At 39.7% G+C, this 140,171-nt stretch overlaps 2 protein-coding genes and 1 pseudogene across 3 annotated transcripts; 2 read left to right on the top strand and 1 right to left on the bottom strand.

The window, feature by feature from the left end:
* Positions 1–44,458: 44,458 nt before the first annotated feature.
* METAP1 (methionyl aminopeptidase 1) lies at positions 44,459–110,399 on the top strand. The gene is made up of 11 exons (XM_082638023.1): positions 44,459–44,656; positions 78,544–78,595; positions 84,485–84,600; positions 85,935–85,995; positions 90,599–90,690; positions 91,424–91,507; positions 94,194–94,332; positions 95,870–96,001; positions 99,739–99,882; positions 104,822–104,887; positions 108,611–110,399. The coding sequence occupies exons 1-11, from the start codon at positions 44,543–44,545 to the stop codon at positions 108,772–108,774; spliced, it is 1,164 nt and encodes a 387-aa protein (XP_082494149.1). The 5' UTR covers positions 44,459–44,542; the 3' UTR covers positions 108,775–110,399.
* Positions 109,921–118,578, top strand: LOC309815594 (annotated as a pseudogene). Its single transcript has 5 exons — positions 109,921–109,995; positions 115,853–115,911; positions 116,411–116,907; positions 118,037–118,151; positions 118,522–118,578. The product of its transcript is annotated as an uncharacterized misc_RNA (transcript).
* On the bottom strand, positions 118,576–130,852 carry LOC309813456 (alcohol dehydrogenase class-3). Its single transcript, XM_082638332.1, has 9 exons — positions 130,741–130,852; positions 127,921–128,022; positions 126,132–126,273; positions 125,180–125,267; positions 122,601–122,820; positions 122,190–122,450; positions 121,342–121,477; positions 119,028–119,166; positions 118,576–118,889 (listed from the first exon to the last, which is right to left on the bottom strand). The coding sequence occupies exons 1-9, from the start codon at positions 130,750–130,752 to the stop codon at positions 118,865–118,867; spliced, it is 1,125 nt and encodes a 374-aa protein (XP_082494458.1). The 5' UTR covers positions 130,753–130,852; the 3' UTR covers positions 118,576–118,864.
* Positions 130,853–140,171: the final 9,319 nt, after the last annotated feature.

Raw genomic sequence — 140,171 nt, 5'->3', positions numbered from 1 at the left:
AAATCGCATAATAAAGTAAATGATCCTTAATATTTTAATTTTGGGTATTAACTTTCGATATAATCTAAACCAACCTCTAGTTAACACTAACTTTTTTAAAAACCTTTTTCACTCTCTTTTTAAACTTGGTTATACTATAGTCTATTTTTTAAATTGTTATTGTCATTTTCTACAGTGATGTTACTTTAGGAAAGACCTAAAATGATGGCTTCAAACAGGATAAATAATCCTTTATATTACAATTATATAGTTTAGTATTTGAGAGCATGAGCTCCAATGTCAAATTTTCTTGGTTCATAATCCCAATTCTCCCCTTTACTGTGACCACATGCAGATTATTTAGTCTCTTTGTGCTTCATTTTGTCATGAGTTAGATAGGCACAATAACAGTACTTATCTTGCATGGTTAGTGTGAGAAATGAGTTAATCCATGTAACTTATTTAGAATAGTTCTTAGAATATAGTAAGCACTCAATGTTAACTATAATTACCATGATTAATATTATATTAACATAAATTTATTATTTCTATTTTTGTATAGTGTAATATGCTTAAGAATTATTCTATGCAGAGAACCAACCCCCACCCATTATCTGTAAGGATATTCCAAGCTTTCAGAGTCAACTATTGATTTCTTATAACATACCACATATTTTTCACATCAATTAATTCATTTGACCTTTATAACAAATATGTGAATTAAAAATTATCACCCCCATCTTATAGATAAAGAAAGAGACTCAGTAAAGTAGGGGACACAGGCAAGTCCACACAGTCAATGGGTGAGCTGGAATTCAAACCCAGTACTCTTGACTCCAAGATTCTTTCTTCCATACCAGAGCTGCTTTCCTCTGATAGGGTCTTCCAAAATGCCTGTATCTCTTTGAAGGACTTCTAATACTACGTTCATTTACAAAACTGACAATTCAAGGAGTACTAAGTTAGTAATGGGAAATGTGTAATATTTGAAGGATATTTAAAGGACATGGGAAGCCCAGGCACTTCCTTTCTGGACTGTTAAATCTGTTTGGCATCCTAAGTCATAGATATATAAATAGTTCACTACCCATATAAAGAAGTGTGACTAAGAACAGAAAGGGTGCAGCTAACAAGCCAAAACAAGCACTCATTCACCTAACGATTGACTTTATTTCTTCCCTTGTTTCATTCAGATCTCTGTTCCAATGCCATCTCCTGAGGGAAGGCTTCCTTGACCACCCTATCTAAATTATCATGCTCATTATTCTTTATCTCCTTACCCTGCTTTATTTTTATTCAGGCCACTTTATAACTCTAGCTCTAAACCCGGTATTATATTAAATATTATTTAATTAATCATTGGTTGCCTCCACTAGCAAAATGTTAGGTCCTTGATGATTTGTAGGTAGAATGCTAACAAATATTTGGGAAAAACCAAAATTTTTAAAACTTCACAGAATTCTAGCCTTAGGACTAACAATGTAATAGGAAAATTACTATATACCAGGTATCATGTTAAGCAGTTTATGTGCATTGATAATACCTCATTTTATATTCAAAACAACATTCTGAGATAGATAAGGAAACTGAGGTTAAATAACTTTCCCAAGAACACAGTTCTGTCTTCAGGGCTCTTAACACTATATAATATTGACTAGATTGTAATTGGACTGCCTAATAGAAAGATAATTGTCTGAAATACTGAGAAATAATCTGCAAAGTATGTGAAAAATTCATGTAAGGAGTATGCTGGGTCAACAATAAGATACTATAAATAAATGTAATTTACCTTTTAAAATTGAAATTAGAAAAAAATTTAGATGTAGTGGGATGAGATCAGTGGGTTATTTAGAAATAACCCACAAGATTGTAAACACCCAAAATTCAGAGATTTGGGTGGAACTTCAGGGAAGCATGACTGGATTTTCATTGCTACATACATGAGTAAGTGCTTACATTGAACTTGTCTAAAGAAATATGTTAATGGGTGGGAGCTGGTCTGCTTACCAACTATAAAAGAGGAATCCAGAATGACAATATTTGACCATCTAGTTTTGTTCTGGGGACAGAGTGCCCTGGTGCAAAAATATGGATCTCTGGTCCATTTGGCCCTCATTGGGAATGGTTTCTTGAGGACACCACACCTAATTCTCCTTGTTTGGTTCCATGTTTACCAAGCAACCATATGATGAACATATCTTCTGGTATTGATTTGTATATATGTAGGGCTGATATGGATACATGAATGTCTATAGACTAGTTATATTGCTCAGAGTCCATCTTAACTGGCACTAAATTTTTTAGTTTGTTTTACTTACTCTCTATGAGCTTGGCTAAAAGAAAACTACCCCTGTGGACTGGATTTTCTCTGTGTCCTCAGATTGTGATGATTCTCTGAGGAAACACCAATCTACAGGAATGGCCTGGATGGCTACCTTCCCCAGGACTTGCCATGTGCCTTTCTACTCCAACAGCATCTTTGGAGACCTGTGAATTCGAAATTTTTGATTCACCTGCCTCTAAACTCTTAAGTTCAGAGTTTGAGAGATACCAATCCTCATCCAGGACATTGCTTAGAAACATGGGATGTACTAAAAATTCTCAGATATCACCATATGTGTTTCAAGTAGCTAATGGAAAACCGTGATTATTGTTTTGTTAAAAATAAACAATAAAATAATGGTAATAATACTCGCAAGAGAGCCATTTATATCTTTTGAAAAAAATGACAAATCACTATTAAAGACTTACTATTTGGGGAGAGCTTTTGTCAGGTCTGTGGATGCATTTAGTACAAACTGACCAACAGCATTCACAGCTCTGAAATGGAAAGTTAGGAAACAGGAGTCCATACTTTATCATATCAGTGCCTGAGATTATCAGGTTTTAAGAAGGGGAAAAGGGTTTGATCTAGATATGCATATTAGCAGACTGGATGTACTTAGCTTATAAAAAGTGACTTCTGGAAAATGAAAAAAACTTACAATGCTGGGCAGATTTATGAAACAAACTGTTAGTTTAATTGCCAGGCAATTTATGGAAACAGAACCTTAAAAAAAAAAACTGACCTTGCTTAAAAGTTTTTCCATATAGGCTTATATGCTTTTCCTCCCTGAAAGGTAAGAGAATAGGTTCACATGAGAGTTAAATACCTATTTTATTTTACAGTAAAATAAGATGGTAAGATCAGTAAACATGATCTTATCCCTTTATTAGAGCTTAATTTTTACATTCTGAAAGAGATTTTGGCAATATATAGGAAAATGTCAGCAGTCATTGTTGAAATTTAAAAACTAAAGGGAAATTATTGTTTTGTTAGTTACAAAAAGGATTAGCTAAATGTAATTAATACTTGAAGAGCAAAGCAATACTTGACTGAAAATATTTAAATATTTTAACATTAACTTTTGTCTATTTTTTTGTCTTAAAAAGGAATGTTGGGCTTCCCTGGTGGCTCAGTGGTTGAGAATCCGCCTGCCAATGAAGGGGACACGGGTTCGAGCCCTGGTCCGGGAAGATCCCACATGCCACGGAGCAACTAAGCCCGTGCGCTACAACTACTGAGCCTGCGCTCTAGAGCCTGCAAGCCAGAACTACAGAAGCCTGTGCGCATAGAGCCCGTGCTCCGCAACAAGAGAAGCCACCTCAAAGAGAAGCCTACGCAACGCAAGGAAGTAGCCCCCCGCTCACTGCAACTAGAGAAAGCCCGCGTGCAGCAACAAAGACCCAACGCAGCCAAAAAAAAAAAAAAAGGAATGTTACATTGCATGTCAACTGTACCACAATAAAACTTTTTTTCAAAGAGCTGAAAAAAGGGAATGTTAAATATAGGAAATTCATGCTATTTTCTGAAACTGCCTGGGGGTAAAAGTATTTAAAGTACTCATAAAGAAACTTGGAACTATGTTCTTATTTTGGGAGATTAAACCAGATATCTGATAGAAGATAATATTACTTAAAAGCTTTGTGTTCAGCTCCATCAAAAGAAAAAAAAAAGAAATCACACTCACACCCAGAGAGGAATTTGTTATTTATTTTCTTTTTAAGTTGGAGCTGGACTTTAGCAAAAGATTTCATGTTGGGGGATGGGACAACAGCTTAAATTGGTTTGGATCTATAAATTAAACTTTCGTTTTTCAAAATGTAAGGAGGGAATTCCCTGGCGTTCCAGTGGTTAGGACTCCACACTTTCACTGCCAGGGGCCCGGGTTGGATCCCTGGTTGGGGAACTAAGATCCTGCAAGCCGCGTGGCCCAAAAAGAAAAAAAAAATGAAAAAACAAACAAACAAACAAAACATGTTTAAGGAACCCTGGAGTAGAATTGGAATTTTAAAAATTATTATTCTTATTGTTTTTATACTGTTCTTCCCCTTGGTGAATTTTTTCTTTTCTTTTTTTTTTTTTGCCCCTTGGTGATTTTTTTTTTTTTTTTTTGCGGAGCACGGGCTCTATGTGCACAGGCTTCTGTAGTTCTGGCTTGCGGGCTCTCACTGTCGTGGCCTCTCCCGTTGCAGAGCACAGGTTCCGGATGCGCAGGCTCAGCTGCCATGGCTCACGGGCCCAGCCGCTCCGCGGCATGTGGGATCTTCCCGGACCGGGGCACGAACCCGTGTCCCCTGCATCGGCAGGCGGACTCTCAACCACTGTGCCACCATGGAAGCCCCTCAGTGATTTTTAAAATGCACTTAATCTTATATAATGGTTTCATTTTAAACACAATATAACAAACATCATTAAAGAAAATTTTTTTAAAAAAGGAAAATCTTCCCTACTACCCTAGTACATCAATATGCCAACATTTTATGCTCTTACAATTATAGGTCACATACAGTTCTGAACTGTATTTTTCACATGATCTCTCATTGAGAATATTTTGTACATTGTAGGCTGGATAATACTTTTTAAACATTTTATTTTGAAAAATTATCAAACTTACAGAACAGTTGCAATAGTAACTTCCACAAACCCTTCTAAACTAAACAATCGTTAACATGTTGCCTTGTCTCTCAATCTTTCATTATTTCCGAGGCATTTGAGAGCAAGTTGCAGACATAATGAGCTCTAAATACTTCAACATGTTCCTCCTAAGTATGAAAATATTTTCTTACAGAGCCATGACACAATTAAATCAGGAAATGTAATATTCAACAGTTTTATCTAAAATATAATCATCGAATCAATATTCAAATTTTGCCAATTGTTCGAATAATTAGTTTTATAAAATTTTATTTTCCAATCTAGGATCATGCATTGCATGTTTAATCTGAAACAGTTCCTCAGCTTGTCTTTTGAGACACTGACACTCAAAAGTAAAGGACAGTTGTTTTGAAGAATATCCCTTAATTTGGTTTATCTGATTGTTTCTTATGACAGTTTAAAACTTGATGCTGTTAGGATAATTGTGGACTTGTTATGTTGATACAACACGTTTAAACTTGTACATTTTTGGCAGAAATTCTGTGTAATATTGTGTCCATCCTAGAGCCTCACATCAACATTGGTAGCATTAGTGGCCTCAGAATATTTCACTAAGTAGATATATTACAATACCTAATTCTCCATGGCTACATATTCAGGTTATTTCCAGTTTTCTCCTATTATGAATAATGCTCTAATGCATACATTCATGAGAAATTTATTTTCATATTTTAGATAATTACTTCAGGATAAATTTTCAGCCATGGAATTAAATGGTTTATAGAATACAACAAAACTTTCACTTTTTATACATATTGGAATTCATATTGCTCTCCAAAAATGTTGTATCAACCTAACAAGCATCAGCATTTGGCCTTAAAGGAATTAAAATTTTTTTAAATTATATTATACAAATATATTGTTGGGGACTTCTCTGGTGGTCCAGTGGTTAAGACTCTGCACTTCCACTGCAGGGGGCACGTGTTTGATCCCTGGTCAGGGAACTAGGATCCTGTGTGCTGCACGGCATGGCCAAAAAAAAAAAGAGATTCTAATATTGTAAAGGAAGAAAAATCCCATAAAACTAAAATATATATATATATATATATATATATATATATATATATAGTTGATGACTTTTGTCACTAGTTTCTGTATTTATTTATTCAGAGCCTTTACCTTTGTTCCCCTACTTTTATTTTGGAAATTTTTAAATCTACAAAATGTTGAAACAGTACACTAAACACCTGTAAACCTTCATCTAGATTCTCTAGTTGTTAATCTTTGAAGCAGTAAGGATTGATAAGAATATACATGATAATTGAAAAGTGTATAGCAGTCAATGGGACCTGTCCCTCAAAATCGTGAATAGATAATAGGACATAAAGTCTTTAGGTGTAAAATAGACGGGTAGCCAACAAGGGTACTATTCAACTTACACCATCAAAAAATCAATGATGGATGATAAGGAAGCTGAAGGCAGTTGTGCCAATAAAATATCACAATCTTTTGCCCAGTTCCTGGATCTGAGCCAGTTTTCAGACTCAAAATCCATAAGCTGAAGGAGTTGGGTGCCCAGGAGAAAGGAGAAAGGAACTCTGGCCAGTAATGGGGAAATAATTTTCCCAATTCTTTTCCAAATCAATCTCTGGTCATTTCTTTGGGTAATTGCATACTTTGGAAAAGGGCTACAACATTGGAGACCTTGGCAGGACATATGTGCACCAGAGGGTGGAAGAGAAGCCCTACTAAGATTCAGGAGCCTGCCACAAAAATACAATTTTGGGGGGTCCAATAGTCAAGAGCATGTCAGGATATCCCATCCAAACTGAAGGACTAACTATTGCCTCTCACATACCCCACTGTGAAAAAGGAGGCCCAACATCAAATATGCCTCTTTAGGTTATAAAGGCAGCATATTCTACTTCTGGGATCAAGTGATAAGAAAGGCTGCTAGCTTTGAGTAGGGCCCAGAGGAGAAAGGGCTTTGAAGTAGTATCAGATTGTGGTGCAATCTGACCCTTGGGCTGTATTACCTGGAAGATGTATGATGTTAGAAGTATCAATGGTGGTAAAAAATGCTATGTGGAGTTTTTGTCAAACCCCAGTGGGATAATCACAATGCAGGTCTCTGGGGTTCTAGAGCAAGGCCATAACATTTGCAGTAGAGAATTTTACTCTTGAAAAACAATTTCTGGCATGCTATTAGACCCCTGTAGAAGAAAAGTATGTGACCATTGGACACCAAGTAACCATATGTTGGTAACTACACCGATGAGGTGGGTTCTCTCAGACCTATTTCACCAAGTCACAAGGTTAGGCAGCCTAGCAATGATTCGTTATGAGATGAAAGTGGTACATTTGGGATTCAGCATAAGCAGGACCAGTGGGCACAAGCAGGTGGCATCAGCACCTCTCCTTCAATTTGCACTATGGCTATATGGGAAATTTCTCAGGAACAGCTGATGGAAAAGAAAAGTTCAAGCTTGAATCATGGCTGGGTTACCTCAATACGTGGATGCAAGCTAAAAAGAGTCACTACAGCCCCATACAGGTGTGGCCTTAAAAAAAAAGCTGGTGAGTGGACTTCCCTGGTGGTATAGTGCTTAAGAATCCGCCTGCCAATGCAGGGGACCCGGGTTCGATCCCTGGTCAGGGAAGATCCCACATGCCACTGGGCAACTAAGCCCGTGTGCCACAATTACTGAACCTGCGCTCTAGAGCCTTTGAGCCACAACTACTGAGCCCACGTGCTGCAAGTACTGAAGCCCACGCACTTAGAGCCCATGCTCTGCAACAAGAGAAGCCACCACAATGAGAAGCCCGCGCACCACAACGAAGAGTAGCCCCTGCTCGCTGCAACTAGAGAAAGCCCACGCAGCAACAGACACAGCGCAGCCAAAAAAAAAAAAAAAGCTGGTGAGTGAATTTCCTCCCAAAGGGTACACTGTGCCCTGGGTCCTCCACTTTATGTGGAAAGATAAGTGGCCCAGGGTTAGAACATGTATAAACTCAGGCCACTGGTGAATGGCTTGGCCATCTGGACAGGGACCTGAGGGAAGATTACAAAATTAGAGTCAGGTAGGTCTGGAGTAGAGTGGATAAACAGATGAGAGTGAACACAAAATATTAGGATCTTTGTATCCCATGTTAATGTCCACCAGACAGCACTGATCTTGGAAGAAATATAAACAACCAAGAAAACAAAATGACTTGGCCACTTGATGGTACCCAGCCTGTGTTATCAGCCACTTCAGTGCTTGACCAGTGGGTGCATGAATAGAATATCCATGGTGACTGCACATGGGCCCCAAAAGGTGAATTTCACTTACCAAGGCTGATCGAGCTACTGTCATTGGCAACTTAGGAGACAAAGAGAGGAATCATCACTCTGTCAGAAATAATTGACCCTCATATCCAGCCTGCTGGGAGGATATGCTTGGTGCCCAGAAGATCCACTTGGGTACCTCTTGATACTTCTTACCCAATTTTGATGGCAAATGGACAAGTATATAAACTATTAGGTACCAAAGAAGGGCATGGTACCCTGCGAATCAGACCTGTAGGTTAAGGACCTGGACCAAACCATGGGGCAAGCTACCAAGACCAGCACAGGTGTTCTCTGAGGGTGATAAGAATCTTGAGTGTATAGTAGAGGGGGGACAAGATGAACTCAGCCACAGCCCTGTAATTCTTTTTTTTTGATATTTATTTATTTATTTATTTATTTATTTATTTATTTATTTAGGTTGCACCGGGTCTTAGTTGCAGCATGCGGGTTCTTCATTGCTGCGTGTGGGATCTTCATTGCAGCATGTGGACTCTTAGTTGAGGCATGAAGGCTCTAGTTCCCTGACCAGAGATCAAACCTGGGCCCCCTGCATTGGGAGTGGAGTCTTAACTGCTGGACCACCAGGGAAGTCCCAGGGCTGTAATTCTTTTCACTCATCTTCCACTTCTAAATTTCCCCTAGAAAACAGGTGTACTGGATCTGGGAGGAGGTGTTCTGGAATGTACGTGAAGTGGATCTGGGATTCCCTGGTGGCGCAGTAGTTAAGAATCCTGCCAATGCAGGGGACATGGGTTCGAGCCCTGGTCCGGGAAGATCCCACATGCTAAGGAGCACTTAAGCCCGTGCGCCACAACTACTGAGCCTGCGCTCTAGAGCCTGCAAGCCACAACTACTGAAGCCCATGCACCTAGAGCCCATGCTCCGCAACAAGAGAAGCCACCGCGATGAGAAGCCTGTGCACCGAAACGAAGTGTAGTCCCCAGTCTCTGCAACTAGAGAAAGCCCGCACGCAGCAGCAAAGACCCAACTCAGAAAAAAATAAATAAATTTATTTTTTTAAAAAAATGGATCTAAGCAGCACAAGGGGTAAACTGCTGTCAATACAATGGTGAGCCACCAAGGTTCATTTTTTTTTTAATTTTTATTTTATTTATTTATTTTTTGGCTATGTTGGGTCTTCGTTGCTGCACTCAGGCTTTCTCTAGTTGCGGCAAGCGGGGGCTACTCTTTGCTGCGGTGCACGGGCTTCTCATTGCAGTGGCTTCTCTTGTTGTGGAGCACGGGCTCTAGGCGTGCAGGCTTCAGTAGTTGTGGCTCGCGGGCCCTAGAGCTCAGGCTCAGTAGTTGTGGCGCACGGGCTTAGTTGCTCTGTGGCATGTGGGATCTTCCTGGACCAGGACTCGAACCCTTGTCCCCTGAATTGACAGGTGGATTCTTAACCACTGCACCACCAGGGAAGCCCCCAAGGTTCATCTTTAATGAATGGCTTGTTGCTGCAAGCTCCGTGTCAGAGTCTGCTTCCCAGGGAACCCAACCAGTAACAATAAATATACATAGATGACAGTTTAAAATTTTGAATAATCATATTTTAATACATAGGTATAGAAGAACACCTATATTTAGTATATTTTTTAAAAATTTAAAAGAATATGTACTAGCATTTGAACTGACCTGGAGAAGCTTATGATTTAATTTATAATTTATGAACAAATTAGAAAACATATAATGGTATAACTTGTCATAAAACTGAGTACATATATTAAGCTGAATATGTAAATCAAAGAATGAAAAATATTAAGTTGCAATATGACACATCTGGCAACTTAACTGTGATTTACATATTTTTAAAAAATTGCTATGTAAATAATTCATATGTCATGACCTAAAGGATTATTATCACCATTTAGGATAATGCACTTTGAGAATGTGGCTGAACGTTATTATACTTAGATGGATAGCTTACTCATTTCTCTATTTAGAAATGCTAAAATCCTGAAATGTTATCTCTAATGTCCCTGCTATTTTTGCTTGGATTGAGAATAGGTAAAAATTCAGCATTCAAACAAACTGAACTTATAGTCTCCAATCTCCAATACCAAATTCTAGCCCCTGGTTGTGAGGGCAAGACCTTCCCACTGAGTGACGTTACGTGATTGTATTAGCCAGGGTTCTCCAGAGAAATAGAATCAACAGGAGACATAATAAGATATATATATATATATATATGGCTTGTAGGAATTGGCTCACACAATTATGGAGGCCAAGAAGACCCACAATCTGTGGTCTGCAAGCTGAAAAACTAGGAAAGCCACTGGTGTAATTCAGTCTGAGTCTGAAGGCCTGAGAACCAGAGGAGCAAATGTTGGGTGTTCCAGTCCATGTCCAAAGGCCCAAGAATTGAGAAGCTGATGGTGTAAGTCCGGGTCTTGGTCCAAAGGCTGGAGAACCAGGAGCACCAATGTCCAAGAGCAGGAGAAGATGGATGTCCCAAACCAAGGAGAGAGCAAATTTACCCTTTCTCCATCTTTTTCTTCTATTCAGTCCCTGAACAATGATGCCAACCCACATTGATGCGGGCTATCATACTTCGTGTACCATTCAAACATTAAACTCTTCCAGAAACACCCTCACAGAAATTCCAAGAAATAATGCTTTACCAGCTATCTGGGAATCCCTAAGCCTAGTCAAGTTGATGCATAATTTTGTTTTGAATTCAAGTTTAGTTGTTTTACAATGTTGTGCCAATCTCTGCTGTGCAGCAAAGTGACTCAGTTATAGGGACGTCCCTGGCGGTCCAGTGGTTAGGACTCCCGCTTCCGCTGCAGGGAGCAGTTTTGATCCCTAGTTGGGGAACGAAGATTCCTCGCAAGCTGCGTGGCACAGCCAAAAAAAAAAAAAAAAAAAAAAAAAAAAAAAGTTACACACATGTATACATTCTTTGTTTTTTTAAAATATTCTTTCCCATTATGGTTTATCCCATGAGATTGGATATAGTTCCCTGTGCTATACAGTAGGACTTTTTTGTTTATCCAGTCTAAACATAATGGTTTGCATCTACTAATCCCAAACTCCCAGTCCATCCCTTTTCCTCCCCCTACTCCCTTGGCAACCACTAGTCTGTTCTCTACATCTGTGAGTCTGTTTCTCTTTTTTTAAAAAAATTAATTAATTAATTAATTAATTTTTGGCTGCAGTGAGTTTACATTGCTGCATGTGGGCTTTTCTCTAGTTGTGGCGAGCAGGGGCTACTCTTCATTGCTTTGCTCAGGCTTCTCATTGTGGTGGCTTCTCTTGTTGCAGGGCACAGGCTCTAGGTGCGGGGGCTTCAGTAGTTGTAGTTCGTGGGCTGTGGAGCACAGGCTCAGTAGTTGTGGCGCACAGGCTTAGTTGCTCCCTCTGTTTCTATTTTGTAGATAGGTTTATTTGTACAATATCTTAGATTCCACATGTAAGTGAAATCATACGGTATTCGTCTTTCTCTTTCTGACTTATTTCACTTAGTATGATAATCTCTAGTTGCATCCATGTTGCTGCAAATGGCATTATTTTGTTCTTTTTTATGGCTGAGTAGTATTCCATTGTATATATGTACCACAACTTCTTTATCCATTTATCTTGATGGACATTTAGGTTGTTTCCATGTTTTGACTATTGTGATAGTGCTGTTATGAACATAGTGGTGCATCTATCTTTTTGAATTATAGCTTTGTCCAGGTATACGTCCAGTAGTGGGATTGCTGGATCATACGGTAATTCTATTTTTACTTTTCTGAGGAACCTCCATACTGTTTTCCATAGTGGCTACAACAACTTAAATTCCCATCAACAGTGTAGGCGGGTTCCCTTTTCCTCCATACCCTCTCCAGCATTTGTTATTTGTAGACTTTTTAATGATGGCCATTCTGACCAGTATGAGGTGGTATCTCATTGTAGTTTTGATTTGCATTTCTCTAATAATTAGTGATGTTGAGCATCTTTTCATGTGCCTACTGGTGATCTGTATGTTTCCTTTGGGGAAATGTCTATTAAGGTCTTCTTCCCAGGGACTTCCCTGGCAGTCCATTGGTTAACACTCTGCACTCCCAATGCAGGGGGCCCAGGTTCAATCTCTGGTCGGGGAACTAAGATCCCACATACTGCAACTAAGCCTGTGCACCAGGCTTAGAGCCCACATGCCACAACTAGAGAGAGCCCATGCACTGCAACTACAGAAGCCTGTGTGCCACAACGAAGAGCCAGCACAGAAAAAAAAAAAAAAAAGACTATAAAAAAAAGGACTTCTGCCCATTTTTCAGTTGGGTTGGTTGTTTTTTTGCTGTTGAGTTGTATGAGCTGTTTGTATATTTTGGTGATTAAGCCCTTGTCAATCTCATCACTTGCAAATACTTTCTCCCATTCAGTAGGTGGTCTTCTTTTATTAAATATTTCTTATGGTTTCCTTTGCTGTGCAAAAGCTTGTAAGTCTGATTAGGTCCCATTTGTTTATTTTTGTTTTTACTTCTATTGTCTTGACCTAAGAAAACATTGGTATGATTTACAAGTTGACACATAAAATTAATCATCACAGTGACACTAGAATAGCAATCCAGAAGTAATATCTAGGACTCACCAGCTTAAGGTAGACTTAGAGTTTTACTCAAACAGTCTCTTCCAAAGTTAGCCAGATGTTTTAGTTTTTTTAAAATTAATCAATTAATTAATTAATTAATTTTTGGCTGCATTGGGTCTTTGTTGCTACACACGGGCTTTCTCTAGTTGTGGTGCGCAGGGGCTACTCTTTGTTGTGGTGCGCAGGCTTCTCATTGTGCTGGCTTCTCTTGTTGGGAGCATGGGCTCTAGGCGTGCAGGCTCAGTAGTTGTGGCTTGCGGGCTCCAGAGCGCAGGCTCAGTAGTTGTGGCGCATGGGCTTAGATACTCTGCAGCATGTGGGAACTTCCTGGACCAGGGCTTGAACCCATATCCCCTGCACTGGCAGGCGGATTCTTAACCACTGTGCCACCAGGGAAGTCCTGTTTTAGTTTTTTAAATGAATAATTGTTAAAATTGAAATCATATCAAGTATCTTTTCTGACCACAACACTATGAGACTACATATCAACTACAGGAAAAAAATCTGTATAAAATACAAACAAAGGGAGGCTAAACAATACACTATTTAATAACCCAGAGATCACTGAAGAAATCAAAGAAGAAATCAAAAAATACCTAGAAACAAATGAAATGAAAACACAAGGACCCAAAACCTATGGGATGCAGCAAAAGCAGTTCTAAGAGGGAGGTTTACAGAAATACAATCCTACCTTAAGAAACAAGGAACATCTCAAATAAACAACCTAAATTTACACCTAGGGAAAATAGAGAAAGAAGAACAAAAATCCCCCAAAGTTAGTAGAAGGAAAGAAATCATAAAGATCAGGTCAGAAATAAATGAAAAAGAAATGAAGGAAACAATAGCAAAGATAAAACTAAAAGCTGGTTCTTTGAGACGATAAACAAAATTGATAAACCATTAGCCAGACTCATCAAGAAAAAAAAGGGAGAAGACTCAGAGCAATAGAATTAGAAAAGAAAAAGGAGAAGTAACAACTGACACTGCAGAAATACAAAGAATCATCAGAGATTACTATAAGCAACTCTATGCCAATAAAATGGACAACATGGAAGAAATGGACAAATGCTTAGAAATGCACAACCTGCTGAGACTGAACCAGGAAGAAATAGAAAATATAAACAGACCAATCACAAGCACTGAAACTGAAACTGTGATTAAAAATCTTCCAACAAACAAAAGCCCAGGACCAGATGGCTTCACAGGTGAATTCTATTAAACATTGAGAGAAGAGCTAACAACTATCCTTCTCAAACTCTTCCAAAATATAGCAGAGGGAGAAACATTCCCAAACTCATTCTATGAGGCCACCATCACCCTGATACCAAAACCAGACAAAGATGTCACAAAGAAAGAAAACTACAGGCCAATATCACTGATGAACATAGATGCAAAAATCCTCAACAAAATACTAGCAAACAGAATCCAACAGCACATTGAAAGGATCATACACCATGATCAAGTGGGATTTATCCCAGGAATGCAAGGATTCTTCAATATATGCAAATCAATCAACGTGATACACCATATTAAAAAACTGAAGAATAAAAACCATATGATCATCTCAATAGATGCAGAAAAAGCTTTCGACAAAATTCAACACCCATTTATGATAAAAACCCTCCAGAAAGTAGGCATACAGGGAACTTTCCTCAACATAATAAAGGCCATATATGAGAACCCCACAGCCAACATGGTCCTCAATGGTGAAAAACTGAAACCGTTTCCACTAAGATCAGGAACAAGAAAAGGTTGCCCACGCTCACCACTATTATTCAACATTGGTTGGGAAGTTTTAGGCACAGCAATCACAGAAGAAAAAGAAATTAAAGGAATTCAAATCGGAAAAGAGGAAGTAAAGCTGTCACAGTTTGCAGATGACATGATATTATACATAGAGAATCCTAAAGATGCTACCACAAAACTACCAGAGCCAATCAATGAATTTGGTAAAGTTGCAGGATACAAATTTAATGCACAGAAATCTCTTGCATTCCTATACACTAATGATGAAAAATCTGAAAGTGAAATTCAGGAAACTCCCCCATTTACCTTTGCAACAAAAAGAATAAAATACCCAGGCATAAACCTACCTAAGGAGACAAAAGACCTGTATGAAGAAAACTGTAAGACACTGATGAAAGAAATTAAAGGTGATACAAACAGATGGAGAGATATACCATGTTTTTGGATTGGAAGAATCAACATTGTGAAAATGACTATACTACCCAAAGGAATCTCTAGATTCAATGCAATCCCTATCAAACTACCACTGGCATTTTTCACAGAGCCAGAACAAAACATTTCACAATTTGCAAGGAAACACAAAAGACTCTGAATAGCCAAACCAATCTTGAGAGAGAAAAGTGGAGCTGGAGGAATCAGGCTCCCTGACTTCAGACTACACTACAAAGCTAAAGTAATCAAGAGAGTATGGTACTGGCACAAAAACAGAAACATAGATCAATGGAACAAGATAGAAAGCCCAGAGGTACACCCATGCACCTATGGTCAACTAATCTATGACAAAGGGGTTAAGGATATACAGTGGAGAAAAAAGAGCCTCTTCAATAAGTGGTGCTGGGAAAACTGGACAACGACATGTAAAAAAATGAAATTAGAATACTCCCTAACACCATACACAAAAATAAACTCAAAATGGATTAGAGACCTAAATGGAAGACCAGACACAATAAAACTCTTAGAGGAAAACATAGGAAGAATACTCTTTGACATAAATCACAGTGTAGAAGGGTAACTGAGGACATGGGAAGAGATGTGACCCAAGAATCGGCTCACCTAGCAAGCTGGGTGCATGTGAATGTTTCAGGACTGCAAGCAGTACTGATTGTTCTGGGCACTGATCCACGCATGTCCTTGGTATAATTGGGAACATAAGAAAATAAGGAGGTGCATTGCTTAGATGTTCAAGGACGACACAGCCTGTGCTAAAAAGAACCTTTTTGTATTAGATAAAGCTTAAATAAATACGCCATAGTGGACTGAGGGCTTTGTTGTTTTGCCTGAGCGAGCAACAGCCCTCTACCACTGTGCTTTAATGCATATATCTCATGTGTTGGACTCATTTTCGTCCCTGACTGAACAACTGCAACATCACAGGAAGATCTTTTTTGATCCACCTCCTAGAGTAATGGAAATAAAAACAAAAAGAAACAAATAGGACCTAATGAAACTTCAAAGCTTTTGCACAGCAAAGGAAACCATAAACAAGAAGAAAAGACAACCCTCAGAATGGGAGAAAATATTTGCAAACGAATCAACGGACAAAGGATTAATCTCCAAAATATAGAAACAGCTCATGCAGCTCAATATTAAAAGAACAAACAACCCAATCCAAAAATGGGCAGAAGACCTAAATAGACACTTCTCCAAAGAAGACATACAGATGGCCAAGAAGCACATGAAAAGCTGCTCAACATCACTAATTATTAGAGAAATGCAAATTAAAACTACAATGAGGTATCACGTCACACCAGTTAGAATGGGCATCATCGGAAAATCTACAAACAACAAATACTGGAGAAGGTGTGGAGAAAAGGGAACCCTCCTGCCCTGTTGGTGGGTATGTAAACTGATACAGCCACTATGGAGAACAGTATGGAGGTTCCTTAAAAAACTAAAAATAGCATTACCATATGACCCAGCAATCCCACTACTGGGCATACACCCAGAGAAAACCATAATTCAAAAAGACACATGCATGCACCCCAATATTCATTTCAGCACTATTTACAATAACCAGGTCATGGAAGCAACCTAAATGCCCATTGACAGATGAATGGATAAAGAAGTTGTGGTACATATATAGAATGGAATATTACTCAGCCATAAAAAGGAACGAAATTGGGTCATTTGTTGACACGTGGATGGATCTAGAGTCTGTCATACAGAGTGAAGTAAGTCAGAAAGAGAAAAACAAATATTGTTTATTAACACATATATGTGGACCCTAGAAAAATGGTACAGATGAACCGGATTGCAGGGCAGAAATTGAGACACAGATGTAGAGAACAAACGTATGGACACCAAGGGGGGAAAGCCACGGTGGGGTGGTGATGGTGGTGTGCTGAATTGGGTGATTGGGATTGCCATGTATACACTGATGTGTATAAACTTGACAAAATAGACTTTAAAATAAAGAAAATTACAAGAGACAAAGAAGGACACTACATAATGATCAAGGGATCGATCCAAGAAGAAGATATAACAATTGTAAATATTTATGCACCCAACATAGGAGCACCTCAATACATAAGGCAAATACTAACAGCCATAAAAGGGGAAATTGCCAGTAACACAATAATAGTAGGGGACTTTAACACCCCACTTTCACCAATGGACAGAGTTTCCATGTGGGGAAACTGGTTTCCACATGGGTTCCTCAGGCCACCATGCTGGGCCCCAAGCTCCCCAAGGAGAGTTGCTCATTTGTTTGGGATCTTGCCCTACGTATTTCTTCATCTGGCTGTTGATTAGTATCCTTTAATATCCTTTTATAATAAATTAGTAACCTAGTGAGAAAAAAATTATGAGTTCATGTATCACGAAAGCTCAATTGGGAATAATTGCAGTTAATTAGTCTGATAAACATCATCTTTCTTTGGGAGGTGTTCAAATGGTAGCAAAGGCAAAAACTGAAAGATCAAGACTGAGAAAAGGTAACTAGTAGAAGTATAAGTAGGAGAAGTCAACAATAAGGAGAAGCTAAAATAAATAAATGCCATTATGCTGAGAGAAAAAAGATGGTCAGTTAATTGGTGGCATCTGGAGTGGGACAATCAGACACAGAGAGTAACTGAGTCTCTGTTATGGTCGAGCAGACAATGGAGGCCATTGGAAGCTTACTGAGTCAGTAGAACTGCTGGACATCATGATGGACCTTGCCATATGCTTCCCAGGCCATATTCTGTCTTCTTGAGTTCTGGTAGCTTGAGTATGTCTCTATTACTGTAACCTGCTAGACTGTAGCTACACTCCACACTGCTGCAATGAATTTTATTAGTTAAAAAAATCAATATGGGGATTTAAATAGGTAGGTAAATGTATTTGTTTACAAGGTATACCAAATAATAAAATGAGAATGAACAACCAGAAATCAGAATATAAGAAAAATAAACTAGTAAATATCCTCATTCCAAGGGTCTATAATTGTTACATGTACTAACCATAAAATTTGAACCTGAGCTTCCAGGTATCTATGGCAAAAAGAAATAAAGGAAGAACACAAAATATTTTGAGATATTTAACTTTTACCTCTTTTTTCCCCCCTTCCCTGTCCTCTCATATAAGTAGATGGCCAGGTCTGTGCTTTCTTCATCAAGATGAAGTGTGTGTAGTAAGGATGGAATCGGAAGTCGCCTGGAAAACTTTCTGGCTTTTATTTCAAAAGGCTAATTCTCTGTAGAAGAGAGAAAGTGCAGGTAGGGACAAAATGGCTTGGAGAAAGTTGCAGTAAAAGAACTTCTCTCTTTTAAGAAAGAAAGATTCTTGGGATCTCCCTGGTGGTCCAGTGGTTAAGACTCTGTGCTCCCAATGCAGGGGGCCCGGGTTTCATCCCTGGTCAGGGAACTAGATCCCACATGCCGCAAGTAAGAGCCTGCATGCCGCAACTAAAAGATCTCGCATGCCACAATGAAGATCCCACGTGCTGCAACTAAGACCCGGCGCAGCCAAATAAATAAATAAATATTTTAAAAAAAGATTCCTTAGGGTCAATAACGGCCAGAGGACTTGGGTTTTGGACATGGGAATCTGGATCATACTTTCGGGTAGTACTGCTAGGGAGGGAGCAAGACGGGCCCTAGAAAGGAACAACTGCAGGGTACATGCGTCCCCAGGCATGGAATTCTCAGCCTTGGTAAAAATATCCGTGCTGCAAACTTGGAGCAGAAGCAGCTCAGAGCTGCTGGACCTGAAGGGATGATGTGGACAGACCGTGGTCAAGGGCTGTGAAGAGATGACCAACCTGCTGGATGCCTTGGCACCGCATTAGACTCCAGAACTGTGAACAATCCTGGGTAAGCTGGGGTCAAGCTCTAACAATGAACAAGGTTAAATTTCCACACACCAGTGGAAGGGGGTGGTGGGGCTCAGAATCAGGAAGCACCTTGCTGTAGAACATTTTTTGTACATCTGTATCTGTGAACTGAGATTCACAGCCACTAATACTTGTATTATCAGAAAGGAGTACCAAGATCACTTCTAAGTTTCAAATTAATCACAGTGGCTATGCTGACAGTTAGGCTTTTTCAAATCCCAAGCCAAAATGACATGCTAGGAAATCTTAAGTGATGGGGCTGTAAAATAAGGAAGACAAATGTCTGTCTTACAGTCAGACCCTCGTCCCACTGGAATGAATCTGGAAGGTCGTTTGGGATATTAGCAGTTCATGCCATTGTGCTCTCATGATGCCACGGGTCCCTGCTGCAGTCCTATACCATTCTGGTGACACAGCTACTCTCTGCAGCCGCTATTCCCGCTACTCCATTCTCTGCATTGTCTTTCCTAGCTTTTCACATTCATGGTGTGTGACAGCTCTTGGCTTTTATTGTCTCATGGCTTCTGATCATTGCCTTTTCTCTGGGTGTTCGGTTTTGTTCTTTTCATTTTTTGAATTCCACTCCTGTAATAAACTGCTGACTTACTCTGTGTGTTAAACGCTCAGCCTTTGCAAGAGAGAATATTGGTCCATTCATTCAGTCGTGGCCACCTCTGTTGGCCACCTGGGCCATCTCTGCTGCACTTAGGGCTATGGGTTCTTGAAACTTTCTGAGCCTATCTCACAAGGAGTGTGGTGGGAACAGACATGTAAATAATAATAATAGGTAACATTTATAGAGTGCTATGGGCCAGGCATTATTCCAAGTGCTTTACAGTTAGGTCAAACCTCTGAATAAAATCCCCATTTTACAGATGAGAAAGCTGAGGTGGTTAGAGGTGAGCAGTATTTCTAAGGTCACACAGCCAATAAGCAGCAGAGCCAGGATTCTAGCTGGGTAGTCTGGCTTTTAGCCACATTTGCAATGTAACTGAATTTGAAGAAACCTACGTTGGAGTTGCTGTGCATAGCAGAGGGGGCTAGTGACAACTAAATATTCAAATTCTGTGTTCATAGTGGAGAGCTGTTATTGGGAAGCAGCTGTCCAGCCAAAGACTATATTTCCCAGTCTCTCTGAATCTAAGTAGGAGCATATGACTGGTTCTAGCCAACGTGAACAGAAGTGATGTGCTTTCACATTCAGGTCAAGGAAGGAAATATCTGGAGTGCCTTCTGCATGTTCTATTCCCCTCCCATGGAAACCTTGGAACCCATCTATTTAAGATGGTAGTGCTATAAGATGGAATGTGCCCAGTCCTCTGAGTAACCACTTGGAGAAAAATTGCCTAGGAGAGCTGCACAATCAGGAATACCGACTAGACTTTGTATGAAGGAGAAATAAACTTTAATGTGCTGAGATGTGAGGGTTGTTTGTTACAGCAGTTAGCCTATTCTGACAAATACATCATATAAACACCCACTTCTTGGATAAAACTTATAAATTTGTTGATAAATACATGGTTGAGATGTTCTAACCAAACAGATGTTTTGGACACTGATATTAAGTGAGATGATGTAAACAATTTTGACAAAGGTTCTGGGAAGAAAATGTTGTAACTCTTTACTGATCTTTATGAAAAATTAAAACATAACAGCAGTAACTGACTCCTCTTCTATTCTGAATGTGTGACCATGTATGCAAATATTGTTGTATGCTGAGGCATCTTCTCCTGGGTCTTCTAGCATTATCACGTGAATAATCAAGATCATACATTGGGAAATACTGTGAACTGCTTCCACATTTCCTGGATCTAGATTCTGACACATCCAGGGTAGCATATTTCCCAATGTCATCGGCTGAATTGTGCCCCCTCAAATTCATTTATTGAAATTCTAACCCCCAGCACCTCAGAATGTGACTGTTTGGAGATAGGGCCTTTAAAGAGGTAATTAAGGTAAAATGAGACCACGTGGATAGGCCCTAATCTAGTATGACTGGTATTCTTATATTAGGACAGAGACAACACAGACCAAAGGATGACCACATGTGGACACGGCAAGAAGGTGGACATGTACAAGCCAAGGAGAGTGGCCTCAGAAGGAAACAAATGTGTCGACAACTTGATCTCGGGCTTCTAGCCTCCAGAACTCTGAGAAAATAAGCTGTTGTTTAAGCCACCCAGTCCATGGTATTTTGTTATGGTGGCCCTAGCAAACTAATACATCCCAAAAGGCCCTACGACCTCAGAATCAGCATTCTGCTTCTTGAAATCTCCTAAGTCATCACAAGTGTAATCTTATACAGTGTGGGCAGGATTCTTTATATATTAGCCAATCTTTAAATTTGTAAAACAAACAGTTTTTACTTCGCTAATTCCATAGGCAAGAGTTCTCTTCTTGCATCCGATGAAACCTCTGTATATTAGAAGCTGATCCTTTATTTTCTGAGTTGAGACAAATAATCCAGCTCTTCAGATAAGTAGAAATATCCCCACTAAGCTGCTGATTGCATTTCAATCTTTGAATATCACTAAGTGTTAGATTCTTTCAACAATTTCATAAGTTCATCAAAATCTTTCATCCTAAGTGAAATAGAAGAGAGAGATCTTTTTGTAAAAAAAATATTTATTTATTTAGGCTGCGTCGGGTCTTAGTTGAGCATGTGGGATCTTTAATTGTGGTATGTGGACTTAGTTGCGGCATGCATGCGGGATCTAGTTCCCTGACCAGGGATTGAACCCGGGCCCCCCTGCATTGGCAGCATGGAGTCTTACCCACTGGACCACCAGGGAAGTCCCGAGGAGAGAGATCTTATGGCAAATATGTTTTCCTTCAATATTTGAGACTCTCAGGAACATAACATGATTTTGTTGGGGACCTCTATTTTTATTTTAAAAGAGGATGGAAGCCTTAAAAGTGCAGGCTCACTAATATCAGACTTTTCAGAGAACCCTCCAAAAGTATTTTATGGTCATGTCTTATTCAGTTTTTATAAATTATAGAATCAAGTACTTACAGATAATATCAATGCTTTAAATAAGATGAAATGATATAAGGCATTGAAAACATATCCTTTTCATCTTTGTAAAATATATCAGAATACATGGGTAAAACGGTAATGATTATAAAATCACTTGAGATTCCTTAGAGATGCATTACTAATATTCTTGTTGTAAAGACTATTATTATTATTATTATGTTTGTATAGCCAAGATGGTAAGGCATACTTTCTTTATATTTATTTATTTATTTATTTCATTATTTATTTATTTAGTTGAACTGGGTCTTAGTTGCGGCAGGCAGGCTCCTTAGTTGAGGCTTGTGGGCTTCCTTAGTTGCGGCTCACTGGCTCCTTGGTTGCGTCATGCAGGCTCCTTAATTGTGGCATGTGAACTCTTAGTTGAAGCATGCATGTGGGATCCAGTTCCCTGACCAGGGATAGAACCCGGGCCCCCTGCATTGGGAGCGCAGAGTCTTATCCAGTGGACCACCAGGGAAGTCCCTGTAAATACTATTATTGAAACAAAAAACTTGCCTAAATGTACCAAGTACTTGAGAAGAAATAATGGTTTAACTGTAAGATAGGGAAAGAGTGAATTGCATCATTCAGTTGCATTATTCATTTTGATGCTGATGACATTGGAATGAAGCAAAGTAGATAGATTACGCAATCCCAGGTTGTACATTGATACTTTTGAATTATCAAGAGATAATTAAGCAGCATCACACAGTTACACTGGTTATTCTCACAACAGCAGCTATACTCACAGCTAGATGAAGTAGCTTTCCCACAAAAACATTGACCTTGGTAGCATGTCTGACTTCTCCTTTGAGCCTTTCCTGCTAGCCCCTGTAGATCTCACTTCTTGCACTGCTTTCAGATATGCCCAGGATAGAGCTGAAGTGGGAGTCCTGCCATAAATCAAGATCCATGAATGGATGCTATAAATTTCCTAATTTATATGCTACATGGTATGTGTTCCTTTGAGAGTCACAAAGCTATGCAAATAGAGTAACTTGGAAAGCACTGATAGAAAAGGACCATTTTGCTAAGAAAGGAAGCCATAGGAATCAGTAAGCTCATTTCTTGTGAGTGACCACCAAGTGGTGAAAAATGGCAGCTGTAGAGGGCCTCCTAAGAAGCTTGACTGAGCTACCAGAAAAGAAGCTGATAAATTTGTAAAACAAACAGATGCTTGTCTTTCATTTCTAAACTGGTTTGGTGGACTACAGTTGTCTTTCCCGCCATCTATTGGAAACCAAACAAACCATTCTGTGTAATTTGAGCCCAAAGGGAAAGATATAAAAGAATTCTACTTCACTTTGCTTCTTCCCTGGGGCTCTCTCTTTGCTAAAAGGGTTGCTGTGAACATAAACAGAATGTGAAAGGCTATTTTCCTGCAGATAAATGTTATGTTCCTTGGTAATCAAGTTTTCATCTTTTAGATCTTGCTAGCCTGTGCATTATTTTCACAGTTCGTATGAGAAATAAAGTTCAGAATCTGCAATGTGGCTTTGGTGTTAATGTATATGTCAAATGTTCCACAATTTATGGATAGTTGCCTAATTCTAATTACTCAAATATTTCACTTCTCTTAAATTTATCATAAGCACTCAAAACAGAAAACCAGAATGGTGCTTATTTTACACCACATCTCTATATCCACTAAAAAAATTTTTTTAACTTTTACTTCAACTTGTATGTGTAATCAATCTTAGAACAGTCTTGTAACACATTGTAGAATATTTCAGCAGAGATAAATTCAAGCAACTCTTCAATATCTCTTGCTGCCTCAAAACGGATGATGCCACTTGCCATTTTAATTTGTTAAACAGTAAGGAGGGAGATCAGATTGTAATGTGGAACACATATTTCAAATTAAACTTTGTAGTGCTTGGTTGATATTTATCTGAGGCACTGAATTTTAAAGCTGTATTAGCACAGAATTTAACTCAATTAATTCTGAGGCTGAACTGTAAATGAAACGTGTTTTCTATGAAATGTAGAGAAGATGGTCCAGGGGTTTCTTAGGCTTGTGAGTCCAGAATTCTTTCTTAAACGCTATTTTTAAGAAATTCATGTTGAAAACTTCCCATCATTATAACTGAACTGAAATCCAGAACTTGTAATGAATTAAAAGGAAATAGGAGATTTTGGACAAATAATGTGGGTTTCATATTATTATAAATAGTATAGTATGTAAGTTAAAGAAATAATGTTTCTTCATTTTAAAATACTGTTTCCCCATTTTCCTTATTTTAAGAAAGCACACATTCATTAGGCATACTGGGAAAAATATAAAAGTATATAGAAAAAAAAATCTATTTGTCATTATTCCACCATCCTAAGGTAAGTATTGTCCATATTTGGATATGTTTCTTCTATACTTTTCTTTTTTTCTGAATTCTGAATTTTATTTTATTTATTTTTTACACAGCAGGTCCTTATTAGTCATCAATTTTACAGACATCAGTGTATACATGTTAATCCCAATCACCCAATTCATCACAACACCACCTCCACCCCCCGCTGCTTTCCCCCTTGGTGTCCATACGTTTGTTCTCTACATCTGTCTCTATTTCTGCCCTGCAAACCAGTACATCTGTACCATTTTTCTAGGTTCCACATATATGCGTTAAAATATGATATTTGTTTTTCTCTTTCGGACTTCACCCTGGATGACAGTCTCTAGATCCACCCATGTTGCTACAAATGACCTAGTTTTGTTCCTTTTGATGGCTGAGTAATATTCCATTGTATATATGTACCACATCTTCTTTATCCATTTGTCTGTCATTGGGCACTTAGGTTGCTTCCAACCTGGCTATTGTAAATAGTGCTGCAATGAACATTGGGATGCATGTGTCTTTTTGAATTACGGTTTTCTCTGGGTATATGCCGAATAGTTGGATTGCTGGGTCATATGGTAGTTCTACTTTTAGTTTTTTAAGGAACCTCCATACTGTTCTCCATAGTGGCTGTATCAATTTACATTCCCACCAACAGGGCAAGAGGGTTCCCTTTTCTCCACACCCTCTCCAGCATTTGTTGTTTGTAGATTTTCCGATGATGCCCATTCTAACTGGTGTGAGGTGATACCTCATTGTAGTTTTGATTTGCATTTCTCTAATAATTAGTGATGTTGAGCAGCTCTTCATGTGCTTCTTGGCCATCTGTATGTCTTCTTTGGAAACGTCTATTTAGATCTCCCCCCGAGTTTTTGATTAGGTTGTTTGTTTTTTTTAGTATTGAGCTGCATGAGTTGTTTATATATTTTGGAGATTAATCCTTTTTCTGTTGATTCATTTGCAAATATTTTCTCCCATTCTGAGGGTTGTCTTTTCGTCTTGTTTGTAGTTTCCTTTCCTTTGCAAAAGTTTTAAGTTTCATTAGGTCCCATCTGCTTATTTTTGTTTTTATTTCCATTACTCTAGGAGGTGGATCAAAAAAGATCTTGCTGTGATTTATGTCAAAGAGTGTTCTTCCTATGTTTTCCTCTAAGAGTTTCATAGTGTCCAGTCTTACATATAGGTCTCTAATCCATTTTGAGTTTATTTTTGTGTATGGTGTTAGAGAGTGTTCTAATTTCATTCTTTTACATGTAGCTGTCCAGTTTTCCCAGCACCACTTATTGAAGAGACTGTCTTTTCTCCATTGCATATCTTTGCCTCCTTTAGATTAGTTGACCATAGATTAGTTGACCATAGGTGCGTGGGTTTATCTCTGGGCTTTCTATCCTGTTCCATTGATCTATATTTCTGTTTTTGTGCCAGTACCATGTTGTCTTGATTACTGTAGCTTTGTAATAAGTCTGAAGTCAGGGAGTCTGATTCCCCCAGCTCCATTTTTTTCCCTCAAGACTGCTTTGGCTATATGGGTTCTTTTGTGTCTCCATACAAATTTTAAACTTTTTTGTTCCAGTTATGTAAAAAATGCCACTGGTAATTTGATAGGGATTGCATTGAATTGGTAGATTGTTTTGGGTAGTATAGTCATTTTCACAATATTGTTCCTTCCAATCCAAGAACATGGTAGACCTCTCCATTTGTTTGTGTCATCTTTGCTTTCTTTCATCAGTGTCTTATAGTTTTCTGAGTACAGGGCTTTTACCTCCTTAGGTAGGTTTATTTGCAGGTATTTTATTCTTTTTGTTGCAATGGTGAATGAAATTGTTTCCTTAATTTCTCTTTCTGATCTTTTGTTGTTAGTGTATAGGAATGCAAGAGATTTCTGTGCATTAATTTTGTATCCTGCAACTTTACCAAATTCATTGATTAGCTCTAGGAGTTTTCTGGTGGCATCTTTAGGATTCTCTATGTATAGTATCATGTCATCTGCAAACAATGACAGTATTATTTCTTCTTTTCCAATCTGTATTCCTTTTATTTCTTTTTCTTCTCTGATTGCCATGGCTAGGACTTCCAAAATTAGGTTGAATAATAGTAGTGAGAGTGGACATCCTTATCTTGTTCCTGATCTTAGAGGAAATGATTTCAGTTTTTCACCATTGAGAATGATGTTTGCTGTGGGTTTGTTATATATGGCCTTTATTATGTTGAGGTAGGTTCCCTCTATTCCCACTTTCTGTAGAGATTTTATCATAAATGGGAGTTGAATTTTGTCAAAAGCTTTTTCTGAATCTATTCAGGTGATCATATGGTTTTCATTCTTAAATTTGTTAATATGGTATATCACATTGGTTGATTTGTGTATATTGAAGAATCCTTGCATCCCTGGGATAAATCCCACTTCATCATGGTGTATGATTCTTTTAATGTGTTGTTGGATTCTGTTTGCTAGTATTTTGTTGAGGATTTTTGCATCTATGTTCATCAGTGATATTGGTCTGTAATTTTCTTTGTTTGTAGTACCTTTGTCTGGTTTTGGTGTCAGGGTGATGGTGGCCTCATAGAATGAGTTTGGGAGTGTTTCTTCCTCTGCAATTTTTTGGAAGAGTTTGAGAAAGATGGGTGTTAGTTCTTCTCTAAATGTTTGATAGAATTCAACTGCGAAGCCATATGGTCCTGTGCTTTTGTTCGTTGGAAAATTTTAAAACACAGTTTCAAATTCATTACTTGTGATAGCTCTGTTCATTTTTTCTATTTCTTCCTGGTTGAGTCTTGTAATGTTCTTTTCTAAGAATTTGTCCATTTCTTCCAGGTTGTCCATTTTATCGGCATAGAGTTGCTTGTAGTAGTCTCTTATGATGCTTTGCATTTCTGTGGTGTCTGTTGAAACTTTTCCTTTTTTGTTTCTAATGTCATTGATTTGAGTCCTCTCCCTCTTCTTGATGAGTCTGGCTAAAGGTTTATCAATTTTGTTTATCTTCTCAAAGAATCAGCTTTTAGTTTTACTGATCTTTGCTATTGTGTTCTTTGTTTCTATTTCATTTCTTCCAGCTCTGATCTTTATGATTTCTTTCCTTCTGCTAACTTTGGGTTTTGTTTGTTCTTCTTTCTATAGTTCCTTTAGGTGTAAGGTTAGATTATTTATTTGCGATTTTTCTTGTTTCTTGAGGTAGGATTGTATTGCTATATACTTCCCTCTTAGAACTGCTTTTGATGCATCCCATAGGTTTTGGATGGTTGTGTTTTCATTGCAATTTGTCTCTAGGTATTTTTTGATTTCCTTTTTGATTTCTTCAGTGATCTCTTGGTTATTTAGTAACATATTGTTTAGCCTACATGTGTTTGTGTTTTTTACGTTTTTTCCCTGTTATTCATTTCTAATCTCATAGTGCTGTGGTCAAAAAAGATGCTTGATATGATTTCAATTTCCTTAAATTTACTGAGGCTTGATTTGTGACCCAGGATGTGAACTATCCTGGAGAATGTTCTGTGAGCACTTGAGAAGAAAGTGTAATCTGCTGTTTTTGGATGGAATGTCCTATAAATATCAATTAAATCTATCTGGTCTATTGTGTCATTTAAAGCTTGTGTTTCCTTATTAGTTTTCTGTCTGGATGATCTGCCCATTGGTGTAAGTGAGGTGTTAAAGTCCCCCACTGTTATTGTGTTACTGTTGATTTCCTCTTTTTTAGCTGTTAGCAGTTGCCTTATGTATTGAGGTGCTCCTATGTTGGGTGCGTATATATTTATAATTGTTATATCTTCTTCTTGGATTGATCCCTTGATCATTATGTAGTGTCCTTCCTTGTCTCTTGTAACATTCTTTATTTTAAAGTCTATTTTATCTGATATGAGTATTGCTACTCCAAGCTTTCTTTTGATTCCCATTTGCATGGAATATCTTTTTCCACCCTCTCACTTTCAGTCTGTATGTGTCCCTAAGTCTGAAGTCAGTCTCTCGTAGACAGCATATATATGGGTCTTGTTTCTGTATACATTCAGCGAGCCTGTGTCTTTTGGGTGGAGCATTTAATCCATTCACATTTAAGGTAATTATTGATATGTATGTTCCTATTACCATTGTCTTAATTGTTATGGGTTTGTTTTTGTAGGTCCTATTCTTCTCTTGTGTTTCCCACTTAGAGAAGTTCCTTTAGCATTTGTTGTAGAGCTGGTTTGGTGGTGCTGAATTCTCTTAGCTTTTGCTTGTCTATAAAATTTTCGATTTCTCCATCGAATCTGAATGAGATCCTTGCAGGGTAGAGTAATCTTGGTTGTAGGTTCTTCCGTTTCATCACTTTAAGTATATCGTGCCACTCCCTTCTGGCCTGTAGAGTTTCTGTTGAGAAATCAGCTGTTAACCTTATGGGCGTTCCTTTGTATGTTATTTGTCATTTTTCCCTTGCTGCTTTCAATATTTTTTCTTTGTTTTTAATGTTTGTCAGTTTGATTACTATGTGTCTTGTTGTGTTTCTCCTTGGGTTTATTCTGCCTGGGACTGTCTACACTTCCTGGACTTGGGTGGCTATTTCCTTTCCCATGTTAGGGAAGTTTTCGACGATAATCTCTTCAAATATTTTCTCAGGTCCTTTCTTTCTCTCTTCTGCTTCTGGGACCCCTATAATGCAAATGTTGCTGTGCTTATTGTTGTCCCAGAGGTGTCTTAGGCTGCCTTCATTTCTTTTCATTCTTTTTTCTTTATTCTGTTTCGTGGCAGTGAATTCCATCATTGTCTTCTATGTCACTTATCTGTTCTTCTGCCTCAGTTATTCTGCTATTGATTCCTTCTAGTGTATTTTTCATTTCAGTTATTGTATTGTTCATCTCTCTTTGTTTGTTCTTTAATTCTTCCAGGTGTTTGTTGTTTAATTTTTCTAGGTGTTTGTTCTTTAATTCTTCTGGGTCTTTGTCAAATATTTTTTGCATCTTCTGGATCTTTGCCTCCATTCTTTTTCCAAGGTCCTGGACCGTCTTCACTATCATTATTCTGAATTCTTTTTCTGGAAGGTTGCCTATCTCCACTTCATTTAGTTGTTCTTCTTATCGTGTTCCTTCATCTGGTACAAAGTCTTCTGCCTTTACATTTTGTCTATCTTTCTTTGAATGTGGTTTTCCTTCTACAGGCTGCAGAACTGTAGTTGTTTTTTAAAAAAATTATTTATTTATTTATGTATTTATTTTTGGCTGCTTTGGGTGACTGCGGGCTCTCTCTAGTTGCAGTGAGTGGGGGCTACTCTTCGTTGAGGTGCACGGGCTTCTCATTGAGGTGGCTTCTCTTGTTGTGGAGCATGGGCTCTAAGCACGCAGGCTTCTGTAGTTGTGGCACGTGGGCTTCAGCAGTTGTGGCTTGCGGGCTCTAGAGTGCAGGCTCAGTAGTTGTGGTGCACGGGCTTAGTTGCTCCATGGCATGTGGTATCTTCCCGGCTCAAGACTCAAACCCGTGTTCCCTGCTTTGGTAGGTGGATTCTTAACTACTGTGCCACTAGGGAAGTCCCTATGCTTCTGTTCTGAGTTGTGCTTGTTTCTGTAAAGTTTTAAAAAATTCTGTCCTTTTCAGTTAACATAATGTAATAGCATTTATCTATGTTAACATGTATCTTTATAAACAATTTTAAAGGGCTGTACAATTTTCTATTAAATATAGACTCCATGATTTATTTATCTAGTTTTTAAATTTATCTATCTATTTACCAGATCATTAGATATTTAGGTTAATCTAAATTTTATCTTTCAGTAAGTATGGTACTGTGAATATCCTTCTGCATAGAAAATATTCTTAATTTTGAATTTTAGGCGATTTATTTAGGTTTTCTTCTCAGAAGAGAGATCAGATTTAAAGACCTTTTTTAAAAAGGACACTAGCATCAGAAATCTATTAGAATGCTTTGTTTTATGACACTCTCGCCAGCACTGAATAGTACTGTACATATGACTTCCTGTTCAACATGGCAGAGTGACCACTTATTTTTTCTTTTACTCAAAGCTTCATTAAAGAGGCAGTAAAAGCCTAAAATATATATCAAAACCCACAAGATCAAAGAAAATGGGAAAGAAAACATGAGATTTGCACAAGAGGAAGCTGTGCCTCGAGGAGCTGACTGGGAGAAAAAAGTGAAAATATGCATATACAGTAGAAAGTAATACAACATTGTAAAGCAATTATACTCCAGTAAAGATGTTTAAAAAAAATTGAAAATATGAAGAGTCTTTCCTGGGCGTTGAGGCAGTCAGATATACACACCTCTTTGGCAGGAGATAGGAGGACAATTTTCTTGAATGATTTAAGATCAGGAGAAAAAAACCACCAAATAATAACATTTTGGGTTCCTAGCACAAGGGTTGGCTTGTATTCAGACAGAAAGTTGGAGAAGAGGAAGAATAGAAAATATTAAAATGAGCTTAAGAATCATATGGGTCACTGATAAGGAACTGAATATATGTGTAACTGAAATTTACTTTTAACATATGTGTAATGAGAGATACTAAGAATTTTCAAAATCCAACAAGAGATATCAAGCCGTACAGTCAATAAACTCTAGACTCTAGCAAACAGAAAGAAAATCATGTCTGGCACATCATAGCAAAGCCAATGAACACCAAAGACAAAGAGGGAAATCTTAAAAGCATTCACAGGGAAAAAAAAAATCACTTTCAAAAGAACAACAATAAGACTATCACCACTAATTCCAGAACATTTTCATCACCTGAAAAGAAACACTCAGTCACTCCCCATTCTCTCTTGTCCCTGTCCCCTGGAAACCACTAACTTAATTTCTATCTCTATGGTTTTGCCTATTCTGGACATTTCATATAAATGAAATCATACAATATGTGGCTTTTTGTGTTTGTCTTCTTTCACTTAGCATAATGCTTTTGAGGCTCACCCATGTTGTAGCATGTACTTCACTCTTTTTATGGCTGAATACTATCCCATTATACAGATACAACACATTAAAAAATTCCTTCAGCAGTAGGTGGACATTTGTGTGGTTTCCAACTTTTTGGAAGATAAATGTATGGGTTTTTTTCTGGACTCTCAATTCTATTCCACTGATTTATACATCTGTCTGGAGCCAGTAACCACACAGCTCTTTATTTTTCTTGAAAGAAGTTGTTTATCCTTGATATTTATTTGATTCTTGCTGGAATCTTCAAGAATACAAACTCTGTGTTGTCTGCTGCTTACTGATCTAGCCTGAGATTCTATAATAATGCTTAGGATATGGTAGGTGCTCAATAAGTACATGATAGAGTTGAATATGGACTTAGTCTTCTTTTTTAAATAATTTCTAAACATAGACCTAGAAAATCTCTCAGAGGTTTTCTAAATATCCAATTTTGTTTCTTTCAGTTATTCTTTGGCTAATTTTATTACCTTTAACTTTTTACTTTTGTTGTTTAATTTATTTTATTATTATTTTATAATTTTATTTTTGGTTGAGTTGGGTCTTTGTTGCTGCGTGCGGGATTTTCTCTAGTTGCGGTGAGTGGGGGCTACTCTTCGTTGCGGTGCTTGGGCTTCTCATTGTGGTGGCTTCTCTTGTTGTGGAGCACGGGCTCTAGGTGTGTGGGCTTCAGTAGTTGTGGCACACGGGCTTAGTTGCTCCATGGCATGTGGGATCTTCTTGGACCATGGCTCGAACCCGTGTCCCCTAAATTGGCAGGCGGATTCTTAACCACTGTGCCACCAGGCAAGCCCTTTACTTTTGTTCTTGATTTATCATTAAAAATTTTTTTTCCAAATTGCCACCTAATTTTCCTTAGATTATTTAGTCAAATATTCTTCCCCTTTATATTGATTTGTAATACTTTCATCCATCATATGTGAATAAATTCTCTTATGTAAAAGGCAGGCAAGGAGAAACTAACTAGAAAAGTGATTAATCAGAATTTGAACTCAGTTATTCTTATTTTTTGGACTCTATCATTCTACTCTCTAGACTATTTTGTCCCATGGGACTCTATTATTATACTGGTACCATATGTTGTTTTATATATGGTAAAATTAGGCTTCCCTTTTAATTTATTATTTCTCTTCCATAATCTTGTGCCTATCCTTGACTGTTTTAAAATAAATAAATAAAATTAAAAATCATTTCAACAATTAACAAAACAATAATAACATCTCACTGATTTTAACTGTAATGATAACTAACTTATATATTAATTTGGGATAAACTGACATTTAAAAAAAAAGTTTGTGCACTTGAAACTAACACAAATCATAAATCAACTATACGTCAATTAAAAACAAGTTTGTCTTCCTATATATAAATATTGTCTTTATATTTATTTATGTCTCTCAATAAAATTTTCTAAATTTCTTCCTGTTGATATTAACACATTTTTCAGTAAGCTACTTGCTGGTAGTTTTAAAACTGGGTTTATAAAAGAAATATTTTAATTATATTTTCTAGCTTATCTCTAGTAGGTTTATTGATAAAGTGAGAAAAACACCCTCTTAAAAGTATTAACAAATATTTATCAAATAATATTTATTGTGTCTATTTAAAATACGGTTTTAAATACAAATGTCTCATTTTTAATATTTTAAGAGCCTCTGTATTTACATACAAGGTAGGTGTGGGAATTTTTCCCCCATCCTGATTGGTTGCAAACCAGGACTAACAGAAATTTTGTTATTCATACTCATAACTTAATCGAAGCAACTATTAAAATGCATTGGGTGCTTTATAATTTAATAAGAAGGAAAAGATGTCATTGCTTAGAATTGTAAACAGCCTGTTATAATCTGGTTATTTATAAATTGAAAAAGAATATTGCAGAAAAGCTATCTACAATAACACAGTAAAGAATATACTGACTTTTAGAGAGGTTTTTAGCAAAACATGCTAATTCTATTTCATTTCATGAATAAAAATCATTATTGGAGATATAATTTACAATATCATCTGATGAACACATACATATTGTATAGAAGCACACAGGGATAGGTTTCTTTTTTTTTTTTTTTTGCAGTACGTGGGCCTCTCAGTGTTGTGGCCCCTCCTGTTGTGGAGCACAGGCTCTGGACGTGTGGGCCCAGCGGCCATGCCTCACGGGCCCAGCCGCTCTGTGGCATGTGGGATCTTCTCGGACCAGAGCACGAACCCGTGCCCCCTGCATCGGCAGGTGGACTCTCAACCACTGCACCACCAGGGAAGCCCCAGGGATATGTTTTACGTCATTCTTGGCTGAAATGTGAATTTGTGTAACCTCGTCCTTCTGTTATTTTGCTACTCTGTGTACATATACACATAAAAACACACACAAGTGTGTACAATGTTAATATTAATTGTAGAAACCACTTTCTAGTAGAATTAAAATGTGTACATGCTAAAATTAAAGCATTGTAATAAAGGTCAAGCTGTCTCCTCAAAATAGGTCAGGCAATTTTTAAAATACCTGTAGGTCAAGCACTGGCTCTGCCTATAACTAAAAAAAAAATTTATCATACTATGCATTAGAAAAATTAACTAGCAAAGCTACAGTAATCAAAAAAGCATGGTACTGGCACAAAAACAGACACATAGATCAATGGAACAGATCTATGAACACATAGATCAAAGCCCAGAAAAAAACCCACACACTTATGGTCAATCTACAGCAAAGAAGGCAAGAACACACAGTGGAGAAAAGACAGTCTCTTCAATAAGTGGTGCTGGTGGCTGCCCTGGTGGTTCAGTGGTTAAGAATCTGCGCTTCCACTGCATGGGGCACGGGTTTGATCTCTGGTCAGGGAACTAAGATCCTGCATGCGTGCGGCAAAAAAAAAAAAAGGTGGTGCTGGGAAAACTGGGCAGCTACATGTAAAAGAATGAAATTAGAACATTTTCTAACACTATATACAAAAATAAACTCAAAATGGATTAAAGACCTAAATGTAAGACCGTATACTATAAAACCTAGAGGAAAACATAGGCAGAACACTCTTTGATATAAATAGAAGCAATATTTTTTTAGATCCATCTCCTAGAATAATGGAAGTAAAAGCAAAAATAAACAAATGGGACCTAACTAAACTTCAAAGCTTTTGCACAGCAAAGGAAACTGTAAACAAAACAAAAAGACAACTTAGGGACTGGGAGAAATTATTTGCCAACAATGCGACCAACAAGGGCATAATTTCCAAAATATACAAACAGCTCATAGAGCTCAGTATTAAAAGAAACAAACAAAACCAAACAACCCAATCAAAAAATGGACAGCAGACCCAAACAGATACTTTTCCAAAAAGGAAATTGAGATGGGCAACAGGCACATGAAAAGATGCTCAACATCTCTAATCATCAGGGAAATGCAAATCAAAACTACAATGACATTTCACCTCACACCTGTCAGAATGGCCATCATAAAAATTCTACAAATAACAAATGCTGGAGAGGGTGTGGGGAAAAGGGAACCCTCCTACATTGCTGGTGGGGATGTAAATTGGTGCAGCCACTATGGAGAACAGTATGGAGGTTTCTTAATAAACTAAAAATAGAACTACCATATGATCCAGCAATCCCACTCCTGGGCATAGATCCGAAAAAGATGAAAACTCTAATTTGAAAAGATACATGCACCCCAATGTTCAATAGCAGCACTATTTACAATTGCCAAGACACAGAAGCAACCTAAATATCCACCGACAGGTGAATGGATAAAGAAGATATATACAATGGAATACTACTCAACCATAAAAGAACGAAATAATGCCATTTGCTGCAACATGGATGGACCTAGAAATCATCATCCTAGCTGAAGTAAGTCAGACAGAGAAAGACAAACATATGATATCACATATGTGGAATCTAAAAAAATGATACAAGTGAACTTATTTCCAAAACAGAAACAGACTCACAGACATAGAAAACAAATTTATGGTTACCAAAGGGGAAAGGGGTTGGGGGAGGGATAAATTAGGAGTTTGGGATTAACAGATATACACTATTATAGATAAAATAGATAAAAAACAAGGACCTACTGTATAGCACAGGGAACTATATTCAATACCTTGTAATAACCTATAATGGAAAAGAATCTGAAAAAGAATATATATATGTGTATATACATGTGTGTGTGTACACACACACACACACACACACACACATATGAATCACTTTGCTGTATACCTGAACTAACACAACATTGTTAATCAACTATATTTCAATTTAAAAAAATTAAGCCATTACTGAGAAGCTAAAAAACAAAAGTGGATCTTAGGCTACATTCATTTGTATATATTTCATTAATTTTTCATGTATTTATTCTACAGATATTTAGTGAAAGCCATAGCAATGACTGGCTAGATGCTGATCAAACTCATTTTCTCTTATTTTGAAGCTACAGGTAAACTATGTTTTTTTAGGATCCCTTGGATGTGGCCAGTGACTGACTTCTGGCCAGTGGGATGGGCTAAAGTGAACTACACCACTCCCAGCAGTGGCCTGTTAAATCTCATGCACAGGAAAGCTCCTGTGCCAGCCTATCCTTGGGTAAGGATTTCAAGGACCTAGGATGTGGTAGAGATAAATGATTGATCCGGAATCTCTGATTGACTAAGAGAGCAAGGCTTCACTGACTGACCTACAACTGATGCTGACATAGGGAGATATAAATTCTGATTTTCTTAAGCCACTGAGTGTTTGGGGATTGTCTGTTACAGCAGTTAGCCTTCCCTGGTTAATACGAATGCAATGCCTATACTGTGCCAGCCCCCATTCTGGGTACTAGGGACACAACAGCAAACAAACAAGAGAGACAAGGTTCTTGCTCTTACAGGATATGTTATATATAGAAGGGGGGCAGACACACACAGCGATCGTTTACTTTCATTGGTGCTTTCCAGTTTACGAAATGATTTCATAGGCACCAATTCATTTGATTTTCATAACAATGTTCTACAGATGAGGAAACAAAAGCTGAAAGATTTTAATTGATTTGCACAAGACAAAGGGTTTGGAACTAGACACATGGATCAGAGTTTTCTGACTCCCAGCCCATTGATAATACCATGATGCTTCTCAAGTATAAAAATATGACAGAGCAAGGAAGGTGTTAGTCCTTTTCAGAAAATTCTTTTTTTCAATTTTATTTTAAAAATAACATATTATGCAGAAGTCTAAGAATCTTTATGGCAGCACTGGAGGAGAGGAAGTAGAGGGATGTGACTGGGGAGGGGTACACTGAGGACTTCAACCGTATTGGCCGTATTCCATTTCTTAAGAGAGGTGGTGGGTACAACATTATTCTGGGTGATCTTCCATTTGCCCCTCTGGATCCATTTTCCACCCTTCTCAATCTGGCCCTCTGCCCTTTGAGGCTGACTTGTATGCTTCACTGTAGATCAATGGGCTCCTTATCCTTGTAGCTTTTAGAGGATTGAAAGGGAGGAGGAGAATGAGGTCCCAGATTCCTGATTTTGGGGTGGCTTTGGGTTGGCTAGGTCTCTTAACCAAAAGCCACAGCTCCTGCTAGGAGGCCCTCTCCTCTCAGCTGACTCCGGGTTTTGCATTTATTTGCATTTATTGTGTAGTGTACTGGAAGTATCCAATAAGTTACCACCCAGAAGTTTCCGCTGAATCTTGAACATCAGTTTCCATTCCTCGGGCCCCATGTAGGGTAGCAGACAGAACCAAAAAACTATTTTGCTGAATGTTAATAAACTTCTCAATTTTGGCTAGAAATATTTCTTCAGCAGGCACAAAGCATTCTTTAGCATCCATCAGTGAAAATGCTACTACAGAAAGAGGAAATATAGTTGCTCCATTTTCCACTGAATCTGAATACGGAAACTTGTGGCTTTGATTTTCGAGGGCAGTTGCAACTTACTGTCCATTCCCTTTATTCCTTCAGACCAAGAAATGTAAATATTGCCTCATTGTTAACTCTCAGTTATTGTAGTATTTCTTTTGGTTTTCCAAGACACTGTCCATGCCTTAGTATACAGTCTGTCTCTTTTTTGGGCAGCGCCTGTGGCTTGTGAAACTTCCCTGACCAGGGACTGAACCTGTGTCTCCTGCAGTGGAAGCTCGGAGTCTTAACCACTGGACCACCAGGGAAGTCCCTAGTTCCTTTATTAAATTCTTCACTCTTCTCAAATTACCCAGCTTGAGAGTGTCTTCTGCTTCTTTCTGCATTCTGATAGAACAGGTATTCTCCCCATCACCCCCAACCCTCTCTCTCTTTCAATCAACATGTACACATATCTTTCTTCTTTTTTGAACGTTTGACATAATTCATATTTGCAAAAAACTTAAGAAGGAAAAACATTTACTGAGCACTTATATGTCAAGAATTGTGATAGGGTTAATGGTTGGGAATAGAGAGAAAAATAAGATATAACCCTCTTGTCACAGAAAGTTACAGTCTAGTAGGAGAGATAGGTGAAAGATGAAAGGTAATGAGTACAGTGGTTAAGAGCATGGGATTTGTAGTCAGACAGACTTGAACTCAAGTCCAGGCTCAGCCACCTACTGGTTATGTGAACTTGGGCTAGAGAGACAAAAATGGGATTAGGACTAGTACCTTCCTCATAGGGTCCTTATGTGGATTAAAAGTAAACCCATTAGTATCTGTACTTTCTTATAAGCATATGAGCATATGCTTAGCATATAGTAAGTTCTTAATAAATGTTATTTAAAATTATCCTTAATGGCAACAATAGCACCTTGTACCTGGTTTAGAGGTAGCACAGTGAAAGCCACTGATTAACTAGAGCTGTGGAGGTCAGCAAAAATTTAACGGGTAAAGTGATATCTGAGCTGGATCTTGAAGAAACAGAATTATAATTTCACCAAGAGATCAAATAGGGGTCAAACATAACCCATTTCCTTTACAGCAAAAACATTTTTTTTTCTTTTGGTCCAAGATCCAACCCAGTTTCAAGTGTTACATTTAATTGTTATGTCTCTTTAGTCTCTTTTGATCTGGAATAGTTCCTCAAATCTTTCCCTGTTGGGTCATTGGCATTTTGAAGAGTACAGGTCAATTATACTGTTGATTGTCTTCTGTTTGGATTGTCTTATGTTTCCTCATGATTACAATCAATTATGCATTTTTGGCAAGAACACCACAAAAGATATACCATGTTCTCAGTGTTTCATATTAGGATGTGCACAAAGTTGATTTGTCCTCTTCCTGGTGATTTTAACTTTGATAACATAGTTAAGAAAGCACCTGCAATGTTTCTCAGCTGTGAAGTTACCATTTTGCCTTCTTAAATGATAAATATTTTGTAGGGAGTTACACTGAGGCTATGTAAATATCCTGTTCCTTAACAAATTCTCCCCCAATAGTTTTAGCACCCATTGATGGCTCCTGCCTAAAAAAGTATTACTATAATGGTTGCCAAACAGTGATTTTCTAATGACTTCATTTCTTCCACACTTATTATCTGACATTCTATTATAAAGAAGTGCTTACTTTTGCCCCTCATTTATGTGTTTATTTACATGTTTTTATCAGTATGGGCTCATGGATGACCATTTTTTAAATGGGTTATAATCTGATACTATCATTATTTATTCTGATGCTCAGATTGTCTCCAGTTTGGCCAGTGGGAGCTCCTTCAAATTGGCTACTATGTCCTTTTTATACTTTCCATCATTTATTTATTTTTATTTATTAAAAAAATATTTGTTAATTTATATTTTTGGCTGCATCGGGTCTTAGTTGCAGGGGTCTCCATAATTTTTGAGCTTTAGTTTATGTTCTGGTACAATGAGACTTTACAGACTTATCTTGTACTTCCCCTGCTCCTGGAATGAGCCAGTTGTCCAAGGAGCTCTGATTACTTTTAGTGGGGAATGGTATTTAGAAACCAAGATCTGGAAATCAGATGTGCTCATTGCCATTAGGCCCTCTCAGTGGGTAAAGCGTTACTTACAAACACACACACACACACACACACACACACACACACACACACACACGTCTATATTATCTATCTATCAAAATTTGAGTTCACACTGATACTTCTAATTCCAGTACAACACTACATGATTCATTCTAGCCTTCAGCCATTCCATATTTTGAACTCCCTCCTTAGACAGTGAAAAATTTGACTCTCAGTATCTTTAATTTAATTACTTATTTTCTTATTTCCCCTTTATGTACCAAGCCTCTGATCCTTGATTATCTCCTTAGCTTTGGCCTTGGTGGTCCCACAGATCCCCTTAGCTCTGACTGTTTCATTGGCCCCAATTCTGCAAGCTCTGGTCACCTCTCTGACCCTGGCTCCAGCTCCATAGGCCCCATATTAGTGAAAGATGTTAAGCAGGGGAAAGGCATGATCAGATGTGTCTCAGAACAATCAGTTTGATGGCAGGGATCAGATTCAATGGAATTAGAGGTAGTTAAGAGGCTACTGTAAAGCTTAGGCTTAAAACGGCCTCAACTAAAACTAAAGCCAAAGTATAGAGAGAACACATAAAACAAATCTTTAGAAGTAAAACCTATAGGATCGAGTAATTAATTTGATGTAGGGGCATACGGAAGAAGAGAGAGTCTAATTTTTTATTTTGGCCACACTGCATGGCTTGCAGGATCTCAGTTCCCCAACCAGGGATTGAACCCAGGCCATGGCAGTGAAAGTACCAAATCCTAACCACTAGACCACCAGGGAACTCCTGAGAGAGCCTAATTTTTAACTTGGGAGATAACAGTAGAAAGGATGTCACTAAACAAAATAGGAAATTCAGGAGAAAAAGCAGATTTAAAGGGGGTGGCAAAAGTGCCAAATAGAGGACAATTGTTTATTTTTGACCAGGTTGAATGTGAACTGTCCGTGGACACTTGAAGCAGAATAGCAAGTTGGGCAGATGGCTTTGGGCATGTGCTTAGATACTACCTGAAAAATGCTTTTTCTCTGCACATAAGTCCGGGGAAACAAGTGCCTCCAGGGCCAAAGGACTCTCAGAAATGCCAAATTCCCATCTGAGACTCTGAAGTCCATTCTGCTGCCTGTAAGTGGGTTTGCTGAACTTTGCCCAAGGAAATTAAAACAGAAACCGATGTCCATGGGGATTTTGACTTAAAAATCTCAGAAGAAGGAGGAAGAGAAGAATAAAACAGGACTATGTCTGACATAATTTTATAAAAATCTATGTTTTGTCACTTTTTCAGGCTTAAACAAAAGCATAAAATTGCTTATCTTAAGAACAGCCAGGGACTTCTCTGGAGGCACAGTGGTTAAGAATCCACCTGCCAATGCAGGGGACAATGGGTTCAAGCCCTGGTCTGGGAAGATCCCACATGCCGTGGAGCAACTAAGCCCATGTGCCGTAACTACTGAGCCTGTGCTCTAGAGCCCACGACTGTGCTCTAGAGCCACAAATACTGAGCCCATGTGACACAACTACCGAAGCCGTGTGCCTAGAGCCCGTGCTCTGCAACAAGAGAAGCCACCGAAATGAGAAGCCCGCGCACCGCAACAAAGAGTAGCCCCCGCTCACCGCAACTAGAGAAAGCCCGCGTGCAGCAAAGAGACCCAACACAGCCAAAAAAACTCAAAAAAAAACCCAACCCAAAACCAAAACCAGCCATAAAGGTGGTCTTAAGAAGTTTATATCACTCAATAGCTTGTCTTGTGGGGGTGAAGGGGAGCAAAGAAAGAGGAGCTGATGGCAAGGCTAACTAGTATTGATAATAATTATAACTTATTGGTCTCTTAAGCACTTCACAAAGTCTTTCCAAATTAATTATGACAAAACTCTATGAGGTAGGTACTCTAATCTGTATTTTTCTGATATGGAAAATGAGGTTAAACAAGTGGCCCATGGAAACATGACTAAGGAAGGGGGTATGTAGGTAGAGGTTTCAACCCAGGTGTGCCTATCTTAATACAACATCTGGGCTCTTAACTGCCCCAAACACTGCTTTCCTAAAGATGCAAGGAAGCAGCAGCCTCCAGAGGAGATGGCCAGCAAGAGCAGGAGAGTTTCTAGTCTCTCTGTGCCTGCGAAGAACGCTGAGGGTCTTTTGAACTAGAATTTTCAGAAATTCCTGTTCCTCTATTTGATTAGCTCAGTCCTGGACACAACCCATCAGAGGTCAACAAACTGGAATTCCTCCACAGTAGATGGACAAAGATTACAAGGGATCTAAACATACTATAAAATACAAGGGAATATTGTAAGAACTGACAAACCATAAGACATGATAGTACCAAATACATAAAGAGCTATCGTATAGAAAAGGAATGGGACTTACTGTTTCTCTAAATCTAAGAGTAATCCATGGCATAGTGCTATGTGAAAATGCAGAGCAAAATATTCCATCAATGACTGCAAATATGTAAACATTTAATATGCAAGTGAATAAGGATTGAAGGTAACTAGGACAGATGAAACGTTGATGTGTTTAGGTGATGGTACTGTGGCCAATTTGTGTCGACTCTTTTTTTAGTATTGTTCTGCGAAAAAGAAATTTTAACAAATAAAAGCAAACACATAAAAGAAGAAATGGAAGTGCTATAATCATAGAAAAATGTTCAGCCTTACTATAATCTAAAAACAAATAGATTTACATATTTATCAAAATGAAAAACATTAAAAATAGATCATACCTAGCACTAGTAAGGTCTCAGGAAATAAGATCTCTAATACAGTTCTGACCAGAGTGTAAATTTGTACACACTTTCTGAGGAAAAATTTGGCAAACTATATAAAAAAGAATAAACAACAGTGACAATCTTTTGATGCAGCAATTCCACTTTTAAGACTATATCCTAAGTAAGTAAGGATTTATGTAAAGTTTGAACTAAAAAGGTACTCACAGAAGCCTTGTTTATAATCCATAACAAATAAAAATAACCTAAATGTCTATTATTAGTTAATTTGGCTCAGTAAATTATACAATAGAATATTATGCAGACATTAAAATTATGTGCAGAAAGTACATATATATATATATATATTTTTTTGGTTGCACTGCGCAGCATATGGGGTTTTAGTTCCCCAACCAGGGATCAAACCATGACCCCTGCAGTGGAAGTGTGGAGTCCTAACCACTGGACCACCAGGGAATTCCCTGGAAAAATGTATATCTGATGGCAATAAAGGAAGTTCACAACTTGAACAAACAGGTAACTAAATACTCTGAATAGTACGGTCCAGTTTTTGTTTAAAAATATTCTATATATATGTACTATATGTGCATATACACATAGCATATACACATACATATACATATATACATATACTTGGTGCTTGATTTCTTTTTTGCTTATGTGTATATAACATTTTAAAATTTATTATTTGATTTTATTACATTATTTTATTGCTTATATAACAAAACAAAGCAATTAAAAATAAAATATGAGGGCTCCCCTGGTGATGCACTGGTTAAGAATCTGCTTGCCAATGCAGGGGACACGGGTTCGAGCTCTGGTCCGGGAAGATCCCACATGCGCGGAGCAACTAAGCCCGTGCGCCACAACTACTGAGCCTGCACTCTACAGCCCACAAGCTACAACTACTGAGCCCACGTGCCACAACTACTGAAGCCTACGCGCCTAGAGCCTGTGCTCTGCAACAAGAGAAGCCACGACAATAAGAAGCCCACGCACCGCAACGAAGAGTAGCTCCTGCTCACCGCAACTAGAGAAAGCTTGCGCACAGCAACGAAGACCCAACACAGCCAAAAAAACACAAAACAAACAAAAAAAAGAGCTTTTCTCATCTATCACATATGGAAAGTTTTTTAAAAATATGGATTAGATAACACAAAGTTCACAGCACTTAGTTTGTAATGGAGCAGGTCGCTATGGGGCCTTTTCTCATATCCTCTTCTTTAGTTCCTCTCTGAAGTACCTAGATAACAGCATTTCATGCACATTTCTGGAGTTGTTTTACAGATGTGAAAACCCCCCACTGAAAGGAAGGTATTAACTACTTGATGACCATGAGCACATAGCCCCAGGCCTCCCCATAGCCTAAGGACTGATAATGTTAATCCCTGTGACACCTCCCTGTTGCCTGCACCTTCAGCCAATCAGAGAATTGTGCATGAGCTGATCACATACCTTGCAACTCCTCCCCCAGCCCCCCCCTTTAAAAAAAATGCTTTGCTGAAACCCTTCAAGGAGTTTGGGGTTTTCTTTTAGAGCAATGAGTCACCTGTCTCCTTAGTGGCCCTGCAATAAACCTTTCTCTGCTCCAAACGCCCACGTTTTGGTTTGTTCCTCCTCACTGTGCGTTGGGTACACGAACTTGCCCTAACAAGTTGATAATCAATAAATACTTCCTAAATGGGAAGAAAATCTAAAAAAGAGTGGATATATGTATACATATAACTGATTCATTTTACGGTACAGCTGAAACTAACAAAACATCGTAAAGCAACTAAACTTCAATAAAAATTATTACAAAAATTTATCAGAAAAAAAATACTAGTTCCTCTCTCTTCCCTGGTGACAGGAGGTATTCAAGCACAAATTAGAAAATGGCAGATCCGGGATGTAGTTGAAGAGATTTAGGCAAGAGGTTAGCATTAGATGAACTCTAAAGCTCCCTTTAACTCTGATATTTCATGATAAACACAATTTTCCCCTATTTACCTCTTAAACTATCAACTGGGATAATACAAAAAACTACGGTTTGTATTGACTACCTAGTAGTTGTGTTACCATCAGTAGCACTGTACATTGTGAATGGAGGGGCGGTGGCGTGAAAAAAAATCCGGCACGAGTCCCAGCCCACCTCTCCATTGACAGTTCCCTGGCTTCCTTTTTTTGTGAATGAGCGGTGGTCCTCAGGCCTCAGATCAGACACTATCCGCGAGAAACAGAACTTTAAAAAGGGAATTACTTTCCTTTTCCAAGGAGTTGCCAGGTGGACCAACACAGAGGAATGGAGCGCCCTTTCCAACCGCCTGAGAGTATGGGAGACGTTCAAGACCCTGGGATCCAGTCAGTAAGGGACGACTGGGGAGCTCTCTCTAGGCACTGAGAGGGCCTCTCCCAGTTGGCCGCACCTGGCCTTCTCCGCCGAGCGCCGAGAGGTCGCGCTGGCCGCGGCTACAAGAAGGACAGCACGGAGGAGCCGAACGCTCTGCCAGGTACCCTTACGGCCCCCACGTGCACGCGGGCCGCGAAAAGGCTGGGGCCTCGGGCGGGGGCGGGGCCAAGGCCGTGGGGCGGGGCTCCAGCTGCGCGCGCGGGGCGGGGGCGGGGCGCGCAGCGTGGTCTGGGCAGGTCCGGCGCTCCTCCTCCTCCCGCGCCCAGGCCTGGCGGGCCGAGCTCCTCCCCTGGCTCGGCCTCTCTCCCCACCCCTGCCCTCCTTCTGCCCAGCAGTTCCTCCTTCCCTCCTCCCCCTCTTCCTCGGTGAGGTGCTCCTCCATCAGCCAGCCAGCATGGCGGCCGTGGAGACCCGTGTGTGTGAGACGGACGGTTGCAGCAGTGAGGCCAAGCTCCAGTGTCCCACCTGCATCAAGCTGGGGATACAGGGCTCGTACTTCTGCTCGCAGGTAGACTCCCGCTTCCCAGCGGCGCCGCCGCCGCCCCCCTTCCCCTCTCCGCCTGACCTCGCGGCCGGTCGGGACACGCTCCTCCTCTTCCCCCCGCGGTCGCGCCGGCCGCGCTTCCTCCTCTCCACAGTCTGAAGCGCCGCCGCCCCCTCTCTCCTCCGGGGGATCTGGGGCCCCACCGGACCCCGGCCGCGCGGGGCGCACGCTGGGTACGGGCGCGGGCGGCCGCGGCCATGTGGGCTGGGGGCGGAAGCGGACTTGCCCTGGGTCGCTCGGCCGCACTGGGGCCCCGCGTTGAGGGGCCGGTTCTCACCGCGCATCCTCTGCCCGGGCTGGGGCTGCCAGGTGTGCGGGCTACCCGGGACAGGTGGGGACGCCGGGGGAAGGGGGCAGCCCCAGCTGTGCGAGTCGTCACAGCTGCAGCTCCCGGCAGGGCTCTGGTCTTGGTCGCTGGGGGCTGCGGGGCCGGGTAGTCACTCTGGTCCCTACGGAATTGGGGGTCGGAAGAGACCCGTTGGCCTTTGAAGAGTGAGTTACCTGGGACGGTGGGGGTCGCAGAGAGGAGGTATACTAGCTCCAGCCCCACCCACCTCTGTCCGTAGCTTTTACTGCTGCGCATTGACACTTCGGCAACTTTGGGGTTGGGGATGGAGAGGGATCTGTGTAATTCATTCTTTTCCTTTGGCATCCAAAATTATTAATTTACAAAAACATAAGTTAACAGTATGAGTCACCTCTGATTTACTGAATTTACCACTGAGTGAAAAAGACAGTTCCATTAAGAGTTATGCTTTAAAGCCGTAGTGTATTTTAACAAGTTTTGTGCGGTGGAGCGAAGCCAGCACCGAATGGGGTCCGGACTGCAACGTGTGCTGGTGTTTATGTTTACTGAAGAGCACTAGTGTTCCGGCTGCATTTAGACGCCCGGAGTATTGGCCCGGCGGCATTGGTACGGCTTTTAGTTACAGTCCGGATTTGTTGAAGAGAGGCACGTGAATATTCAGGTACTAAATCGGTAGTGTCCCGCGGGGAGGAGAGCATGAACAAAGAGTCTGAAGGCATGGTCAGGGCCCTGCCCTTGCCGCCGACTGTGAGATCTTGAAGTAGTCAAGTTACTTAATCTTTCTGAGCACCTCTGTGCAGAGGGGAAGATGATACTTTTACTTGCATATTTCACAAGGTCGTTCTGAGGCCCAAATTATCCAATGAATGTGAAATCTTGGTAAAACCTAAGGAGGTTCTTTTTAAAGGCCGTCAGTACACTGTAGCACTGTTATATATAAAAATATAAACGAATAGAAGGAAAACAAATATATAAGAGCAATAATATAAATATTTCAAATATAAACTGTGTAAACATAAAGATGTATGTAAAATTAACGTATAAATAAAACCCTTAAGGTCCGGCAGTTGTAGATAAGCTGTTGGAAGAGATCCTAGCTATGTTGTACAGGTGCTGTTTTCAGATAGGATATGATCCTTGGCCTTGTTAGTATTATTTGGAAAAAGTTGCATATGGAGAAGTGTTGCTCATTTTAAAAATAGCATTGGGACTACTCAACATGCTAAAACTGGTCTGAGTCCTTTTGTTTCTTTAAAATAATTTTCAAATTCTATAATTTGTTGAGGCCTGTGTGGGACCTGGACTTAAAACAAAAAACCAGTAGTTTATCTTTGGAAATTGTGTACCGCATGAGTAGACTAATGTGGTTTATGTTGTGCTTAAATTTAGTTGGCATTTGGTAATGTTAAGTGAATTAATATGTACACAGACTTACCTGCTGGGATTTTTAAAAGATACTATGAAGCCATATTCATCAGGGATGGGTGATATTCTCTTAGGCATGGCATTATTCAGTAGAAAGAACATTGGCTCATTGGGGTTTATGGAAAAATGACAACACATTTGTGAAAACATGCAGGGTTTATTCAGTACGGTAGGTATTTCATGTTGGATTCTGCAGGTATATTTCTAGTCCCATTGTTATACCTGTAGTCAAACACATCCTGACTGGTACTCGAAGCTCTTTCTTCATTTCTGTTACTACCTCCTTTAGTCAGTTTAAAAAATTTCTCACCAGTTTCTCTTAGTTCATTTCCCTGCTGTAGTTTCCCACCTTGCAAATAAACACCCACACCCACACAAAAAAAATCAAAGGAAGAAAACCTTTTGTACAGAAGTTATTTCTCCCCTAGCATAGCACAGTCTGACTATGCTTACCACCACCTATAACAAATGGAGTTACCATTGCTTGCAGGATTCTAGCCCCATAGTCAGGGCACCTCTTCTGAGTCCACCTTTATTCTCTTGCTCTAACCAGAGGCTGTATTTATACTCTTTCCTTTACCCAGAATGTCACCTGTCTTCTGAAATCACAGCTATTCTTTCAGTCCCAGCTTGAGACCTTGATCAATCATTAACTTCTCCTAAGCCAGTTTCCACATTTGTGATGAAACTAGGGCTTCGTGCCACTTCTCTGATCATCTTCTCTGGCAGTGGTCTGTCTTTTCTCTTCTCCTTGCTCCTCTGGTCCCCAGCCTGGCTATCTGGCCAGCTTGTCTTTGGGAACAAACCGAACAAAACTGCAAGAGCCGTAACAGAAGTAAGCCTTTCCCGGTTACCCTGTCACACCACCTTATTCCCTTTATAATATTTTATACAATCTGTAATTATTTCATTTTTGTTCTTGTTTATCTGTCTTTTAATCAGAAGGTGAGGTCATGAAGAAGCTCTCTTGTTCACTTCCCTATGCTCATTTCTCAACACAATGCTCTATGCAATAGATGGTTGATAAATGCTTGAGTCATTGTATCAAAAGGCAGAATAAAGAGGTAGACTACTGCATTTGAATCACAGCTCCATTACTTACTAGCTGTGTGCTTTAGGTAGATAACCTTTGTTTTTTGTTATAGCCTTTTAAAATGGGTCTATGAATAGTACCAACCTCAGGGTTGGTACTAAATACTAAAGACTAAATACTAAGTGTATGTAAAACACTTAGCCTAGCAGTGCATTTCATCAGTGTTAGCTCTTTTAATTGTTATACTGAGTTTATGCTTAAGAAGATAGAAATATTTTTATTTAGGATGCTTAATCTTAAGAAAAATTTTGGTCCTTTAATGAGTAAAACCCGTTTTACTTGAAATCGAGCTTTTCAGGAGTTCTTGATGTTTGATGGTATTTCTTTATAGATGTATCCATCTTATTCAATAGTAGTTGACCAATTTTTTTTTTTTTTTCCTTTTTTTGTGGTACACGGGCCTCTCACTGTTGTGGCCTCTCCCGTTGCAGAGCACAGGCTTCAGACGCGCAGGCTCAGCAGCCATGGCTCACGGGCCCAGCCGCTCTGCGGCATGTGGAATCCTCCCGGACCGGGACACGAACCCATGTCCCCTGCATCGGCAGGCGGACTCTCAACCACTGCGCCACCAGGGAAGCCCTAGTTGACCAATTTTAATAGTAGTTCAGTAGTTTACTTGTAGTCCCTAACAGTTCGTAAGAGTTTTTTGAGGATGGAGGCTGTGCTGTACTCATTTTTGTATTTCTTTTAGGTGCCTTGTACACAGGCACTCAGTTCATTAAATGAAAGAAGAAAGGTCATTGGGCCTGAGAAGGAAAAGCAAAGAGCAATCAAGCCCTTAGTGAACACCCCAGGGCAGATGCTATCTTGTCCTTAGTTGAAGGATCTGCTGAGAAGGACCTGAGTGATTTGCAGCCCTTCATAAGGCATAAGAACTTAAAAGGTAGTATAGTATAAGTGGAAGGAGCCTGCCTGGGTTTGGAGTCTGACCTGCGTTTAAAATTTTTGTGACCATGTCCTTGGGTAAGTCATCTCCTATTTTATGGGAGGGCTAATGGTACACCCTCTTTATGGAGCTGAGGTGAAGGTGAATAAGAGCATGTGAAGTTCCTCACACAGTGTTCAGTAAATAGTTTTATTACACATATAGCCTTATGTCTAATACTATTACAGTCAGATATAAGGAAGGTTTAAAAATGTTTAAGGACTCCTAGAGTGATGAAAATAAAAATAAACAAATGGACCCTAATTAAACTTAAAAGCTTTTGCATAGCAAAAGAAACCATAAACAAGATGAAAAGACAACCCTCAGAATGGGAGAAAATATTTGCAAATGAAACATCGGATAAAGGATTAATCTCCAAAATATACAAACTGCTCATGGAGCTCAATATCAAAAAAAATAAACAACCCAATCAAAAAATGGGCAGAAGACCTAAATAGACATTTCACCAAAGAAGACATACAGATGGCCAAGAGGCACATGAAAAGATGCTCAACATTACTAATCATTAGAGAAATGCAAATCAAAACTACAATGAGGTATCAGCTCACACTGGTCAGAATGGCCATTATCAAAAAATCTAGAAACAATAAATGCTGGAAAGGGTGTGGTGGAATGCTGCACTCTTGATGGGAATGTAAATTGATACAACCACTATGGAGAACAGTATGGAGGTTCCTTAAAAAACCAAAAACAGAAGTGCCATATGACCCAGCAATCCCACTACTGGGCATATACCCTGAGAAAACCATAATTCAAAAAGAGACACGTACCACAATGTTCATTGCAGCACTATTTACAATAGCCAGGACATGGAAGCAACCTAAATGTCCATCAACAGATGAATGGATAAAGATGTGGCACAAATATACAATGTAATATTACTCAGCCATAAAAAGAAACGAAATTGAGTTATTTGTAGTGAGGTGGATGGGCCTAGAGTCTGTCATGCAGAGGGAAGTAAGTCAGAAGGAAAAACAAATACCATGTGCTAACGCATATATATGGAATCTAACAAAAAATAGAAATGGTACTGATGAACCTAGTGGCAGGGCAGGAATAAAGACGTAGATATAGAGAATGGACTTGACATGGTGTGGGGAGAGGGAGAAGCTGGGAGAAAGTGAGAGTAGCATTGACATATATACACTACCAAATGTAAAATAGATAGCTAGTGGGAAGCATCAGCATAGCACAGGGAGATCAGCTCTTTGCTTTGCGACCACCTACAGGGGTGGGATAGGGAGGGTGGGAGGGAGGCTCAAGAGGGAGGGGATATGGGGACATATGTATGCATATGGCTGATTCACTTTGTTATACAACAGAAACTAACCCAGCATTGTGAAGCAATTATACTGCAATAAAGATGTATTTTAAAAAAATAAAAATATAAGCAGTAAATAAACATATTCTATGAAATACAGAAAAAGTGTTTAAGGAGAAGCATCATTTGTTATGAACATTTTGAACAAATTCTTGCAATAGGTTCTTTCAAGGAAGCAGTGGTGATGTAAGGTGACTGATTGGGTCTTCAGTAAGAAAGTGAGTGGGTGGGCATCTTGTATGTTGGAGTTGGAAAGTGAGGAAGGAATTGCCCTTCCAACATGTAGCATCTTTGAAATGCAGACCTGCCCTCTAAAACGCTTTCTCCTTTGGTAACAAAGTTCCTGAGAATGCAGAGTGTTTCTGGAACTCATCTTCATCCTCCTTGGAGGTATTACCATATTATACTTTTTATTTCTAGGGATTTTCTTTAAATTCCTCACATTACCTCACACTATGCCTAGATATTGCTGTAAGATAGGTGTTTGGGTACAACTGTCTTAGCTTCTTATTAAAAAATGAATAGGATGAAGGTCTAGAGAGGTTGTGATTTTTTTTTTAAGGAAAAATAACTTTCGCTTTAGAAAAAATTAGAAAATGCAGGTGAAAAGTTACCCAGTGATTATTTCTGTGAGTTTTTTGATGGGTATTCTTACAAACACATTTATATTTTCTTATATATATTTATGTGCATATACTTGCATGTGTTTTTGTCAGAATGGTACCATAATATACATAATCTTAGGGGATTTGCTAACTTTTATGTCTTAACTAATACATTGGGAATGTCCATAATAGCTACATTTACATTATCCTTTGTAGTGGCTGGACTAATATACAACGTGATAGGTGTAGTACCGTCCTTTATTTACTCACTTATGAATTTACTTTCTTTCCAATTCTTTTAGCTACTGTTTAACTGCTCTTCAATAAATGTTCTTGTGAAATTTAAATCATTTTGATTTACTCGGGAGTATAGGATAATAGTAAGACTGGTACAGGAACCCAGGAACCAAGGATTGAACCACCCCAAGCTGCTAGTAGTTCTCACAGTGTAGTCCATGGATTGTTACTAGTTGGAGAAACTTCTGGTGGTGAATGGAGATCTCCTTTTATTGACATGTTTGTATTATAAATGCTCGTCATGAATTATACTTTTATTCCAGTAGAACTTGTGAAAAGCAAGCATCATTTGGTTGGTAAATAATCAAAAGTTGAACAAATCTTTAACTCTGAGTTACTGTTTTAGAGATTGAAGGGCTATTGGAAGTAGATGTGATTTTATACTATTCATATAGCTTGTGGTAGAAGTTTTAGTCACTTTTTTTGGGGGGGGGGGTGAGTCTGTTTCAGATTTGGCACTTACAACATTTTTAGTTTGGTCTTAGTAATTTGGTGGGGATGACAGACACATAAGCCCATTGCTAAACACATACCCAGCTCTAGACAGGAGGAAGGAGCTTTAGCATGGTAGCTCCTTCTCTATAAATGAAGAATTGTCTTTGGTATTAATAGCAAATCCATTTAGTTGATGTAATATAGGCAGGAATACTCTATAGAGCAAACATTGGGATTCTCTCCATATTAAAGTTTTAATGTAACCAAATATAAATATAATTATCCTTTCTGCTTGATCCTGAACTTCTCTTGACCTCACAGTTTTAACATGAAGCATTTGCTTATTCATGCTTGGGCAGCTCAACAATTATAAATCTTTTTTTTCTTTGATTGATATCAGTCTCGGATCTGGCTTTGAATAAAGAACAATTCAACACACCCTGTAAGCTAGGCCTGCCTTTCTCAATGTGTGTATTTAGCAGCTATAGTTGAACCTAGGAAAGGGGGCCCTCTGAAAATTCCCCTCAATTATTCATTGCAAATGAGTTTTCTCTTTGTGCACCATTCACAATAGCTAAGTTGTGGAAACAACCTACATATCCATGGATGGATGAATGAATAAACAAAATGTGGTATAAATACATAACAGAATACTATTCAGTGTTAACAAAGAAGGGAATTTTGCAATGTGCCACAACATGGATGCATCTGGAGGACATTGTGCAGAGTGAAATAAGTCAGTCACGGAAAGACAAATATTGTGTGATTCCACTTACAAAAGGTACCTGAAATAGTCAAAATCAGACACTCAAAGGGTGGTTGCCAGGGGTTGGGTGAAGGGGGAAATGGGGAGTTACTAATTAGTAGGCATAAAATTTCAGTCAAGTAAGATGGATAAGCTCTAGAGATCTGCTCTTTACCATTGTACCCACAACAATGTAAATTATATATATATAAATTTTTTCGCTGTGCCCTCCGGCATGTGGGATCTTAGTTCCCCGACCAGGGCTTGAACCTGTGCCCCCTGCATTGGAAGTGTGGAGCCTTAACCACTGGACTGCCAGGGAAGTCCCAATGTAAATTATTATTGACACTTAACAATTGTTAAGAGGGTAGATCTCATGTTAAAGTCTTCTTACCATTAAAAAAAAAAAAGTTCTTTCCTGTTTTTGTCTCTAGTAACCTATCTGTTTTATAGTTAAGTTCAGTGGGGTCTTCTTCCTGATACACCAGGGCTGTGCCATGTCTGTTGGAAAGCATTCCTAAAATCCCTGTCATCTGGAGTTGGCTAGTGTGACATTTATCTGGGTCATAGGCTCAGGCCTCTAAAGAGTGGTTTGGGTATAAGTGAAATTTTGTGACTTTAACAGTTTCCTTATCATCATATAGTGGGAGGCAACAGAGACTTTTCCATATTTTGAACTTGTATTTATTGGTTCTGCCTTGATAAAAGGAACAAAAGGGCAGCCCTTTGCATCAGATTCTGAAGGTTATCCTGCTTTATTGATCAAGCTATGAGCTCAAATCATTCAGTAAAATAGGTAAATGTAAGTGCCATTAGGTTTTAGACATGGCATGGCTTTTTTTTTCCCTCCTCTGAATGGGGATTTATTTTCTTACTGATTATTTCACTAATTGGTGCTAGTGATGTGTTTAACTATTTGAATACTGATAACTCTGCCTTGTTCACTACTAATATGTAGAGAAAAATATAAATGCAGTTATGTGATTTAGTATTGCTTTTGAATTGAGGTTTTTAAGTACCTTAAAGTCAGGATCTGTAAGTTGTTTTTTTTTTTTTTTTACTCATTTGTTTTTATTAGATGTTGAATAGAATAAAAAACTAACAGTAAGTCATCCGTAGGATCTAAAGAAACATGATACAGTAAATGCCTCTATACTTAACCACCTAAGTTATTAAAAAGAACATTATTAGTAAAGCAAGTAAAACCAGAAGGCTCTTATGTGTCTCTCACCCAAGTGGAACTCCCTATTCTGAATTTTGTGTTTATCATTCATTTGCTTTTCCATGTTTGATTCCTTAGATAATACATTGTTTAGTTTTGATGTTTTTGAGATTTTTATAAATGAAATCACTGCAAGTATTCTTCTAAAACTTGCTTTTATGTATTGAGGTGCTCCTGTGTTGCACCTAGGAGTGCAACATAGTGGGGGCGCTGGGAGCTGAGGCTCAGGCTTCGGTGGTCAGACCCCAGGGAGAGGACTGGGGTTGGCTGCGTGAACACAGCCTGAAGGGGGCTAGCGCACCACAGCTAGCCGGGAGGGAGTCTGGGAAAAAGTCTCGACCTGCCGAAGAGGCAAAAGACCATTGTCTTGGAGTGCGCGAGGAGAGGGGCTTCCTGCTCTGTGTTCCCACAGGTGCCAGAGCACCACCTAAGTGAGCTCCAGAGATGGGCACGAGCTGCGGCTATCACCTCGGACCCCAGAGGCAGGCACGGGCTGCTGCTGCCACCAAGGATCCTGTTTGCAAGTGCAGGTCACTACCCACACCCTCCTGGGAGCCTGTGCAGCTCGCCACTGCCAGGGTCCTGTGATCCAGGGACAACTTCCCCAGGAGAACACATGGTGCACCTCAGGCTGTTGCAGTGTCACTCTGGCCTTTGCTGCCACAGACACGCCCCGCATTCCATCTGTGACTGCCGTACCCCTCCCTCTCCTCCTCCCTCTCCTCGGCCTGAGTGAGCAAGAGAGCTCTAATCAGCCACTGCTTTAACCCCCTCCTATCTGGGCAGGAAACAGATGCCTGAGGGCGGCCTACACGCAGAGGTGGGACCAAAACCAAAGCTGAACCCCAGGAGCTGTGCAAACAAAGAATAGAAAGGGAAATTTCTCTGTGTAGCCTCAGGAGCAGCGGACTAAATGCCTGCAATTGGCTTGGTAAACCCTGTATATGTGGAATACCTGAATAGACAATGAATGCTCCCCAAAAAAGGCTGACTTTGGGGAGCAGCTGTAGACTTGGAGTTTGCTTTCTGTGTCAAATTTGTTTTTGGTTTTATGTCTATTTTCGTTTTTGGTTTTATTTTAGTTTAGTTTTAAGTGCTTGTTATCATTGGTGGATTTGTTTATATATTTGGTTGCTCTCTTCCTTTTTTTTTCTTTCTCCTCTTTTTGTGAGTGTGCGTGTGTGTATCTTTCTTTGTGTGATTTCGTCTGCTTTTACCATTTGTTTTGAGGCTCTGTCCATTTTTTTAAAATAAATAAATTTATTTATTTATTTACTTTTGGCTGCATTGGGTCTTCATTGCTGCGCATGGGCTTTCTCTAGTTGCAGCGAGTGGGGGCTACTCTTCGTTGTGGTGCGTGGCTTCTCACTGTGATGGCTTCTCATTGCAGAGCACGGGCTCTCAGCACGCAGGCTTCAGTAGTTGTGGCTCGTGGGCTCTAGAGCTCAGGCTCAGTAGTTGTGGCTCACGGGCTTAGTTGCTCCGTGGCATGTGGTAGCTTCCTGGACAAGGGCTTGAACCCATGTCCCCTGCATTGTCAGGTGGATTCTTAACCACTGTGCCACCACGGAAGCCCTGTTCGTTTATTTATTTATTTATTTACTTTTTCTCCTTTTCTTCCGAGCCGTGTGGCTGGCAGGGTCTTGGTGCTCAGGCTGGGATTCGGGCCTGACCTTCCAAGGTGGGAGAGCCGAGTCCAGGATGTTGGACGACCAGAGGCCTCCCAGCCCCATGTAGTATTAATCAGCAAGAGCTCTCCCAAAGATCTCCGTCTCAACACTAAGACCCACCTCCACCCAACGGCCAGCAAGCTCTAGTGCTGGATGACCCATGCCAAACAACTAGCAAGACGGGAACACAACCCCACCCATTAGCAGAGAGGCTGCCTAAAGTCATACTTAGTTTACAGACACCCCAAAACACACCACCTGACGTGGCCCTGCCCACCAGAGGGACAAAATCCAGCCCCATCTACCAGAACACAGGCACCAGTCCCCCTAACCAGGAAGCCTACACAAGCCACTGAACCAACTTCACCCACTGGGGGCAGACACCAGAAATAATAGGAACTATGAACATGCAGCCTACGAAAAGGAGACCCCAAGCACAGTAAATTTAAAAAAATGAGAAGACAGAGAAATATGCAGCAGGTGATGGAGCAAGGTAAAAACCCAACAGACCGGGCCTCCCTGGTGGCGCAGTGGTTGAGAGTCCGCCTGCCGATGCAGGGGATACGGGTTCGTGCCCCGGTCTGGGAGGATCCCATATGCCGCGGAGCGGCTGGGCCCGTGAGCCATGGCCGCTGGGCCTGCGCGTCCGGAGCCTGTGCTCCGCAACGGGGGAGGCCACAACAGTGAGAGGCCCGCATACCGCAAAAAAAAAAAAAAAAAAAAAAAAAAAAACCCAACAGACCAAACAAATGAAGAGGAAATAGTCTTCCTGAAAAAGAATTCAGAGTAATGATAGTAAAGATGATCCAAAATCTTGGAAAAAGAATGGAGAAAATACAAGAAATGTTTAACAAGGACCTAGAAGAACTAAAGAGCAAACAAACAGAGATGAACAACAATAACTGAAATGAAAAATACACTAGAAGGAATCAATAACAGAATAACTGAGGCAGAAGAACGAATAAATGAGCTGGAAGACAAAATGGTGGAAATAACAGCCGAGGAGCAGAATAAAGAAAAAAGAATGAAAAAAATTGAAGACAATCTCAGAGACCTCTGGGACAACACTAAATGCACCAACATTCAAATTACAGGAGTCCCAGAAGAAGAAGAGAAAAAGAAAGGGTCTGAGAAAATATTTGAAGAGATTATAGTCAGAAACTTCCCTAACATGGGAAAGGAAATAGTCACCCAAGTCTAGTAAGCACAGAGAGTCCCATACAGGATAAACCATAGGAGAAACACATCAAGACACATATTAATCAAACTAACAAAAATTAAATTCAAAGAAAAAGTATTAAAAGCAGCAAGGGAAAAGTAACAAATAATATACAAAGGAGTCCCCACAAAGTTATCAGCTGAGTTTTCAGCAGAAACTCTGTAGGCCAGAAGGGAGTGGCAGGATATACTTAAAGTGATGAAAGAGAAAAACCTACAACCAAGATTACTGTACCCAGCAAGGATCTCACTCAGATTCGACGGAGAAATCAAAAGCTTTTCAGACAAGCAAAAGCTAAGAGAATTCAGCACCACCAAACCAGCTTTACAAAAAATGCTAAAGGAACTTCTCTAGGCAGGAAACACAAAAGAAGGAAAAGGCCTACAAAACCAAAACAAAAACAATTAAGAAAATGGTAATAGGAACACACATATCGATAATTACTTTAAATGTGAATGGATTAAAAGCTCCAACCAAAAGACACAGACTGACTGAATGGATACAAAAACAAGACCCGTATATATGCTGTCTACAAGAGACCCACTTCAAACCTAGGGACACATACAGACTGAAAGTGAGGGGATGGAAAAAGATATTCCTTGCAAATGGAAATAAAAAAAAAGCTGAGTAGAAACACTCATATCAGATAAAATAGACTTTAAAATAAAGACTATTACAAGAGACAAAGAAGGACACTACATAATGATCAAGGGATCAATCCAAGAAGAGAATACAACAATTGTAAATATTCATGCCCCCAACATAGGAGCACCTCAATACATAAGGCAAATACTAACAGCCATAAAAGGGGACAGTCACAGGATCACAATAATAGTAGGGGACTTTAACACCCCACTTTCACCAATGGACAGAGATCATCCAAAATGAAAATAAATGTGGAAACACCAGCTTTAAATGACATATTAGAGTAGATGGGCTTAATTGATATTTATAGGACATTCCATCCAAAAACAACAGAATACACTTTCTTAAGTGTACGTGGAACATACTCCAGGGTAGATCATATCTTGGGTCACAAATCAGCCTTGGTAAATTTAAGAAAATTGAAATCGTATCAAGTATCTTTTCTGACCACAACGCTATGAGACTAGATATCAATTACAGGAAAAAATCTGTAAAAAATACAAACATATGGAAGCTAAACAATACACTACTAAATAACCAAGAGATTATTGTAGAAACCAAAGAGGAAATAAAAAAATACCTAGAAACAGATGACAATGAAAACACAATGACTGAAAGCTTATGGCATGCAGCAAAAGCAGTTTTAAGATGGAAGTTTATAGCAATACAATCCTACCTCAAGAAACAAAAAAAATCTCAAATAAACAACCTAACCTTACACCTGAAGCAATTAGAGAAAGAAGAACAAGAAAAACCCAAAGTTGGCAGAAGGAAAGAAATCATAAAGATCAGATCAGAAATAAATGAAAAAGAAATGAAGGAAACAGTAGCAAAGATCAATAAAACCAAAAGCTAGTTTCTTGTGAGTTAAACAAAATTGATAAACCATTAGACTCATCAAGAAAAAATGGGAGAAGACTTAAATCTACAGAATTAGAAATGAAAAAGGAGAAGTAACAACTGACACTGCAGAAATACAAAGGATCATGAGAGACTACTACAAGCAACTGTATGCCAATAAAATGGACAACCTGGAAGAAATGGACAAATTCTTAGAAAAGCACAACCTTCCAAGACTGAACCAGGAAGAAATAGGAAATGTGAACAGACCAGTTACAAGCACTGAAATTGAAACTTGATTAAAAATCTTCCAACAAACAAAAGCCCAGGACTGGATGGCTTCACAAGTGAATTCTATCAACATTTAGAGAAGAGTTAACCCCTGTCCTTCTCAAACTCTTCCAAAATATAGCAGAGGGAGGAACACTCCCAAACTCATTCTACGAGGCCACCATCACCCTGATACCAAAACCAGACAAAGATGTTACAAAAAAGAAAACTACAGGCCAATCACTGATAAATATACAGAAATCCTCAACAAAACACTAGCAAACAGAATCCAACAACACATTAAAAGGATCATACACCACGATCAAGTGGGGTTTATCCCAGGAATGCAAGGATTCTTCAATATACACAAATCAATCAATGTGAAAAACCATATTAACAAATTGAAGGATAAAAACCGTATGATAATTTCAATAGATGCAGAAAAAGCTTTTGATAAAATTCAACACCCATTTATGATAAAAACTCTCCAGAAAGTGGGCATAGAGGAAACCTACCTCAACATAATAAAGGCCATATAAGAAAACCCCACAGCCAACATCATTTTCAGTGGTGAAAAACTGAAACCGTTTTCTGTAAGATCAGGAACAAGACAAGGTTGCCCACTCTCTCACCACTATTATTCAACATAGTTTTGGAAATTTTAGCCACATCAATCAGAGAAGAAAAAGAAATAAAAGGAATACAAATCAGAAAAGAAGAAGTAAAACTGTCACTGTTTGCAGATGACATGATACTATACATAGAGAATCCTAAAGATGCTACCAGAAAACTACTAGAGCTAATCAATGAATTTGGTAAAGTAGCAGGATACAGTACTAACACACAGAAATCCCTTGCATTCCTATTACTAACAACAAAAAGCTGAAATAGAAATTAAGGAAACTCCCATTTACCATTGCAACAAATAGAATAAAATAAACCAACCTATGAATAAACCAACCTAAGGAGACAAAAACCTGTATGCAGAAAACTATAAGACACTGATGAAAGAAATCAAAGATGATACAAACAGATGTAGAGATATAGCATGTTCTTGGATTGGAAGAATCAACATTGTGAAAATGACTCTACTACCCAAAGCAATCTACAGATTCAGTGCAATCCCTATCAAACTACCAATGGCATTTTTCACAGAACTAGAACAAAAAATTGTACAGTTTGTGTGGAAACAGAAAAGACCCTGATAGTCAAAGCAATCTTGAGAATGAAAAACGGAGCTGGAGGAACCAGGCTCACTGACTTTAGACTATACTGCAGAGCTACAGTAATCAAGACAGTATGGTACTGGCACAAAAACAGAAATGTAGATCAATGAAACAGGATAGAAAGCCTAGAGATAAACCCACTCACATATGGTTGCCTTATCTTTGACAAAAGAGGCAGGAATATATGATGGTGAAAAGACAGCCTCTTCTATAAGTGGTGCTGGTAAAACTGGACAGCTATATATAAAAGAATGAAATTAGAACACTTCCTAACACCATACACAAAAATAAACTCAAAATGGATTAAAGACCTAAACTTAAGGCCAGACACTATAAAACTCTTAGAGGAAAACATAGGCAGAACATTCTATGACATAAATCACAGCAAGATCCTTTTTGACCCATCTCCTAGAGGAATGGAAATAAGATCAAAAATAAACAAATGGGACCTAATAAAACTTAAAAGCTTTTGCACAGCAAAGAGACCATAAACAAGACGAAAAGACAACCCTCAGAATGAGAGAAAATATTTGCAAATGAAGCAACTGACAAAGGATTAATCTCCAAAATTTATAAGCAGCTCAGGCAGCTCAATATCAAAAAAACAGTCCAAAAATGGGTGGAAGACCTAGATAGACTTTTCTCCAACGAAGATATACAGATTGCTAACAAACACATGAAAGGATGCTCAACATCAGTAATCATTAGAGAAATGCAAGTCAAAACCTCGATGAGGTATCACCTCACCCTGGTCAGAATGATCATCATAAAAAAATCTAGAAACAATAAATGCTGAAGAGCGTGTGGAGATAAGAGAACTCTCTTGCACTGTTGGTGGGAATGTAAATTGATACAGCCACTATGGAGAACAGTATGGAGGTTCCTTAACAAACTAAAAATAGTAGTACCATATGACTCAGCAATCCCACTACTGGGCATATACCCTAAGAAATTCAAAAAGTGACATGTACCACAATGTTCATTGCAGCACTATTTACAACAGCCAGGACATGGAAGTAACCTAAGTGTCCATCAACAGATGAATGCATAAAGAAGATGTGGCACATATATACAATGGAATATTACTCAGCCATAAAATGAAACGGAATTGTGTTATTTGAACTGAGGTAGATGAACCTAGAGTCTGTCAGTCATGCAGAGGGAAGTACGTCAGAGAAAAACAATTACCGTGTGTTAATACATACATATGGAATTCAAAATAAAATGGTTCTGATGAACCTAGGGGCAGGACAGGAATAAAGACGCAGACATTAGAGAATGGACTTGAGATGGTGTGGGGAATGGGAAGCTGGGATGAAGCAAGAGGGTAGTATTGACATATACACTACCACATGTAAAGTAGCTAGTGAGAAGTAGCTGCATAGCACAGGGAAATCAGCTCGGTGCTTTGTGACCACCTAGAGGTGGAAGATAGGGAGGGTGGGAGGGAGTCTCAAGAGGGAGGGGATATGGGGATATATGTATATGTATAGCTGATTCACTTTGTTCTACAGCAGAAAGTAACACGGCATTGTAAGGCAATTATACTCCAATAAAAATGTAAAAGAAAAAAAAACTGGCTTTGGATAAATTGAAAGAAAAAAAAAAAAGGTAAGTGAAAAGGTGTGTATCACTGCAAAGGAGAGGACATTCTCTCCAGGGGAAGGATTTGTTTATGGAAGCAGGAGCAAGCCGAGACGTGTGTTATGGCAGGTAGATTAGCTTTACGGTGGTAAAGAGTCTCAGTACAGAAATATAAGGAAATAAAATGATTGTTAGCAGGGTAGAGACCTTGCTGTTCCATTGAGTGTAGTTTTTCAAAATGTAAATACCTTCATTTGTATTTTCAGTATAAAAAGCAGTACATGATCTTTGCATAAATTTAAAACAGAAGTGTATAAAGTGAAAACTGTCATGATTATATACTAAGAGTGTTAACAGTTTAGTTTATTGTCTTTTCAGACTTTTATGTATATATTACATAGAGGTTAGAGCACGGATACTGTGTCCAGAGGGCCTGCATTTAAATCCTGGCTTTGTGATTAATTAGCTGTGTGGTTCTTTCACATGTTAATTAATCTCTGTGCTTCAGTTTCCTCATCTGTAGAATGGGAAATAATAGTACCTACCCTTTAGAGTTGTAAGGATTAACATTTAATGCATAGTAAATCACTAAATCAGTGCTTGGCATGTAGTACACATTTAAATGTTACCTGTTGTTTTTATCTTTTGAAAACAAAAACAGGATCATTGTTCTTTATTATATACAGGTATACAGTTTTGTAATTTTTTAAAAAATGAATTTCTTTCTTACTGTGGTTAAAAAAGACAGAGAGGCGTTACCACCTTAAGCTTTTTTTTTTTTTTTTTTTTTTTTTTTTTTTGTGGTACACGGGCCTCTCACTGTTGTGGCCTCTCCTGTCGTGGAGCACAGGCTCCGGATGCACAAGCTCAGCAGCCATGGCTCACAGGCCTAGCTGCTCCGTGGCATGTGGGATCTTCCCGGACTGGGGTGCGAACCCATGTCCCCTGCATCAGCAGGTGGGCTCTCAACCACTGTGCCACCAGGGAAGCCCCATCTTAAGCATTTTTAAGGTACAGTTCAGTGGTGTTTATTATTTTTACATTGTTGTGGAACAAATCTCCAGAACTTTTTTAATCTTGCAGAAGTGAAAGAACTTATTATTATTTTTTAATTAATTAATTATTTTATTTCTATTTTTGGCTGCATTGGGTCTTCGTTGCTGCATGCGGGCTTTTCTCTAGTTGTGGCAAGTGGGGGCCACTCTTCACTGCAGTGCATGGGCCTCTCATTGTGTTGGCTGCTCTTGTTGCGGAGCATGGCCTCTAGGTGTGTCGGCCTCAGTAGTTGTGGCTCGAAGGCTCCAGAGCGCAGGGTCAGTAGTTGTGGCGCACGGGCCTAGTTGCTCCACGGCATATGGGATCTTCCTGGACCAGGGCTCGAACCCGTGTCCCCTGCATTGGCAGGTCGATGCTCAACCACTACGTCACCAGGGAAGCCCCTGAAACAACTTATTAAACAACTCCATCCATCCCTGATAACCACCATTCTACTTAATTTGAGGTGGGGAATAGCATGAGTATTTTTAAAGCAAAGCTTTCCAGGTGATTCTAAAACCTGTTCGGGAATGAGAACCATACTACCCCATATCAGCCCCTAAAACTGGTAGACATACGTTGGTGCTAAAGAAAAAGTGTGTTCTCTTGGGCTGAAAACTCAAGCTTTACCTACTAGTTATAGTAGGTTATCAATAGACAGTGCTTTGGTGCAGCAAAATAGGTGGAAAGTAGGGCAATGAGACAAAGTGCTCTCAAAGGAGTACTGAGTAAGTACATGTGTCCTATTCAGCTTCAGGTGGGTTGGGGCATGGTGTGGATGCTTTATGGAGAAGGTGGCATTTGTAGCAGACCTGAAGGGATAGGTAAAGCTTCTGAGGACAAGATGTAACGGTGTGAGTGTCCGGAGCAGGTAGACCAGGATGTGCAAGGGAAAGGAGAGCGCGGTGTTCTCTGGGAAACTCCAGCCCTAGTTTAGTTAGGTCATTGGTACATTTTTCAGGGTTAGGGAAAGAAAGATTGCCCAGCTAAGAGTCAGGGGTTGATTCTGCAGGGTGTGGAGAATAAGTCACTCAGGTTTTTGAGTGGTGCTCATCAGGTAATGAATGGGGAAGAAAAAGAATGAGATTGTGGTGTAAGGAAGGAGCACTGTTCAGTCTTCAAGAGTTATCAGGAGATCCAGGAATGTTCTTGATGCCATCAGGGATTTTGAAGACCATGACCTGATTGCTTCATGGCCTCAGCAAGTAAGAGGAAGGTGGGTGTCTTTATACAGGTGAGAGATATTTATTATGAATACTTTGGTTTCTTCATTTACTCAAATCTTCATGTATTTTGAAATACATGCCTTTAGCTAAGTAAGCTGTTTTGTGAGACAGTTCCTCAGTTTATTTAATGAGAATAATCCTATTAGTCCTCTTATTAAAGCTGGGATTTGATGTAAGTTTCATGAACCAAGTAAAACACTCTGAAATCCTCTGAGGGAAGTACAAGGCTATTTATTTGGATAGCTACTTTTCAATGAATGTGATGAATTTCAAAATGTTAGTGATGATAGCTACATTGAAAATATAGTTGGGAGAAAAATCGATGTGGTATAGCGTTGATTCCCAGTGTATTGTAAACTTCTTCAGAATACCAAGTAGTCTGAAAAATGTGAAGCATGTTCTGCTTTTCTAAGAGTATGTTCATAATCTTGTTGAAAGTGGTTTTTTTTTTTTTTTTTTTGCTGAAATAGAATCAAGGAGGATTATTTTAAAATCTTGGTAATTGCTCCATAGCTTATGACTTTTTAGAATAGATATGAAAAAAATAGTTTACCATGAATACTTACGGTGTGTACCTTAACTTAAGGTGTGTACCAATACTCAAATGTTGGTCTTTACACATTATCTTGGGCTTTTTCCTTTGAAGTGACAGTAGAGGAGAAGCGTTGTGAAATATAGTTCCTTTAAAAAACTTATACTGCTTTTAGTTTGTTCAAAGTTTACCTGAGATCAAATCAACAGAGATTACAACGAAATAGATTATTAATTCAATTGTAGAGGCAATAGTTGCTAAAGGGTTTAGAAGAAGTGTCATTTGTCACTGGGGGACAGGAGGAGTTTTACAGAGAAGGTGGTATTTAAAGTCATTTGTTATCTTCTGAACTCTTGCAGGAAGGTAAGTTTTGGATGGAGGAGAGGAGGGCATCTGATTATTTAAGCTTAATTGCTTTGAAAGAGAAGATATGAAATGGGGCACAGGTGAGAGTGGCTCCCCCTCTCTGCTCCTGTCTCAGAGCAGCTCTTTGTTCTGTTTTAAATACTAAAGGTTGCTCTAGATTTCTTTTTACAAGAGTTCTGTGATCAGTAATGGTAAAAAGAAAAACTTGGCATCTACTCTGATACACTCCAGATGGCAAGCATTAGCAAATAGAATCGAAGATCTTTGTTTATTTAGAATTCAAGAAGCTTTGATGATTTTAATTCCATGAAAATCTCAGAAATTATTTTATTATAGTAATATTATATTTTGTTTATTAAAAATGATAATACATGGTAGTTGTAGAGAATTTAAAGTGATGGGTGCCTTCTCCCCAAATTTATCTCTAATTCCCCAGGATCTCTATTAAATCTTAACAGTTTGCTATGTATCCCAAGGTGTTTTCAAAGAACGTGGTGCATCTCTTAATCAGCATATTAGTCAACAGAATTCAATAAGAAACTTTCTTTTTTTTTTTTTTTTTTCTTTTTTTGCGGTATGCGGGCCTCTCACTGTTGTGGCCTCTCCCGTTGCGGAGCACAGGCTCCGGATGCGCAGGCCCAGCGGCCATGGCTCACGGGCCCAGCCGCTCCGCGGCATATGGGATCCTCCCAGACCGGGGCACGAACCCGTATCCCCTGCATCGGCAGGCGGACTCTCAACGACTGCGCCACCAGGGAGGCCCCAAGAAACTTTCTTGATAACATGGTTTATTATACTGTCTAGTAGGAAAATAATTACTAATGGTAAGAGAATTAACATACAGTAATATAAGCTCTGTGGATGAAAACATTTCATTATAGAATGTTTAATAAGTGGTAAGTATGATTCTGTTTGAGACCAGTCTTTCATTTCTTCTTTGTCTTTATCCTTTGCCAATTCTTAGTATACACTGAGAAATGTTGATGTATTTTTCATATTTGTATAAAAAATTTTTTTAAGTTAAAAATTTTCATTTAACCTTTTTTCTTAAATCTGTTTCCTTTTACCTAGATCTCACCTGCTTCTTCCTCTCTCCTCTATACGCTGCTAGATTGTTTTTGCTTTTATTTATGTTTACCAGTTTATTATAGAGGATACAACTCAGGGACAGCCAGATGGAGGAGATGCATAGGGCAAGGGGTTGGGGTGGGAGATTGTGGTGCAGAGCTGTATCTTATCCCTTTTACTGAGCCGTTGCTTCTTCAGAGCACTGTCCTGTGAGCCTCATAGCTAGATAGAGAGTAGTAGACTTTGGAGCCAGAGAGCCCTGTGTTGCAGTTCCAGCTCTGCCACCCAACAGCTGTTTGAACTGGCTCATATTATTTACCCCTTTCCTGCTTTAGTTTCCCCATCTGTAAAATGGGAATATTAATATGCAGTTCCTAGGATTAGTGTGAAGTTTTAGTGATATAGTACATGTAAGGTGCTGGCATGAAAAAGGTCCTCGCCAAATGGTAGTTTCCATTAACAAATGTCAAGGCTAAGGCTGGACAGGATTTTATCTATAATGGAAGGTGATGTCATGCTAACCCAGCTTGATGGGAACCTTCCTTTATAGATACTCACCACTTGGTCCTTTTTACTCATTAAGATGATGACAGGGCTATTTTTATTTTTGAGACAAGATTTTGAAGCAGAGTATTATCCTTCCCTATTATCTGTTGGCCAGTAATAATAAGGGTTGGTAGTAATAGTGAAATGGCAGGTAGACAGGAAAGGGAAGAAAGAGCAGCAAGAAAACCCTGGATTAAAATATCCAGCAATATATATCGAGAGACATAAAATGCCTACAACTTTGTATAACAAATATTACTAAGTTACATTTTGCAGTATGTAAAGGAATAATCCACCATAGTCAGCTAGTTTATTTCAGGGAGGTAGAAATCATTAAATAATAAGTGAAGCTATTAATATAATACATCAAATCATTACATCAGATACAAAAAATTGCTTATGAAGATGCTTAAAATGAATTTGATAGGATTCAATACCAGTTCCTAATAACATTATTTTAAGAGTAGAAATAGAAAAAATTATGTCCTTAATATAAGAAAAAGTATAAGATACCTCCAGTTTTATTCTTTTTCAAAATTGTTTTAGCTATTCTAGTTTGCCTTTGCATATAAACTTTAGAGTCATGCCTTTCTATGTTAAAAAAAATCCTGTTGGGATTTAAAAAAAAAATTATTTATTTATTATTTATTTATTTGGCTGTGCCGGGTCTTAGTTGCAGCACGCAGGATCTTCCTTGTGGCATGCGGGATTTTTAGTTGCGGCATGTGGGATCTTGTTCCCTGACCAGGGATTGAACCTGAGCCCCCTGCATGGGGAGTGTGGAGTCTTAACTACTGGACCACCAGGGAAGTCCCCTCCTGTTGGGATTTTGATTGGAATTGCTTGAAACTTATAAATGAATTTGGGGAGAATTGACATCTTTCCTGTATTTAGTCTTCTACTTCAAGAGCACAGGATGTCTATTTAATTCTTACTTGATTTCTTTTATCATTGTTTCTTAGTTTTCAGCATACAGCTCCTGTACATCTTTTGTTATATTTATACTATTTATTTAATATTGGGAGGAGTGATTGTAAATGGTGTTACTTTGTGTATTTCCAATTACACATGGCCAGTATATAGAAATATGGTGAGTTTTTTTGTGTTGATCTTGTGTTTGTGGCCTTGCTAAACTGATATTTTAGTTCTGGGAGATTTTTTCCTTTGGTATTTTTTTTTTTTTTTTTTTTTTTTTTTTTGCGGTATGCGGGCCTCTCACTGTTGTGGCCTCTCCCGTTGCGGAGCGGACGTGCAGGCTTAGCGGCCATGGCTCACGGGCCCAGCTGCTCCGCGGCATGTGGGATCTTCCCGGACCGGGGCACGAACCTGTGTCCCCTGCATCGGCAGGCGGACTCTCAACCACTGCGCCACCAGGGAAGCCCTCCCTTGGTATTTTTATATAGGTAATTATGTCAGCTTTGAATGGGGACAGTTTAATTTCTTCCTTTCCGGTCTGTATGCATTTTATATTTTTCTTACCTTGTTGCATTGTAAGACTTCCAGTGTGATGTTGAAATATGCATGTTGAAAGTGGACATCCTTGTCTGGTTCTGATCTTAGGGAGAAAACACTGTGTCTTTCACATTAAATATGATATAATCTGTAGACTTTTTGTAGATGATCGTTATCAAGTTGAGGAAATTCTCTTCTAGTTTACTGAGAGTTTTTATCATGAATGGTTGTTGATTTTTGTTTCCAACTATATTGTGGATTCTTCTTTTTCTTCTTGCACTTCTGTTACTTTCTGCTTCATGTATTTTGAAGCTCTGTTGTTTGATATATACAATTTAGACTGTTACATCATCTTAGTTAATTGACCTTTAAAAAAAATTCTGTAATTTTCCTCTTTGCCCTTAATAATTTTCTTTGTTATGTCATATAGGTCCTGAGGCTCTGTTCATTTTTTTTTTAATTTCTGCGTTCAAATGGGATAATTTCTTTCAGTCTTTTAGTTCACTGCATCTTTCCTTTGACATCTTCATTATGCTATTGAGTACATCCAATTAGTTTTTTAGTTTGGCATTGTATTTTTTAATTTTAAAATTTTCATTTGGTTTTTCTTTACATCTTCTTTGTGAAGATTTTGTTTTTTTCCATTGATTGAAGAGTGTTTTGATTGATTGTTGGAATGTTTTAATAATAGCTGCTTTAAAGTCTTTGTCAGTTAATGCCAGCATTGCTGTCATCTTAGCATTGGTGTCTGTTGACTCACTTCCCTTGTAAATTGAAATTGTCTAGGTTCTTTATATGCTGAATAATTTTAGATTGTATCCTAGAGATTTTGAATATTATGAGATCTTGAGTCTTGTTTAAATCTTGTGAAGAATGTTGATATTTTAAATTTTAGCTGGCTACTAATCTGGTTAGGTTCAGCCTGCAAGTTCTAACATGCCTTCTTTGGGTCCAGTGTCAGTTCAGTTTTCAAAACCTAGCAGTGCCATTCAGATCTGTCCCTGAGACCTGGACGATGGTCTCTCTATTCTGTTCTCACACACATCAGTATTGTATTATGAACAACTTTATGGGGTCACTTTCTGGAGCTCCTTCCTGGTACTTTACGGTTCCTTGGGAATCCTCATTTTTGGTCCTCTGGCCAGAAAGCTGGGGTTTAGTTACCTGCTTTGCTGCATACTTCATGATGGTGCCTTTGTCTGGGCCAAATGACAGGAGGACACAGAGAGAAGAAAGTAAGGGGGTTTGGCCCCACCCTCGCTGGACCACAGCTTCACTGATGAGAGAGGAGATGCCTCTTCCTCAGAACTTTGACTCCTATGAGCTCACGTTGTGGGTCGCCTCAGGATCACTTGGGGCTTGCGGTGTGAGAAGAGAAAAACGAGAAAAGAAGGTGGACTGTATTCTGAGCACTAGGAGTTCCCTTTCCTGTTCCTTGAGCCAGAATTAGAGGGCTTCTGGACTGCTCTGTGTTTGTGCCCTGGTGGTCACTTCCATGTTGCCCCTGGTGATTTTGGTGGGGGAGGATGGTAGACTCATCACCAGTTCAGTGGTTCCTCAAATAGCTGTGCCATACATTCTGTTTGGGTTTTGTAGTTGGACTAAATCAGTGAACCTCTGACTTTTGTCTCCTTTACAGTGGCTACTGATGTCTCTGCTCAATGTTTCTTTAATTTAAAAAATTAAAAAGAAACAACCCTAAAACCTGGCTTCCTAAGGTTTGCTTTTTTGTCTGAATAGCTTAGAATTCTGCCAAAGGTTAGTCACAAGTTGTGATCACACACCTTGAGCTGGCACGCTGTTCTCTGTGATGGTCTCTGTGTTGGCTGGAGAGCCTGTTCAAACCTAAAGTTCTTCCCGACTCTTTTTTTTTTTTTAATTTTATTTATTTTTGGCTGCCTTGGGTCTTCGTTGCTGTGCGTGGGCTTTCTCTAATTGCGGCAAGCGGGGGCTACTCTTCGTTGCGGTGCATGGGCTTCTCATTGCAGTGGCTTCTCTTGTTGAGGGGCATGGGCTCTAGGTGAGTGGGCTTCAGTAGTTGCAGCATGTGGGCTCAGTAGTTGCAGTGTGCATGGGCTTAGTTACTCTGAGGCATGTGTGGGATCTTCCCGGACCAGGGATCGAACCCGTGTCCCCTGCACTGGCAGGCAGATGCTTAACCACTGTGCCACCAGGGAAGTCCCTCTTCCCGCCTCTTGCATCCCCTTCCCCAATGCGCAGGTTCCGTGGACAGTGATACTAGTCAGCTACAAAGGCCACAGTCAACACTAGCTGCCTAACTGCCATAAGCTTTCATAAGCTAAGAATTCAGGGCAGGGTTGACACAGACATGTTAAAAATATACAGGTGCATCATCTTTTCAAATTTCAAGTTTAAATTGCTTTTAAAAATAATAAGATTGAGGGACTTCCCTGGTGGTGCAGTTGTTAAGAATCCGCCTGCCAGTGCAGGGAACATGGGTTCAATCCCTGGTCCGGGAGGATCCCACATGCCACGGAGCAACTAAGCCCGTGCGCCACAACTACTGAGCCTGCGCTCTAGAGCCCGCGAGCCACAACTACTGAGCCTGCGAGCCACAACTACTGAAGCCCGTGCACGTAGAGCCTGTGCTCCGCAACAAGAGAAGCCACCGCAATGAGAAGCCCGCGCGCCTCAACGAAGAGTAGCCCCCGCTCGCCGCAACTAGAGAAAGCCCACGCACAGCAACGAAGACCCAACACAGCCAAAAATAAATAAATTTATTTAAAAAATAATAAAATTGATAAAACTGTTATTGGCCACACATTTTTACACAGTTTTCCCTACATTGCAGTTGAGGAAAGTGGAACGTAGAGATATTAAGATTTTTTTCCCCTTACAGCTAATAAATGATCAAGCTATGGGACAAGTCTGTCTGACTTCAAAGTCCATGATTTTAGCTGCTGTCCTAAACTTAATTTAGAAAATCATGTGAGTTTTGAGTTGTCCCTACCTATAAACCCTTTATGAATTATCCTTAGTAGTAAGTAGGCAATGGATTTTTTGTAGTGTTAAAAAATTAGGTGAAAATATTAATTTTCTTTAACATTTTATTTATTTATTTTTTCTTTGCGGTATGCGGGCCTCTCACTGTTGTGGCCTCTCCCGTTGTGGAGCACAGGCTCCGGACACGCAGGCTCAGCGGCCATGGCTCACGGGCCCAGCCGCTCCATGGCATGTGGGATCTTCCCAGACCGGGGCACGAACCCGTGTCCCCTGCATCGGCAGGCGGACTCTCAACCACTGCGCCACCAGGGAAGCCCTTCTTTAACATTTTAAATGCTCCTTTTATCTCTCCTCTCTGATGGCTCGTTCTTCCCCTTCCCCTTCTTGATTTAAATTGGTGTGTGAACTTCCGCGTTCTCTAAATGAATCAGTTGGGATAGAGATGTTATTTTGTTTAAGGAAATATGTGTCAGCTTCTGTGAGGGTAAAAAGAGATGCTGGGTGAGGCAAAAGTATTGTGTTCACATAACCTATTTAGAAAAGTTTTATAAATAGGTTGTGTCGGGTTGCCAACTATATAAAGGCAGATCTTATTTTGCAATTTTGATATGCATGAATCTAGTTACCACAGAGTAGTTAAACCAGTCTCCCAACAACATGAGTAATGACATGAAGTACATAAGACTTCACTGCTAGCTCTTCAGTCCTCAGATCACTGCGTAAATCACAGCTGTGCGTCTTGATCAGTGAGTGACCAGTCCCTCCGCTTCTTTCAAAGCCTGTCAGTGACTGGTCCCTGTGCATCTGTCACTCGGTTCTCTTGCAGACAGCAGAGCCTGTAGTTGTCTAGCTTTCTTGTTTCCCAATGATAAACTTATGTGACATTTTACGAAAATGGATCATTGAAAGAAGGAATTGGCTAACAGATGGAAGTGCAACAAAGAAGTGCTAAGTGTTAATGCTGGAAGTGAAATCTAAATGGAACATAACTGGAGTTGTGGAAGAGACAGCTGACCCAGGGGAATGTTGACATTGCCCACCTTTCTAGAGACTCTATAGATGTGCAGCCAGAGGAAGTCGGACAGACTTGTTGACATAGATGAGGAAAATGGTTGTGATGAAAAGATTGATGGTGTCTCAGGGGAAGTGACACCAACAAAAAACTTTACATTAAAAGAACTCTCAGAGGTATTGAGAGTGCCAAGGATAAAATTTGGAAGCTGTTTTAAACCTAAAAAGGAGTATGACAATCTGCCAAGCCTAACAAAGATATTCACTCTGTTTACTGAGTTATACAGTGGGAAGAAGGCACACGTGTTCAAATTAGTCTTGATAAGTTTTTAAATGAAGAAATAAAATACTCTAATTTTCAATATATCTAATGTTTTAAATTACAGTATACTAAACAAATATTAGTTTTACTTTTTCAGTTTCCTGTATATTTATAACCTATAGTATGAGAATTTTTTTTAAACATCTTGTTTAATTATTTATTTATTTTTGACTGTGTCGGGTCTTCGTTGCTGTGCACAGGCTCCTCTAGTTGCAGCGAGTGGGGGCTGCTCTTCGTTGTGGTGCGTGGGCTTCTCACTGCAGTGGCTTCTCTTGTTGCAGAGCACGGGCTCTACGCACGCGGGCTTCAGTAGTTGTGGCACGTGGGCTCAGTAGTTGTGGCTCGTGAGCTCTGGACTGCAGGCTCAGTAGTTGTGGCACATGGGCTTAATTGCTCCACGGCATGTGGGATCTTCCCGGACCAGGGATTGAACCCGTGTTCCCTGCATTAGCAGGCGGATTCTTAACCACTGCACGACCAGGGAAGCCCAAGAGAATTTTTAATATTTTGATAAAAAGTTTTAAAGGTCATGGAACAATTGTGATTTTCCCTGTTGATTATGAGGATTGCTTTTTACGGTTACAGCTTGTATGGTTGTTTACTACTATGCAAAGCAAGGACTGCCTGTATTAAAAATCAGTTTTATGGAGTTCTTCAGGACCATTCTGTGTATTAAAGTTTTAATTTGGGGTTTGTGGATGGAGATCAGGGATGCTATAAACTCAAGTCTCCATCGGTTGTTTCTTCATTTAAAACCCTTTAATGGCTTTTTCTGTTGTCATTAGAATAGACCAGAATTTTTAACAGGCTCTGATCTCTGCCTCTGTCTTTAGCTCTTGTCTTCCACCTCTTCTCACAGCACTGTGTATTTTTTCTGTTTAGCCCTTATGACTTAAACTATGTAGTAAATTGTGTGATTAGCCATGTAATATTTGTCTAGAATAGGCCTATATTGTTCACTGCTGAATGCCCAGCACCTATGCACATGTAAACATGTGCATACAAGTCTGTTCATTCATTCATTCATACATACAAGTACAGAGTGCACGTTACAACCACATGGCACTCTGTATTTTATATGTGCATGGATATATTTTTTTTTCTGTGGAGGGGAATGATTGCTTTCCCAAGATTCTCAAAGGCTTCAGTGGTCTGAAAATGTTAAGTATTGTACTATAGGAATTGATACAGTGAAATGTATACTCAAGCCTAGATGGTATCATTAAACATTAAAGATGTTCACTTTCCAATCTGCATTTGAATATTTGGACATACAAGATATTATATATGGCCCTGAGCAAGCATTTAAAGTTATTACATTGTAGAAGACAAAATTCATTTTAAAAATGGTTATTTGTGTTGGGATATATTAATATAATAGCATTTAAAAAATCTCTATCAATTTTACATAAGATATAAGACAGAGTAGAGTTGCTATTGGGTGGGAAATCGGCTGCTTGGCAGATTTCCTCTTCTAGAAAATTGTAAACTTCTTCTAGTTTTCAAACTGTTTTCCTTTTCAAATTACCTATTGATTTTTTTTTTTTTTTTGGATCCTGATTCAGTTATATCTTAAGGTTCTTTAAAGGGGTTTATTTAGCTGGAATCTTTGATTTTTTTCAGGGAAGACTATTCACAGTATTGCTGTAGTATTGGCTATATCAGTACCTAGGAGACATGTAAGCCACTTTAGCCATACTTAGTTCTCATTGGGCAGACATTCAGTTGCTTTATTCTGAGCTGCCATAATTAAAATGAATTGAACATTGTACAAAGCACAGTTGGTATGCAGATGGTTGGCCTGGTGTTAAGGAGACATTGGAGTTAAGGCCTGGAAGTGAAGGGTGGCCGTAGCATGCCTGCCATGCTGCCATGGTGGGGTTTTCGCCTCTGGGCTTGGTGGACTCAGACTGCGGTCCTAGGACCTGCCCTGAACTTCTCCCCTCACTCCCTTCCTTCCATCCCTGACCTTTTCCTTGCTGACAGTCTCACTACCGTAAACATCTCTGCCTGCAGGCTAGACTGGAGGAAGGAAAACAAGAAGCTCCGGTCTGTCTCGTCACTCTCGTCAATCATGTCTGTGAGGAGGAATAGTTTGCAGGGAAGGAAGAGAAGAGGTTGAAATTGCTGACTGAAGTTAGGTTTCTTAAAGTACCGTCATGTGCCTTTGCTTGCCCCATTTAAAAATTACCGTGGATGATTGGGAGTTGAGTCCATAAATAAGTACATGTAAGTGGAAAAAGCTTCAGAAAGACTGGAGTAAGTCCCTCACCCTGTTTTAGTGTGTGCCCTGATGTCTTGTTAAGTCACTGTATTAGTTTCCTGTGGCCACTGTAACAAATCCCCCAAACTGAGTGGCTTAAAACAACAGACATTTATCCTCTTTTAGTTCTGGAGGCCAGAAGTCCAAAATCAGTTTCACTGAACCTAAATCAGGGTGCTGGCAGGACTGCGCTCCCTCCAGGGGCTCTACCACATCACTCTGATCTCTGCCCTCCTAGGCACATTCCTTTTTCCTTTTCTCTGTGTGTGGACCGCCCCCCTTCCTCCTTCTTACAAGGACACTCGTGATGATGGCATTTAGGGCCCACCTGCATAATCCAGGATAATTTCCCTTTCATGAAATCCTTAATTTAATCACATATGCAGCAACCCCCTTCCCGAATAAGGTAACATTTTACAGGTTCCAGGGATTTTATTATTGCTGCTTTCACCCATCACTCCTCCAGCCTCCTTTTGTCTTTTATTAAACAGGTGAGTGATTGTTTATCCCAGTGTTCTTTGAGTTTTCGTACCTCATAATCCAATGCAATTTCTAACCAGTATATCCACCAAAACTAAAGTTGTGGAGTTTTTTTACTGACGTCTCTGTTATTGTTTTTCTACTATGATGAGGAGTCTGGAGGTGGATGTGTTGAGACTTGGAGCAGCAGCTCCACAAAGTCATTAGGGACCCAGGCTTCTTGAGGTGTGCTTGTCGTTTTGCAGGCACAGCACTGCTACTTCACTTCAGGCAACATCTCCGGGTTTGAAGAGGGGAAAGGGCAAAGAGTAACAGATAGGTGTTTCTCTTCTCAGAAGCTTTGCAGAAGCCCCACCCAACAACTGGGCTTACACTTGGTTGGCCAGACTGGGTCACGTGTCCACCTGCAGCTTCAAGGAGGCTGGGAATGTTTTTAGCAGCGTTCCCACAACTCCACTCTAGCAGGGTTCTTTGGCTGTTGGGGAAAGGGGAGGATGGCTATGAAGCAGGCAGCTTGCAGTCTGTCCTGGAAAGTGATGAAACCAGTTCACATTTCCTTCTACAGCTACAAGGCTTTTTTTTTTTTTTTTTTGGCTGCACTGTGCAGCATGAGGGATCTTAGTTCCCTAACCAGGGATTGAACCCAGGCCCTCGGCAGTGAAAGGGCGTGGAGACCTAACCACTGGGCCACCAGGGAATCCCCTAGAAGGCTTTTGTGTATATGATCGCATTATCTTTGTTTCTTCCCTAACGGTTGTGGAGAAAACCTGCTTAATGCTGGGTATGGTGGTAAGCATTAAGATGTCATATGTTGATACTTGCTATGTGCTAGACACTTTAACTACTTTTATATATGTTAGTTGCATTATCTCCTTTAATCCGCTATGTGATCTTCTCCTGGAGAAAATCAACCCACTTTATAGGTGGAGCAACTGAGGATCCATTAAACTGGTAGTAAGTATCATCATTTCCTAGATTTAAAGGTAAAATTTTAGAGCTTATAATGGTATAGCTAATACATGGTATAGCTTAATCACACCTGTGTTTTCTAGTTCCAGGTTTGGTGCTAAATCAGTGCTTTGAATTGAGTATGCGCAAAACACCCCTCCCCCCGCCCCGCCCAGCCCATTCACACACTGTAAACCAGTGAGAAAGCATGACCTGTAGTCAGGTAATCCTGGTTTTGAGTCCTCCTTCGGCCAGGTACGGTTCTGTTATGTGATAGACAAATTATCTAGTTTATCTGTGCTTCAGTTTTATCATTTGTAAAATGGGGACAGTGCCGTCTTCCTCGCAGGGTTTTTGTGAGGATGAAATGAGATATAGGTGTATAGTGCACATATATTTAGTAAATGATAATTTACAGTTTTTACTATGGTTGTCTTCCTATTATAATTCAACATTGACTTCTCCTTTCTTATGGAATGCAGCGGTCTCCAACCTTGTTGGCACCAGGGATTGCTTTCGTGGAAGACAATTTTTCCATGGACGGGGGGAGTGGGGGGTATGGTTTTGGGGTGATTCAAGCATGTTACATCTATTGTGCACTTTATTTCTATTATTATTACATTGTAATATATAATGAAGTAATTATACAACTCCCCATAATGCAGAATCAGTGGGAGCCCTGAGCTCATTTCCACTTGCCACTCACTGATAGGGTTTTGATGTGAGTCTGCAAGCAATTGATTGATTACGGTCTCTGTGCAGTCAAACCTCTCTGCTAATGACAATCTGTATTAGCAGCCGCTCCCCAGCGCTAGCCTAGCCTCGTCTCTTCAGCTCTACCTCAGATCATCAGGCATCAGATTCTCATGAGCGCACAACCTAGATCCCTTGCATGCGCAGTTCACAGTAGCATTCGCGCTCCTGTGAGAGTCTAATGCTACTGATCTGACAGGAGGTGGAGCTCAGGCGGTAATGCGAGCGATGGGGAGCGGCTGTCAATACAGATGAAGCTTCATTCGCTCACCCGCCCCCTGCTCACCTCCTGCTGTGCGGCCTGGTTCCTAACAGGCCACAGACCAGTACTGGTCCGTGGCTCGGGGCTTGGCGACCCCTGATGTAATAGGTTAATACTGAAGAAATAATTTATTCCTTTTTAGTTCTTGGGACTTTTTGATTAATCTTAATAATCCTCTTTTGTGGTAAAATCATAGAAAAATATTTGTTTTTCTACCAATTTCCTATAACTCCATGGTGGGGAGGAATTGATTTTTGTGCCAGTTGTGAGTGGTTTTTGCAGTGACAACAGATAGGGGTAACTCTAGTTTCCTTCCTGGATTAGTTTTCTATAGCTGCCAAAACAAATTACAACAAACTTGGTGGCTTAAAACAACAGATTTGTTATCTTGCAGTTCAGTATGTCTGACACAGGTCTCAGGGCTAAAAGCAGGTGTTGGCAGGTTGGCATTCCTTTCTGGAGACTCTAGGAGAATCTGTTATTTGCTCTTTTCAGTTTCTATAAATAAAATATATGGTTGAATTCATTTTTCTAATTTATTACTTGAGTTCATTACTTGAATTCATTTTCCCAATTCAGTACTACTTACTGGTGTCTGAATTATGTCACACGAACGTATTTTCCCAACTGAAAAGTCTGGTCTTTCTAGTTATTTATTTATCCATTCTGATCAATATGCAGGTGTTCACTGAAACTCCTCCATGTGCCAGGCGCTCTGCTTGGCTCTGGAGATATAGTGGTAAACTTGACATAGTCCCTTCCCTCACGGAGCTTACAGTCTAGTCCAGTAGGGCTGTCAGCACATAGTAAACAAAGTGGATATGACTAACTGGGAGTCAAACTGCTATAAAGCATGGAAGAATCTGCAAAATTTTCCTTATTTTTATTTCCCCCAGTGTATGATTACTTCATTGGTTCAGAGTTCTTTTCAACTACTTCAAAATGATTTGATGACATAAAATTGAAATATAACCTTGGCTACTATTTACAATATTGACTAATGTTTTTTGGCTTGTTTGAAGTATGTAATCTGAAGTTTAGGTTGCTTTATTTAATTTATTTTTTTTTGAATTTTATTTTATTTATTTCTTTATACAGCAGGTTCTTATTAGTTATCTATTTTATACATATTAGTATATATATGTCAATCCCAGTCTCCCAATTCATCACACCACCACCCACCGACACCCACCACTTACCCCCTTTGGTGTCCATACATTTGTTCTCTACATCTGTGTCTCAATTTCCGGCCTGCAAACTCGTACACCTGTACCATTTTTCTAGGTTCCACATATATGTGTTAATATACGATACTTGTTTTTCTCTTTCTGACTTACTTCACTCTGTAGGACAGTCTCTAGATCCATCCACATCTCTACAAATGATCCAATTTTGTTCCTTTTTATGGCTGAGTAATATTCCATTGTATATATGTACCACATCTTCTTTATCCATTCGTCTGTCGATGGGCATTTAGGTTGCTTCCATGACCTGGCTATTGTAAATAGTGCTGCAATGAACATTGGGGTGCATGTGTCTTTTTGAATTATGGTTTTTCTTAAGGTATATGCCCAGTAGTGGGATTGCTGGATCATGTGGTAATTCTATTTTTAGTTTTTTAAGGAACCTCCATACTGTTCTCCATAGTGGCTGTATCAGTTTACATTCCCACCAACAGTGCAAGAGGGTTCCCTTTTCTCCACACCCTCTCCAGCATTTGTTGTTTGTAGATTTTCTGATGATGCCTTTTCTAACTGTTGTGAGGTGATACCTCATTGTCATTTTGATTTGCATTTCTCTAATAATTAGTGATGTTGAGCAGCTTTTCATGTACTTCTTAGCCATATGTATGTCTTCTTTGGAGAAATGTCTATTTAGGTCTTCTGCCCATTTTTGGATTGGGTTGTTTGTTTTTTTGTTATTGAGCTGCATGAGCTGCTTGTAAATTTTGGAGATTAATCCTTTGTCCGTTGATTCATTTGTAAATATGTTCTCCCATTCTGAGGGTTATCTTTTCAGCTTGTTTGCAGTTTCCTTTACTTTGCAAAAGCTTTTAAGTTTCTTTAGGTCCCATTTGTTTATTTTTGTTTTTATATCCATTACTCTAGGAGGTGGATCAAAAAAGATCTTGCTGTGATTTATGTCAAAGAGTGTTCTTCCTGTGTTTTCCTCTAAGAGTTTTATAGTGTCTGGTCTTACATTTAGGTCTCTAATCCATTAGGTTGCTTTATGAAATGAGTTTTAAAATAGGCATTATCATTTTTAAGCTTTTCCAAATATTTAATGTAGTGAAGTTACAGATGTTGATTTTTGCAAATAAAGTTTCCAATAACTATTTCTTATATATAACGTTCTTTAAAACATTTCTAATTAAGGAAAGCCTGGGGGCTTCCCTGGTGATGCAGTGGTTGAGAATCTGCCTTCTAATGCAGGGGACACGGGTTCGATCCCTAGTCCGGGAAGATACCACATGCCGCGGAGCAAGTAAGCCCGTGCGCCACAACTACTGAGCCTGCGCTCTAGAGCCCGTGAGCTACAACTGCTGAGCCCGCGTGCCGCAACTACTGAAGCCCGTGCTCCACAACGAGAGAAGCCACCGCAATGCGAAGCCCGCAATGAAGTGTAGCCCTCGCTCACCGCAACTAGAGAAAGCCCGTGTTCAGCAACGAAGACCCAGCACAGCCAAAAATAAATAAATAAAATAAATAAATTTATTTAAAAAAAAAAAAAAAAAAGGAAAGCCTGACACTAATTTTCATGTTTTTCCTCTTAGGAATGTTTTAAAGGAAGCTGGGCTACTCACAAGTTACTACATAAGAAAGCAAGTAAGTAAAGTCACACATCTCTATACCATTTTTCTTAGAAGTGGCTTTGTGTAGAAGACAAGAATTCTTCCAGCTCTGAAAGCGTATATTTGAGTGTTCTGACAGTATAATCCCAAAAGCTAGAATTAGGACATTTTTTGTTCTTTGTGGTATGTAATCATTTAAATAAAACGTGACTAATATCTCTGTTAATCTTGTTTCACATATGTAACATGAAAACATGAGATGGCTGCCACGAGTGGGATCTGGCTTGAGCAGTACCAGAGGACGTCCTAAGCTTTTGGCATCTGGCACCCTCTTTCCTTTGCTAGAAGCGTTTCTGTGTTGTAGGCAAGGGCGCACGAGCTATCTGGCTTCATTTAATCAAATCGCTTTTGTTCTTGTTTAGTTTCAATTTCAGTTGCTTTGTCTAACTCAAAATTATATCGCTTTGTTTTTTGGGTGTTTTAATGTTATTACTTACAGTCTAATGTTTAATTTTCCTTTTTGAGACACCACAAAGTGAAGCTATTGGCTGCTTTTTAGCTATTGCTGTCAACCACACTGATCTATTGCTGATTCGAATGGTCTTTCCTGCTTTCGCGACTCATCCTATAAATTCAAGCCGTTAGTGTGGCTAGCTCACGACAACTCGTCACAGTTACTTGAAAATTGAAAAGGGCTTTTTTTCTTATAGCATTGCCATCCTTATGGGTGGATTGGCAGATAGTACATGGTTCTTGGTATAAGGTTTTCTTTCAACTTACTGATCTTGGTATTTTTAGTTCATCTACTTTATATTTTTAAGGAATTTGCTGATTTAATAAAGTTTGGTAGATTGTTTTATATGTGTATATACCTTAAAAATCTCATTGAGGTCAGTTTAACTACCATTTCAAGGAAAAAGAAATAAAAATTTAAAAAGACATATATTCTGTGGTTGTATAAAGTGAAGTCTACATTTAATGGAAATGCTAGGCTATTGTGGGAGGAAATGTGGTTAGAGATGAGGAAAAATGATGTGAATAAATGAGTTTAAAAAGCATAAATGACAGGATTTGCTACCTCCAAAGTATAGAGATAGGTTTAAATATGCCATTTTATTTTAGTCACTTATACTTTAAATACTGTATATCAAATGTGCTAGGTATTTTTAGAGCTCTTTGAGCCAGTTATTAACATTTTATATTCAGGAACTTAAAGCACAGGGAACTGAAGGATTGAGGTGAAAGAGTATGTTACTAAAAGAACTTGAGGCTTCCCTGGTGGTGCAGTGGTTAAGAATCTGCCTGCCAATGCAGGGGACACAGGTTCGAGCCCTGGTCCGGGAACATCCCATGTGCCACAGAGCAGCTAAGCCCGTGTGCCACAACTACTGAGCCTGTGCTCTAGAGCCCGCAAGCCACAACTGCTGAGCCCACGTGCCACACTACTGAAGCCTGTGTGCCTAGAGCCTGTGCTCCGCAACAAGAGAAGCCACTGCAATGAGAAGCCCATGCACCGCAATGAAGAGTAGCTCCCACTTGAGGCAACTAGAGAAAGCCCGCGTGTAGCAACGAAGACCCAATGCAGCCATAAAGAAAGAAAGAAAGAAAGAATGGGTCTCTACTGCAAGTGTTTGCCAACTCATTGAAGTGTGCTTGTTTCTTCAATATTGGGTTTCTAAGGATAGAGCTATTTCATTATGACTTACACTGCAAGAGAATTAAACAGCTTGTGTTTCCTAAGTAGTTGTTACTGCATTGGACTAAGATGGTTTGTGTTTTACTTATACCTCTAGAGTTTAGTATGGTGCCATGTTTCAGATTGTGCCCTCTTGGATCTTAGGGGATGATTTCTTCAGTGGGTGAGCTTAATATTCTTGATCACTTTGGGCTGTGTTAGGTAGAGTCAGCCCTCAGCTGCCAGCCCTGTGTCTTTCATGCCCTAATAAATTGACCCCAACTCCCATCGTGGATGACAGTCCTAGAGGAGGGAATGGTGTGGGGAAAGGTGATCTCCAGGGCTAAGAAGAGTATTGAGAAAGGGATTAGGGGAAAAGAATGTTGGGCTGGGAAGGAACCAGGGCATCTTAAAAGATAGCACAATGGGGCCTCCCTGGTGGCGCGGTGGTTGAGAGTCCGCCTGCCGATGCAGGGGATACGGGTTCGTGCCCCGGTCTGGGAGGATCCCATATGCCGCGGAGCGGCTGGGCCCGTGAGCCATGGCCGCTGAGCCTGCGCATCCGGAGCCTGTGCTCCGCAACGGGAGAGGCCACAACAGTGAGAGGCCCGCGTACGGAAAAAAAAAAAAAAAAAAAAAAAAGATAGCACCTCATTCCAAGAAATAATAGTGAACTAATGTAGCACACAGTTCATGTGAACTGATATCTAATTAAAGATGACTGATTTATATTTATGTTCATGAGGGATATTGGTCTGTAATTTGCTTTTAATGTCTTTGACTGGATCTGGCATTAGAGTAATCCTGGACTCACAGAATGGGAAACATTTCCTCTGCTTCTATTTTCTGGAAGAGGTTGTGTAGAATTGGTATTATTTCTTCTGTAAATGTTTGGTAGAATTCACCAGTGAAATCATTTGGACCTGGAGTTTTCTTGTTTGCAGAAGCTAATCAGGCCTTAGGAATATTTCAAGTGTGAGTTAAATGACTCAAGAGCAGAATTTACGTTTCATGTGTCATAGTAAAGAAGACCAGTTAGGTTGTCAAGCCCTTAAATGCATGTAATGCTGATGCTTGGGTGCATATTTCTTACACATATCTCCTGCCAGAGTTTACACAGTACCATTGCCTTTGATCTGTAAAAGTTGTAGCACTTCACATCTCAATACTATATTATTCTACACTTTTTACACACATCTCAATACTATATTATTCTACACTTTTTACACTCACCACTGATATACTCAGTGTGTTTCTTTGCCTCCCATTTTCCTAAAGTAAAAGGTGGACATGGTTGACAAGTATCTTTTGAATAGCCAAAGATATGATATAAAAACTCATTTAAAAAAAAACCACACAAAAGAAAAACCTCTGTGGGATTTCCTGGCAGTCCAGTGGTTAGGACTTGGCGCTTTCACTGCCGTGGACCGGGTTTAATCCCTGGTCAGGGAAATAAGATCCTACAAGCCGTGCAGCGTGGCCAAAAAAAAAAACCACCACAACTCTAAATAATACTTTTTATTCTACTCTTCTACCCTTACAAATTAGTGTGCTTGAGTTTTGGATTGCGGAGGGAAGGTACTAGATAATATTTCAGAACTGGTTCCACCAAGCTTTGTGAGCACGGGTTACTTTAAGCCTCACTTCCAAACTGCCGAAATCATGCATTTATTGTGAGTGTTAAATAAACAAATCTATGTAAAGTGCTTGGCGTGTGTACAGTGCATAGTAAGTGCTCAGTAGCCATTTAATAATCACCTCTGGGAGAACTGAGTCAAGATTGTGATCAGAAAATTCTGTTCCAGGCAAAGCTTAGATATGGGCAGTTCTTTTGTGGCAGCTGAGGCTACCTGCACAAAACCTTTTAAAGAGGAAAGAAAGAAAGGTGTGCTGTACTTGGTACCTGATCTTGCACATATCAGGTACTCTTTGACACCGCCTGCAGCTTACCTGGCCCTGTTACATTGTGATGTTTGAAAGACAGCTTACAAATGTTTGTTTATGCTGTCCTATGCTTTCACAGTCATTTGAAAAAGACCTGTTAGTATGCAATTTTGTTACCGACCCCCAGTCCAATTCATATTTATTAGGTTTCTATTACGTATGTGTCTGGGACTTAGGGGCTTAGATCAATTGATCCGTAAATAGTTTACATTAAGTAAAACTTACTTCGGAAGAGAAACTTTCCCTAAGTAAATGATACCTAGATACTAGAAAAGAGCTTGCCATATTTCATTCTTATTTGGATATCTTTTGGGTTATATTATTTGTTGGAGGTCTGCTTTCAATTCTCTTGAAACTCGATTGTGGAAGGTTCAGAATCCAGAGCAGTAGGAAGCTCTGAAAGATTTTACATCCTTCGTTTTCCCTGCGCCCTCCCTTGGATTATGTTAAAGCAAAAAGCCTGTATCTTGATTGCTGTTCTGTCCTGTTTCTGGTGAACATTATTCTTGAAGTTCATGATTCAGACAGAAGCACTTGATGCAATCACAGCTAAAGCAGGTGTAAGTTGGCCTGCATTTTAAACTATTTTCTATCATGTTTGACCCTAGTGGCGGTGAATGGAGTCCATTTCTGTCATGGAATGAGAAACAGCTTTGTGTGAATGTTAATGTCAATAGGAAAACTTTCCTGAATTTCATAGGGGAGAAAGATATCTAAAATTTAGCAGTGTAGTAGAGCTTTCCTTTCTCTTTTTCTATTCCTTTACTTTTTTTTCTTTTGGCTGCGCCATGTGGCATGAGGGAATCTTATTAGTTCCCCGACCAGGGTTTGAACCCATGCCCCCTGATTGGGAGTTCAGAGTCTTAACCACTGGACCACCAGGGAAGTCCCCTATATTCCTTTACTTGATATGTAATATTATAATTGTATTTTCTTCCAAAATGATGTGAATGGATTGGTTGTATTTTTGCATTCTTTTCAATTGCCCCTCAAGGGCCTTTCAGTCCCAAGTTGACCACATGCTCTTTGGAGAGAGTACTGGACTGGGAAGCAGCATTTCCACATTTCTGTGCCCATGTGAACCACATTGCCTCAGTTTCCTCATGTGTAAAATGAGAAAATGAGATTAGATTGTCTTTTTCTTGTTGTTGATAACTTTAGTCACCATGCTGTACTTTATATCCCCTGGACTTATTTATCATATGACTGGAATTTTGTACCTTTTGATCACCTTCACCCATTTCACCATTCCTCTTTAGCTTAAGATGATATAATTCCATCTGTCCAAAATCAATTTTAAATAGATTGCTTAAAGGGGGGAGTTTTTTCCTTGTACACTTCTAAAATTATTTGAAGCTTGCCTTTTAAAACCTGTGATAGCATTACAATAATCAGGAAAACGCTGGTGTGCATTGGGAGGTGTATAGGCTGCTACTTGGTGTAGGAGGGATTTGAATTCCTGCTATTTAAAGTCTTAGGTTAGTAGTTTTATTTTGGTTTTTGGATAAGAACTGCAGTTAATGTGCTCAGATACCATCAAGGGTAGGTTCTGTGTGAAGATTTTTAGGTGTATTTCAGTAAATACAACATTATATATTATTAACTAACCTGGTAGTAAGGTATGTGTTTGATTCTTAATTTTTCTAATGAATTTTCAGTAACTTTCGATTGATTGTTCCCTCCCCTTATCTTTGCCTTTTCCTACTTCCTTCTATTATCTACTTCTTTCTGTTACCTCCTTCCTGAAAAAAGGCAAATGATACTCATAAACGTTTCTAAGCAACTTAAAATGTTGACTTGAAAGTCATTCATCAGCTAAGTGAGAAGTTTTTGTTTTTTACTTTAAATTTGCTTTGGGATTATTTAGAATCTGTTCTTTTAGTAAAAGCACAGAATCCATTTGTAATATCTGCTCTCAGTTGGGAAGTTTTCCCCAGGCTCAAATTTTGTATTTCAAAAAACAGGCTTCCTATAAATTGACATTGTAGAGAGAATACATTTAGTATTTACCTGAGAAAAGGAGTTCAGCTATGAGCTGTTCCTATTCAACATTGTGTAAAAAATGAGAATGTGTTTAGTTTGGGCTTTTTCTCCCAAGACACTTAGATCTTTGAGGAGTCAAAGGGCTGTGGACATAGCAAGAAAGCGGTAGCTTTGGTGACTTAGCTTAGGGTAGAAGTTTGCTGGATTTTGTGCCTGGGCTCTTTGGTTTGGCTTTCAAATAGTGATAGTTAAAGTATGCTGCTGCTCAGTAGCTTGATCACTGAGGCGTTTCTTTCTCTCATTCATCTGTCCATCTTCCAGAAGATGAAAAGGCCAAGCGAGAATCTGTGTCTCCCTGGACTGTGGAAGGTGATATCAACACTGACCCATGGGCAGGTTATCGATATACTGGTAAACTCAGACCACATTATCCACTGGTGAGTAAATAAGGTAATAAAAATTTAACGTTCTTTTAAACCAATTTTCATAATTTTCACTTTCCTAAAAATGAATTCCAATTATGAATCATGTGATCAGGATTAAGTTTACATTCTAGCTTTTTAACTTTTATGGTACATTATTTAGAAGTTAGTAGGGATAATTGGCAATCATGGATGAAGTAGAAAAATTTTAGATGAAGGATTCTTTAATATTTAAAAAAGAATGAGGTAGAATAGGTATTTTTAGGCCAACATAATGATAGTGTATATTACTACTTCTCCAAAATTTTTTCAGTGTGATATTCTACCTTAAGTTTTTTTTTTTTTTTTTTTTGCGGTACGCGGGCCTCTCACTGTTGTGGCCTCTCCCGTTGTGGAGCACAGGCTCCAGACGCGCAGGCTCAGCGGCCATGGCTCACGGGTCCAGCCGCTCCGCGGCATGTGGGATCTTCCTCGACCGGGGCACGAACCCGTGTCCCCTGCATCGGCAGGCAGATTCCCAACCACTGCGCCACCAGGGAAGTCCTACCTTAAGTTTGATATGGCTTTTCTGCCACTCCTGTTCCTTCCTGCGTTCTTGGCAGACTGACTTCAGAGTCTTAACCTAGGAATTGACTTAAGTTGAAATTTATTTGTCATTCTCAAATACTTAAATTCTTTTGACTGTTGTTTTCTTTTTATAAAAGAGATACATCTTTAATTTTTAAAATTTGGCAAAATATCAAAAATATAAGAAAGTTTAATTGTAGCTCCCAGAGGTAATGTCCAGGAACATATTGGTGTACATTTACTTTGAGACATCATTTTGTTACTGATTGTGGTTCACCAATTTGTTTGGGACAACATGGGCACCTTCCTTGTCTGCATGTAATCTTAAATCTTTAATGGCTTCTGTCACTCTCCCCATTCCTTACATATCCTGGGAAAGGGGGTGGCATTAGCACTAGGCTCGATCTTCACAAAACAGATATGTTGTGATATTTAAGATGTCATTTAAAACTTTTTTTTTCATTTAAGTCAGTGGTCCCCAGCCTTTTTGGCACCAGGGACTGGTTTCATGGAAGACAGTTTTTCCATGGTACGGGGTCTGGGGGTGGTTCAGGCGCTTCTGTGAGTGATGGGGAGCGGCAGGTGAAGCTTCACCGCTCACCTCCTGCTGTGCAGTACGGGTCTGTGGCCAGGTGTTGGGGACCCCTGATTTAAATGAAATGAATGAACTTTTGAATTTGGTGTTTATTCCCCCACTTTTATTTTCTTTGTTAGTAGATTTTAATAATGATAGTTAATTTCTTGTTTGAATCGGATCCATCTAACCTCTTTGTTTTTTTCAGATGCCAACAAGGCCAGTGCCAAGTTATATTCAAAGACCAGATTATGCTGATCACCCTTTAGGTAAATTCTGCTATGCTGTTTCTTCATATTTCAATTTGTGGGCTTGATGACTACTACAGAGGAAAAGAGTGCTTTTTTAGTAGAAAAGTTTCAGTGCTGGATTTCTAATAAATGTAAATATGTTTTTTCAAGGCACACTAGAACATTTGAGAGAATTAAAGATTCTTCCCTCTCATTAGAAATATAATCAATTCTGAAAACATTGTTTATGTGGCTGTTAAAGGCTACATTCAACATAATATTGTATTTTGTGTTGTTATATCAAATTCTAGATTTTAAAAAATGTTTTGATTTTAGCATGTTCTCCAACCTTAATTAAATAATATCCATTTAGGAAAAAACAGATGGTGGAGGCCTTGAATGCATGCCTAACTAAAGACTGGACTGTAGCGGTAATAGAAATAGTAGTAATGGTGATGCTGATGATTCTATAACTGATATTTTTTCATAACTGTGTGTCAGGCACTGTGCCAGCCTCTTTACATGTATTACTCCATTTAATACTTTCAACACTCCTGAGGTGGGTTCTATTGTCTTTTCCCTTTATGGTTAATGATAGTGAGACATGCAGAGAAGATAGGTACTTTACAGCATAGGCTAAAGTTGGATTATGTGAAATTACTGAGTTTGCTTGTCAAAAATGGTTGAATGTGGTTTAATCTACTGAGCTAAGCTACCTTTGCTTTTTTCTCGAAGAAAAATAGGTAACTGTATTAAGTCCTTATGAATATAATTTGAAAATTTAGTTACACTCCACTATTTCAGATAAATTGAAGGAAAAGAGTCTGAATGATAGAATACTGTTGAGGATGTATAATTTCATTACACTGTATTTAATATTCTTGAACATAGTTTTAAATTGTATTTTTAAAGAGTACATAGATAAGGTAAATTGTAATAGGATAAAATGTTGCACAGTGAAAAGTGAGTACTTTTCCCCGGAAGTAATCACTATTAATGATTTCTTGTAGAACTTTTCAGAGATATTTGTTGTGTGTACACACATTAACACCCCCCCACCCAATTATACACAAAACGAACAAACTATATACACCTTTTCACCTTGCTCTGTTATATTTTATGTTGTAAATATTCCATATAATCCGATATAAAACCATTTCTTTCTTTTTTTTTTTTTTCTTTTTGCGGTATGCGGGCCTCTCACTGTTGTGGCCTCTCCCGTTGCGGAGCACAGGCTCCGGCTGCACAGGCTCAGAGGCCATGGCTTACGGGCCCAGCCGCTCTGCGGCATATGGGATCCTCCCAGACCGGGGCACGAACCCGTATCCCCTGCATCGGCAGGCGGACTCTCAACCACTGCGCCACGAGGGAGGCCCCCATTTCTTTCTTTTTAATGACTGAAGTATTCCATTATGTGGACATGTTATAATTTATTAAATCAGACTCCTACTAATGTATGTTTAGATTATTTCCAAGTTTTTACCTCCAACAGTTTGACTGCAGGAACTGTTCTTATAATTACATATTTGTGCACATGTTGAGAGTATTTCTATAGGTTAATTGCCTAAAGTGAAATAGCTAAATCACAGGATACATGCATTTTTAAAAATTTTGAGAGGTATTACAAATCTCAGAGATTTTTTTTTGCCAGATAAAAACATATGAGAGTTGCTTTCCCTGTATCTTTTTTTCTTTTTTAAATAAATTTATTTATTTTTGGCTACATTGGGTCTTCGTTGCTGCACACGGACTTTCTCTAGTTGCTGTGAGCAGGGGCTACTCTTCATTGCAGTGCGTGGGCTTCTCATTGTGGTGGCTTCTGTTGCGGAGCACAGGCTCTAGGCACGTGGGTTTCAGTAGTTGTGGCACGCGGGCTCAGTAGTTGTGGCTCGTGGGCTTTAGAGCGCAGCTTCAGTAGTTGTGGCACATGGGCTTAGTTAGTTGCTCCCTGGCATGTGGATCTTCCCAGACCAGGGCTCAAACCCATGTCCCCTGCGTTGGCAGGCGGATTTTTAACCACTGAGCCACCTAGGAAGTGGCTTAGAATGTTATCAAGTTTTGCGATCTGTGCTAATTTGAAAGATGAAAGATGGTATTTTGCAGTTTTTTTAATTTGCATTTTTAAGTTATGAGTAAGGTTGAGCATCTCTATATTTTTAAAAATCATTTGTATTTTTTTTCCTTTTGAACTGTCTATTCATATCCTTAGACATTTTTCCCCCCCAGTTAGATTACTTAGTTTTTTCCATACTGACTTATAAATGCTTTTTCTATATTAAGGAAAATAATCTCTTGATGTATGTACTATAAAATGTTTTCTCCCAACCAAGCAGTTACATTTTTGTCTTTGTAACATTACGTTTATGACAAACTTTCAACATTCTTCTGTAGTAAAATTTATCAGTGTTTTCTTATAAGGTGCCTATGGCTTTATGACCTAGAAAGACTTTTTGGGTTCAGAGATTATAAAAATATTTTCCCATGTTTTTTTCTATTTCTATGGTTTTACTCTTCTTGTGTGTGTGATAAAATTTTTGGTCCATCTGAAACTTATTTATCTTTAGGAGTTAAGTAGGGATGCAACTTAATTTTTTTCCCAGCAGAATATCTGGTTGTCGCCTCACGAGTTATTTTTAAAAATTAGTCTTTTTCTTACTGATTTAAAATGCAACCTGTGTCACTATATTAAATCTTCACGTCTTTAGGTTTTTGGATTCTGTTCTGTTTCATTAACCCATCTGTCTAATCATATGCCATTGCCAAACTCTTAATTATTACAGCTATATCATGTTTAATACTTGATAGGCCTTGTTGCCCCCGCCTTTCCTCTTTTTCAGAATTTTCCTGGCTATTCTTGTATGTTTGTTTTTCCATGTGAAATTTAGAATCAGCTTGTCTGGCTCCCAGAATGTCCTGTTGCCATTTTTTATTGGGATAGTATTAAATTTATAGACTAATTTTGGAAGAATTGACACCTTTACAATATTGAGTCTTCCTATCCAGGAACAGGGTATGTTTTTCTTTCCTTCATTAGGCCTTTTAATGTTAAGTTATTCCTGGATACTTTACCTTTTTAAGTTATTCTTGTGCATATAGTATCTTCTATATTTTTTGCTTGTTTGTATATGGGAAAGTTATTGATTTTTATGTGTTTTTCTTATCTGCCAACTTGCCGAATTCTTATTTCTAGTCATTTACCAGGTATTCCCTTGTTCTAGGAATATATAATCTCTGAAACTGATGAGGACTTTTTCCTTTTCTTTCTAATTTTATATGTCTTGTTTCTTTCTCTCGTTTAATACATCTGCTAGTATTGTCAGAACAGTGCTAAAAATACTAGTGCTGATAGTGGGCACTCCATGATGTTGGCTCTTGGCTTGAGATTTATATTTATCATGTAAAAGTGGTAGCTGGCTATGCCATCAGAATTATCTTTCTAGATGATCATTTATTTTTCATTACTTAATCTGTGGCTACGATGAGTTATATTAATAGTTTAATATTGAACTATCCTTGCCTTTCCAATATGGATCTCACTGAAGTCATGGTGTACTATGTTTTTTGGATTCTGTTTGATAATATTTTATTTGGTATTGTTATATCAGCATTTATAAAAAGAGTAGTTTATGGTTATATTCTTTTTGTCAGGTTTTGAAATAATTATTATACTGGCTTTAATGCTTTTAAATGTATGAATAACTTCAATTAAGCTAATTTTATTAGGGAAAATTCTTAGGGCAGTATTTTTCAAACTTTTTTGACTGTGACCCAGAGAACTGTATTTTATAACATGATCTGTGTATATATGTGTGTGTATAAATTAACAGTCAAACATTTTACAACAGCACTTACTTGCTTGCTTACTTACCCTGTATGATATAGTCTATTATTTTCTATTCCATTTATTTACTATAAAAAAATATCAGTCATAGCCCACTAATAGCCGCTAAAGGGTCACAAACTGCTGTTTAAAAAACACTGACTTAGGGCCTCCCTGGTGGCGCAGTGGTTGAGAGTCCGCCTGCCGATGCAGGGGATACGGGTTCGTGCCCCGGTCTGGGAGGATCCCATATGCCGCGGAGCGGCTGGGCCCGTGAGCCATGGCCGCTGGGCCTGCGTGTCCGGAGCCTGTGCTCCGCAACGGGAGGGGCCACAACAGTGAGAGGCCCGCATACAGCAAAAAAAAGAAAAAAAAAAAAAAAAAAGAAAAAAAAAAAACACTGACTTAGGTTCCAGTTTCAAAAAATAAATGAGTGTAATTAATTTATCAGTTGTTGATAATATACTTGCTTCATGAGATGGTGATCATGAAAACAGTTAGAAATTGTATGGTGCTCTTCAAATGTGAATCATTTACTGACCTTATTAACACACTCCCTGTCAAATAATAAGTACTCCATCTTGAATGATTCTCATAGATTTGGAAATTTGTTCTTTAAAATTGTTCTTTCAGTTTGTTTAGCAAATTTCATGTTGAAAGTATTTTTTCAGAAAACCTGACCTGGACCCTCCCATATTATGAAATACCATTGTGTGAAATAGTGAGACCTGACTATTATTATATCATCAAGGGAATAATTATGCTAATATATACTACATCTTTTTGTTCATTTTGGTTTTACTTACTGATTTTCTTTACCAGGAATGTCTGAATCTGAGCAGGCTCTTAAAGGTACTTCTCAAATTAAGTTACTCTCATCTGAAGATATAGAAGGGATGCGACTCGTATGTAGGGTAAGAGTTTTTTCTCCCCCCAGGGGATAGAACATGTTTAAGTAGTTATAACACATGAAGTCAATGATTTGCTCATTTATAAAGGTAGCAAATGTTACATAGTAAAACTGTGACTAGCCATATTTACTTTATTTTTAAATTTATTTACTTTTTGAAGTATAGTTGATTTACAATGTTGTGTTAATTTCTGCTGTACAGCAAAGTGACTCAGTTATACATACATTCTTTTTTATATTCTTTTCCATTATGGTTTATTCCAGGATATTAAATATAGTTCCCTGTGCTGTACAGTAGGACCTTGTTGTTTATCCATTCTACGTGTAATAGTTATTTTCTGTGGTTCTTTGAGGAAAATCATTCATCTCTTCTTTTATTTCCCTCCCTTCCCTTCCCCATTGTAGAATTGTGAGAAGCCTCAAACTTCATCAGTTCATTATTGTTTAGATTACTTAGGATGTACATTTTCACATAGAAATCAGTCAGACGTACTTATTAAGCTATTTTCTAGTTAGCCCAATTGTATTTATATGTTTACACACACATGCATACACTTTTATTAATGGGTGTTAGAAATACATACAAATGGTTGTAAAATGAAAATTCAGGATTATAATATGCAAGGTGAGGTTCGTCTTATCAATATCCTACAAAATCTATTAGTCCAAACGGTACAGATTTCTATTTCTATTTCTATTTCATTTCTTCTTGAATGTGTGAAGTGTTTCTCTTACAGCTTGCCAGAGAAGTACTGGACATTGCTGCTAATATGATTAAACCAGGTGTAACTACTGAAGAAATAGATCATGCTGTACACTTAGTAAGAATTTTAATTTTATGCTTTGAAAAATTTTTTCATACTGTTATATGTTTTAGACTTCTAAAAATTAAGTAAAACTAAGTTCTGAATATCTACACTTGGCTAATTTGAAAGCAAAGTTTTCACTTTGTTTCAAATATAGAAAGTATTCAACAGTCATTATTCCCGTCTTTAAGTATTTGTGATATTGGAGTCTGAGGTAAGCTTGAAATACCTTGTTTCTGAAACCTCACATTTCATAACATTTTAGTTTAGCTTTTATAAGATGATTAACTTATTAGCGCTTTAAGTAACTCATGCTACCACATGCATCAAATAATTTGAAATAAAAAAGAATATAACTTCTGAAACTAGATTAGTAGGAAAAAATCTTCCTTTTTATATCTGTAATAACAAGGCCACAAACAGACCAGATACATGTTTGTAGTAAATATGGTATAGGTATACTTTTAAAATAAAGATTGCTTATCCACCAAAGAGAGACCTTAAAACCCTTTAGTAAATAAATATTCATGATCATAAAAAAAAACAAAAAAAAATACCCTACAGTAGATGAGTACAACATATGATATGATTAGATTGTTCACAGTAGAAGAGCAATAATTAGTTAATAAATCACATGGAAAACTAATTAAACCTGCTCTGGTAATCAAACAAATGCAAGTCATAAAGGCCTACTAAATTAGTAAGTATTTTAAAGATGTTTATGTCCATTGCCTACTAGAAGATGGTGAAATTGGTACTCCTTTGCATGGTGGTGGTATTGTAAATTGGAGCTATCCTTTTGGAAGAAAATTTGACAGTGTGTCTTGAGCTATAAAAATGTTTAGAACTTTTTTTATTTGGAATTTTATAAATCCTGATTTTTGGGTATTGTTCCATGTTATAAAGTACAGTTGACCCTTGAACAACACAGGTTTGAACTGCATGGATCTTTTTTTTTTTTTTTTTTTTTTTAGTATTTATTTATTTGGTTGCACCAGGTCTTAGTTGCAGTGGGCTCCTTAGTTGCAGTTCCAGGGCTCCTTAGTTGCTGCTCACCAGCTCCTTAGTTGTGGCAGGTGAGCTCCTTAGTTGTGGCATGTATGTGGGATCTAGTTCCCTGACCAGGGATCGAGCCTGGGCTGCCTACATTGGGAGTGCAGAGTCTTATCCACTGTGCCACCAGGGAAGTCCCTGCATGGATCTTCTCATGTGTGAATTTTTTTCAATAAATATATATATCTACTGTAAATGTATTTTCTCTTCCTTTCGATTTTTTAAAATTTAATTAAAAATTAAAAAAAATTCTTTGGCCTCACCACGTAGCATTCTTTTTTTTCTTATGATTTTTAGAATAGTATTTTCTTTTCTCTAGCTTACTTTATTGTAAGAGTACAGTATATAATACAAAGAATTATATAATATAAAGAATACAGTATATAACACATACAAAATATGTGTTAAACTGTCTGTATTAGTAAGGTCAACAGTAGGGTATTAGTAAAGTTTTGGGGAAGTCAAGTTATATCTGGAATTTGGACTGCGCAGGGGGTCAGTGCCCCTCTCCCTCCTCCTCCCCCCTCCCCCACCCCCTGTGGCCCCAGGTTGTTCGAGTGTCAGCTGTATGTGGTATGCATTAATAGCAGTTTGAATGCTTCCTATAGGCCAGGTGCTCTTTTACGTGCTTCTTTTATTAACTCATTTAATTTCCCCAGCAACTCAATGAGATAGAAGCTACTGTCATCTCCATCTTATAGATAAGGAAACTGAGGCAGAGAGAGGTTAAGTTGCCCAGGGTTACACAACTTGTAAGTAATGGAGTTGGCGTTTTCAGTCAATACAATCTGCTTCTGTGTGCTCTTAACTAGTATTTATACTGCTGTAAGAAATACAGAAGCATATCGTTAAATATAAGGAAAAATGATAGGCATGTAGTTATTGATCATAATATTTTTTTGTAATTGAGGAAACTAATATAAATTTTCAATATTAGAATTGCCAATAAAATTATAGTACATTCCACAAATTGTATTTTAGGCAACTATTTTAAAATTATTAGTATGAAGACTGTGGCAATGTGGAAAGAGAAATTGTGTATGCTATGACTACCACTGTATAAAAACATCCAAGTAAAATAAGACTTATTTATGGAGAACCAGATCATTTCTTAGAGGTTCCTTTGTTGTTCCACATGAATGTAGTGGTTAAAATGTCTCAGGGAATACTTTACCGTCTCTTAATTATTACTAGTATTTATTTTTGTTTTTATTACTTTTATTTTATTATTAGGGATAGAGGCTTGTTTCTATATAAGAAATTATAATTACATTAAATGTGCACATTAATTTTAAATTTAAGTAATATGTTTTTCATAAGGAGTAGGTAATTCTAAAATAAAATCTTCATATAGTGACGTCTGTATTTGTTTGTAATTATATGAAATATGTGAATTTTCTTTTCCTTTGCGATTATCAAGTAAACTGGTTTGCCTGTGGTCTGACTTACAAACCCTACTATTTATCTACTGTTTAAGGTAATAGCTACTAGTATTTCTAAAGTAAAATCTTAAATAAGTTCTTCATTGGGAGCATTTGTACAACAAAATTTTCCACATTTTTCAAATTTGAAAATCTGATTGTGTACAGATTAACTTTTTCTTTTGCACATTCCCGATTATTCTCTCCATATTTTTAATTTATTATAGGCATGCATTGCAAGAAATTGCTATCCTTCTCCCCTGAATTATTATAATTTCCCAAAGTCTTGTTGTACTTCAGTGAATGAAGTGATCTGCCATGGAATTCCAGACAGACGGCCCTTGCAAGAAGGTGATATTGTTAATGGTAAGAAATAAGTGTGACTTTTGTCACTGTTAGCAAAGAAACAGCAAGGCTTTGGGAGTCTAATAGTGACTTGCATTTTCTTCACTTGCTTCCTGTCTTTTACTTTTTTCATATTTAAAACTTAAAATAAATTGAAAATCTCTGGAAACCTATTTTATAGTTTTAAGATATTTAACTGCTTTCAAGGGGCTTCTAGTATGATGGGCTTGATACAGGTTCTTTAATGCAGATGATCATTATGTGATTGGTAAATAGGGAAAGATGTCAGTGAAGTGTGGAAGTAATGTTGATTCAAGTGGGATTTTTTTTTTCTTATTCCTTTTAGTCCACTATTGGTTTTGAAGAAATCAGGGCAGGCTTTCTTACAGATAAAGAGAAATCATTAGTAATATATGAAGCTATTAAGAAAAAAAGCTAAAAATTCTGCAGAAGTGTTGTCCTTGATGTAAGAAGTTCAGAAAGTGACTTTAGGGGCCCCTGTGTTAAGCTATTTTGGGAAACTCCAAGTGCAGAGAAAGAAGCTGCAAAAAACATTTTCCTCTGTGATTGAAAAAATGTTGATGAATTAGGCTCCCCTCGATGGTATTTTTAATATTGATGAACTTGGTCTCTTTAGTAATCAGATATCTTCAAGGATCTATATAGCAAACAAGGAAGCCTGAGCCCAGGTGTTAAAGGCTACAGAGAATGGACCAACTGTGATGCTGGCTGTGAATGGTAGTGGGGACTTGACCAACACTGTTTTTATATGAATTGTTTTTGCTTCAGTTAGAGTATCTGTTTATAAAGTTCCATAAGTTTTGAGGGGGCTGCCCAATGCTGTTTTTCATATATAAGCCTTATTATTTTTATTACACACATAATGTGTGAGGTTTTTCAGGAACGTGAGTGTTGTGCTAGAGCCAACACACCTATATTGCGATATTTTAAATGGATTGAAAATTCATGGTTTAAGAATACTCATTTAATGTGCTCCGTAGGATACATTTAGTGTAGTGTAGTGGTGTAGTGCTAATCTCTATTTTTAAACATGGGAATAGTCACAAATAAGTGAAAGACAAATGAGTCTTTGAAAAATAAGTGTAGAATAGTGTAAATATTTCTATTTATTGATGCACTAGGGTGAGGAAAAAGTCGTTAAAGATAACGAATGAAAGCAGTATTTCCTGTTTAATGTCAAAATGTGGCAAAGTCCTTCACTTAATGTTCTTAACTTGGGTCATTGATCTTGGATGAATGTATCCGGGGATACATTTTTCTTCTGCCGTAAATGATCTAACCACTGCTGTAAGAGTATTAAAGCCCACCGTCTGGCTTGTGCTGCGAGACCACGGACCTGTTTTCCACAGTGAGTTCAGTTGCATTACAGACAAGAAGTGTCTCTTGGGCATTAAGTGTGTATTCATTGGTGTCACTTGCGAATGCAGAAGTTACCTTTCTCATTAAGCTGCTTGATTCTGTCATGTTGGCGAAAGTTAACTTCAATTTTGAAATAAAAAAACAAGTGTGGTCTTTATGTTTGCACATTCTTTTGCAGTGGACATCACTCTTTATCGCAATGGTTATCATGGGGACCTGAATGAGACGTTTTTTGTTGGAGACGTGGATGAGGGAGCTCGGAAACTGGTTCAGACCACGTATGAGTGCCTGATGCAAGCCATTGATGCAGGTCAGGCTCAGTGCTGGGCACCCGCTGGAGCTACTGTGTGGTGTGGGCCTTGAGTGGCCTGTCAGTATCACTATGCTGTGCATGCCTCATCCCTCCCAGCTGTGACTCTACCCTGCCTGAGTTAGCTTTGGGTTTGGCAGTAGTATGTTTAAGGATGATTTGGGAATCCCTTGATGAGGATGGACTGGATTATTGCTTATTCCTTTGACTCTTCTATGATTTATCTTCCTTTTCTCTGGCTGATAAATGAGGAGGAATGCGTGGATACTTTTTTTTAACATCTTTATTGGAATATAATTGCTTTACAATGTTGTATTAGTTTCTGCTGTAAAACAAAGTGAATCAGCTATACATATACATATATCCCCGTATCTCCTCCCTCTTGCGTCTCCCTCCCACCCCTCTAGGTGGTCACAAAGCACTGAGCTGGTCTCCCTGTGCTATGCAGCTGCTTCCTACTAGCTATCTGTTTTACATTTGGTAGTGTATATATGTCAATGCTACTCTCTTACTTCGTCCCAGGTTCCCTTTCCCCCTCCCTGTGTCCTCAAGTCCATTCTCTATGTCTGCGTCTTTATTCCTGTCCTGCCCCTAGGTTCATCAGAACCATTTTTTTTTAGATTCCATATATATGTGTTAACATACAGTATTTGTTTTTCTTTTTCTGACTTGTGGATAGTTCTCGAGTGCAACTTTTCTCCTACTTTTTAATTATTTTGTGGAAGAGTGCGTTAGATTATAAGAGAAAAAAGTGATCTTCCTTTACGCTTGCCTCTCCTTTTTTTTTTTAATCTCTCTTTTCCAGAGGTGTCCACTTTTTTTTTTTTTAAATAAATTTACTTATTTTTGGCTGCGTTGGGTCTGTTGCTGCACGCGGGCTTTCTCTAGCTGCGGCGAGCGGGGGCTACTCTTCATTGCGGTGCGCGGGCTTCTCATTGTGGTGGCTTCTCTTGTTGAGGAGCACGGGCTCTAGTCACACGGGCTCAGTAGTTGTGGCTTGCGGGCTGTAGAGCGCAGGCTCAGTAGTTGTGGCGCACGGGCTTAATTGCTCTGTGTCATGTGGGATCTTCCCGGACCAGGGCTTGAACCCGTGTCCCCTGCATTGGCAGGTGGATTCTTAACCACTGCACCACAAGGGAAGCCCCCAGAGGTGTCCACTTTTAACATTTAGGTTTTTTTCTCTGCAGTACGTTAATACACATACAGAAACACACATAACTGTATGTATGTGTTTAGTTAGGTTAAATGGAATCATAAGATTTGCGATATTCTATAATTTGGTACTTTTCAACCAGTAATACCTTAGAGGTCTTTCCATATTAGAATACTTACGTACCTGCATGCATAGATCTCCATTCTTTTAATGGCTGTATATTATATTCCACAGTATAAAAATTTCTACAACTATTCCCCTACTGGATTTTGGTGTTTTCCATATATCTTGCTATTGCAGTGAATAATATATTTGGGTAGAGGTGTATTTCTGTGGGATTTTTCTCACATACAACAGTTCATCCAGGTTTTTAAAAATTTATGCCATATCTTGTGAGGAAAGAGAAGGAGAGTCTTGTTGCAAATGTTAACAGACTATTACAAAGGACAGTTTGAGGGCAAATAACTTTTCAGTTAAAATCCACAGCATTTCAACCTTATTGTTCAGTGTGTTATCCACCCCCCTACCCCCTGTTAAATAAATCTGATATATCATCAACAATGTATTGGACAGGACAGGGTTCTTAGGCAAACATATAGGATATGATGCAATTTTTACTCATTTAATGAAGTCAGAGGAATGAAAAATGAAAGCATGTGATTATTTTTTATATATCAATATGTGAGATATTCTTTTCCTTATTTTTCACTGTTGATTATACTTAAAAACTTTGATATTCTCTGTGGTATTGTGAGATGAGGACTTTAATATTTAGTTTCTCATTTTGGAAGCTTTAGTTTTAAATCATTTTTAGGGTTTCTGTGTTCAATGTTTATGTCCCTTTTGCTTCTCTGTGAGTTGATTGAAATAACCAGACAGCTGGAATGTTGTTTTACAGTGACACAGGAATAAAAGTTGCTAAGAAACTACAAGAAACCAAAGTCTTCATTACAGTAGACAGGAAAGAATAGAAGTTGCTTCATCTCTGGAAAGTGCTATTAACACTTCTGTATGTATCATTCCTGCCTCTTGTTTTCCAGTAATTTGGCCGCCCACCCTGGTGCAGAGCGTGAGAGAGCTGGACCAGCTGTGGAATTAGCCTTCTAGAATAGGGCTTCTCAGTGTACATGTCAATGGCATTTTTTTTTTTTTTTTTTTTTTTGTGGTACACGGGCCTCCCACCGCTGCGGCCTCTCCCGTTGTGGAGCACAGGCTCCGGACGCGCAGGCTCAGCGGCCATGGCTCACGGGTCCAGCCGCTCCGCGGCATGTGGGATCCTCCCGGACCGGGGCACGAACCCACATCCCCTGCATCGGCAGGCAGACTCTCAACCACTGCGCCACCAGGGAAGCCCGCCAATGGCATTTTGAGTCTGATAATTCTTTGCTGTGGGAGCCTGTCCCGTGTACTGTAGGATGCTTAGCAGCATTCCTGGTCTCTACCCACTAGAGGCCGTTTGCACCACCACTCCTTGTTGTGACAACCAGAAATGTCTCCAGATATTATGAAGTGAACTTCCCTGGGACCAGAGTTCCCTCTGGCTTGAGAATTAGGGGACAAGTCTCCTCTCTCACCCTCCGTCCTTGTTGTTGGACAGTTTCTTGTGTGTTGTGCACCATGGTTAAAATTTTCCTTTCCTCCCTGCTCACTGGGGCTGCTAGGACAGCTTGGATGGGAATGCAAGAAAATCATTATGCAAGTCCACACGTTCCTCAAAAATCATTAACCTCCCACCCCCCCAAAAAAGTCAAGCTGGAACATGTGGTTAAGAGCAAGTAAATGTTATGAAAATGATGCCTTGAGCCATTCACCTGGAAACTTGATGGACTAGAGAGGATGTGTTGTGCCTGCGCCTCAGGTTGGAGATGAGAGAGGCACAGTAGAGGACTGTAGGGCGTGGGAGGACCCCCAGAGCCGTGGCTGGGTTCCCTAGGAGTCTCCATGCTCGGAGAGCTGTAGCAGCAATAAGAACCGCTTCTTCGGGTTTTTATTTAAACGGTGGTAAAAGTCATAAAGATTAAACAGGGCTGGAAGTATACAGTGAGAAGTACCTTTCTACATCCTACTCCTAAGACCTTCTGCAGAGGCAACTATGAATAATTTGAGAACCACTTTTATGGGGATAAAGAAGCCCAGGGGAAGTAATTCTTTGAGAAATTGACCAGACTAAAACTGTGAGGACAAGTCAAGTTCCTTTTTTGGACATTCCTTTTTCTCCTGATGCTCTTATCTCTTCTGCTCGCTTTAATGGAAAGCACGCCGACCTTAGGGAAGGCGAGGAAGAGAAGTGTGTGTTCCATTCTCTTGTTTATTCAGAGAGCAAGCGGTGCCTCTCCCAACCCCTTACTGCTGCACATGCCTTCTTCTTCTGCAGCAAAGGAGGAAACCCAGGTGCTGCTGGCTTGGATCTCAGCTTTGCCGTTTCCTGGCAGTATAGCCTCTTTGTGCTTCAGTTTCCTCATCTTGAAAGTCTCAGAATGTAGGTGTGTAAAGCCTTCAGAAAGGTTCCTGGCATAGACAGTGATTGCTTAGTAATTATTAGTTTTTCTTTCTCTTTGTCATGAGTCTTCTCTTTTCCTTTCAGTGAAACCTGGTGTTCGATACAGAGAATTGGGAAACATTATTCAGAAGCATGCCCAAGCAAATGGATTTTCAGTTGTTCGAAGCTATTGTGGGCATGGAATCCACAAGCTTTTTCATACGGCCCCCAATGTACCCCACTATGCCAGTAAGTACTGTCCAAAGATTTGGTATTTGCTAACTATTTATTCAACAAATATTTATTCAAACATTTAACAGGACCTACTATTTTGTATTTATTAGAGTAATCTATTAGCTGTTATAAATAGACCCCCCAAAATGTATACACAAGTTACATAACAGTCCACAGCATATGTGTTTGGTCACTCTGGGGTGGTGGGGTGGGACAGTTATTCTTTGACGCAGGCTCTTGTCACTTTCAACCTGTAGCTTTCAAGGTCACTTTGGGGGTTCCCCTCCTAGTCGTACAGATACTGGGGACGAGGGGAGAAGCATGGAGGGGTATGCTTGGGAGGTTTTAATGGGCTATCCTGGACTTGGCATAAGTCACTTACATTTACTTTTCATTGGCAGGAATTCAGTCACATGGCTACACTAACTGAAAGGGAGGTGGGGAACTGTAATCCAGCTGAGTACTCGGGAAGAAAAGGAGACTAGTAATTTTGGTGAACAGCCAATACTCTCTGCCACATGTATTCTGATTCGTTAAATGAAATTGGTTCAGCTGGGTTTGATTTGAATTCTCAGTACGTGTCAGCTACTGTATTCTTTGTTGGTATAGACGGGAATCGACAAAGTACCTTTTCTCGGGCTTCCCTGGTGGCGCAGTGGTTGAGAGTCTGCCTGCTGATGCAGGGGACGCGGGTTCGTGCCCCGGTCAGGGAAGATCCCACATGCCGCGGAGCGGCTGGGCCCGTGAGCCATGGCCGCTGAGCCTGCATGTCCGGAGCCTGTGCTCCGCAACGGGAGAGGCCACAACAATAAGAGGCTCGCGTACCTCAAAAAAAAAAAAAAAAAAAAAAAGTACCTTTTCTCAAATTGAGTGCTGTCTGATAGATTAACAAAGGAAGTTTTGGGCGATTAATGTCTTACAGAAACCTTTCTCTTGGAGAGTTAAGACATGCAGGGGTGAGTCTGTTATTTAGTGCTAGAAAGGAAAGCCGTCCACAATAAGTGACCTAAGAAGGAATTTAACAAATATATAGGAGCCACTGCTACGTAGACACTTTCATGTACCTCCTTGTGCTTACGTTTTTCCTCATATGCACAATAGCAGGGAATGGTACCTACCCTAGAACTGTTACTAGGATTAAGTGAGATAATGCATGGTAACTTTTAGAGTGATGGTAATGATGATGGTGTGATATACATTATCTCATTTGATCATCACAACTCTATGAATAATTTCTTAGCCCTATTTTTTTTTTTTTTTTTTTTTTGCGGTACGCGGGCCTCTCAGTGTTCTGGCTTCTCCCGTTGCAGAGCCCAGGCTCCGGACGTGCAGGCTCAGCGGCCATGGCTCACGGGCCCAGCCGCTCCGCGGCATGTGGGATCTTCCCGGACCGGGGCATGAACCCGTGTCCCCTGCATCGGCAGGTGGACTCTCAACCACTGCGCCACCAGGGAAGCCCTCTTAGCCCTATTTTTAAAAAGCAGATTCTGTGTTTAGGGAAGTGATGTATTTATTCAAGTCCACACAAACTAGTAAATAAACGTCAGGTGTAGGATTGGTACCTAGGTTCTGTCTGGCTTTCTAGAGTCAGTCTTTCCCGTGCTGCCTAGGAAGGACTGAAGCAGTTTGGCGCTGGGTCTTGTGGGAGAAATAAAGATTGAGATTTTGGTTTGCTGGAGAGATGAGGAAGAGCATTCCAGGCGGTGGGGAAGCATAAATAGGTGCTTCAAGTTGAGACTGAACAGAGACAAGATAAGCTTGGGCTGAGAATTATGTGTTAAGGACTAGAAATGGGCAGTGCCAGATCGAGGATATTTGACTTCATTTTAGGCATTTGTGGAACATTTTTTGGCAGAAGAATGGCAAGGTGAAATTGCCATTTGGGGAAGAAAATTTAGCAGTGGTGTCTAGAATGTATTGCCGATGTGAGTTAGCCAGGCTTGTCAGCCTGATGCACAGTTGTCGTAATCCACATGTGAGGTGGTAAAATCTAAGACGTCAGTAGTTGTGAAGAGAAAGGGAAATGAGTGAGAAACGTCTCAACAGAAGCTAGAGAAGTCACTTAAGGCACAGCATTTGACATAAATCAATAAGCGTTTATTAGCAGACCACATAGTCCTTTTTATTTCAGCTGGAATTGTGCTTGAAATAAAAGCTAGCAATAGAAGATGGGTAGCCAACTTCATTCCTTCCTGGTAGGCCCTGTGATCACCTGATGTGCATTGCCTTTAACAGAATGGAAGTAGCTATTCTGATGACACTGGCGTGTGCCACACGTGTACGTGTGTGTGTTTTGCGTGTGGAACAAGAGTGTGCAAGGGAGGGAATGAAAAAAGCACCCTTAACTTGCAGAGGTAACAAACTTAGGTTTAGGTATGGACTAGATAGAGACTTTTTGTCTATCTGTCTATGTCTGTTAATTTTTATTGGAGTGGAGTTGACTTACATTGTTGTGTTTCTGCTGTGCAGCAAAGTGAATCAGTTATACATATACATATATCCACTCTTTTTTAGATTCTTTTCTCATATAGGCCATTACAGAGTATTGAGTAGAGTTCCCTGTGCTATTCAGTAGGCTCTTAGGAGTTATCTATTTTATATCAATACACAGTAGTGTGCATATGTCATAAAGAGAGATTTTTTTGAAGGAAATAGAATTTATGGGAGACGGAGATACGGGTCAGTGATGATGGTGTCAGCAAAATACCATACCACCCATACACAAGAGATGGCACTTGAGTTTCATGTTAAACTATTTAATTAGAAATAAGAATTCTGAAAAAAGAAACAAGGACCCAGGTATACTTCATTTCATCCAGTTGATATGTTTTTGAAAAGTCAAGTGTTAATCGGGTTTAGATAAAACAAAATATGTGTGGTCCCTTTAGGGACGTGTTCAAGGAAGCTGCTGAGTCTCTGTACTGCAGAGGCCTTTTGAAATGTAAACGATCCCTGCTTTGGCTTGTAACTTCATATTCCTGAGCACCTGAGCACGGAACCAGGAAATTGTTGTGTAACAACAATTCCCTCCACCTCCTTCCGTGTAAGAGAAGTCCTTGTTGGATGAGAGTTTAGTGTGCTTCTTCGTCATTATGGTTCAGAAGTAAAGGTGATACTACCCTATCTTTAGAATATATATCACGGTAATTCTGGGAGCCAGACGGTAGAGCAGGTACACACTTCTGTAAAAGCACTCAGCAGTAGTATCTGCTATAGTGTAGTCGCTAGATGATGTATGTTTGTTTGAGTGAGCCTTGTTGAGAAGCTGAAACTATGAGTCAAGGTTAGCTGGGAGTTGTAACTTCTACAACAATGAATCAATGGCAGAAACAGGAGTGGAACTTGGATTCTCTGTATTGAGCTGTCCAGTGGAAATATATATGAGGCACATATGTAATACTAAGATTTCCAGTGGTCATATTGAAAAAGTAAAAAGAGACAGATGGAGTTAATTTTATATTTTATTTAATCCATTACATTAGAAATATTAGCATTTCAGCATTTAATCAGTGTAAAAAACATTGTGATATATTACATGCTTTTTTTGTCTTTGAAATCGGCATATTTTTTATATGTACATTCTGACTTGCCATTTTTCAAGTGCTTAGCTTCATGCACCCAGTTGCTGCCGTACTGGACAGCACAGCTATCAATTCCTTTATCCTTTTTTCTTTCCATGACGCCACACTGACTCTCTTTGACATTTTCTGTTTGATATCCCCAAGGGAATATGACCAGTCTATATATGTAGTAAATTGAATGTCATTTGGAGAGAAAGTTCATGAAATTAGAAATAAAAAGTAAAGATTATTTTTGCCCCTCAGAGTTTTATAATAATTTAGAAACTCCTGATTTGGAATCTGTAGAATAAGTGTATTTTGGCAATACCTAAGATAGCGGAAAGCAGCGTGATAGCTATTCACAAGGAAGGGCGTGCAGGAGTGTAAACGTGCCGGTGAGGTTAGACCATACATAGACAGGGCAGCTTGAGCAGGGTCTGTCTCCGTCGACACATGGGTTGCCATCCGGAAGAACCGCAGCCTTACGCAGAAAACCCCTGAAAGCTGGTGCTTTCGCCACCTGGTGGTCAGACAGAGAAAGTGCAGTCACCTGTTTACCGATGCTCTTATCAGTTCTTGGTTTTTATTGACAGTTTGAACTTTAAACTGGTTCTCCATTTTCGTCTGAGATTCTCTAAAAAGGCCTATCCCTGTTTAAAATTTTTGGCCTTCTTGGGGAGATGGCACGTCTGGGCACTGATAGTTGAGTTTCTCACAATGATCCTGAAAAATACTTTTGTATTGGTGAACTTGGACAAAAAGTCTTTGGAGGGAGAAATGGAATTTTTGTTTCCAATAGAAAGGAATAATCGTGTCAGCATTAAAGAAAAGTAGGTTAGTGTGTGGGGCTTTGTTCCCCTCCGAAAATAAGACAATTTACAAAACTTTTTAAAAATGGTGCAGTTGTTTCTCTGGGCTGTGCCCCCATCTCCACCCGCATCCACACCCCTACACGCACCCAAGAGGTAGGAGGCTTCTGGTGGGATTTGAAATGTCTTCTTCTTTAAAGCGTCATACCTCCATGAGTGTGGCACTTTGCTTGGTTGCATGATTGCAATTCTAACCCTGCTATAACATAAATGGGGGCACTTTTCCTTTTATAGAAGTGATAACCACATCTGAGATCCAGCCTAGGGCATCTCTGTATTTTCCTGGGGAAGACTTAAACAAAATGAAATATGCTTAGGACAATATCTGCCCCAGAGTAGGTGGTTTTCAGTAAAATCCCTGTTTGATGAATGATCTGCTTTAAGAAAGGGTAATCAGGAGGGGAGAAAGTCACTAATTTAAGAATCACTCATGGGAATATAAGTTGTGTACTTTTCCCAGGGAGCTGCTTAACAACATGCTGTAGGTTTTTTGCTGTGTTCTGAGATTTTTTTCTTTAATTTCAGAAAATAAAGCAGTTGGAGTGATGAAGGCCGGCCACGTATTTACAATTGAGCCAATGATTTGTGAAGGTGAGGAAAAAGGGATGCTGTAACATTCTTTAATTGAATTTTTCTGTACTTTTGGTTACTCATGATCAGATTAGTAGTCTGCTCTACTTTCTTTTTGCTTCATTTCCACTCCCCGTCTTATCTCTAACTTGATTCAGTATCATGTTAGAGAACTGAAAATTGTAAGGGTTGGCAAGAAAGCAATACCTTCTCCACGGTAATTTGCCTGCTGTCAGTAGATGCTGAAGTACTTGAATCCTGGTCCCTTTTCATAAAGATCCTGTCAAAGGGTGCATTGTAATAATTAGGTGCCTCCCTGAAGCCTGTGTAGAAATTCTTGCTTGTCTTTTTTTTTTTTTTTTCTTTTTTGCGGTATGCGGGCCTCTCACTGCTGCGGCCTCCCCCGTTGCGGAGCACAGGCTCCGGACGCGCAGGCCCAGCGGCCATGGCTCACGGGCCCAGCCGCTCCGCGGCACACGGGATCCTCCCAGACCGGGGCACGAACCCGCATCCCCTGCATCGGCAGGCGGACTCTCAACCACTTGCGCCACCAGGGAGGCCCTCTTGCTTGTCTTGATGGGGGTGAGGAAGAGGAGGAAAAAAGAAGTTAGAGCTATTTGGTTTTTTTTTTTTTTTTTTGTCTTTTTGTTTTTTAAATTAATTGATTAATTTTTATTTATTTATTTTTTGGCTGCATTGGGTCTTCATTGCAGTGAGTGGGCTTCTGATTGCGGTGGCTTCTCTTGTTGCGGAGCATGGGCTCTAGGCATGCAGGCTCAGTAGTTGTGGCGCACGAGCTTAGTTGCTCTGCAGCATGTGGAATCTTCCTGGACCAGGGCTCGAACCCGTGTCCCCTGCATTGGCAGGCAGGTTCTTAACCACTGCGCCACCAGGGAAGTCCGAGCTATTCGTTTTGCGGCAGAGTTATATAATTTAATTCTCCACAACTTATGAGGTAGGTGCTATCCCCATTATACAGGAGAGCAAACTGATTTTTGAAGAGGTTAAGTAACTTGCCCAAAGTCACTTAGCTAGTTATGTGGCAGAATTTGTGGGACTCTAAACTCATGAGCCATTCTGCCGCTTGAGGGTCTGCACTCATATTGTCAGGTGGTGTCATACAACTACTATGGAAAAAGCACAGCATAGACACGCTTAGCACTGGCAGTTTTATGACCTCGCTGTTGTTGGTCACTCTGACAGGCACATGGCAGTAATGGTTGGTGTCATGATTGGAGCCCCCCACTGAGGCTGTCAGGGTAATCACTGGGGCCTCCTTCATGAGGCCTTCACCTTTGCTTTCTGCCGGTTCTTCGCTGGGATTAGGGGATGCAGAGTGGGGCAACAGTAGTAGGGCTCTTGTGTCCTGGTCCCTGTGTTACAGGATGCATCCCCTTGGGATCCTTCCAGTCTTTTTTATAACCTAATCTTCGGAGTGTTATCCCATCACTTCTACCAGATTTTCTTCCTTAGAAGTGAGTCCCTAAATCCAGCCCACACTCAAGGGGAGAGGACCACTGGAGGTGGTTTTAGAGGCTGCCTTCTTAACCTGGTCCTTCGTTCCCTTTTCTGTAAAATGGAAGTTACAATCTTTATCCTGCTGAATCCCCAGGGCTGCTGTAAGAATTAAGTGAGATGATTTGTATTAACACAAAGTACCTCTAAAGGGCTGTACAAATGTAAGGTATTGTTTTGTCATTCCCTGGAATAAGAATAATGATCATATGTAACCAATTGCAAGAGCATTGAGTATATTAGCAGAGAAAGGCAAGACAGTGAGAGGAAAGTGTCATTTTGGTTACATACCTATTTCCATTAACTGGCACTTAGTTGGTGAGACATGAAGTGGTATTTCGGGAGTAAGCAAGTAACACAGTGTTGAGCTGGTTCAGATAATTGTCAGATTATAACAAATATACTTCAGTGTAACTCAGCTAGGTTAAATCCCAGCTTCTTAGTGGAAAGTCTCTAATCCAAAGAAGAATTTGAATTTCCTTAGAATAGTAGTCTAATGTATTTAACTTGACATTAGTAAAGTATCTGTTTTAGCAGATGACGATAAAATTAAAGATGTATTTATGTCGGGCTTCCCTGGTGGTGCAGTGGTTGAGAATCCACCTGCCAATGTAGGGGACATGGGTTTGAGCCCTGCTCTGGGAAGATCCCACATGCTGTGGAGCAACTAAGCCCATGCACCACAACTGCTGAGCCCACACACCGCATCTGCTGAAGCCCGTGTGCTCTAGAGCCCATGCTCCACAACAGGAGAGGCCACCGCAATGAGAAGCCCGTGCACCACAACAAAGAGTAGCCCCTGCTCGCCGCAACTAGAGAAAGCCCACGCACAGCAACGAAGACCCAATGCAGCCCCCAAATAAATAAAAATAAATTTATATAAAAAAAGGATGTATTATGTCTTAAATCTGTTTGTGAAAAGATCATTCATTACATTGAGAAATATCTGTTTACTCATCTTTAGATGGTTGACAAAGCATGAGTTAACTTTGTTTAAGCTACCTCATATTTTCTTTTTAGACTGGGGTTTAATTTTGCAAAAGTAGGTTACTTCACTGCAGACTTTGTACTCTGGGATGTGTCTGAGGCAGTAAGACCTAATCTTTGGTAAAGATTACTCAAAATGGGAATTCCCTGGCGGTCCAGTGGTTAGGACTCGGCGCTTTCACTGCCATGGGCCTGGGTTCCATCCCTGGTCAGGGAACTAAGGTCCTACAAGCTGTGAGGTGTGGGCCCCCCATCCCCAAGGCAAAAAAGATTATTCAGAATGAAGAATGTTGATTTTTTTTTTACATCTAATTTGGAGATAAGAAAGTCTCTGTAAACACGTTTTTATAGCAGTATCTGGAATTGCAGAACTTTGTCATTCCACTGTTGCCTCTCCTCCCCTGCCCCACTCCTCCCCCCATTCTCTTTTTCCTGTGTCGTCTCCCAGCTTTTTTCATTGTCCCTTCATTTCCTTTCTAATCCTCTCTCTAACCCATTCTCCCTCATCATAAATTTTTTTTTTTTGGCCACGCTGCACAGCTTGAGGATCTCAGTTCCTCGACCAGGGATTGAACCTGGGCCATAGCAGTGAAAGCCTGGAATCCTAACCACCGGGCCACCGGGGAACTCCCAATAATTTTTAAATTTTCTCACCAAGCTCTCTTTTTCTCTGCCCTCTTTCTGCCCTCTTTCGGGGTGTGGCCTATAAAAATTTCACAGTATAATCTGTTCTCACCATCTTTGTGCCTGCCATTTAAAAATTATATCAGGGATTAAATGCTATAATAAAAGTATAAGAAGTTACTCTATTTTCTTCACAATATACATCGGCTATAGTACAGTCAGATTCCAAAGTTATACCAAGAGAGAGCTAAATTCATTACTTCAGTTTCTTATTTGTCGTTCTGTGATGAGTGGTTATCAGTTACGTTTCTGAAAATGAAACTGAGTGCCTTTCTTTTGGAAATACCAGCTTGATTTAATATTTGGGAAGTATACAAAATGTGAAGTTTTAAAATTTAAACATTATTATTACTTCGTTGGACTACAGACCAAAATGAAATTGAAAAGGCTTTAGCTTAAACAGTTGAAGTGTAAATAGGAATCTTAATAGTGAATTTTAAAATTAGTTTTCTGAGATATCCAAGGATATAGGAGTACAGGCCAGTACACTTGCCTAGAGAGTTTATTAAGAAAACAAGCTGAGTGATAGAATTAAGAACTGGTGTTTGTTTGTTTAAGGCGGATGGCAGGATGAAACCTGGCCGGATGGCTGGACAGCAGTGACGAGAGATGGGAAACGGTCTGCCCAGTTCGAGCACACCCTGCTGGTCACGGACACTGGCTGCGAAATCCTAACCCGGCGACTCGATAGTGCGCGGCCTCACTTCATGTCCCAATTTTAATTTCTCCCGAGATGGTGCATCTCAGTGATACCTTCTGGCTGTACTCTGCATTTTACTGAGAGTACAGGATGGAAGAGGAAATTTTTTATAACTTGTTTTGTTTCGACTATAGATAAGGAAGGACTACAGCATTTGATGTGTGTCCTCAAGAACTTGTCTTGGGTCTGAAAAAGCCAAGAAGAATAAAGGACGCTTTCTCAACTCCTTTCAATGCTCCCCTCTCCCCACACAAAAAAATCTCTGCACCCCTGTTTTCTCATTTGCCCTTTGAGCACTTTTACTTAAACCTGCTTCTGGTTGCTTTTATCACTGCCACAACCGGGCCGTCAGAGCCACCTGCTTTCCAGGTGAATGTTGGAGATGAGAATCCCTGAAACTTTAGCAACATATTTTGTTCCCGATTTTTTTTTAAATTATATATGTATGGAAATATATATGTATACATTTTAAATTCCATATATGTAATTACCAAACACTATGTGACCTGGGGTTTGTGTTGATTCTGACAGGGTTCTATGCTGTCGTAAATGGACCCATCATTTGCAGTGATTTAATTCCCAGCTGGGAATCGGCCTCCCTCCTCCCCTGCTAATTTACCCTCGTAATTGTGTGTAAGGAAGCACTCGGTCAGTGAGACTTTCCAGTGTGGACTCTGTGTGCGTGAATGGCTATGGCAAAATTCACTTCGGAAAAAGATGATCAGGTTTTAAAAAATCTGGTTTATGGCAAAAATAGCCACGCTCCAAGCGGAAGCTGGCTGTTGCAGAGAAGGGGATTTTTGTGATACGTTGCTATTTCAGACCTCTGTTTGGTCATAATGGTAGGAAAAACACTCCCTTCCCCGCTCTCTCTTATTTCAAAGGCATACCTTGGAGATATTCAGAGAAGGGTGGAGGCTACACTGTGGAGGCTGATGGGGAAAGACAGTTCTGAAATCTCTCCAGCAGTGAGCAGAGTCTGGAAGTTCTAATGTTTAATAAACCTGGTGGGGATGAGAAAGGAACTCCTTTGAAATTGGACTGTCGCCTTGCAGGGATTCAGCTGTCCTTGGTGTGCTACCACAATTCTCCTTTACGTAGTTGGGAACCTCATTAGAAATGACCTCAGCTGCCCAACGCCTGTGTTCCTTTCAGTAGTTCAGTCCAAATGGGAGTGCATCCAGTGAAGACATATCAGGTCAAAGTCATTGTCATTAGAGTGTACTTGATTACTAGGTATCTGGTAAGTTTATTCTAAGATAATTTGATACCACTGACATGTTACATTTGTATGAGAACATCTTTCCCAGAGTGCCTCAGACCTTTATTGCTTTAAAGGAATTATGATAATGTTTTCATTACTTTTATTATTTTAATGATTTAGTAAAGTGGCTGAATCTGGTATGTGTGTGAAGTTTTTTATCAAACTGTAATATTTGTGAATGGAATGCCTTGCAATATGAATGTTAATATAATGTGTAAAGGGAGATTAAAAAGTTTGAATGACTATCCCACCATCTAGTCGTTAACTTTGCTGCATTTGTTGGGGATTTCAGAAGGAAGTGGTGGGAATGGGGAGGCTAATTTCATAATCTAAAATAAAATTTGAGTAAAAATACTTTTTTAAGTTGAATGTCTATATACAAATTCCAGTACTGTGTTTAGTTCAGCAGTCTACCAGCAGTATTTGAGATGCAACCATATTTCTGAGATAGTTTAAGGCGGAGATTGCTGCATATGTAAGGCAGCATTTTATGTAGTGATAGTGGAATTAACAGTGTGGGCTTACTCAGTGTCTACTATTAGAAAATAAGCTCAAGGAAAAAAGTCTTGGTGGGTAGTTTTTTGTTGTTGTTGCTGTTAAAAGATAAACACCACACTGGTGATGGTGCTTTTCTCGGTTTGGGAGATTTTAAAACAATATGTCCTCTAGTCTAATTGTATATGTCTGATTACAAATGTTTGTTTACCAGGTTTAGATGAGAAAACATCTAGGGTAGTTTCATCATTCTGGCAACTTCTCAAAAATGTCAGTGTGTTAACTTTTTATTTTTTGTATTAACTTTAAAATAATCCTTTTTTTCCCCTGACAGTCCTTCATCCCCCTTGGAATTATAATTTAGAAGGGAAAGGTGTTTGCCTTTTATTTTCATTTTATGTCTTTTGCTGGTAAAATGTATAAAGGTACATTAGAACCCGTTCACCAACACCTTTATATTACTTGCCATCCACATGCCTAAATGAACAGGAAGAGGGTGTTTACGAATTTGCCATCTTAGCTTGATTCCTCAGTTTGTCCTGTCACCACTTCTGGCTTTTCATTGAGTTTGGTTCAATTTGAGAGTGGGATGCTCCAGCTTGCTAAAGCTCCCAAATGCACCCTCCTCGTATCTGTAAGTTATTTCTGTCCTACCCACCCACCCGCCGTTGTTTTTTTTTTTTTACTTCCAACTTTTAATTTTGAAAATTTCAAATTTACAGAAAAGTTGATGGTACAGTGAAATAACCATATATCCTTTCCCTGTATTCAGCAGTTGTTATTGCGTCACATCTCTCTATATAAAAAGCATTTTTCTTTTGAGAGAAATGGCATTGTCCTGCTTCACCTGCTACTGTTGCAGTGTGTCTCTCTTAAAACATACGGACATTTCCTACACAATCATAATACTCTTGTCACACCCAAGGAATTGAATATTCATAGAGTTATCTAATGTATAGTACACATTCAAACCTGAGGCTCAGTTTCTCCCCAAGTGTACTTTAAAGCGTTTGTGTTGTTTAAAATGCAGAATCCAAACCCATGGCATTTGGTTGTCATCTGTAGGTTTTTTTTTTTTTAACTCTAGAACAATCCTTTCACCTTTTTTTTATCTTTTATGAAACTGACTTGAAAAAGCAGGCCAGTTAGCTTGTAGAATTCTGTGCTTCCCCGATTGTTCCTCATGAGTAGGTTCAGGATAAATGTTTTGGCAGAAGACTCCAGAGATGGCATGCGGTGTGTCCCATTCATCGCATCGCATCGCATCACATCACAAGGCACATACTGTCATTGTCACATTATTGCCAATATATGTTTGCTCACTAGGTTTCTTTCAGATGTTCTATTTTAAGATCCCTTTCTTAAGCAAATAATTTGGGAGGAGATACTTGGAGACCATTTGGATATCCTGTTCACTTAATGATTTTAGCATTCATTAATAATCCTTGCCGGAATCCATTATTTTGTTACATTGGTGGCTGCAACTTGGGACTTTCTAAATCTAGCATTCTGTCTGCATTTATTGGCTGGCACTCTTTTACTAAGAAGCACTTAATTTTGAGTATCAGTGTGGGCTCATTGTTTTTAAAAATACAATTAATTACTCTGGTCTGTATTTGGCCAGTGGAAGCACTTTTAAGCTTATTTATGGGTCATTTTGTTCTGTGCCTATTAGTCTTTGAGCACATTCTTGCTTTTTGCCATATCAAGATGTTCTAGATTTATCATACACTTTTCCTGCCCCAGCCTGGGAATTGGCTACTTCTCCAAGGAGCCCTAGTTTCTCTTCATGGGGAATGGTATTTGGAAATCAAGATCTGGGTGCTGCTGGGGTGTCATTGCTCCTAGGGCCGTTCAGGGAACAGAGCCAGCAAATGCATTTTTTATAAATCATGAATTCATTCTGATACTTTGATTTCAAATTTAACACTAATCTTCCTCACCCCTCCCTGTTCCATATTTGTATCTTCCTTCTCCCATGGTGAGAACTTTGGTTCTGAACAACATTAATGTTTACTGATTTGCTTGATTCTACATGATGTGTAAAATTATTTTAGAATTACTATACCAAAATCACTACCAAAAATGTAAGTGTAAAAGTTGTGATTGTTCTTATTCTTGGAACATATTTCACTAAGCGGGTACAGAGTATTGGTTTAAAAGCTATTTGAAGTAATTAATTTTGATCCTGCAGTATTCTAAATTTCATAAACCAGGAAGTTACTTTTCAACAGTAAATGCAGTGAATCTTGGGGGCAAAGCATGCTATACAGGTGAGGAAGATGTTTTAGCGGTCTGGGAGTTAGAAATACTGGAATCAATTGAGATAGTGTGATATGATTCTGTCTACATTTGATGGTGTGTGGCTTCTACCAAGTTCTCTAGCTACCAGAGGAGCAAATTATACCACTTGTAATGTGGATGTGTAGCCTATTTTCAGTACAGAGTAGGAAAAAAACATCTGGACATTGTTTTAGGAACAGATTGTTTCACAACACAGGCTGCATTATGCTGATATTCTAAAAGTTATTAATGTGTTTTGCTTCATTTAAAAAATGAACATCTAAAGAAAGGCAGCACAGGTTCCATGCATTGAAATTCTGTGGTCCCACTGTGTTTGAACTCACAAGCAGCCTTTGGTGGCAGCCTCCTTCCTTACCTCTTTTTCCTTTTGGTGCTAAGTACGAAAAAGAAAAACAGTGGTTTGCATTTGGTTATCTTGCAAAAAAAAGCCAGGAGTCAGGTGGCCTTGGCCACCTGTTACCTGCTGCTTTTCATTTTGGGCACTGTGGTGAGCAACAACAGAACTGTCTGTATATGGTAATTCTGTGACTACATTAAAACGTGTCAACACTGGTTTTTATCTCACTAAAGTGTGCCCAAAAGTCAATATGCGGAGCATTCAAGAAGGGCTTCCTGGAAAGATTTTCACTTACCACTGATGTTTGTTGGAGTTCAAAGTATTTTAATAATTTTTCTTGTGAATGTCCAGCCTTTTTACTATTGCGAAGCTTTTAGTAGAATAATTGCTTCCATCTCCTGGGTGCTTGGCCCTTTTACTATTACTCCAGCCTCCTCATTCAACTCCCAACAACAAACACATGCCAAACTTGTAGGCACATTTGCACTGTGGTGTCATGAGACGATCACGAGATCAACAATCAGGACACTAGGGCTCTGAGTTCTCTGATTTTTTTAAACTAGTTGAATGGCTTGGACAAATCACCGTATTTCTCTATGGAGGTATCCTATTTGTGTAATGACACCACAACTTATCAACTGTTTTATTCTATATATAATGTGACTATAAAGCGAATTTGCTTTATTTCAGTACTTGGGTCAGACATCAACAGAAAATTCAGAATAGAATTTTTCAAACTTTACCAGTAAATCTGAGCCCTGGGTGATTCTGAGAAAACAAAATAGCCAAGGATAAGAACTTTTAGTATTAAGATGTAGATTTAAGAAAGAGAACAACAGGTATTTTAAAGCAAATTTCCACTGTTTTATCTTGTTTAACATATCTAGATATTTTTGGTAGTCAGGAATATTTCAGTCCATGTCTAAACTCTGGGTAGTTCTGTGGTGGATTAGCGCTCCTTTCCTGAAGGGAGCATGTTACATATTACCTCTTAATGAATTCTGTTACGATGTCCAGTTTGATAAAAAATCAATCTGCTTAAAAGCCCATCCTACTTGCTCTGTTCCTATAAAGTTCCACCAAAAGAAGTTTGTATAATGGAGGACTTTGTACGTACCGGTTCACTGTGCTGGTTTACTTCCTAGTTGTTTCTTTAAAGATATGACTTCCTTGGTATAGTTCTATGTACTTACTATCTAAGTAACTGTTTAAATACACTTAATGTTTTCCAAATGTGTTTTCTGTCTGTTTTTTCTACAGGGTATTTGCTGACAGAGAATCTGATCTTGCATGTTAATTGAAACAAAATTGGCTGAGTGCAAAGTTGGTTTTTTCCTGGGTCACAAAGTATCTCTAGGCCCAAAGAACTGTCAGTTGCTTTAGGACTTTGATCATCCACCTACTTGGGAGATTGGTAGCCATGCAGAAAATGTTCTGAAGCATCTATGCATGTAAAAATATGTTCCCTCTTTCCCAGATCAACGAAACATTTGGAGAATCATGAGCTACATTTAATTTTGCTTTGAAGTGGGATAAATGGAAGTAGCATCGTGTTTATCTTTTGGAGCTGTTTTTGTTTAAGCTGTATACACATTAACTGGCTCCATTGTAACAAAGTTTGGATATAATGCAGTTTTTTCCCTCATCTCAATAACCTCATCATTCCACAGGTTCTACCTTATGTTAGTTCTCTGTGCATGTAATAAAGAGCTCATTCCAAGTCAGACATGGAATTCCAAGTCAGCCTGTATATGGACTGTCTTTTTACAGTGAACATCACTAGGTGGGTTAAATAGAAAGCAGAATAGCCCAACATGCTGAAAATGGAAAAGCAGGAAAGATTTGAAAAATGCCAAGTATACCAGCATTTTCAATGAAAAACAAAAAGCTGTTAAAAGATGCATCCTAATATTGCAAAATTTTGGATCCTTAAAAATTTTTTTTTACTACCTTTCATGAAATATACAGCAGAGGTTAGCGACTTGTGTTAAAATTATATACCTTTTATCCAAGAAAGCAATTTAAACATAACTTCAAAAAATTCCCGACAATACTTCTAAGGTGGTAGAGTCCTAATTTTGGACCAGGATAGATTTGCTGACACGCACATAGTGAATGTTTTTTAGCCCTATGTTGTGTATGTTCTTCCAAAAAATATTTGGTTCTGCAATATACATAACAACCTAGATGCCATCCAAGAGGATGTATTAAAAGTATCTTAACAAGAAATACTTTATACCTATAGTTCCATGTTCCAAGAATCTTTGTATTAAGGATCTTGTAAGATTGATTCTTAATACTGGTTCTTTGAAAGAGACAATTGTGTTTTCAGCCAGGAAATGCTCATACTTGTTAAACTGAATTAGCTGGCTCAAGACTGTGTACATGACTGTGACAGAAAAGTAAACTCCCTAATTGGCCAGCTACAAGAATTGGAGTTACATTATTTTACTATCTTAAAATTATTTTCTCATTATTGGCGAACATAATGTTTGCCATTCTCATTCAAGTATAACTCATGTATGAGAAGAAAAATAAAGGGGAAAAAATTATTAGTTCTCCTCCATTATTACCCTATATACCCATTCTGTTACGGCAATAATATACTTTGTTCCTGGAAGGCTGAGCTAAAACAAACCAGAGTAAAGCACACTTCCTACAGCTAGGGTAGAAGCTATTTTTATTCTCCTGTTCTTCCAGTTCACCCAGAACAATAGGTTGGAGCCATCTGGGCCCCGACTGGGTCTCCAGCCCTCTCGGTAAAATGAGAGAAGCTAGGTCATACTGCCTAGTCCTTCAGATGCACCAGAGATCCAAAAAAGAAGTCCTGACCATAACTGCCACTTTTCCGGTTTTCAGTCAACTAAATAATGCTCTCAGGAACACAAACTTTGGGAGTAATTAAGCTACATCAGTCAAAAGAATTAAAACAAGAAAAAAGCACATGGTTTCAATCCAACCAAAAGATATGTGCATGGCATATCTGATGTCCTGATACAAAAACAGTCTAGGGCCTCCCTGGTGGCGCAGTGGTTGAGAGTCCGCCTGCCGATGCAGGGGATACGGGTTCGTGCCCCGGTCTGGGAGGATCCCATATGCCGCGGAGCGGCTGGGCCCGTGAGCCATGGCCGCTGAGCCTGTGCGTCCGGAGCCTGTGCTCCGCAACGGGAGAGGCCACAACAGTGAGAGGCCCACGTACAGAAAAAAAAAAAACAAACAAACAAAAAAAAAAACAGTCTAAACTATGCTATGATGTAGAAAGAAAAGGCACAGAATAGGCGAGGCGCCGTTCACACGAGAGTCGGTTGGTTCCTGTATCCCTGTCCCCGCCTTCCTCGCCGTCCTGTCGATATTCCTGGAGAACACCTACGTGCCCCGCGCCTCTGTGCCGGACGAGCTCCTCTCCGATCTCACCCAGCAGCTGGCGCAGGGCACGGGCAAGCCGGCGCAGTACATCGCGGTGCACGTGGTCCCGGACCAGCTCCTGGCTTTCGGGGGCTCCAGCGAGCCGTGCGCGCTCTGCAGCCTGCATAGCATCGGCAAGATCTGAACCGCTCCGACAGCAAGCTGCTGTGACGCCTGCGCGTCAGCCCGGGCAGGATCTACATCAACTACTACGACATGAACGCGGCCATCGTGGGCTGGAACGGCTCCACCTTCATCTGCACGTCGCGCTCCGGACTCCCCTGCCCCAGGCCCGCAGCCCGCGCGCCCCGCCCCCAGCGACCCCACCTCCCGGGACGGAGAAATAAACGGTATGGAGAAGGGAGAAAAAAAAAAAAAAAAAAAAAGGCACAGAATAGTGTTAATAGTATTCCTTTATGTTAATTTAAAGTATATGTATAAAATGCTATTCATAGAAACTTCTGGGAAGATACATAAACTGAATAGTGGTCACCTATTTTTGGGGGGGAGAGGGAAGTGTAGCTTTTCTTTCTCATGCAATTTTCTCTATTTGAATGTTCTAACTCTTGGATGTATTGCCTTCATGTATTTATTTTTGTGTTAATGGATCACCTGGATGGTAAGACTATGCATCATTTTCGCTTGCTTCTTTATTCTGCTCAGGGTAAAGAAACCTAAATGTTACTTAACAACAGCACCAGGAAAAGGCTGATAGATGTGACTATATTAAAATAAAAATTAAGAAATATAAAATATATTAAAATATAAAACTTACAAAGGATTGGCATCTAGAATAAAGAACCCCTAAAAATTACTCAGAAAATGCGAAGTAATCCAACAGAAAAATGGGCAAAGGATGTGAACAGATGCCTCACAAAAAAGGAAATACAAATGGCCAAAAGAATGAAAGACTTGGGACCTCCCTGGCGGTCCAGTGGTTAAGACTCTGCACTCCCAGTGCAGGGGGCTCAGGTTCCACCCCTGGTCGGGGAACTAAGATCCCACCATGCTGTGTGCCACGGCCAAAAAAAAAAAAAACACAAGAAGACTTCAGTCATTAAGGGAAATGCAAATTAAAGTCATTTCACACCCATCTGATTTGCAAAAATGTCCAACCACATTTAAGAGCAATTTGACAATTTCTAGTAAGGTTTAAAATGTGTTTATCCTATGGTACACATCCTCCGTAACTAACGCACTGAGCACAATGTACAAGGATGTTCCACCACAGTGTTGTTAGCAATACAGAAACAATTTGGGCAACTACTATATGCCATCAACTGGAGACAGATAAATTATGGTAGTTCGTATAATTGACTACTACTGCACAGTACTAAAATTAATGTATGGGAGCATCACCTACAACAGGGATTAATCACAAAATAATGAGTGAAAAATGAAAGCTGCAGAATGAGACAGTATCAGGTTTAAAACATGTATGACGATACTGAAGACTAAAGGGTTTACGGATACGTGTAGTCGAAGTATGGCAATATGCATGGGAGTGGTAAACACCCGATTCTGGATGCGGACTATACCGCAGGAGAGGAAAGGCAAAGTGGTCTGGAAGCGTAAGATGTTAAGATTTGACAAAGTAAGTGCTGGAAATTTGGGTATTCAGTATATAAATATTTTCCATATGCTTGAAATAGTTCAGAGTGACCAACAACACATATATACCTACTTAAGCTCAGAAGGTAGTTTCAATGATGAATTTGTGGGCCAGATGTCATACTAGGAATTAGGAGTCTAAGTCTGAACAATGCATGGTACCGCCCACAAGAAGATAATCTCACAGAAGCAGATCTGGGTTCTGATTAACTGTGCCACTGCTGATTGGAGGAATCTGTTCTTCAGTAAATGGGCCTGAGACCCTTAAAAGTTAAGCGAAAGTTACCAAGGACAGTAGAAGACAAGGTTCAGATACTCACCACCACCCTTCTTCCTCCATCTTTCCTTTAAAGAATGAAGATAATGGGGAGAGAAACCATGAGAAAGAATTTGACATACAACAGAGCTGACAACTTCCACACATATGCAGAAGTTCCTTTTATTAGGTTAAAAATATTCCTTAATGAGCCAGCAATTATTTATGCGAAGAAGAGTCCAGAAAACAGACTTATGACAGTATTAGCCTTGTCCTTGATTAGACATTTATGAATTTATACAGAAAACATTATTCCCCAGTCAGTTAATGAAGGTCTAAGAAGCTGTGAACTTGAAAGAGCTCCTTCCTGCTTATCTGGCTGCTCCAATCAGACCACAAGACTTAAGTTACAAGGATGGAAGAATTTTTCTCTTTTGAATTTAAAGCTTTAAAACAGTTCGGATGCTGTAAGAGAAGAAAGCAATAAACAGGTTCTGAATGATTTCTTTGAAGACCACTAAAACTGTTTTTTTTACCCTTCTCCCTCCATAAGCCCCAAATCATTACCACATTCTACACTACACAGCTAAAGAGAAAGCTCACCTCTTTCCTGCATGCAACAGTTCAAAGGCTTTGTTAATTTGGTCAAAAGGCAAATTGTGAGTCACAAATTCATCAATCTTTATTTTTTTGGACATATATTCAGACACCAACTTTGGGATGCTTTCTACACTCTTCCATCCTGAAAGAAATCATACATCTATTCATTAATTTTTCCAACAAATCTCTACAGTATGCTTATTACTTAGTGGGTGACAAAGACATTTAAGAGAATGAATTTTTTCACGAACTAAAGAGGAATGAAAAACTTCAAAATCAGCATAGAGAGGAAGAAGAAATGCACATCTTTAATTAAGAAAAAAGTAAATGCCTTTTGAGCACTTGCCTTTTTCTGTATTAAGGTTTACTAAAATCTCATTAAATCTTAATGGAGATTTTTAAACCATACAGGATAGAACTCTAGAAGTCTCAGAATAAGCTTATTTAAGTCCACAACAGCAAAGATTTCTGTAATCGTGAAATTCAAGGAAGAAAAAAACTGATGTGATACATGACTATTTCTGTGGTTTTAATTTCAACAATAAGGATACCATCTCAGAAGAGAAAACTGAAATTGAAAAGCAAAGTAGGTGATCTTTAGTTACAGGTTACGATTTTAAACAAAATCAGATCCTTCAATTTCTCACTTGTATTGAAAGAAGCAGTAAACCAACAAAGAAGCCTTCCCACCTTTTAAACCAGGGAGTCTTTGGACCACATTTCAAACCTCTTTTGAGCCTTTCCCAAATCTCCCTTCTTGTGTCCTCTACCAGTTACCCTTTCCTTCCAAACTGCAGTGCTTTTTTTTTCTCCTTTAAATCTCCTGGTAACTGAGACAACCACAGCCACTGCCATTCCCTAAACTAAAACTTCTGTTTACATTTGTGAGTCATATTTTAGCAACACCCAGGGGGCCCCAAGGCTCCAGCTTATTTCCCAACAAGCATGTGCTTGGATGAGGCTTCAGTGAGAGGTGACTACCAACCCCCCTGGCTCAGTCTCCTGGACGAAGAACACCCTTTCAAATACAGCTATGGACCCTGAGATGATGCCCCTGAGCTGCACGTATGGCTCTGAAAGTCTGTTCTAAAATACCCAAGTGTGGCATACGTGTAGCGCTTTGGAAAAGAGGGGTTTAGTCAGCTTGACATTTGCCTTGACAAATTCTGTCATATAAAGAAGGAGAACTGTGGCCAAACCCCTCATTTTTCATACTTTCCTAATCTTTTCTTCTGGCCTTGAAAAAAAAGCTGGCATAATATGAGGCAGGGGACACTTTGTTAAACATAGATCATTAAAAACTCATGCTATTAGAGAACAGACTTGAGGACACGGGGAGGGGGAAGGGTAAACTGGGACGAAGTGAGAGAGTGGCATGGACGTATACACACTACCAAATGTAAAGTAGATAGCTCGTGGAAGCAGCCGCATAGCACAGGAGATCAGCTCCGTGCTTTGTGACCAACTAGAGGGGTGGGATAGGGAGGGTGGGAGGGAGATGAAAGAGGGTGGGGATATATGTATATGCATAGCTGATTCACTTTGTTATACAGCAGAAACTAACACAGCATTGTAAAGCAATTATACTCCAATAAAGATGTTAAAAAAAAAAAAAAAGAAAGGCAAATTCTTGGGGGAAAAAAACCTCATGCTATGTAATTCTCTTTCCTTAGGAGGATGGTAAGGATATAAATATATTTTTAAAAAATCTATGAAAAACTTTAGATTTCATTTATTCACAACAGTTGGGATATACAAACATGTTTTGATGTCTTTTCTCTTCTCTAGCTGAGCAACCTTGAAAAAGGTGGAAACTTTCTCAGCATTCTGCTGGTAGTTAGGCAACCCCAAACAACCATGTACTTTTAGGATCATACAAGGGAAAAATTATCAGTCTGGCAGCTTTTCAATTTTGTTGTAAGGTTTTGTCAAATTTAATATTTTCAGTTTAAGACTTAGTATTGGTTACTGCTGAAATAAGTACTATTCAGATGGAAGTATGATCACATCCAGGGATCACTGCATTCTCTGGAAAAATGAGTAAAAAGTGCCAATAACCTATGTAAGTCTACAACATGGCACAGGGTGGCTGATACTGTTGTTTGCTTATCCTGTAAGCAGCTTCTCACTCCTGACCTACCCTCAACTATTTCATTAACGGAATATTAATATTTTTTTCAATGTGTAAGAAGTAGCCTTGTGTTTCAGAAGAAGCTGAGCACCTCTCCCGTCCCAGGGGTAAATATTGAGTGGGATTAAAATTCTGCCAATGGAAGTAACAAAAGAGAAAATGTACTCATCTCATCCACCAAATTACCTCCAAAGGCAGTGCCTTTCCACGTGCGGCCTGTTACCAGCTGGAATGGACGAGTGGCAATTTCTTCACCTGAGGCAGCTACTCCAACCACCACGCTGACGCCCCAGCCTTTGTGGCAGGCCTCCAGCGCTGCTCTCTGCAGGCAAATCACAGAAGTCAGTGCATTGTGCTGAGAATATCTGCTTCCCCAGAAACTTCCGGGGGAGAGGGTGGTGGTACAGAGCTTTATTAGAAAAATGGCAACAAAACGACCAAAGTGAGTATTTAGTAAGTTTAATTTTATTGAACAATTTTAACAGGTATTTAAAAAAATTTACGAACTTGGCTCAACACTGACACAAATTGAAAGAATTTAAAGCTTTCATTTGTTATTTTAAAAAGTAAATCTTAGCTCAAAATTCTAAAGGCAGCAGGCAGAGAAGTAACAGTTATACTTCTGCTGAGTGTCTACTTTATGTCAGGTACCTACGGTTACTATCTGCATTTTACACGAGGAAACAGGTTTAGAGAAGTTAAGTAGTTGCTCAAGGTCACTGAGTTAGTAAATGGACATATATCTAATTCCAAAGCCCATGTTCTCTACAGCTGCATCATTTTGCCTTTTCATTTAATGAAACACACTCTGAGATTTAAGTGTACACTGAAAGGCAAAGAAACATTTCCCTTCATCTTTCCCTTGTATCATTTCCAATTTCTAGTTCAAGTAGTCATTTTCCCTTCTAATAATTCTTATCAGGGAATTCAAGACTTTTCCTTTCCAAAACAATTTTTGACCTTAATTAAGGAAATTACATTAAAAAAATCAGCCTCCCCCCCGCCCCACTTGGAATGAAGCCAAGCATACTCACCATGACTTTAACGTTACCAATACACTCAAAGGAACAGTCCACTCCCCCATCAGTCATCTCAACGAGCACTTCCTGGATAGGTTTACTGAAGTCCTGGGGGTTAATACACTCAGAGGCCCCGAACTCCTTAGCCCTTGTGAATTTATCTTTATTGATGTCCACACCAATGATCCGGGATGCACCAGCCACCTTACAGCCCATGATAACTGCCAATCCAACTCCTCCCAGGCCAAAGACGGCACAAGTTGAGCCAGGCTCCACCTAATAGTAAAGATAGTCTATAAGGTACTCATTTCACAAGAGTCAAGGAAATCATTAGGTTTCTTACTGTTTGGGCCAATTTCACTATTCCAGCAAGGCTTTGTTGTATGAAATTAGAAGGTGGATGCTAAAACCCAGGCCAACACTTACCTTGGCAGTGTTCACAGCAGCACCATAACCAGTTGAAATGCCACAACCCAGAAGGCAGACTTTATCCAAAGGGGCTAAAGGATCAATTTTAGCAACAGAGATATCAGCCACAACTGTGTATTCAGAAAATGTGCTGGTTCCCATGTAATGTAAAATTGTCTTTCCTTTACAAGTAAATCTGCTAGTGCCATCTGGCATTAATCCTTTCCCTTGAGTGACTCTAAAGAAAATAAAAAAGGAAGAAGGTAGGGTAGAATCAAGTTTCCTAAAATGCACAGGAAAAAGAAATCAATTTTAAAAATGACCAGTAAACAGAAGAATGTGCTAAGACCAGAAGTTTAATTTCTAATATATTCATTAATAATTTAGCACCTTTCAGCAATGCCTTATTAGGAAAACTTATAAAAGAATTATAATCTTACCTATCTTTTCCAACATTCAATATGCTTCTGGATTATACTGTCAGAGTACTGAAATAATTTTAACAGGTACAATTTATGGATCAGATGAAATGATTTTAAAATTCCATCATAAAACTCTGTGAGCAAATATAACTTCATAAAGCCAAAACCAGCATCTACACAGCAAAGATTACAAGCAACTATCCACATCAGCTGATGAAAGTAGATGTCCACACTGGCTGATTTAGATCTTTCAGGAGGCCTATTTCAAAAGTGTAGCTCTCACCACTGATATGATACATGGTAACAAAAATTATTTTTGATATCCTAAATAGGTGATGTAACATCTTGCTTAGGAACATGGGCCCTAAAGGCAGACACACTTGTGCTCAAATCCCACGTGCTCCTGGGCAAGTGAATTAACTTTTGTGCCTTAGTTTCCTCACCAGAAAATCAGAGAAACCTATCTTTCTTAGACATTGCTATAAAGATCAAATGAGGTTATGTAAAGCATTAGCACTGTGCCTGGCACAGAGTGCTTAAAATGTATGTTATTTTAACAAAAATAAACACTACAATTTGATGTACATTCTTGGACAAATCCTTTGGAATATATGTGAATAAATAAATATATATAGATGAAGAAAAATGGATTGCCTCTGGATTCAAGAATAAGTACATTTCCTTTGAGACAAAAACAAAAATATGATCCGAAACAAAGAACAAATAGTGACAAAGCTCTACCATAAATAACTTGTATCTTTATGAGAGCAAGTTAAGTTTGTTTAGCTCTGAATGTGAGAAATTGCTCCTGTCCCAGAAGAGTTTCTTGAACAAAAGGTGATATGGGATGTATTTTAAGCTTTGAAAGGACTTGTCCTTCTAAAAGGTTACAGACAGCCACAAAAAAAACCTATTACTGTTATTATATATCTGACGTGTCAAAATTTTTTCAGACCGTGTTTGGAATACCCTTTCAAAGTGACTAGTTTTTTTTTCTTTTTTTTGGTTCTAGCTTTTTAACTGGATTTACGTGATAAAATAAATGGAACCTTATTTCCAAAAATAGAACTAATTTTGTCAATGGCATTACAAAAAAATGCAAAAAACAGATCTCCCAAACACTGCTGGTGGGAGTATATCCCATGACACAGCAATTTCAATCCTAGGGAAATACCCAAGAGAAAGTTGTGTATATGTCCATCCAGAGACACATATGAATGCTTATAGTGGCATTAATCACAACAGGTCCAAACTGGCAGCAACGTAAAATGTCCATGAACAGGAGAATGGATTAACAGTGATTATTTGGAATGGAATATGAAAGAAACAAAAGAAAACCACTGATGCACAGAGCAACCTGGATACATCGCACAGACACTATGAATGAAGGAAGCCAGACGAAAGAGCACATATTGCGTAATTCTGTTCATATGAAGCTCTACAGTGAAAGATACCAAAATAGTGGTTAGCTCTGAGGGAGGCAGGTGTTGACTTGTATGGGACATGAAGAACTTTGTGGGCTGCTGGAAGCGTTCTCTATCTTGATCTGGGTGATGGCGATAACTATTAGGTGTGTATATGTATAAAAATTCATGGAGCTGTACACTTAAGATTTTGTATACTTGTAATTACTTCATTATATGTTCTACTTCAATAAAAAAGACAAAAAAGGGGTGAACAGACACAAGATCTTAAATGCCTCGAAGTTCTTTTAAGTTACCTTGCTACAATCAAATAACCACCTTTTCTGTGTCAAGAGGTTACGTTATCTCTTGTAGTCTTCCCCAAACCTTATGAGCTAAGTTTTATTACTTCGATTTCATGGACAATAAAATGGCTCATAAAAATGACTTCATTTAATTTCATAAGCATGTCCCTCCTTACTACATATTTTGGCAAATTTAGCCTAGTGTTATGGAAAGAGAACGGGTTCAGAAATTTGTGAGGTACCTCTTAACAGCTGATGATGCTGAGCACACCAATTAATTTCTGCGTCTAAATTTTCTCATCTATGAATATAGTGATAGCAGTGATAATGACAGGTTGCCCTTAAGATGGAAAGAAATAATTCATGTAAAATGCCCTGTATAAATTGCCACGTAATTACTGATTTTCATGATATGATCATGATTAGTGTTACCTCTTGTTTTAAGAATAAAACAAAAAGATACTAACCTTATCTTCTGGCAAAGGTTCGTTTGAGGATTTAGACAAAATTTGCACTCTCCACACTGTGGGATGTAAAGTGGGATGACAGTATCACCTGGAGAACAAATGCAAGGACGTTATCCTGAATAGGTAGCATCTGATTCTAAATGAATCTATCAGCCCCTGCAAATTCCCACTTTTTTAAAATTTAAATTTATTTATTTTTGGCTGCGTTGGGTCTTGGTTGCTGTGTGCAGGCTTTCTCTAGTAGTGGCTAGCGGGGACTACTCTTCGTTGCGGTGCATGGGCTTCTCATCGTGGTGGCGTTTCTTGCTGTGGAGCATGGCCTCTAGGCCCGCGGGTTTCAGTACTTGTGGCTCGCGGGCTCTAGAGCGCAGGCTCAGTAGTTGTGGCACACAGGCTTAGCTGCTCTGCAGCATGTGGGATCTTCCCGGACCAGGGCTCGAACCCTTGTCCCTTGCACTGGCAGGCAGATTCCTAACTACTGCTCCGCCAGGGAAGTCCCCCAAATTCCCATTTGCAGCTTTGCAAAGTTAACAACTTTAAGACCTAGAACTTTACCTACATGACATCATTCAGACACTGCCTGACTATGCAAAAATTACAAGCTTCAAATTTTTGTCTAAGTGAAACTTTTAAAACAGTAAGTGGAGAACAAGGAGGTCATGTGCTTCAAAATACTGACTCAATGCATCTTCAAAAATTCTCGCTTAATTGGGCAAAATTTGCTTTGGAGATGTACTTAAACCATTTCAGATAAACAGCAGTCTGCATAATCAGAGAGAAAGAAACTCTCAAATATTTGTGCTTTCCAGATGAGGTGTATAAAATCAATCTTGACAACTTACTTAGGCGATAACTTATTCACAAATAAACAATGTATAATTTATCAGAAACATAATTTCCCTAGAGAAATAAGCCAAAATTGTAAAATAAGTGATTCAAATACTCTCCTTACCTGCCTTCAGCTTAGTAACTCCTTCACCAACACTTTCCACAATTCCAGCACCTTCATGTCCCAAGATCACTGGAAAACTCCCTTCAGGATCAGCCCCACTCAGGGTATAGGCATCAGTGTGGCAAACTGCAGTGGCAATAATCTAACAGGGTATTAAAGAGTGTCTAAGTGTGTGTGCATGCGATTCAGAGTGAGGCATAGGTGGAAGCACTTTTACTTTAATAACATATTTTATTGATTAGAAGATACAATTCTTTCATATTTTAACCTCTCTAAAATCAGCATATGCTTATACTCTATGGCATCTTAATTAGAACTGGCAGCATTTTCTTAGTGGTACTTAAAAGTAACAGTGCATTTATAGGCAATGAAACATGGTACATCTATTCTCCTTTTCAGTGCATGTTAGCAGGAGAAGGTAAACAAGGTGATGTTTCGGGCACTGTGCCTTCTGGTGTGGAGAGGAACACCACCTGTGTGCAAAAGCAGGTGGAGCCCATCTCACTGCTGGCCTCCTCCTAACTGTTGGGGAATGCGATTTCTAAAAAGGTATTGACTGTTTCTGAAATACATCAGCCTGCTTGGTCTGGGCCAAAACTCAGAGCTTTCATTGGAACCACTCCCCTTTTAGCAGCCACACACAATTTCTACTTAAATAAGCCCTTTATCCCGATTTCTCTAGCCTTCAAGCATCTCTCATTTTTCCAAACTACCAAAAGCACAGAAAGGAAAAGTCTTGGGGGTGTCTGTATTTATGCTTCTATGCTTCTCACAAATACATCCGATTACAATGTAACATTCTTAGCTGTTTGTTAGCAGTTTCCCAAGAAAGATTGCTGAACTCAGTGTGCCCCATACGTCTCATTTTAGTAGATCCAGGACCAACATTTTCTTTTTTAGTAGCAAAATCACAATCAGGCTGATTTCTGAACTTAAAGAAAAACATACACACTAGTCTAAGATTTCAGATTCCTGGGCCTGGGTTGAAAGGATCGAAAAAGTTATTTGGCTCTGGCTTCTCGACCTGTTAAGTGTGACTCCTGGGAACATGAGAATTGGGAGGTGGGATGGGGGAAGTATACTCCAATTCACAGCAAAAAACGCTTATTTTTTCTAGAGGTTAGTTTTATTCAATGTTCACTACTTTAAAGCACTGATTTTATATCAGAACAAGTACAGAGGAGAATGCCAGAATATCCAGCTGGCTGCCCTGTGCAATATGACTCTCTCCAGGGGTAACTTCAATTTCTCTGCCACAGCAGAGGTTGAGAAGCACTGGAATAATGAATCCCCTGAACCCTGGCCTTGTCTGCAAGGGTCAGTACATTTTAAAGCTCTCTTAGCAAGCTTACTTCACTTGCTTGTTGGTCTAATCAATTAGGAACCTCTTCCCAAATCTTATTTGAAGTTTCTTCTAACAATCCAAAGGCCATTTCTTTCTTCTTTTGTTTCTAATGTGTCATCATACATTTTAACTCATGGGATCAACAGAAAGGGGAGCATCCTACAAAGCCACCTTAAACCCAGGCTACAGAAGATAAACTGCAGTAATCCCATGATCCATGGAGAAGGCTGCTCAGCACAACACCAAAGCTAAAAAGATGGAGAAGAGTGCTGCAAAGGTGAGAGGGATAAAATAAGAGGCTGTGATTCCAAGGTTGGATGACTTTCAATAACTTCTCCTTGACACTGTCCTTTGGGATTTCTCCTCTGCAGACCTCAGAGGACTCATCTATCCAGAGACCTAATTGTAAGCCTTTTTTTCCCAGTGCCTTAGATGTTTCATTACCTTTATTCGAACTTCATGAGCCTTTGGGGGTGCCACCTCTATCTCCTCTATGGAGAGAGGCTTTCTAGCCTCCCAGGCAACGGCAGCCTTGCATTTGATAACCTGAAATGGGGAAAACAGAGCAAGATGTTTATCCTCCTGAACTAGTAACAAACTACTTATTAGTTAATTTAGATGCTGGTGAATGCTAATCTTAGAAAGTATATCACAATTCACAAAGATACATATAACTCTAAGTGATATGGAGCACTGTCTGGCACGTGTTTATACTTCGTATAAATGATATTCATTATAAAGACTGAATTGAGATGACCACATGAAGAAGTTTAATTCGGGAATTCCCTGGCAGTCCCGTGGTTAGAACTCGGCGCTTTCACTGCTGGGGCCCAGGTTCAATCCCTGTTCCAGGGAAACTAAGATCCCTGCAAACCGCATGCCCCCCCCCCATAAAAAAATAAAGTTTCACTCATCAAATATTTAATGACCCTCTACAATGCATAAACAGGAGCTGGTTAACAATACAGGTTCCAAGAAAATCTGATTCAGCAGTCTGGATACAGGGTCCAAGGAATCTGAATGCTTAAGATGTGCCCTACGAAATTCTTTCGCTCAGGCCGGTTTAAGTAACACTGGTTTAGTGCAAAACTGCACGGTGGGAGGGAGCGTAAGGAAAAGTATCAGAATGCGGGAATTTAAAAAAACCTACATCTATCCCTTTCAACTGTGCTATCCAACACAGTAGCCACTTGCCACGTGTGGCTTTTGAGCGCTTGAAAAATGGCCAGTCTGAACTGAGATAAGCTGTAAGTAGAAAATATACCCAGATTTTGAAGAGTTCGTATAAAAAAATTAAAATATTTCAATAATATTTAAAAAATATTGATTACATGTTGCGATAGTATTTTGACTACATTGGGTTAAGTTTTAATCCAATTTAATACCGTTTTATTGTGGCTAATAGAAAACTTAAAATTATCTATGTGACTCATACTGTATTTCTATAGTATAGTGCTATTTCAGAGTCTAGTCAGTACACTCCTCCTTTACCAGAGAATGAAGTGTAACGAGGAAGGTTTTGACTCGTTCACATAATGCTTATGAAACATGTTCACAGAATAAAGATTGCACTGGGTTTATAGGAGACAGACTCGAAAGCCAACAATTACAAAAAGTGTGATTTAAGTGTGATTTATAGGCACAAAGTGCTACAGAATGCAAAATGTGGAGACAGTGTAACTTTGGTTGGTGGGTTTGGGAAAGCGTCACTTTTAACTGGGATGCGGAAAGATGAGGAAGAGTTAGTTACATAAAGATAAAATATCTACATATAGAGTGACTGTGAATGGTGAATATGAAGCCCCTTATACAGTCCTTGACACAGTGTAGCTCTGCAGAAATAAGGTGGTAGTTATTAGTAGCAAGAGAACAAAGAGTAGAGGAAAAGAACTGAACTATGTAGAAGGATGAGTGGCTTGTGTTAATTGGCTAGGCTGGAAATGATCACTTTTAAAATTAAAATGTAGATATTAAATCTGATCAATCAATCAATCTGGTAAAAAAAAATTCATACACTGCATTTAGAATCTTTTTTCACCTCAATGTACCATAAATCTCAAAACAAAATTCCAAAGGTAAAATTCAGAATACTAACAATGAAGTCACATATTCTAGAGATCTGAAGCAACAAGAATAAATCATCCATAATCTAATCTTTTAAGTCCCTCCTCCACCCTTTTAAAGGAGTTTAACCTTTTCCTGTCAACGACAATTCTAAACAAAGCAAAGCCCCACGCTAAATCCACACGCAACTGCTCTCCTTCAACATCTGAACTATCACAGGAATTATAATTTTTCACATTCTCTGCTGAAGACATTTGGTAATAAGGCAAAAAACCTGCCAACTTGTTAAATCTGAAAGATCGTTTAGAATTTACCATTTCTATTCAAGTACAAGTCTTTTTAGAAAATCTCTTGTTTACAAAGCATTAAAACAATCAGCAACTTTAGACGGATTAATCATATTACTCATATATTTCTGCCTTTATTGTCTAATGTGTATCTCCGGAACTTGCAATAATAGCCTGTTGCACAGGGTTCGGAACCCCGGCTCACTATGTTTAGTGTTATCACTAAGCACGACCAACCACTAAGCCTCAAGTTTTTGGTCTGTAAAATGGGCTACTACCTTGCACAACTGTTATGTGAAGATTAAAGTAGGGTATGTATAAAGCTCTGGTGCCCAAGTGCTCCAAAACGTTACCGAAAGGGCCCTTAGGAGCCTTCCAAAAATACATTCCTTGGGGGCACAGTAATAGCTCAATTATGAACAACTATCGTGAAAAACAGGCAACGTAGGGGCTAGGAGCACGGGCTCTGGCTGCAGCTTTGCCACCTGAAAGTATGGCCCCGGGCAAGTTACTTATTTTTGTGTACGCAAGGCGTGGCGGCCCCTAAGCCACCCCCAGGACACCAGGCTAGAGACCGACTCCCCCCCCACCTCCACTCTCCGGTTCTCCCCACCTCCACCCCGCTTGGGCTGCCCCAGAAAGAAGCAGCAAAAACCCTCCCACGAACGGAGCGGAAACAAAGCTTCCTCCCTCCCTTCTTGCTGAACCGCTCGCCCGAAGCCCCGTTTCAGCTCCGGCAGCCGGAGGCCGTCTCCGGGCCAAGCCCCGCGCGTCTCCCCCTCACCTCCTGCCTACCCACCCCGGGCCTCCCGACCCCCGACCCCCCACCCCCGGCCAGAGGCCCGGTCCTGCTCCATGGTTTCCCTCCCTCCCTTCCTTTTCTGGACTCAGCCAGCGTAGCAGCTGACAATACCTGGCTCGCCATCTCCTCGGATTCCGGTCAGCGCGAAGCGAGGACTCGGGAGGGGTCCCACCACAACGAAAGATCGAGGATGTAGGCGGGGCGTGCGTCCGGCTGGGTCCCGACTGCGCCGGGGAGAGCGTGAAGGCGGGGTTTGCGGGGGTCGGGACGTGAGGGGCGGGGCCTGCGGTGCGGCCCGGCCAACGCGCCAGCGGAGGCCCAGGTGGTCTCGCGGGGAGCTGCAGGGGTTTCAAGGAGGCTGGGTGGCGGCGGCCGCTTCGTGAGCCACGTGACAGGCTCCCTGCACTATATCTGTCAGGAAAGGGTTTCCCCGTGTGACTGTAGCCCAGGCAGCGTCGATAAAGCTTACAAAGGAGAGTTGTGGAAGGTGAGGACCCAGGAATTAAATTCTCTGGAAGCATGTGAGAAACCGTGAGAGGACTGCAGTGTCTTTGTGCTCCTTCTACACACTTTGTGGGCACATCTTGAGGGCGCAAGGCGAGTAAGGTGCAGTTGTTCGAGGGAGTCTCCGTCAGCTGAGCTGTGCGAAGAAGGATAAAGGGCACCCCCCAAAACGGAGGCTCCTTCAGGAAACTTCCCAGCATAAACTTGAAAAAAACGCGCAAGGGATGACCAGTGACTTTATTCAGTGTCCTGCTGGGGACTGTGGCGTGGGAGACAGCCTCTCAGATAGCTCAGAAGAGTTGTCTTGGGAGGCCAGTAGATATGTGATTTGGAGGAGGGAGGTCCATGTAATCCAGCGTGTTATCTCCTAGAAGGTTATTGCTAGTCCCGAGGAACAGGTATCTTTTTTCGGGCCTCTCACTGTTGTGGCCTCTCCCGTTGCGGAGCACAGGCTCCGGACGCGCAGGCTCAGCGGCCATGGCTCACGGGCCCAGCCGCTCCGCGGCATGTGGGATCTTCCCGGACCGGGGCACGAACCCGTGTCCCCTGCATCGGCAGGCGGACTCTCAACCACTGCGCCACCAGGGAAGCCCCAGGTATCTTAAGTGAATGATTTTCGTGCATGGGAAGGTGTGAGAATCCAGGTTCATAAAAAAGTTTCTCTTGAAAAATATTTCTCACTATCTAAGGGCCTGTTTCTCCTGTTTTCCCAGAGCACGGAGTGCCACTTCCCTGATCTTCACCCTAATTCCTTTCAGGGTGCACTGTAGGTCAGAGACTGCAGTGGCCAGTGACTCAGTCCTTGCAGAACTGGATGGTGGGCAACATCCTTCATTTTACACCAGGCTCCTATGCCAGCTGCTGCTGAGGGGTGAGTAGGATTTCTGATGGTGGTCGATAGGACATGGGAGAGAACTGCGAGGAGAAGGGGGCAGGGAAAAATCTCTGAAACATGGATGCATTTGATGTGTTTTAAGAGTGGACCAGAGTGTAGAGAGAGGGAGGCTGAGGTGTTTGCCAGTTTACTCTTTTTTATTTTTTTTAATCTATTTATATTTTTGCTGTGTTGGGTCTTCATTTCTGTGCGAGGGCTTTCTCTAGTTGTGGCAAGCGGTGGTCACTCTTCACTGCGGTGCGCGGGCCTCTCACTGTCGCAGCCTCTCTTGTTGTGGAGCACAGGCTCCAGACGCGCAGGCTCAGCAGTTGTGGCTCACGGGCCTAGTTGCTCCGCGGCATGTGGGATCTTCCTAGACCAGGGCTTGAACCCGTGTCCCCTGCATTAGCAGGCAGGTTCTCAACCACTGCGCCACCAGGGAAGCCCTGCCAGTTTACTCTTAAACTCTGTTATGGATGCTGAGTCTTATTAAAATGGCTCTACTGAACAGACCACTCTTCTTCCTTGCTGCTCAGCCTTTTTAATGGCTTTTTTTTTTTTTTTTTTTTTTGCGGTACGCGGGCCTCTCACTGTTGTGGCCTCTCCCCTTGCGGAGCACAGGCTCCGGACACGCAGGCTCAGCAGCCATGGCTCACGGGCCCAGCTGCTCCGTGGCCTGTGGGATCTTCCCGGACCGGGGCACGAACCCCTGACCCCTGCATCGGCAGGCGGACTCTCAACCACTGCGCCACCAGGGAAGCCCTTTAATGGCTTTTTAATGGCTCCTTTCCCTCAGTATATACCTTAAGGGTTAGTGCTCCCAAAAAGTTTGTCCGAAATCTTTCCTTTCACTCCACCCACTCATCTACACCATGGCTTTTAACTTCTATTTATATAAGGACCACTTCTAGATTATGAATCAGGATGGCTCCCAGTAAACTCCAGACTTGGGCACACAACTGCCTTCTAGACCTCTGCCTCCATTAGGATATCTCACAATTATCTCAGACTCAACTTGTCCCAAACTCATCCTGTCATCCTTTTTGCTTAAAGGTACTCTTTTTTCTGTCTTTGTGTGGATCACTGAAGGACCGAGATCTAATCATAAGACTACAGAAACCTTCCCCTTCTCCTGCACCTTACCATTACATGACTAAAGGCCTATTTACCACCTTTTAACCCAATAAGTATATCATATGTGCCTTTCAACAAAAAATAACAAGGTGTACTAAAAGGCAAACAGTTCGAAGAGACAGAGCAAGCATTAGAACCAGACTTTGAGATTGCAGTGATGTTGACATTATCAGGAATTTAAAATAACTATGATTAATATGCTAAGGGCGCTAATGGAAAAAATAGACAGTATGCAAGAACAGATGGATAATGTAAACAGAAAGATGGAAATTCTAAGAAAGAAACAAAAAGAAATGCTAGAAATTAAAATCACTGAAATGGAAATGAAGAATGCCTTTGGTGGGCTTTTTTTTTTTGCCGTATGCGGGCCTCTCACTGTTGTGGCCTCTTTTGTTGCGGAGCACAGGCTCTGGACGCACAGGCTCAGTGGCCATGGCTCATGGGCCCAGCCGCTCCGCGGCATGTGGGATCTTCCCGGACCGGGGCACGAACCCATGTCCCCTGCATCGGCAGGCGGACTCTCAACCACTGTGCTACCAGGGGAGCCCTTTTTTTAAAAAAAATAATTTATTTATTTATTTATTTTGGCTGCATTGGGTCTTTGTTGCTGCACACAGGCTTTTCCCTAATTGCGGCAAGTGGGGGCTACTGTTTGTTCCAGTGCATGGGCTTCTCATTGCAGTGGCTTCTCTTGCGGAGCATGGGCTCTAGGTGCACAGGCTTCAGTAGTTGTGGCATGCGGGCTCAGTAGTTGTGGTTTGTGGGCTCTAGAGTGCAGGCTCAGTAGTTGTGGTGCAAGGGCTTAGTTGCTCCACATCATGTGGGATCTTCCCAGAACAGGGATCGAACCCATGTCCCTTGCATTGGCAGGCGGATTCTTAACCACTGAGCCACCAGGGAAGTGCCGGTGGGTTTATTTGTAGATTGTACATAGCTGAGGAAAAGATGTATGAGGTTGAAGATATGTCAGTAGAAACTTGCTAAACTGAAAAGCAAACAAAAAAAAACACAAAAATAAATGGAAAAGAATATCTAGGAGCTATGGGATAACTACAAAAGGCATAACATAGACATAATGAGAATGCCAGAAGAAGGAAGAGAAAGAAACAGAAGCAATATTTAGGGCAATAATGATTGAGAATTTCCTCAAGTTAATGTCAAACACTGAACCACAGATTGAAGAAGCTCAGAGAACACCAAGGAGGCTAATGCCAAAAAACAAAACAAAAATAAACAAAGAAAAAAACTACACCTAGGCATAACATATTCAAATGACAGAAAATCAAAGATGAAAAAATCTTGAAAGAAGCCAGAGGGAAAAAAACACCTTACCAAAAGAGGAACAAAGATAAGAATTACAACAAATTTCTCCTCAGAAATCACCTATGCAAAAACATAGTGAAGTGAAGTATATAAGTGTTGAGGGAAAAAACCTTCCAATCTAGAATTCTGTGTCCTGTGACTTTATCCTTTAAAAGTGAAGGAGAGATAAAGACTTTCTTAGACAGAGAACCATTGAGGAAATTTGTTGCCAGAAGACCTGTCTTACAAGAAGTGTTAAAAGAAGTTCTTCAGAGAGAAGGAAAGTGAGTCAGGTCAGAAACTCAGATCCAAATAGAGAAGGAAGGGCAATAGGGAATGAATAAGTGAAGGTAGAATAAAAACTTTTATTTTTCTTTATTGATTTAACAGATAACAGTTTGTTCAAAATAATAATAGTGGGATTTCCCTGGTGGTCCAGTGGTTAAGAATCTGCCTTCCAATGCAGGGGACATGGGTTCGATCCCTGGACAGGGAGCTAAGATCCCACATGCTGCGGGGCAGCTAAGCCCGTGTGCCACAACTAGAGAGCCTGTGAGCCTCAACTACTGAGCCCGCACACTCTGGAGTCCACATGCCACAACTGGAGAGCCTGTGTGCTGCAGCTACTGAGCCCACACACTCTGGAGCCCATGCGCCACAACTAGAAAGAAGCCCATTCACTGCAATGAAGAACCTGTGTGCCGCAATGAAAGATCCTGCATGCGGCAACAAAAGATCCCGCGTGCTGCAACTAAGATCCGACACAGCCGAATAAATAAATAGTGGAAAATAATGTAGAAAATAACCTAGGCTCCAATTCCATCTTCTCATTAAAAAAAGTGATAACAGCAAAAACATTTGATGATTATAGTTATGTATAATTGAAGTGGATGACAGCAATGATACAAGGGATTAGAGGGCAGAATTAGGATTATATTGTTATTGTAAAGTATTAGTACTACCAATGAATCCGTATAGTGCTATCTGAAAGTGAACTTGGATTAGCTGTAAATATGTATTGCAAACTCTAGGGCAACCACTAAATTTTTTTAAGAAGTATATGGGAACATATGTATATGTATAACTAATTCACTTTGTTATAAAGCAGAAACTAACACACCATTGTTAAGCAATTATATTCCAGTAAAGATGTAAAAAAATAATAAAGAAGTATAGGTGACATGCTGAGAAGGAAACATGGAATCATGTAATATACTGCATTAACACCAGAGAAGGTAGAAAAGGAGAAGACAAAAACGGTAACAAAGAAGAAGGACAACAAATAGGAAACAGTAACAAATATGATAGATAGTAATCCACCTGTATCAGTAATCACTTTAAATGTCAGTAGTCTAAATGCACCAATTAAAAGATAGAGACTATCAGTATAAATCAAAAAACAAGTCCCAAATATATTTTATATACAAAAAACCAACTTTAAATATAAAGACACATATAGGTTAAAAGTAAGAGGATGGAGAAAGATATAACATCCTAACGCTACTCCAAAGAAAGAGCAGCTGTATTAATTTCAGACAGCAGATTCAAAGCAGATTCAAAGCAGATTCAAAGGAGAGGGGGAGAGAGGGAAACTACTGCCTCACAACTTAGTTAATAATTTATTATTAACTTAGTTATTAATTTTACTAATTAATAGTTTTTATTGATTAATGTTATTAATAAAAATAATGCTCGTAATGACTATTCTGAGTTATTAGGATTAGATTTGTGATTATATAGGAAAAAAGAGGAGTATAGGAATATTTTGGAAAAATTTCACTCAAAAGGGCTGATACAGGGCTTCCCTGGTGGCGCAGTGGTTGAGAATCTGCTGGCCAATGCAGGGGACATGGGTTCGAGCCCTGGTCCGGGAAAATCCCACATGCCACGGGGCAACTAAGCCCGTGCGCCACAACTACTGAGCCTGCGCTCTAGAGTCCGCGAGCCACAACTACTGAGCCCGCATGACTAGAGCCCGTACTCTGCAACAAGAGAAGCCACTGCAGTGAGAAGCCCGCGCACTGCAACGAAGAGTAGCCCCTGCTTACCGCAACTAGAGAAAGCCCATGTACAGCAACGAAGACTCGCAGCCAAAAATAAGATAAATAATTAATTTTAAAAAAAGGCTGGGCTTCCCTGGTGGCGCAGTGGTTGAGAGTCCGCCTGCTGATGCAGGGGACACGGGTTCGTGCCCCAGTCCGGGAAGATCCCACATGCCACGGAGCAGCTAGGCCCGTGAGCCATGGCCACTGAGCCTGCGCATCTGGAGCCTGTGCTCCGCAACGGGAGAGGCCACAACAGTGAGAGGCCCGCATACTGCCAAAAAAAAAAAGGCTGATATAAACTATTTGGACACTTGTGAGGGTAAACGTTGGTATCAGACAACACATATCTATTGAGCATCTCTAACAGACAGAAGGGTGGATTCAAGGACTGTTCTGCCTTCAAGGAACTTACAAACATATACTTGAAAAACGAGCAGTGGAAACAGCATGTCCTAAGATTCCGGTAAAGATACTAAGAGCCAAAGGATATCAGGGAAGGAAAACAGCTTTATGGTTGCCAAGATCTGAAAAGGAGGTGGGTCTCAAGCTGGGCCTGGGAAGGACTGAGGAACCCAAGGAGAGGTGGGGAGGGCATGAAGAGAAAGAACCCAACTGATATAGAGAATAACATGAGAAAGGCCAACCACTTGAGGGGTGCGTCCTATTCCCCACAGTGCCAACAAAGGAAGCCTGTACAGATGGATTAACTGGCTTCCATTTCTAATGAAAGAGAATCTTAAATAAGCAGGAATATAAGTTTCTGCTTTGAGATATTACTACCTTCCTCAGCCAAAGTTTCAGAGTTTATATCTTCTCTCCGAGTTAGACATGTGGTAAACATTAAAAATAACCCCAAACTGGTGGATTTCAGAAATTATGCTAAACCGAGATCTAGTCTTTGTTACTCTAATCTAAATTATTATGTCTTATTCTTAGACTGCCCATTGTAGCATCTATTAGTATAATAGTTTGAAAATGCTCATTTTGCTTTTCATATAAATCTTATTGTCTGTTATATCTTGCAACTATAAATAGTTTTACTTACTACATTTATTATAGGTACATTGTTCTTTGTCATTTCTAGTTGAATATAGAAAATAGATTACTTAGTGCAAATTACAGATGTTTAGCTCTGTTAATCTCTAAACATTATACATTGTGATAATTATCAAAGATGAAAAGGGCAATTATTTAATAAAAATGGAAATTTGGGAGTAGATGTATTTTCTTTTTAAAAATCTTTATATATATGTGTATACATATATATTCGTTTATACAGTTTCTGATATCCCAGTACTAGTGATTATAGTTCACAGTAGTAAAGTGGGGCTAAGAGAAATGAACAAATGTTAAAAAGGAAATTATTTAGCAGCTTGTTAAAGAAGAGTAGCTTGTAACTTATTGTAACTTGTGTTACATATATAATATATGTAACACAAGATTTAAAGATATATGTATCTTATTACATTCTACATATTAATAGTGATTTTTTCTGTTAAAAAGCTTTTTATTATGGAAAAGTTTAAATGTATACAATAGTAGACAGAGCAGTTTAATGAAACCCCATATATTTATCACCCCACCTAAAAAATTATAAACATATAGGCAATCTAGTTTTATTTATGATCCCTTCATTCCCCACTCCCACCTCTCCAGAACTAGTTTTACACAATGCCCAAACATCTTATGATTCCATAAACACATAAATGATCATAGTAATAACATAGGAAATACTAACATTTTATGGATAAAAATGCTGTAATCTCTATAGCTGTTTGATATTGATATATTAACTGTAAATATCTGTTTAACTTCACAGTTATCATTGTTCATCATATCAGATAATGAATTAACCAGACAGGTTCAGATTTAGTCAGCTAGTATTACAAATCGTTCCTGGTGTTGTCAAAAGAGCAGGACTGTCCTAATGCTGTTAATAATAATAAAACAACAATCAGTATAATTTTCATGACAAATTTCACCAAAACCCATGAATAATTTTTGTTTTTTTGTTTCAAGATTTGTCTTAATATTTCTTTATAGATACCCACTTTGCTAAGTCTAATTTCTTTTATCTTGTCATCCACTTCCATTCATGACATTACTAATACTTTATTCATGGTGTTAGTAAGCTGGGGAAAAATTGGGGACCCTCACTTGATTCTGGGCAAGATCCTTGTGGCCCAGTGGTGTTACAGAGAAGTAGAGCATGTTGAGGTTGTCGTGAGATTTTTGTCTTGGAATAGTCACTGCTCTTGGCTCTCCTGTAGCTTAGGGAAAATTGGGCATCAAAAGAAGGGGTGGTTGGTGTGTTGCAATACTGCTTGCGGAGAACTCAAAAATTTCTACTCCTTCAACGTGTAGAAGCAAGGAGGGGGATAAGCCTCAAAGGCAGAGAATCTTGGACCTTACTGCTGGGAGCTGTGGAATCCCTGGCATCAGCAGGTTGCCATGCACAAATATTTTCTTCACCCAGGACCTGGAGCTACACCTACCTATGGAGGGAGAACTTCTGTGGCCTTTCCTCACCATGAGTCAGGGTCACTACACCTTAACAGGCCACCTGCGTGTTTTGTTCCCTCCAGTTCCTTGCTTCTGTGCAGTTGGTATGGCAGGAGGGCCTACCCTCAGTTGTGCTTCATGTTCCCGTATGGTCAGCATCCTTGGGGAGGTCCATCCTCTGCCTTCTCTGCTGCCACCTTTCCAGGTGTGTGGGCAGTCAGGTGGTCTTCTCAGTAGGCCAGGGGGAAGTGGGAGGCCTCATTCAGGTGTCTACCCTTAAGCCTCCATTCTACCACTGACTACCAGGCCTACATGGGATAGTATGAAAGACTTGCCCAGCTATTAATAAAGTAGTGCAGCATTTTCCATTTGGCTGCCACTTAGCAGTCGTTGTGGGTATATTCCGTGAATGAGAAAAAGGGTAGTTGTGGAGGAGCTATGAGCGCCAGGGTCTAAGGCCGTAAACCCTAACCTGACTCCTAACTTGAGGAATACTGCTTATGGGAATATTGAGATTGTACAAGGTATTTTAGGGCTTACACACTAAGTTACTTTGTGTAGCTTAAAAAATAATGTTTACTTTTGCTTTTCTTGTTTTCTTTAGAAAATCTTTGATGTGCAATAGCTAAGAAGTGAAGCAACTTTATACCTATCTGTATGGTTTCAGGTTAGCTCCTAACTACTGTTAGGATCCCAGAAAAAGACTGAGTGAAGCCAAGACCTTGGGAAAAGTGTGGACAGAGAGAAACCCTAGAAAAAGGGAGGAAAGGGGGTGCCCATGAAGAACAGGAGGATCGGGAGTGGGGAGGGACTCCTGGGAAGGAGCAGAATTCAGACCGTCGTAAACAGAACCCAAGGATCTCTGGGGGTGCCTCAGGCAGAGCCCACAGCACCCCACCCCTGTTTTCGTCACACCCTGGACTTCCGCTCATGGATTTCTTTTGGAGAATTCTGAAACTGCAACTTTAAAATAGAGGTCTAAAAGCAAGGACTATGACATAGTTATAGTCATTGTCAGTACCCACAGAAAATCAGAAACACTTGGAAAAACAGCTACCTCTACCTAACTCTTAAAACACCACCGTGTGTTACAACCCCACTTCAGGCACAGTTTTCTGGAAGAGTCTGCTGCCTCCTGGCCGAGCAGAGGCCTTTGCCAACCTGTAGAACTTGTTGTCTGA

Source organism: Mesoplodon mirus (assembly GCF_964341445.2).
Source record: "Mesoplodon mirus genome assembly, chromosome: 2".
Lineage (NCBI taxonomy): Eukaryota > Metazoa > Chordata > Mammalia > Artiodactyla > Ziphiidae > Mesoplodon > Mesoplodon mirus.
The sequence above is the reverse complement of the archived record's forward strand: the minus strand, read 5'-3'. Positions and strand labels throughout refer to the sequence as shown.

Coding starts and splice junctions, on each gene's coding strand:
- METAP1 (XM_082638023.1), top strand. CDS start 44,543: ATGGCGGCCGTGGAGACCCGTGTGTGTGAGACGGACGGTTGCAGCAGT. Junction 44,657..78,543: donor GCTCGTACTTCTGCTCGCAG/GTAGACTCCCGC, acceptor TTTTCCTCTTAG/GAATGTTTTAAAGGAAGCTG. Junction 85,996..90,598: donor TTATGCTGATCACCCTTTAG/GTAAATTCTGCT, acceptor TTTCTTTACCAG/GAATGTCTGAATCTGAGCAG.
- LOC309813456 (XM_082638332.1), bottom strand. Junction 126,274..127,920: donor CTCATGAAGTTCGAATAAAG/GTAATGAAACAT, acceptor ATACCCTGTTAG/ATTATTGCCACTGCAGTTTG. Junction 118,890..119,027: donor CTGTTGCATGCAGGAAAGAG/GTGAGCTTTCTC, acceptor CTTCTCTTACAG/CATCCGAACTGTTTTAAAGC.